The sequence below is a fragment of the Phyllobates terribilis genome, unplaced genomic scaffold (assembly GCF_046119375.1).
Source record: "Phyllobates terribilis strain yellow unplaced genomic scaffold, ASM4611937v1 Scaffold_2__4_contigs__length_985480577, whole genome shotgun sequence".
NCBI classification, from domain to species: domain Eukaryota; kingdom Metazoa; phylum Chordata; class Amphibia; order Anura; family Dendrobatidae; genus Phyllobates; species Phyllobates terribilis.
In genome coordinates, this window is record NW_027362762.1 from 774978018 (window position 1) to 775122196 (window position 144179).

The window sequence follows — 144179 nt, forward strand, 5'->3', positions numbered from 1 at the left end:
GGACTAATAGACCAAGTCCCACACACCGCTAGAAGCCCAAATATTTTTTCAGAGCTAGATGCAGAAAATTTTTGTATTCAATTTGCAACCTGATGGAGGTCAGTATAGATGGACTAATAGACCAAGTCCCACACACTGCTAGAAGCCCAAATATTTTTTCAGAGCTAGATGCAGAAAAAAATTATTTTTAATTTGCAACCTGATGGAGGTCAGTATAGATGGACTAATAGACCAAGTCCCACACACTGCTAGAAGCCCAAATATTTTTTCAGAGCTAGATGCAGAAAAAAAATATTTTTAATTTGCAACCTGATGGAGGTCAGTATAGATGGACTAATAGACCAAGTCCCACACACCGCTAGAAGCCCAAATATTTTTTCAGAGCTAGATGCAGAAAAAAATTATATTCAATTTGCAACCTGCTGGACGTCAGTATAGAAGGACTAATAGAACAAGTCCCACACACTGCTAGAAGCCCAAATATTTTTTCAGAGCTAAATGAAGAAAAAAATTATTTTTAATTTGCAACCTGATGGAGGTCAGTATAGATGGACTAATAGACCAAGTCCCACACACTGCTAGAAGCCCAAATATTTTTTCAGAGCTAGATGCAGAAAAAAATTATTTTTAATTTGCAACCTGATGGAGGTCAGTATAGATGGACTAATAGACCAAGTCCCACACACCGCTAGAAGCCCAAATATTTTTTCAGAGCTAGATGCAGAAAATTTTTTTATTCAATTTGCAACCTGATGGAGGTCAGTATAGATGGACTAGTAGACCAAGTCCCACACACTGCTAGAAGCCCAAATATTTTTTCAGAGCTAGATGCAGAAAAAAATTATATTCAATTTGCAACCTGATGGAGGTCAGTATAGATGGACTAATAGACCAAGTCCCACACACTGCTAGAAGCCCAAATATTTTTTCAGAGCTAGATGCAGAAAAAAATTATTTTTAATTTGCAACCTGATGGAGGTCAGTATAGATGGACTAATAGAACAAGTCCCACACGCTGCTAGAAGCCCAAATATTTTTTCAGAGATAAATGAAGAAAAAAATTATTTTTAATTTGCAACCTGATGGAGGTCAGTATAGATGGACTAATAGACCAAGTCCCACACACTGCTAGAAGCCCAAATATTTTTTCAGAGCTAGATGCAGAAAAAAATTATTTTTAATTTGCAACCTGATGGAGGTCAGTATAGATGGACTAATTGACCAAGTCCCACACACCGCTAGAAGCCCAAATATTTTTTCAGAGCTAGATGCAGAAAAAAATTATATTCAATTTGCAACCTGCTGGACGTCAGTATAGAAGGACTAATAGAACAAGTCCCACACACTGCTAGAAGCCCAAATATTTTTTCAGAGCTAAATGAAGAAAAAAATTATTTTTAATTTGCAACCTGATGGAGGTCAGTATAGATGGACTAATAGACCAAGTCCCACACACTGCTAGAAGCCCAAATATTTTTTCAGAGCTAAATGAAGAAAAAAATTATTTTTAATTTGCAACCTGATGGAGGTCAGTATAGATGGACTAATAGAACAAGTCCCACATGCTGCTAGATGCCCAAATATTTTTTCAGAGATAAATGAAGAAAAAAATTATTTTTAATTTGCAACCTGATGGAGGTCAGTATAGATGGACTAATAGAGAAAGTCCCACACACTGCTAGAAGGCCAAATATTTTTTCAGAGCTAGATGCAGATATAAATTATTTTTAATTTGCAACCTGATGGAGGTCAGTATAGATGGACTAATAGAGAAAGTCCCACACACTGCTAGAAGGCCAAATATTTTTTCAGAGCTAGATGCAGATAAAAATTATTTTTAATTTGCTACCTGATGGAGGTCAGTATAGATGGACTAATAGAGAAAGTCCCACACACTGCTAGAAGGCCAAATATTTTTTCAGAGCTAGATGCAGAAAAAAATTATTTTTAATTTGCAACCTGATGGAGGTCAGTATAGATGGACTAATAGACCAAGTCCCACACACCGCTAGAAGCCCAAATATTTTTTCAGAGCTAGATGCAGAAAAAAATTATATTCAGTTTGCAACCTGATGGAGGTCAGTATAGATGGACTAATAGAATGATGCTATGCCCAAAAGATTTTACTTCACTAGGTGCAGTAAAAAAATTGGTATTCTATACACAGGTGGTATATCTTGCAACACAGATAGGCTACTCCACTGACTAACACACTCTGCAATAGGCCAAAAAGGATTAGCTTTGCTAGATTCAGCCAAATGCTGTGAAAAAAACTTGCACAGCACTGGCACAGACCTGCCTGGCAAAAACTGATAGGAACTGATGTAACCTAGTCCTGAAAAGGACTCCAATTACAATTATTCTTTACTCCCACAATCTATCTATTTAAGAGCACAGACCTGCCTGATAAAAGTCATAGGAAATGCTGTAACCTAGTCCTTAAAAGGACTGCAATCACAACTATTCCCTACTCCCAAGCTATCTGTATATTTGTGCGAAAATTGGCTTGAAATTAACAAGGTATAGCGCACACAGCAACAGCGGTGCCGTCTAACACGCAGCTGCAGCAGTGAGAAAATGGTGGCGACGGGGAAAATGGCTTGGTCTTATAGGGCAAGGACATGTGACATACACTGCCAATCACACATGCCCTTGCTTGTGTGAAAAAAAGCACTTCGCTCCGTGTGTGCGCTGCTGATAGGCTGACAGATTGCACCTCCCCACTGCAAATGCGGGAAAGAGAAAAAAAAATGGAGATCTTCATTGTTCCTGCAGAGATCCATCCCCTGCCCCTCCCCCCGCCCCGCTGTACACTCAAACTGCGTATTAACATTAATTTTCATCATTACTGAGAAAAAATCCAGTTATGATTTTGGTGCACGAACAGTTATCGAACATAACCTCGAACAGCCGAATTTTTCTCAAATTGTTCGTGTTCGCCGACCGGCTCGAACACCGCCCAAAACAGCTCGAATTTGAGATTGGCGAACAGTTCGAGTAGAACAACGCTCATCTCTAGTAGGCACATCGCATTTTAGCCGGTGAAGTGGCAGGCCCAACGACTTCTGTAGAGATGTAAGACACTGAGCTGCGGGATGTGAACGGCGGAACTGAGCACACAGCGACCGTGCCCTCTGCAGAATACCATCTAGTCCGGGATAGTGGGCTAAAAATTGCTGGACAACCAGGTTCAACACGTGAGCCATACAAGGCACGTGTGTGACATTGCCCCGGCGAAGGGCCGCACCCAGGTTTGCAGCATTGTCGCACACGGCCTTCCCTGGTTTCAGGTCCAGTGGAGACAACCATTCATGAAATTGGTTCTCCATAGCTGACCATAGCTCCTCAGCTGTGTGACTCACATTTCCAAGACATTTCAAAGTAAAAACCACCTGATGACGTTGAGCCCTACTGCCAGCATAGTAAGGAGGTGTGCAGGATCCCTTCTGCGCAGTTAGAAAGCTTGTGGCATGATCAGACAGGCTTTGGGTGCAGGTGGAGGACCTAGAGGAGGTTGAGGAGGCAGAAGCAGTGGAGGAACTTTGAGATAAAGAGGATTGACGCACATCTCGTGGGGACGGCAAGACTTGGACAGAAGCCCCTTGTCCTGCTGTCACCATAGTTACCCAGTGCCCAGTCAGCGACATGTAACGCCCCTGTCCATGCCTACTCGTCCAAGTGTCTGTGGTGAAATGCACCCTGTTACACACAGAGTTTCTCAAAGGAGCGGTGATGTTATGTGCGACATGCTGGTGGAGCGCAGGCACACCTTTCTTTGAGAAGTAGTGCCGACTGGGCATCTGGTACTGGGGCACTGCGACGGACATAAGGTCTCGAAAATCCTCTGTGTCCACCAGGCGGAAAGGCAGCATTTCTGTAGCTAAGAGCTTGCAGATGGTGAAATTCAACCTCTTAGCTTTCTCATGGCTAGGAGTAAATGGTCTTTTACTTGTCCACATCTGAGGGACCGAGGGCTGGCTGTTTTGCTTAGACGGGGTTGATAAGGGTGTCCCCGGCAAACTGCCTATCTGTGAGGAAGATTCAGGCGGACATGTTAGGTTGCCTTGATCCAAAGGTGGTGCTATCGATGTCAGACAGCGCTCAACACCAGCTGGTGTTACCACCTCCAAAGAAAATGATGACCTGCCAATCACGCTGGCTGTTGCTGGTAAAGAGGTGGCAGGTCTGCGTCCCAAAACAGGTGTGACTGCTGTCCCCCCTGTCACAGAGGATGAAGAGGCCGTGGATGCACAAGATGTGGCAGACGGTGGTTGGCCCGGCCGGCTAAGCCGCATTGTAGCACAGTGAGCTTCCCACTGCAACTTATGCTTCATGTCCATGTGCCGGTTCATGCATGAAGTACTCAAACTATGTATTTTTTGGCCTCTACTTAGCTTTTGCTGACAAATGTTACAGATAACACGAGTTGGGCCGATCTGAAAAAATGCCCAGGCAATGCAAGGCTTAGCACCCATGCGACCTGAAGAGCCACCACGACTTGTGGTGAGAGGCAGAGTTGTGTTTGAGGATGCAGTTGTTGACGTGCTTCCAGTACTACGTCTCTGTCCAGGAAGGCGCAACCTGACCTCGTCGTCACTAGCATTCTCCTCCACCTCCTCTGCTGACCTCATCTCTTGGCTGACTGTGGGTTGATAGTAAGTGGGATCTCCAACCTCATCATCATCACCCTGTGTGTTATCACACCCGTCGTCCTCAGAGCCAACCTGTTCCGGCCCTGACAAAAAGCTAAAGTTGTCGCTCCAATCAGGTATTTGAGTCTCATCATCGTATTCCTCATTGTCTCCACCAACAGGAGTTACCGTTTGGGAATGAGGGTCTATATTATGATCAGAACCTTCTGCGTCTGGTCCTGGATCCGACTCAAAGATTCTGGGCATCAGTGAAGATCATTTCCTCGTCTGGATTCACAGAAGCGCTGGAGCCGACCTCTGATTCCCAGGCTATAGTATGAGTAAACAGCTCTGCAGACTCAACCATCTGTTCTACCTCATACTCAGACGGGCAGCTGGAGATTTGGGAGCTGTGAGGAAGCAAGTGCGATTGGGGTGACACCTCTGAGGACTGGAGTATTTGTGATGTTGAAGTTGATGTGGAGGAGAGCCCACTTAAAGGAGCACTTGATATGCGTTGAAGCACCTGCTGTTTTTGTGCCTCATCTGGAATCTGTAGCGATTGGCGTGACCGTAAGAAAGGGATCTTATCACATTGTCCGCTAAAAGAAGTAGACATTTTATTTTGGCTGGAAGATGGTCTTTCTTCTGAAGATGTTACTGTTGCTTTAACACCTACCCCACGGACACAACCTTTTTTCCCCTTTCCAACACGCCTATTCCCCTTTCCACCAGAAGCAGGCCTTTTTACACTCATTTTGGTGGTTAACTAATTCACAACTCTGGAGTTGTTTGCACAAAAAAACAAATGATGGGAACAGAGCAGAGCTGAGTGGCCAAACTGTGGTATTAGGCCAAAACTATTGGCTGAGTTAGATGCAGAAAAAAATTATATTCAATTTGCAACCTGATGGAGGTCAGTATAGATAGACTAATAGAACAAGTCCAACACACTTGTAGAAGCCCAAATATTTTTTCAGAGCTAGATGCAGAAAAAAATTATATTCAATTTGCAACCTGGTGGAGGTCAGTATAGATGGACTAATAGAACAAGTCCCACACACTGCTAGAAGCCCAAATCTTTTTTCAGAGCTAGATGCAGATAAAAATTATTCTTAATTTGCAACCTGATGGAGGTTAGTATAGATGGACTAATAGAACAAGTCCCACACACTGCTAGAAGCCCAAATATTTTTTCAGAGCTAGATGCAGATAAAAATTATTTTTAATTTGCAACCTGATGGAGGTCAGTATAGATGGACTAATAGAACAAGTCCCACACACTGCTAGAAGCCCAAATATTTTTTCAGAGCTAGATGCAGAAAAAAAAAAAATTCAATTTGCAACCTGGTGGAGGTCAGTATAGATGGACTAATAGAACAAGTCCCACACACTGCTACAAGCCCAAATATTTTTTCAGAGCTAGATGCAGAGAAAATTATATTCAATTTGCAACCTGGTGGAGGTCAGTATAGATGGACTAATAGAACAAGTCCCACACACTGCTACAAGCCCAAATATTTTTTCAGAGCTAGATGCAGAGAAAATTATTTTCAATTTGCAACCTGGTGGAGGTCAGTATAGATGGACTAATAGAACAAGTCCCACACACTGCTAGAAGCCCAAATCTTTTTTCAGAGCTAGATGCAGATAAAAATTATTCTTAATTTGCAACCTGATGGAGGTTAGTATAGATGGACTAATAGAACAATCCCACACACTGCTAGAAGCCCAAATATTTTTTCAGAGCTAGATGCAGATAAAAATTATTTTTAATTTGCAACCTGATGGAGGTCAGTATAGATGGACTAATAGAACAAGTCCCACACACTGCTAGAAGCCCAAATATTTTTTCAGAGCTAGATGCAGAAAAAAAAAATATTCAATTTGCAACCTGGTGGAGGTCAGTATAGATGGACTAATAGAACAAGTCCCACACACTGCTACAAGCCCAAATATTTTTTCAGAGCTAGATGCAGAGAAAATTATATTCAATTTGCAACCTGGTGGAGGTCAGTATAGATGGACTAATAGAACAAGTCCCACACACTGCTACAAGCCCAAATATTTTTTCAGAGCTAGATGCAGAGAAAATTATATTCAATTTGCAACCTGGTGGAGGTCAGTATAGATGGACTAATAGAACAAGTCCCACACACTGCTAGAAGCCCAAATATTTTTTCAGAGCTAGATGCAGATAAAAATTATTTTTAATTTGCAACCTGATGGAGATCAGTATAGATGGACTAATAGACTAAGTCCCACACACTGCTAGAAGCCCAAATATTTTTTCAGAGGTAGATGCAGAAAAAAATTATATTCAATTTGCAACCTGATGGAGGTCAGTATAGATGGACTAATAGACCAAGTCCCACACACAGCTAGAAGCCCAAATATTTTTTCAGAGCTAGATGCAGAAAAAAATTATATTCAATTTGCAACCTGATGGAGGTCAGTATAGATGGACTAATAGAATGATGCTATGCCCAAAAGGGTTTACTTCACTAGTTGCAGTAAAAATATTGGTATTCTATACACAGGTGGTGTAGCTTGCAACACAGATAGGCTACTCCACTGACTAACACACTCTGCAATAGGCCAAAAAGGATTAGCTTTGCTAGATTTAGCCAAATGCTGTGAAAAAACTTGCATAGCACTGGCACAGACCTGCCTGGCAAAAACTGATAGGAACTGATGTTACTTAGTCCTGAAAAGGACTGCAATTACAATTAGTCTTTACTCCCAACCTATCTATTTAAGAGCACAGACCTGCCTGATAAAAGTCGTAGGAAATGCTGTAATCTAGTCCTTAAAAGGACTGCAATCACAACTATTCCCTACTCCCAAGCTATCTGTAGATTTGTGCGAAAATTGGCTTTAAATTAACAAGGTATAGCGCACACAGCAACAGCGGTGCCGTCTAACACGCCGCTGCAGCAATGAGAAATGGTGGCGACGGGGAAAATGGCTGGGTCTTATAGGGCAAGGACATGTGACATACACTGCCAATGACACATGTCCTTGCTTGTGTGAAAAAAAGCAGTTCGCTCCGTGTGTGCGCTGCTGATAGGCTGACAGATTGCACCTCCCCACTGTAAAAAAAAAAATGGAGATCTTCATTTTTCCTGCAGAGATCCATCCCCTGCCCCTCCCCCCGCCCCGCTGTACACTCAAACTACGTATTAACATTAATTTTCATCATTACTGAGAAAAATTCCAGTTATGATTTTGGTGCACGAACAGTTATCGAACATAACCTCGAACAGCTGAATTTTTTTCAAATCATTCGTGTTCGCCAAACGGCTCGAACACCGCCCAAAACAGCTCGAATTTGAGATTGGCGAACAGTTCGAGTCGAACAACACTCATCTCTAATCTTCAGTGCATAAAGAGGGCAACACATCATCATGTAGCAATTTCAGATATTCACCATTTACAAAAAAGTTTGCCTCATCACTGAACATAATGTTCTGTGTAAACTGAGGGTGCTGTTCCAATTTTTATTTTGCCTATTCTGCAAATTCAGTGCGCCGATCTGGGTCATCCTCGTTGAGATGCTGCAGCAGCTGGATTTTGTAAGGGTGCCTTTGGGAGTAGCTAATATCCGCCGAAGGGATGTTCGACTGATCTCACTTTCCAGTGACATGATGCGAGTGCTACGCTGTGGGCTCTTGTTTAATGAAGCTAGAACAGCCACTGATGTTTCTTCATTAGTGACAGTTTTCTTGCATCTACATTTTGGCAAATTCAACACTGAACCTGTTTCACGAAATTTGGCAAGCAGTTTGCTAACTGTAGCATGGGAGATTGGTGGTCTCGTAGGGTGTCTTGCAATTGAAATCTGCTGCAATGACCCGGGTACTGCGTTCACCAGACATCAACACAATTTCTATCCACTCCTCACGTGTTAACCTTTGCGACATGTTAATGGTTGTAAATAAAGAGAAACTTGTAAATAACTCATGAAATAATAACGTTATGTTAAAACCAAGCACACCATTATTTTTCTTATGAAATTCTCAATAAGTTTGATGTGTCACATGACCTTCTTCCCATTGAAAAAAATAAAGTTGGATCCAAAATGGCCAACTTCAAAATGGCCACCATGGTCACCATCCACCTGGAAAAGTTTTCCCCCTCACATATACTAATGTGCCACAAACAGGAAGTTGATATCACCAACCATTCCCATTTTATTTCGGTATATCCATATAAATGGCCCACCCTGTATGTATATACACTATATAAAAGGACACATATGCATGTTTTCTCTCAATATCTGACATTAAATCAGAATAAACCTTTCCCATTTTAGGTCAGTTAGGATTACCATAATTTTTTATATTTGCCAAATGCCAGAGTGAGAGAATGTTTTAAGGCATTTTTATTACTTACTGCAAAGTCAAAAGTTTACATACATTTCATTAGTATTTGGTACCATTGCCCTTAAACTGAATGACTTGGGTCAAATGTTTGGAATATCCTTCCACAAGCTTCTCACAATACTTAGTCGGAATTTGGGCCCATTCCTCCGTACAAAACTGGTGTAACTGATCCAGGTTTGTAGGTCGCCTTGCTCGCACCTGCATTTTCAGCTTTGCCCATAAATTTTCAATAGGATTGAGATCATGGCTTTGTGATGGCCACTCCAAAACATTGACTTTGTTATCCTTAAGCCACTTTGTTACCATTTTGGCAGTATGCTTCAGGTCATTGTCCATTTGGAAGACCCATTTCCGCCCAAGCTTTAACTTCCTGGCTGATGTCTTGAGATGTTGCTTCAGTATTGCCACATATTCTTCTTTTCTCATGATGTCATCTATTTTGTGAAGTGCACCAGTCCCTCCTGCAGCAAAACAACCCCCACAACATGGTGCTGCCACCCTGTGTTTCATATTTGGGATGGTGTTTTTAGGTTTCCAAACTTATCCCATTTTCCTCCAAACGTAACGATGGTCATTATGCCAACAAAGTTCAATTGTAGTTTCATCAGACCACAGGACATGTCTCCAAAAATTAAGGTCTATGTTATGTGTAGCATAAACCATGATCTGCTATGAACTGCACTGGCCAGTGCGTGTTAAATGCCGCTGTCAGAAATTGACAACGGCATTTAACTTAAAAGCCACGGGTGGATTGCGAATCCAACTGCGGCTATTAGATGCACATGACTGCTGATCAGATAAGCTATCATGTGCAGGGAAAGATGTGGGCACATCACCGGAGCCCGCATCAAAGGCAGGGACATGACCGATGATGTGCCTATATGTCATTGGTTGTTAATGGGTTAATATTGTGTTGTTGTTTTTTATAATGATCAGTATGGTGGTGTTATTTGGTCACTATGATGTGGTAATATGTGGTCTGAACATGGCGTGGTGGTATTTTACCCTTGTTTGTGGTATAATTTGCATATTGGTCTTTCTATAGTAGACATTGTTAAGTAATAAGTAGTGTTGAGCCACCCCCGTAGTGTTCGGGTTCGGTTCGGTTCGTCGAACACCGGGATGTTCGAGGAACTGTTCGTCGAACTGTTCGTCGAACACCTTAGAACACCGTCGAACACCGTTAAAACCAATGGCAGGCAAACAAAAACACATAGAAACACATAGAAAACACCTGCAAAGGTGTCCAAAAGCTGACAAACTGCTCAGAAGACACTCTGTTTAAAAAAGCCGGCCGGCAAATTCAGCAGCGGCATACACCGGTACCCGACAATTTAGACAAGAAGGAATAGAGCCTCACACATAGATTAGATAGATAGAGACATGTCAGTCACACATATAAGAAGCACAGTGACAGTGTTGGTTACTGCATTTGTCATTTAGTGTAAAGGATTTATTAAAAAAAATATTAGTGTTTTCGTGCACCGTCTCTTAAAAAAAGCCGGCCGGCAATTCAGCATCTGTACCCGACAATTTAGAACAGAAAGAATAGAGCTTCACACATAGATTAGATAGATAGAAACATGTCAGTCACATATATAATAAGTACAGTGATAGTGTTGCTTACTGTACTTGTCATTTAGTGTAAAGGATTTATTTAAAAAAATAATAGTGTTTTCATGCACTGTCTCTTTAAAAAAGCCGGCCGGCAATTCAGCAGCGGTACCCGACAATTTAGAACAGAAAGATAGAGCATCACACATAGATTAGATAGATAGAAACATGTCAGTCACATATATATGAAGTACAGTGATAGTGTTGGTTACTGTACTTGTCATTTAGTATTAAAATAAAGGATTTATTATTAAAAAAATTGGCGTGGGGTTCCCCTTAATTTTAGGCTCTAGCGGAGGTTAAGCAGACGGCTGGGGCAGATGTTTGAAGCCTGGGAAGGGGGTAATACCCACGGAGCTTCCCAGGCTACTAATATCAGCCCCCAGCTGAATACATAGCCTTTACTAGCTATTAAAATGGGGGACCCCCCAAAAAAAATGACGTGGGGTGCCCCCTAATTTAATAGCTAGCAAAGGCTAGGCAGACAGCTGGGGGCTGATATTAATAGCCCAGGAAGGGAGCCATGAATATTGGCCCCCTCCCAGGCTAGAAACACCAGCCGTCAGCCGCCCCAGAAATGGCGCATTCATAGGATGCACCAATTCTGGCACTTAGCCTCGCTCTTCCACGCTGCCCTGGTGCGGTGGCAGGGGGTAATAGGGTTGGGGTTGATGTCAGCTTATAATGCCAGCTGACATCAAGCCCAGGTTAGTAATGGAGAGGCGTCTATAAGACACCCCCATTACTAACCCCATAGTCAAAGTTAAAAAAAACACAAACACCCAGAATAAAGTCCTTTAATTGAAATAAAGACACAATCCTTTATTGTTCTAAATTAAACCATACCTACCATCACGCCCATTCCAGCTGAAGCCAATGATCTCCTGCAATAAAAGATAAATAATAAAGCAACCTCATCCTTACCTTTCCATGGTTCCCACGACAGCTCCAGCTCTGCTACATCGAGATGACAGGCTGGACCGCAGCAGAACGCCGCCATCCAGCCTGTCATCCCGCAGACACTGAGAAGCGCAGGCTTGCTTGCGCTGCTCAGCGTCTCTCTGTGACGACATCCAGATGAGCCGAGTTCATGTCCAATGAACTCGGCTCACCTCATGCACGTCACTGACAGCGTGGGAAAATTCTCACGCTGAAGCGCTGATTGCAGGAGAATTTTCCCACGCTGTCAGTGACGTGCAGGAGGTGAGCTGAGTTCATTGGACATGAGCTCACCTCATGCACATCACTGACAGCGTGGGAGAATTCTCCTGCACTCAGCACTTCAGCGTGAGAATTTTCCCACGCTGTCAGTGACGTGCATGAGGTGAGCCGAGTTCATTGGACATGACCTCGGCTCATCTGGATGCCGTCACAGCGAGACAGTGAGGAGCGCAAGCATGCCTGCGCTTCTCAGTGTCTGCGGGATGACAGACTGGATGGCAGCGTTCTGCTGCGGTCCAGCCAGTCATCTCGATGTAGCAGAGCTGAAGCTGTCGTGGGAACCATGGAAAGGTAAGGATGAGGTTGGTTTATTATTTTTCTTTTATTGCAGGAGATCGTTGGCTTCAGCTGGAATGGGCGTGATGGTAAGTATGGTTTAATTCAGAACAATAAAGAATTGTGTCTTTATTTCAATTAAAGGACTTTATTCTGGGTGTTGTGTTTTTTTTAAATACTTTACTAGAAATTCATGGCGGTCATGTCTAATACTGGCGTGACCCCATGAATTTTGGGCTTGGGGCCAGCTGATAATACCAAGCTGGCCCTAACCCCTTTATTACCCAGTGAGCCACCGCACCAGGGCCCTGGATGAGTTGGGTACAGCGCCAGAAGATGGCGCTTCTATGAACGCGCCATTTTCCGGGGTGGCTGCGGACTGCAATTTGTAGCGGGGGGGGCCCAGAAAGCTTGGGCCTCCCTGCGCTGCAGATTCCAGCCCCCAGCTGCCTAGTTGTACCTGGCTGGACACAAAAATAGGGCGAAGCCCCACGTACTTTTTTTTTAATTATTTCATGAATTTCATGAAATAATTAAGCAAAAAAGGCCTTCCCTATATTGTTGTGTCCGGCCAGGTACAAATAGGCAGCTGGTGGTTGGGGGCAGCCCGTTCCTGCCTGCTGTACCTGGCTGGACACAAATATAGTGCGAAGCCCCACTTCAATTTTTTTAAATTATTTCAGGAAATTCATGAAATAATTTAAAAAAAATTGACATGGGGCTTCGCACTATATTTGTGTCCAGCCAGGTACAGCAGGCAGGAACGGGCTGCCCCCAACCACCAGCTGCCTATTTGTACCTGGCCGGACACAACAATATAGGGAAGCCCTTTTTTTCTTAATTATTTCATGAAATAATTTAAAGAAAATTGACGTGGGGCTTCGCCCTGTTTTTGTGTCCAGCCAGGTACAACTAGGCAGCTGGGTGCTGGAATCCGCAGCGCAGGGAGGCCCAAGCTTTCTGGGCCACCCCCGCTGCAAATTGCAGTCCGCAGCCACCCCGGAAAATGGCGCGTTCATAGAAGCGCCATCTTCTGGCGCTGTACCCAACTCATCCAGGGCCCTGATGCGGTGGCTCACTGGGTAATAAAGGGGTTAGGGCCAGCTTGGCATTATCAGCTGGCCCTAAGCCCGAAATTCATGGGGTCACGCCAATATTAGACATGACCACCATGAATTTCTAGTAAAGTATTTAAAAAAAACACAACACCCAGAAAAAAGTCCTTTAATTGAAATAAACACACAATTCTTTATTGTTCTAAATTAAACCATACTTACCATCACGCCCATTCCAGCTGAAGCCAACGATCTCCTGCAATAAAAGAAAAATAATAAAGCAACCTCATCCTTACCTTTCCATGGTTCCCACGACAGCTTCAGCTCTGCTACATCGAGATGACAGGCTGGACCGCAGCAGAACGCTGCCATCCAGCCTGTCATCCCGCAGACACTGAGAAGCGCAGGCTTGCTTGCGCTCCACAGTGTCTCTCTGTGAGGGCATCCAGATGAGCCGAGTTAATGTCCAATGAACTCGGCTCACCTCATGCACGTCACTGACAGCGTGGGAAAATTCTCCTGCACTCAGCGCTTCAGCGTGGGAGAATTCTCACACTGAAGCGCTGAGTGCAGGAGAATTCTCCCATGCTGTCAGTGAGGTGCAGGAGGTGAGCTGAGTTCATTGGACATGAGCTCACCTTATGCACGTCACTGACAGCGTGGGAAAATTATCCTGCACTCAGCGCTTCAGCGTGGGAGAATTCTCACGCTGAAGCGCTGAGTGCAGGAGAATTCTCCCACGCTGTCAGTGACGTGCAGGAGGTGAGCTGAGTTCATTGGACATGAGCTCACCTTATGCAAGTCACTGACAGCGTGGGAGAATTCTCCTGCACTCACCGCTTCAGCGTGAGAATTTTCCCACGCTGTCAGTGACGTGCATGAGGTGAGCCGAGTTCATTGGACATGAACTCGGCTCATCTGGATGTCGTCACAGAGAGACGCTGAGCAGCGCAAGCAAGCCTGCGCTTCTCAGTGTCTGCGGGATGAGAGGCTGGATGGCAGCGTTCTGCTGCGGTCCAGCCTGTCATCTCGATGTAGCAGAGCTGAAGCTGTCGTGGGAACCATGGAAAGGTAAGGATGAGGTTGCTTTATTATTTTTCTTTTATTGCAGGAGATCGTTGGCTTCAGCTGGAATGGGCGTGACGGTAAGTATGGTTTAATTTAGAACAATAAAGGATTGTGTCTTTATTTCAATTAAAGGACTTTATTCTGGGTGTTTGTGTTTTTTTTAACTTTGACTATGGGGTTAGTAATGGGGGTGTCTTATAGACGCCTCTCCATTACTAACCTGGGCTTGATGTCAGCTGGCATTATAAGCTGACATCAACCCCAGCCCTATTACCCCCTGCCACCGCACCAGGGCAGCGTGGAAGAGCGAGGCTAAGTGCCAGAATTGGCGCATCCTATGAATGCGCCATTTCTGGGGCGGCTGACGGCTGGTGTTTCTAGCCTGGGAGGGGGCCAATATTCATGGCTCCCTTCCTGGGCTATTAATATCAGCCCCCAGCTGTCTGCCTAGCCTTTGCTAGCTATTAAATTAGGGGGGACCCCACGTCATTTTTTTGGGGGGGTCCCCCATTTTAATAGCTAGTAAAGGCTATGTATTCAGCTGGGGGCTGATATTAGTAGCCTGGGAAGCTCCGTGGGTATTACCCCCTTCCCAGGCTTCAAACATCTGCCCCAGCCGTCTGCTTAACCTCCGCTAGAGCATAAAATTAAGGGGAACCCCACGCCAATTTTTTTAATAATAAATCCTTTGTTTTAATACTAAATGACAAGTACAGTAACCAACACTGTCACTGTACTTCATATATATGTGACTGACATGTTTCTATCTATCTAATCTATGTGTGATTCTCTATTCTTTCTATTCTAAATTGTCGGGTACCGCTGCTGAATTGCCGGCCGGCTTTTTTAAAGAGACGGTGCATGAAAACCCTAATATTTTTTTTTATAAATCCTTTACACTAAATGACAAGTACAGTAATCAACACTGTCACTGTACTTCTTATATATGTGACTGACATGTTTCTATCTATCTAATCTATGTGTGAAGCTCTTTTCTTTCGGTTCTAAATTGTCGGGTACCGGTGTATGCCGCTGCTGAATTGCCGGCTTTTCATGTTTCACTGTGAGCACAGTTCCCATCGATTTGGGCAATCACTCTAATGCCACAACCACCATGGCTGTGGCATTACAGTGAGTGGCAGACAATTCCTGCATGATTGGTGCTCTAAATAGTGCAAGACATGCAGGACACGCTTTTGGTGCACGAACTGTTATCGAACATAACCTCGAACAGCCGAATTTTTTGCAAATCGTTCGGGTTCGTCGAACAACTCGAACACCGCCCAAAACAGCTCGAATTTGAGATTGGCGAACAGTTCTAGTCGAACACCGCTCATCTCTAGTAATAAGATGTATTGAGACACTACCCAATTATTAGGCAAGTAAGTATTTTGACCATATTATCATTTTTTATGCATATTTTCCAACAGATTCATGGTGCAGTAACTCTCTCTTTGTGTAGAGTTGGCGTGGGTGAGAACATGAAGCAATACACATACCTTTCTATTTTTATTTGATTTTTTTCATCAACAATACTGAGGTATACTATATACAATTTAGAGTTGATTTATATTAATACTTTTAGGGCTCGCTCACACTAGAATATAAATCGGACTAGTGCAATCCGATAAAAAAAATCGGATTGCACTCAGATCAATGTTATTCAGTGAGGCAGTACAGATCTGCATAATTTTTCTCATGCAGCCGGCATAAGAAAAAAATAGCATCATGCTGCAATTTCACCCCCGAAATCAGTACAGTGCAAGTGTGTGTCTACTAACATTTTGAAAGTGGGTGCACTCTTTGGTATTATTATTCAGCAGACATATGCAGTTAGGTAATGCATACCACCAGAGCTTTTAGTGAATTAATTATGGCTTTGTCTGCCAATTTCTTTGTAATTTTTTTTTTAATAATTCTATTTCATGAATGTTTTGAACTAAATTACAGTCCAACAGACTTGTGTTAAGTTCCTTTTAAAGAAGACATGTCACATGCATAAGAGGCTGTGTTTCTCTCCAGTAATTAAAACTTATGAAGAAGTAATGTTATCCCCTTCACCACCTTTGACGTAGTTGTGCGTCAAAGGTCTTGCCCCTGTCTTTGATGCTGGCTTACACACAGAGCCTGCATCTTTCCCCGCACACAAAGGCTGATTTAATCCACGGTCATTAGGCTCTAACAGCCATGGATGGAACAGAATGGATCGGCTGTTAAACTGTTAATTACTGCTGTCAATCATTGACAGAGGCATTTGACACATGAAGACAAGGGGGCACGTCATTCCACACTCCCATTGGTGAGCCCATGCCGTTGGGTTTCCAAGAAAGCCAGGGGTCTGCTGAAGACCCCCATGTCTATCATTACAATCCTCCTGTGAAAGTCAGCCCATGGCCGGCATTCATAGGATATCATGATTTTCTCTATGCTGATGCTCAACTATGTATAGCACAAGCGATTGGACGATCACAGTTTCAAGTCCCCTAATGGGACTAACAAATACACTACAATCTGAGAAAAAAAAAAAAATGAAAAAAAGCACAAAAGGTTCAAATCACTTCCCTTTTTTCCCATTAAAAGTAAAACAATAAAAAAAGAAAATTCACATATTTGGTATCGGTGCATTCGTAAAAGTCCGATCTATGAAAATATAAAATAAATTAATCCAATAAGTAAACGCAGTAAAGAGGAAAAAAATCAAAACTCCAGAATTGTGGGTTTTTTTGCCGCCACAACATTGCAATAAAATGTAATAAGAGGCGATAAAAATATCTACCCTAAGATGGCATATATAAAAAAAATCTGCTCCAGGCGTAAAAAAATTAAAACGTTACGGGTCTCAAAATGTTGACAAAAGCAAAAAAAAAATTACAAAACTTCACAATTTTTTTCATCACTTAAATAAAAAAACTACTATACTTGTTTGGTATCTATGAACTTTTATTGACTGACCGGGAGAATCATACTGGCAGGTCAGTTTTACCATATAGTGAACATGGTAAATAAAAAAATCAAAAAACAATTGTGAAATTGCTCTTTTTTTTGCAATTTCAATGAACTTGGAATTTTTTCCCTGCTCTCCAGTGCATGACTTGAAAAAATGCATGATGTCATTCAAAAGTACAACTTGTCCACTAAAAAACAAGCGGTTATGTGGACGGAAAAATGATGATAATTTTATCACTTTTGGTAATTTGTCAGAAAATTATATTTTGTTTTTTCACTTTTATTAATTTTGTTTTGCTGACCAACATTCCCTTTACACATGAATTATAAATGGAAGCATTGTAAGGTGAACTTTAATTTTCTTTAAATTTCCCCCCAAAGCCATTTAAGTGTTTTTCAGTTAGTTTACTTCCTTATTTTGCAAAATGGTTTGCTGCTGTATTTCCACCTGATTTAATCACAAGTTTTGGAACTGAATTGACAGGTAAGCGCACTGACTGAAAAAAAACATCTCAATTCTTGTGCTGAGTTTAATTCAAAAGGTTTGGCTATTTTGGATGACCTTAGAAATGTCATGTTGTCTTTTATTCCCAGTAGACATTGATACAGGTAAGTTTACCCAAAAGTACTAAATAATGTATCTGGTTTTCTTTGAAATAATAAAAAAATTGAATTGAATTTGAATTGAAAAAATATCAGATGATTAATGCACATTCTGTTTCTGTCAGATATGTGACCACTGCAGCCAATCACTGCCTGCAGCAGTGACTCATGGGTCACAGCTATTGTCAGTGATTGCAGAAGTCACAAGCCTGACTGACCAGAAGAAGAACCACAGAGACAAACAGGGAATCCAGCAAGAGGAGCGGGACAGAATCGGTGAGATAGATAGTTTTTTTTATTATTTTTAATCATGCTAAATTTGAAAAAAAATATATATGTATCTCAGGGATAGCCAATCACATTAATATACAGTTATATGAAAAAGTTTGGGCACCCCTATTAATCTTAAGCTTATCGTTTTATAAAAATTGGTGTTTTTGCAACAGCTATTTCAGTTTGATATATGTAATAACTGTTGGACACAGTAATGTTTCTGCCTTGAAATGAGGTTTATTGTACTAACAGAAAATGTGCAATCTGCATTCAAACAAAATTTGACAGGTGCATAAGTATGGGCACCTCACCAGAAAAGTGACATTAATATTTAGTAGATCCTCCTTTTGCAAAAATAACAGCCTCTAGTCACTTCCCGTAGCTTTTAATGATTTCCTGGATCCTGGATGAAGGTATTTTTGACCATTCCTCTTTACAAAACAATTCCAGTTCAGCTAAGTTTGATGGTCGCCGAGCATGGACAGCCCTCTTCAAATGATCCCACAGATGTTCAATGATATTCATGTCTGGGTACTGAGATGGCCATTCCAGAACATTGTAATTGTTCCTCTGCATGAATGCCTGAGTAGATTTGGAGCGGTGTTTTGGATCATTGTCTTGCTGAAAGATCCATCCCCTGCGTAACTTCAACTTTGTCACTGATTCTTGAACATTATTTTCAAGAATCTGCTGATACTGAGTGGAATCCATGCGTCCCTCAACTTTAACAAGATTCCCGGTGCCGGCATTGGCCACACAGCCCCAAAGCATGATGGAACCTCCACCAAATTTTACTGTGGGTAGCAAGTGTTTTTCTTGGAATGCTGTGTTTTTTTTGCCGCCATGCATAACGCCTTATTGCATGACCAAACAACTCAATCTTGGTTTCATCAGTCCACAGGACCTTCTTCCAAAAAGAAATTGGCTTCTCCAAATGTGCTTTTGCATACCTCAGCCGACTCGGTTTGTGGTGTGCTTGCAGAAACGGCTTCTTTCGCATCACTCTCCCATACAGCTTCTCCTTGTGCAAAGTGCATTGTAGAGTTGACCGATGCACAGTGACACCATCTGCAGCAAGTTGATGCTGCAGCTCTCTGGAGGTGGTCTGAGGATTGTCCTTGACTGATCTCACCATTCTTCTTCTCTGCCTTTCTGATGTTTTTCTTGGCCTGCCACTTCTGGCCTTAACAAGAACTGTCCCTGTGTTCTTCCATTTCCTTACTATGTTCCTCACAGTGGAAACTGATAGGTTAAATCTCTGAGACAGCTTTTTGTATCCTTCCCCTGAACAACTATGTTGAATAATCTTTGTTTTCAGATCATTTGACAGTTGTTTTGAGGAGCCCATGATGCCACTCTTCAGAAGAGATTCAAACAGGAGAACAACTTGCAAGTGGCCACTTTAAGTAGCTTTTCTCATGATTGCATACACCTGGCTATGAAGTTCAATGCTCAATGAGGTTACAAAACCAAAAAAGTGCTTTAGTAAGTCAGTAAAAAGTAGGTAGGAGTATTTAAAACAAGAAAATGATAAGGGTGCCCATACTTATGCACCTGTCAAATTTAGTTTGAATGCAGATTGCACATTTTCTGTTAGTACAATAAACCTCATTTCAAGGCAGAAACATTACTGTGTCCAACAGTTATTACATATATCAAACTGAAATAGCTGTTGCAAAAACACCAATTTTTATAAAACATTAAGCTTAAGATTAGTGTTGAGCCACCCCCGTAGTGTTCGAGTTCGGTTCGGTTCGTCGAACACCCGTGTGTTCGCCGAACTGTTCGTCGAACTGTTCGTCGAACACCTTCGAACACCGTTAAAACCAATGGCAGGCAAACAAAAACACATAGAAACACATAGAAAACACCTTCAAAGGTGTCCAAAAGCTGACAAACTACTCAGAAGACACAACTAACACATGGAAAAGTGACAAGTACATATAGTCATGCGAAAATAAAAGAGGTGGAGGAGTAAAAGGAGGGGGAGACACAGATATAGGCATGTCATGCCCTTCTAAAATCCAAAAAGTGAGAAGCCGACACGGCCAGTCCGCTCCTGCCCGTGCCACCTCCGTGTCGCCGGGTTTGTGCCAGAGCCGCGGTGAACCCTGATGGCCAGCCCCCCTCTCCCAATACTGGTGCCTGTCCACTGGTGGGTCGAGCGAGCCCCCCTGTGGTGGAGGCAGCTCTAAGCTTTTTAATTTAAATTGTCTCTCTAATTTGAATGAATACACTTTAAATCCATTTACAAGGATCTATTGGAGGGCAAGTCTCATGCCAGCAGCCGCGTAATTCCAGCTCCAGTAGCGTCCACTAAAGCTGCTGCAGTTAAAAAGCTTTTATAAGGATCGAGCTCGGCTGTCCACCGCAAGGCATCCTACTGCCAGTCCCAGCCCCTATGCCTTGGGGTGCCTACTGATGCTCTTCACTGAGTATCCCATGGTCCCGAAGCATTTCCTTTGAAAAAATTAAGTGTCTAAACTACAGGTGGTGTAGCTTGCTTAACAGCCGGGATAATCCGCTGACTAGCAGACACTGCTACTAGGCACAAAGTATTTCCTGGGCTAGATGCAGTTAAAAATTTGTAATTAGATACTCTCGTTGGATGCTGAGAAAGCAGTCCATAGAGTCTCCTGGCACGCCATATATGATTCTCTTAAAAAGCTTGGGGTAGGGGTCTAGGGGACCCTTTTATAGCCAAAATCACGGCGCTGTATCGCAATACGTCACCTAGGCTGAAGATAAATGGAACTGTAGCACCCTGAGGGCTCGGTTGCTACAGAGGTATTGCACCTCACCCAGAGGTGTGATATCTCACTCTCAGGTAAGGATGGAGTGTGGATCAGGACCCGACACCTGCATGCATTACACCACATTGCCGTGGGGCAGGGCGACCAATATGCCCCTGAGATGGGCACGACAGTCCCTGTCCCTGGCTGGAGTGGGGGGAGGGAACACTGAGGAAAGGGAACCCTGTAGTGCAGGAGCAGGGAGGAAGCAGTTCCTGGGTGCATTGAGAAGGGAGTATAAAAGGTGGGCACCATCTTAGTTCAGTGCAGAGAAGTCTGAGCAGAAGTGGCAGGGAGCAGGGGCTCTGCATGAGCTCTGCTCCGGAGGCGGGCCTAGTGACAGAGGCCCAGGCCTGGAAGAGGGAGAAGGAAGGAAGAGGAGCGGAGAAGGCTCCAGGAACGAGGAATGAAGGGATCCCAGGGGTGCGGACGGGCGAGTCGCCACCGCACGCCCGAATCCACCTGCGTGGAGGGGTCAGGCCAAAGGGGGAGACCGGTCCCCGAACTAGTGGAGGCAGGAAACGACCCTCAGCTAGAAACCGGAGGCTCTGACATTTTATGTGGCGCAGGCCCTCGCTACACCCGCTAGGAAGGCACCACATAGGGTCAGGGAAACTGGCGCCAAGTTTACCAAGAGGAGGCCCGAGGCAGCCGGACAGAAGTGTTGGTAAGAAAGGCCAGACAAAGGACACACAAAGGGGGTCCTGTGAAGTGCTCCAAAGTTATCTGGGAGTTGTCTGAGCCCCTCACCTGGTGAGCTCAGTACGACGTGGGCAGCCGTTACCTGCAGACGTGGTCTGGATAATAAGAACTGTGAGTAAAGGCCCTGGACTGCATCACTGACTCTGTGTCGTTACTGCTGCTGCCCTGCACCATCACCCCCATCCTCCGCATACACTGCCCTGAGGCTATACTCCTCCCGTGGGGAGTTATGCTACGCTCTGCTGCACCCACAACACCAGCCTCAGCGGTCTGCCCTGTAGCGGCGGTTCACTCTGACCGCAATCCACGGGTGGCGTAGTCGGACATTTAAACATCAAAACCACATAAATAGTTCCGCCACTGGTTTGACCGCCATGAGCCACGGAACCGGGTCGCCGCCACGAAGACTACAACCACCAGCATCCACCAAAAAGGGTCCGGCTCCGGGTGTCCCAAGGCCCAGGGGGTGCGTCAGAACATTTTCATCACCTTTCACAATCACCAATGGGACAAGGCAGGGATGTCCTCTGTCCCCTCTCTTATACATCCTAGTGACGGAGCACCTGCTCTCATCAATTCGCCATAACCCCAATATTAGGTGGATTGAGGTGGGAGGCACCGAGTACAAGTGCTCTCTATTTGCTGATGATGTCCTAGTATATATCACTCAATCACATATATCCATCCATGCTGTTATGGCTGAAATAGATCACTTTGTTACATGGTAAAATTTTAAAATCAATGCAGCGAAGTCTGAGGCCCTCGATGTCTCCCTCCCCAAATCCATATAGGATTCCATCCAGTCCAACTTTCCCTTTGCCTGGCCCTCACAGGGTATCAAATACTTAGGAATTCCTATTCATAGAGACCTCTCCCATCTATGTTATCTTAATTTTGGGCCCTTTATTGAACAATTCCATACAGACCACGGTTGGCAAGTTAGAACTGTAAGATTCACTACGTGAACCGCTGGTGTTTTGTGGAAAAGCACATGTACACCGCGTTCCAAATTATTATGCAAAAAGTGTTTAGGAGTGATAAGGGAAGAATTTGTTTGTTTGTCAGTTAAACTCATTGATGGTGATGTGTGTCAGGGCTCTTTATATCACTGTAAGCAATTGCAGACACCTGTGCTAATTAGTTTGGCAGGTGTGTCCAATGAAAGGCAAGACTACTTAAGAAGGCTCTCTCACATTATTAAGCAGCCTACATTTTCTGCCAAAATGGGAAAGAAAAAGGATGTGTCGGCTGCTGAGAAGCAACAAATTGTGGAGTGTTTAGGTCAAGGCATGACTACAATCAACATTGTGCGATGATCAGGATGAAGTGTCTTGGCAATCAAGAAGTATGTAGCTGATTCACAGTACACACGTGTGCGTGCTGATAAGGGCAAATTGAGGACTCTTTCCTACAGGCAATTACGTCAGGTTGAAAGAGCAGTGGCAAAAAAGCCTTGTCATAGCAGCAGACAAGTTTTTGAAGCTGCTTGTGCCTCCAACGTCCCCCGAACAACAAGATGCAGGGTCCTTCAGAGGTTTGCAGCTGTGCATACGCCATCCTGTCGACCTCCTCTATCCACTTCACACAAGCAGAAACGGCTCCAGTGGGCCAAACATTACATGAAGACTGATTTCAAAACTGTTTTGTTCACGGATGAGTGCCGTGCAGCGCTCGATGGTCCAGATGGATGGAGTGGAGGATGGCTGGTTGATGAACACCCCACGCAAACACGGCTACAGCGCCAACAAGGAGGAGGTGGAGTAATGTTTTGGGCTGGAATCATGGGGAGAGAGATTGTCGGCCCCTTTAGGATCCCTGAAGGCGCTAAAGATGAACTCCATAATGTATGTGGATTTTCTCAAACAGCACTTCCTGCCATGGTTCAAGAAGAAGAACCGTGTATTTCACAGCAAGATCATTTTTCTGCATGATAATGCACCATCTTATGCTGCACATAAAACATCTGCATCTCTGGCTGATATGGGCATAAAAGGGGACAAACTTATGGTGTGACCCCCATGCTCCCCTGACCTCTACCCCATTCAGAACCTTTGGAGCATCATTAAAAGGAGTGTCTATGATGGCGGGAGGCAGTTCACATCTAAGCAACAGCTCTGGGAGGGTATTCTGTCCTCATGCAAATCAATTGAAGCAGAAACCATCCAAAACCTGACAAATTCAATGGACGAGAGAGTTCAGAAGCTCCTTTCGAACAAGGGGTCCTATGTGAAAATGTAACATCACCTAGAATAAAGTTTTGAGTTGAAAACTGTTTGATTTCAGTTTCTAACAACCTGCTAATGCTTATAATTTCAAAAATGACCATTTTTTTGGTCTTTATTAAAATGAAAAGGTTGATCGAAAAGTTTGGGGGATCTAAGAGTGTGGCAACCCAGTAGTCATGATTACTTCGAATTCTGACAATATGAGGGTCATGCTGCAGGTAGTGCAGCAAGAAGGCACTTATGTGTCTTGCACATCTCGGAGCCCCAAAATTATTTTCCGGGCTAGATGCAGCTAAAAATTATTTTTAATTTTAAATCTGGTGGAGCTTATTATAGATGGCCTAATAGGATCAGTGCTGCACACTGCTACAAAGCCCAAATTATTTTCCAGTCAAGATACAGATAAACATGATTAGTAATTTGAAAGCTTAAAACGTTTGGTAGGGTGATTTTAACCAATCATCAAGCTTTTACTCTCCCCAGGATGACACAGGGGTAGAAAAGTCGTTTCGGATCCATGATTTGTTCATCTTTATGAACGTGAGTCTGTCTACATTATCAGTGGAGAGCCGCGTGCGCTTATCTGTCAGCACACCACCAGCAGCGCTGAACACACGTTCAGACAGAACGCTGGCTGCGGGGCATGACAAGATCTCCAAGGCGTAAGTGGCTAGCTCCGGCCATTTATCCAGATTGGAAGCCCAAAAAGAGCAAGGGTCCAGTGACACAGTCGTGGCTTCAATGTTTACTTGGAGATACTCCTGTACCATCGTCTCTAGGCGTTGACTATGTGTCAGACTTCTTGTCTCCTGTGGGCTTGCAAAGGATGGGCTAAAAAAGTGGTGAAATGATTCCGCAAAATTGATGTTACCAGCAGATACTGTGGTTCTGTTACGGTTTGAGTGCTGAACACTTGACGGTCCCACGGTTGGCAAGTTGGAACTGTGAGATTCACTATGTGCACCACTGGTATTTTGTGGAAAAGCACATGTAAGATTCTGCAACAGTCTCTGCTGATAATCCTGCATGCGTGCATCCCTTTCTATGGCAGGAATAATTTCTGCAAATTTACTTTTGTACCGGGGATCTAACAGTGTGGCAACCCAGTAGTCAGGATTATTTCTAATTCTCACAATTCAAGGGTCATGTTGCAGGTAGTGCAGCAAGAAGGCACTCATGTGTGTTGCGCATCCAGGAGCACCAAGTCCCTGTTGTGTTGGTGGCGAGGTAACAATCATGCTTCCTTCCTCTGTCCTCTCCCCCCAACCTCGCACAACAGAAATGTGATCAAGGTCTCCCTCATCTGATGAGTCTTCCATCAGTTCGTCCTCCACTTCTTCCTGGTCTCCTGCACCTTCCTCACTAGTTTGGCTGCTACCATGCGCCCTGGTAAAACCATCTCCCCCACCCTCACATGCCTGCCTCCTTGGTGCTGCCGACCTTCCTCTACCTTGCAGATGTTAGCCCTTCCGCATACAACTCCTCCTCCTCTACTTCCTCCACCTCCTCTTGTGCCACCACCTGACTCCGAATTCTGTTTAACATGTGCTCCAGCATGTAAATCACCGGAATAGTCATGCTGATAATGGCATCGTCAGCACTAAACATCTTCGTCGCCATTTCAAAACTGTGCAGAAGGGTGCATAGGTCCCTGATCTGAGACCACTCCTCCAGCGTGATTTGCCCCACCTCTGAATCTCGTTGGCCCAGGCTATACGTCAGAACGTATTGCACCAGGGCTTGTCGGTGCTGCCACAGTCGCTGCAACATGTGCAGAGTTGAATTCCACCGGGTAGGCACATCGCATTTTAGCCGGTGAAGTGGCAGGCCCAACGACTTCTGTAGAGATGTAAGTCGCTGAGCTGCGGGATGCGAACGGCGGAAGTGAGCACACAGCGACCGTGCCCTCTGCAGAAGGCCATCTAGTCAGGGATAGTGGGCTAAAAATTGCTGGACAACCAGGTTCAACACGTGAGCCATACAAGGCACGTGTGTGACATTGCCCCGGCGAAGGGCCGCACCCAGGTTTGCAGCATTGTCGCACACGGCCTTCACTGGTTTCAGGTCCAGTGGAGACAACCATTCATGAAATTGGTTCTCCAGAGCTGACCACAACTCCTCAGCTGTGTGACTCACATTTCCCAGACAATTCAATGTAAAAACCGCCTGATGACGTTGAGCCCTACTGCCAGCATAGTAAGGAGGTGTGCAGGATCCCTTCTGCGCAGTTAGAAAGCTTGTGGCATGACCAGACAGGCTTTGGGTGCAGGTGGAAGACCGAGAGGAGGTTGAGGAGGCAGAAGCAGTGGAGGAACTTTGACATAAAGAGGATTGACGCACAACTCGTGGGGACGGCAAGACTTGGACAGCAGCCCCTTGTCCTGCTGTCACCATAGATACCCAGTGCCCAGTCAGCGACATGTAACGCCCCTGTCCATGCCTACTCGTCCAAGTGTCTGTGGTGAAATGCACCCTGTCACACACAGAGTTTCTCAAAGAAGCGGTGATGTTGTGTGCGACATGCTGGTGGAGCGCAGGCACACCTTTCTTTGAGAAGTAGTGCCGACTGGGCATTTGGTACTGGGGCACTGCGACGGACATAAGGTCTCGAAAATCCTCTGTGTCCACCAGGCGGAAAGGCAGCATTTCTGTAGCCAAGAGCTTGCAGATGGTGAAATTCAACCTCTTAGCTTTCTCATGGCTAGGAGGAAATGGTCTTTTACTTGTCCACATCTGAGGGACCGAGGGCTGGCTATTGTGCTTAGACGGGGTTGATAAGGGTGTCCCCGGCAAACTGCCGGTCTGTGAGGAAGATGCAGGCGGACATGTTAGGTTGCCTTCATCCAAAGGTGGTGCTATCGATGTCGGACAGCGCTCAACACCAGCTGGTGTTACCACCTCCAAAGAAAATGATGACCTGCCAATCACGCTGGCTGTTGCGGGTAAAGAGGTGGCAGGTCTGCGCCTCAAAACAGGTGTGACTGCTGTCCCCCCAGTCACAGAGGATGAAGAGGCCGCGGATGCACAAGATATGGCAGACGGTGGTTGGCCCGGCCGGCTAGGCCGCATTGTAGCACACTGAGCTTCCCACTGCAACTTATGCTTCATGTCCATGTGCCGGTTCATGCATGAAGTACTCAAACTATGTATTTTTTGGCCTCTACTTAGCTTTTGCTGACAAATGTTACAGATAACACGAGTTGGGTCATCTTTATCGATCTGAAAAAATGCCCAGGCTATGCAAGGCTTAGCACCCATGCGACCTGAAGAGCCACCACGACTTGTGGTGAGAGGCAGAGTTGTGTTTGAGGATGCAGTTGTTGACGTGCTTCCAGTACTACGTCTCTGTCCAGGAAGGCGCAACCTGACCTCGTCGTCACTAGCATCTTCCTCCACCTCCTCTGCTGACCTCATCTCTTGGCTGACTGTGGGTTGACAGTAAGTGGGATCTCCGACCTCATCATCATCACCCTGTGCGTTATCACACCCGTCGTTCTCAGAGCCAACCTGTTCCTGCCCTGACAAAAAACTAAAGTTGTCGCTCCAATCAGGTATTTGAGTCTTATCATCGTCTTCCTCATTGTCTCCACCAACAGGAGTTACAGTTTGGGAATGAGGGTCTACATTATGGTCAGAACCTTCTGCGTCTGGTCCTGGATCCGACTCATAAAGATTCTGGGCATCAGTGCAGATCATTTCCTCGTCTGGATTCACAGAAGCGCTGGAGTCGACCTCTGATTCCCAGGCTATAGTATGAGTAAACAGCTCTGCAGACTCAACCATCTGTTCTACCTCATACTCAGACGGGCAGCTGGAGATTTGGGAGCTGTGAGGAAGCAAGTGCGATTTGGGTGACACCTTTGAGGACTGGAGTATTTGTGATGTTGAAGTTGATGTGGAGGAGAGCCCACTTAAAGGAGCACTTGATATCCGTTGAAGCACCTGCTGTTTTTGTGCCTCATCTGGAATTTGTAGCGATTGGCGTGGCCGTAAGAAAGGGATCTTATCACATTGTCCGCTAAAAGAAGTAGACATTTTAGTTTGGCTGGAAGATGGTCTTTCTTCTGCAGATGTTACTGTTGCTTTAACACCTACCCCACGGACACAACCTTTTTTCCCCTTCCCAACACGCCTATTCCCCTTTCCACCAGCAGCAGGCCTTTTTCCACTCATTTTGGTGGTTAACTAATTCACAACTCTGGAGTTGTTTGCACAAAAAACAATGGATGGTAACCGAGCAGAGCTGAGTGGCCAAACTGTGATATTAGGCCAAAACTATTGGCTGGGTTAGATGCAGAAAAAAATTATTTTGAATTTGCAACCTGATGGAGGTCAGTATAGATGGACTAATAGAGAAAGTCCGACACACTACTAGAAGGCCAAATATTTTTTCAGAGGTAGATGCAGAAAAAAATATATTCAGTTTGCAACCTGATGGAGGTCAGTATAGATGGATTAATAGAACAAGACCCACACACAGCTAGAAGCCCAATATTTTTTCAGAGGTAGATGCAGAAAAAACTATATTCAGTTTGCAACCTGATGGAGGTCAGTATAGATGGACAAATAGAACAAGTCCCACACACTGCTAGAAGCCCAAATATTTTTTCAGAGGTACTGTAGATGCAGATAAAAATTAGTTTTAATTTGCAACCTGATGGAGGTCAGTATAGATGGACTAATAGAGAAAGTCCGACACACTACTAGAAGGCCAAATATTTTTTCAGAGGTAGATGCAGAAAAAAATATATTCAGTTTGCAACCTGATGGAGGTCAGTATAGATGGATTAATAGAACAAGACCCACACACAGCTAGAAGCCCAATATTTTTTCAGAGGTAGATGCAGAAAAAAATATATTCAGTTTGCAACCTGATGGAGGTCAGTATAGATGGACTAATAGAACAAGTCCCAAACACTGCTAGAAGCCCAAATATTTTTTCAGAGGTACTGTAGATGCAGATAAAAATTAGTTTTAATTTGCAACCTGATGGAGGTCAGTATAGATGGACTAATAGAGAAAGTCCGACACACTACTAGAATGCCAAATATTTTTTCAGAGGTAGATGCAGAAAAAAATATATTCAGTTTGCAAACTGATGGAGGTCAGTATAGATGGACTAATACAACAAGTCCCGCACACAGCTAGAAGCCCAAATATTTTTTCAGAGGTACTGTAGATGCAGATAAAAATTATTTTTAATTTGCAACCTGATGGAGGTCAGTATAGATGGACTAATAGAGAAAGTCCGACACACTACTAGAAGGCCAAATATTTTTTTAGAGGTAGATGCAGAAAAAAATATATTAAGTTTGCAACCTGATGGAGGTCAGTATAGATGGACTAATACAACAAGTCCCACACACAGCTAGAAGCCCAAATATTTTTTCAGAGGTACTGTAGATGCAGATAAAAATTAGTTTTAATTTGCAACCTGATGGAGGTCAGTATAGATGGACTAATAGAGAAAGTCCGACACACTACTAGAAGGCCAAATATTTTTTCAGAGCTAGATGCAGAAAAAAATTATATTCAGTTTGCAACCTGATGGAGGTCAGTATAGATGGATTAATAGAACAAGACCCACACACAGCTAGAAGCCCAATATTTTTTCAGAGGTAGATGCAGAAAAAAATATATTCAGTTTGCAACCTGATGGAGGTCAGTATAGATGGACTAATAGAACAAGTCCCACACACTGCTAGAAGCCCAAATATTTTTTCAGAGGTACTGTAGATGCAGATAAAAATTAGTTTTAATTTGCAACCTGATGGAGGTCAGTATAGATGGACTAATAGAGAAAGTCCGACACACTACTAGAAGGCCAAATATTTTTTCAGAGCTAGATGCAGAAAAAAATTATATTCAGTTTGCAACCTGATGGAGGTCAGTATAGATGGACTAATACAGAAAGTCCGACACACTACTACAAGGCCAAATATTTTTTCAGAGGTAGATGCAGAAAAAAATATATTCAGTTTGGAACCTGATGGAGGTCAGTATAGATGGATTAATAGAACAAGACCCACACACTGCTAGAAGCCCAATATTTTTTCAGAGGTAGATGCAGAAAAAAATATATTCAGTTTGCAACCTGATGGAGGTCAGTATAAATGGACTAATAGAACTAGTCCCACACACTGCTAGAAGCCCAAATATTTTTTCAGAGGTACTGTAGATGCAGATAAAAATTAGTTTTAATTTGCAACCTGATGGAGGTCAGTATAGATGGACTAATAGAATGATGCTATGCCCAAAAGATTTTACTTCACTAGGTGCACTAAAAAAATCGGTATTCTATACACAGGTGGTATATCTTGCAACACAGATAGGCTACTCCACTGACTAACACACTCTGCAATAGGCCAAAAAGGATTAGCTTTGCTAGATTCAGCCAAATGTTGTGAAAAAAACTTGCACAGCACTGGCACAGAACTGCCTGGCAAAAACTGATAGGAACTCATGTAACCTAGTCCTGAAAAGGACTGCAATTACAATTAGTCTTTACTCCCACAACCGATCTATTTAAGAGCACAGACCTCCCTGATAAAAGTCGTAGGAAATGCTGTAACCTAGTCCTTAAAAGGACTGCAATCACAACTATTCCCTACTCCCAAGCTATCTGTATATTTGTGCGAAAATTGGCTTGAAATTAACAAGGTATAGCGCACACAGCAACAGCGGTGCCGTCTAACACGCAGCTGCAGCAGTGAGAAAATGGTGGCGACGGGGAAAATGGCTTGGTCTTATAGGGCAAGGACATGTGACATACACTGCCAATGACACATGCCCTTGCTTGTGTGAAAAAAAGCACTTCGCTCCGTGTGTGCGCTGCTGATAGGCTGACAGATTGCACCTCCCCACTGTAAATGCGGGAAAGAGAAAAAAAAATGGAGATCTTCATTGTTCCTGCAGAGATCCATCCCCTGCCCCTCCCCCCACCCCGCTGTACACTCAAACTGCGTATTAACATTAATTTTCATCATTACTGAGAAAAAATCCAGTTATGATTTTGGTGCACGAACAGTTATCGAACATAACCTCGAACAGCCGAATTTTTCTCAAATTGTTCGTGTTCGCCGACCGGCTCGAACACCGCCCAAAACAGCTCGAATTTGAGATTGGCGAACAGTTCGAGTAGAACAACGCTCATCTCTACTTAAGATTAATAGGGGTGCCCAAACTTTTTCATATAACTGTAATACACACTTGGACACCATTGTTGGTACACTCCTGGTAAACTAAAAAAAATCTCAAATGCTTGACTTGAAACTGACAAAGGAAATTTTCTATTTAAATTTAATGAATATAAACTAATGAAAATAAGATATCACTTTTGAATTTTGGTTCAACAGAAAAAAATGAAGCAAACAGGCAATCCCGCATGTGTTGCGTCTGTCTACTGCCGGAAAACATGCAGCCGCAGGGAGGCAAACATATTGGCGAGCAATCTGAAGATAATCAGATAAGACCGAGCATGCTCGGATAACATGTTATTTGAGCACGTTCACTCAACACTAGTTTGCAGCTGTCCACAGGTATATTCACCCATTCCTCGTGAGCAAACTTCTCCAGCTGACTCAAGTGTGAAAGTGCCTTCTCCGGACTCCATTTGTCAGCTCCTTACACAGATATTTAATAGGATTTAGATCAGAGCTCTTTAGAATAGTCCAGGGCTTTGCTCTTAGTCATTTTTGGATGTTTTTAGCTGTGTGTTTTCTGTCATTTGGTGACTCAACTATGTATGAAAACATAGGAACTAGGGTGCAGAACAATGACAGTAGCTGCTCTGGACCCAGGGCCGGCGTCAGCACCCGGCGTACCCGGGCAAGTGCCGGGGCCCTGGAAAATCAGAGGGGCCCAGCCGCCCACTCACTGTCGGGGCCCGGGCCCACACACCCACCCGCCCACTCACTGTCGGGGCCCGGGCCCACACACCCACCCGCCCACTTACTGTCGGGGCCGGGCCCATACACCCACCCGCCCACTCAGTCGGGGCCGGGCCCACACACCCACTCGCCCACTCACTGTCGGGGCCGGGCCCACACACCCACCCGCCCACTCACTGTCGGGGCCCTGGCCGCTTCCTCGGCACCTGTTCAGGGACGCAGGCACTTACCCCAGACATGGCCGCGCGCTGTCCAGCTGTGTCTGCTAGTAATGACACGGCAGGGTCGACGGCACTGCACCTTTTAATTGTGCTTGTGTGTCGCTCCTGCCGCGTCATTACTAGCAGACACAGCCGCACAGCGCGCGGCCATGTCTGGGGGAGTGCCGGCAATCAAACACCGTCGGAGCGGAGGTCCTGCACAGATGGGCGGGAGGGGCCCGGACCCGACCGCAAGTGGGCCCCTCTGATGTTCCAGGGCCATGAAGTCTGTGACACGCCGGGGGCCCTGCACTGCCCCATACCCGAGGAGCTGCTGGACAGGACACTGGACCGGGGACAGGTGAGTGAGGCTTCCCCAATCCCCATATTAAAAATATTAGTAATGGGTCTGTGTGTGTGCATGTATGTGAATGTCAGTGTATATGACTGTGTATATATATTTGTCTGTTTTATCTATGTGTATGTCTGTATGTGTACATATGTCTGCGTACCGTGTGTGCGCGCGCATATGTCTGCTTACCGTGTGTGCGCGCGCATATGTCTGCATACCGTGTGTGCGCACGCATGTGTCTGCGTACCGTGTGTGCGCACGCATATGTCTGCGTACCGTGTGTGCGCACGCATATGTCTGCGTACCGTGTGTGCGCACGCATATGTCTGCGTACCGTGTGTGCGCACGCATATGTCTGCGTATGTGAAGGATGAGGGGGCAGGCTGGGCCATGTGTTATATATATATATATATATATATATATATATATATATATATATATATATATATATATATATAATTTTATTTTCTCTCTCCGCCGTATCTGTGCATCATGAATCGTGGTATGTGTTAAAGGGGCCCACTGAGACTCTTTCGCCCGGGGCCCAGAAAAACCTGGAGCCGGCCCTGTCTGGACCAATGAGTCAAGACGTGAAATATTTCACTGTAACATGAAGCAGTTTTTATCGCAGAAGTGCTGGAGTAAAATAATGAACATCTTCAGGTAAAAGTGAAGCATGGTGAAGGTTCCTCACAAGTTCAGGGCTGGATCCTAGTAAGGCTGTGTGCCCACGATGCGTATTTAATGTGTTTCCGCGGCGCCATTTCCTCTGCGAAAACGCATTAAAAATGCTTGTTAAGTTGTCTGCCATGTTTCCCAATGATAATCCACATGTGCTGTGCACATGCTGCGGAAATTTCCACTGCGGATTACCATTGCGGAAAAATCTGCAGCACAACCATTAATTTTGCAGTATCGCGGCAAAACCGCCGCCATTGACTTGCATTGGACTGCATAACATCCACATGACTACACGCACACAAGCGGGTATTATGCGATTCAATGCGCGGATGGTACTCGGGTCTGGAGAAGAGGAGACTCTCTTCCAGACCCGGGTACCAAAGTACATGTAGTTAAAAAATAATTAAAATAAAAAAAAACATATACTTATGTTCTGATGGCCCCCTGTGTGCTCCAGGCGGCACTGCTGGCTCTTAGGCTGCTCGCAGTGGTGCTGATGTCGGCGGTCGCGTGACCTGTCACATGACAAAATTACGTCATGAAAGGTCCTTTTTAGAGCACCACGAGCCGCCAAAGACACCGGACGCACAGGAGAAGGAGACCGGGGCCATCGGAAGGTGAGTATAATGTTTTTTTTTTATTTTTCAACATTTTTATTCTTTTTTTTCTTACTATTAATGCTGCATTTGAGGCATCTTACCTTGGCTACACAACATAAATCCATGCCGGTTGCATGGATTTATATAGTGTGACCAAGTTGTCAAGCTCTTTTCCAAGTGATGCTAAAGTCGCTTGGAAAAGCGCTTGACAACCTGCATGTGAAATCACATGTTCAAAACGCTTCACAAAGCTTGTATCTGGCAGAAAAAACGCATGTAAAATCCAAATGCGTTTTTTCTGCCAGGGAGATGCAGAAATGCGCCGCAGCATTTCTGCATCGTGGGCACTTAGCAGAAATTGAGTTTTTGTGCTGTTCTCCATGCGTTATTAGTGATAACAGGTCAGTGTGATTACAGTGATACCAGAAAAAAAAAAAAAATATATATATATATATATATATACACACAGTACAGACAAAAAGTTTGGACACACCTTCTAATTTAAAGATTTTTGTGTATTTTCATGACTTTGAAAATTGTACATTCACACTGAAGGCATCAAAACTATGAATTAACACTTGTGGAATTATATACTTAGCAAAAAAGTGTGAAACAAATGAAAATATGTCTTATATTCTAGGTTCTTCAAAGTAGTCACCTTTTGCTTTGATGACTGCTTTGCACACTCTTGGTAGTCTCTTGATGAGCTTCAAGAGGTAGTGACCGGAAATGGTTTTCACTTCACAGGTGTGCCCTGTCAGGTTTAATAAGTGGGATTTCTTGCCTTATAAATGGGGTTGGGACCATCAGCTGTGTTATGCAGAAGTCTGTTGGATACACAGCTGATAGTCCTACTGAATAGACTGTTAGAATTTGTATTATGGCAAGAAAAAAGCAGCTAAGTAAAGAAAAACGAGTGGCCATCATTACTTTAAGATATGAAGGTTGGTCAGTCCGAAAAATTGGGAAAACTTTGAAAGTGTCCCCAAGTGCAGTTGCAAAAACCATCAAGCACTACAAAGAAACTGGCTCACATGAAGACCGCCACAGGAAAGGAAGACCAAGAGTCACCTCTGCTTCTGAGGATAAGTTTATCCGAGTCACCAGCCTCAGAAATCGCAGGTTAACAGCAGCTCAGATTACAGACCAGGTCAATGCCACACAGAGTTCTAGCAGCAGACACATCTCTTCAACAACTGTTAAGAGGAGACTTTGTGCAGCAGGCCTTCATGATAAAATAGCTGCTAGGAAAACACTGCTAAGGACAGGTAACAAGCAGAAGAGACTGGTTTGGGCTAAAGAACACAAGGAATGGACATTAGACCAGTGGAAATCTGTGCTTTGGTCTGATGAGTCCAAATTTGAGATCTTTGGTTCCAACCACCGTGTCTTTGTACGACGCAGAAAAGGTGAACGGATGGACTCTACATGGCTGGTTCCCACCGTGAAGCATGGAGGAGGAGGTGTGATGGTGTGGGGGTGCTTTGCTGGTGACACTGTTGGGGATTTATTCAAAATTGAAGGCATACTGAACCAGCATGGCTACCACAGCATTTGCAGTGGCATGCTATTCCATCCGGTTTGCGTTTATTTGGACCATCATTTATTTTTCAACAGGACAATGACCCCAAACACACCTCCAGGCTGTGTAAGGGCTATTTGACCAAGGAGAGTGATGGGGTGCTACGCCAGATGACCTGGCCTCCACAGTCACCAGACCTGAACCCAATCGAGATGGTTTTGGGTGAGCTGGACCGCAGAGTGAAGGCAAAAGAACCTAGAATATAAGACATATTTTCAGTTGTTTCACACTTTTTTGTTAAGTATATAATTCCACATGTGTTAATTCATAGTATTGATGCCTTCAGTGTGAATGTACAATTTTCATAGTCATGAAAATACAGAAAAATCTTTAAATGAGAAGGTGTGTCCAAACTTTTGGTCTGTACTGTATATATATATATATATATATATATGTATATATATACACACACACACAGTACAGACCAAAAGTTTGGACACACCTTCTCATTTAAAGATTTTTCTGTATTTTCATGACTATGAAAATTGTACATTCACACTGAAGGCATCAAAACTATGAATTAACACATGTGGAATTGTATACTTAACAAAAAAGTGTGAAACAACTGAAAATATGTCTTATATTCTAGGTTCTTCAAAGTAGCCACCTTTTGCTTTAATGACTGCTTTGCACATTCTTTGCATTCTCTTGATGAGCTTCAAGAGGTAGTCACCGGAAATGGTCTTCCAACAATCTTGAAGGAGTTCCCAGAGATGCTTAGCACTTGTTGGCCCTTTTGCCTTCACTCTGCGGTCCAGCTCAACCCAAACCATATCGATTGGGTTCAGGTCTGGTGACTGTGGAGGCAAGGTCATCTGGCGTAGCACCCTATCACTCTCCTTCTTGGTCAAATAGCCCTTACACAGCCTGGAGGTGTGTTTGGGGTCATTGTCCTGTTGAAAAATAAATGATGGTCCAATTAAACGCAAACCGGATGGAATAGCATGCCGCTGCAAGATGCTGTGGTAGCCATGCTGGTTCAGTATGCCTTAAATTTTGAATAAATCCCCAACAGTGTCACCCGCAAAGCACCCCCACACCTCCTGCTCCATGCTTCACGGTGGGATCCAGGCATGTATCGTGTATCCGTTCACCTTTTCTGCGTCGCACAAGACACGGTGGTTGGAGCCAAAGATCTCAAATTTGGACTCATCAGACCAAAGCACAGATTTCCACTGGTCTAATGTCCATTCCTTGTGTTCTTTAGCCCAAACAAGTCTCTTCTGCTTGTTGCCTGTCCTTAGCAGTGGTTTCCTAGCAGCTATTTTACCATGAAGGTCTGCTGCACAAAGTCTCCTCTTAACAGTTGTTGTAGAGATGTGTCTGCTGCTAGAACTCTGTGTGTAATTGACCTGGTCTCTAATCTGAGCTGCTGTTAACCTGCGATTTCTGAGGCTGGTGACTCGGATAATCTTATCCTCAGAAGCAGAGGTGACTCTTGGTCTTCCTTTCCAGGGGCGGTCCTCATGTGAGCCAGTTTCTTTGTAGCGCTTGATGGTTTTTGCAACTGCACTTGGGGACACTTTCAAAGTTTGCCGAATTTTTCGGACTGACTGACCTTAATTTCTTAAAGTAATGATGGCCACTCGTTTTTCTTTACTTAGCTGCTTTTTTCTTTCCATAATACAAATTCTAACAGTCTATTCAGTAGGACTATCAGCTGTGTATCCACCTGACTTCTGCACAACACAACTGATGGTCCCAACCCCATTTATAAGGCAAGAAATCCCACTTATTAAACCTGACAGGGCACACCTGTGAATTGAAAGCCATTTCTGGTGACTACCTCTTGAAGCTGGTCAAGAGAATGCCAAGAGTGTGCAAAGCAGTCAAAGCAAAAGGTGGCTACTTTGAAGAACCTAGAATATAAGACATATTTTCAATTTTTTCACACTTTTTTGTTAAGTATATAATTCTACATGTGTTAATTCATAGTTTGATGCCTTCAGTGTGAATGAACAATTTTAAAAGTCATGAAAATACAGAAAAATCTTTAAATGAGAAGGTGTGTCCAAACTTTTCGTCTGTACGGTATATAAAAAAAAAAAATTACATATATATATATATTTTTTTTGCTGCCATCACACATTAAAAATGCTTTGTTTTTTCGCTATGTTCTGAGAGCTGTAACTTTTTTTATAAATTTTATAATGGCACCGCAGTAATCAACCATGGGCCATGCATGAGCTATCAGGGTCTGGGCCAGCATTTACAGCTTTGAATTGAAGTTCAAATTAAGAAGAGGTGGGTGAGGGATCAGTGTAGGTCTGCTGTGCTGGAAGCCCTGATACCACAAGCAACAGCTCAACCTGCTTTTATGCTCAGCCACATTCAGATGGCAGAAAAGTCTATTTCATAGATTAGTACTGGTACAAAAATTTAAGGACAGTAACACAGGTAGTTGACTAAAAGTAAGTGGAGGCATGCCGGTCTGGGAGGCCTACTGGTACAGGCAACACACATGAAGAAGACCCAACAAGGAGTCTCCCCATTTCCAAAAATTAGGAACCAAAGTAGCATCAATTTCACTAGAATAGAACTAGTATAATGGGGACAGACACCTCTTCGACTTCAGCCAACCCAGCAGATGAGGAAAAATTAGGAGTGTTCACATTTCCCTAAATTAGGGGCTGACACCACCGAAGTGGCATCAATTTCAGTAGAGTAGATCTAGTATAAAGGGGACCGACACTTCTTCCACTATAGACAACAAAGCAGATGGGTTAGGATGCTGCTCGGACCCTACTTTATCCTGCACCGGATCCAACCTAAAAATATTTTGGGTATCGGTGCAGATTATTTTCTCTTCTTGACTCTGTGAATGTTTGGAGTACACTTCTGATGCCCATGGCATAGAATGTGTGAACAGCTCTGCAGACTCGCCCATCTGTGTTTCCCTACAGTCAGTTGAGTGGTTGGAGAGTTGTGATGTGGAGGGAAACAAGGGTAATTGTGGTGCCACCTCTGTGGACTGTACTGTGTGTGATGTTGAGGTGAAAGAAGAAGAGGAGAGGCTACTTGAAGAAGCACTTGCCATCCACTGGAGCACATGCTCTTTCTAGCCCTCATCAACAAGACGTACTGCTGTGCAGCTGCAAAAAAAAAAGGGAGTGGAGTAGCCCATCCAGTAATAGAAGTTGTCAGTTGTGTTTGGATAGGACGTGTCGGTGTTGGTTCACTACACTAGTGCTTTCACTAACATTACCACCTACCCAACGTATACCTTGAATACCAAGCCTATTCCTCCTTTCCACAATGACCTTGCTTTTTCCCACCTTATGATGCTCAGTGTGGTAGGAGCACACCATTAGCAACAAAAAATTAGATTTTTTTACTCTGTACCAGCTTTACACATAGCTGAATTTCAGTGCCACTAAATGACAAGGTGAGCTATGGAGTGTGGGGAGAACAGAAATTATTCCAGAGAGTGGAAAATCCCCAGAAAGGAGCAGACTGATTTTCTACCACCTTTGCCATATGAAGTCAGAAACCCAATGACAAATATGAACCCTGTGATTAGGTAGGTAAGTGTGATTTCAACTGCCTTGCCTCATAAAACTGCAACTGCTGCTACCCTCTTATGTGATGCTAAAAAGATGGGCAGTTTAATTCAGCTATTTTGTTGCTGCTGGATCCAAAAGGGTGAAGTTTAGCACAGCTAGTAGCCAGTGAAAATGATGCATGTGAGGTAGAACATGTGCATGCTTGTTTATTGATTATAGAACAGGAAACAGTAGGATTTTCTCATGTTACTGATCAATTAATTGCTAATGCAGATCTTAAGCTATTTGTAGATGGCTCTAAATACTTCCTAGATGGGCAATTCTACACTAAAATATGCAGTAGTTTCCTTCAAGAGGTAATCCAAGTGGAACCACTCCCTCCTCACATGTGAGCCCCATCGGGTACAGTGCCAGTAATGTCTGTAAAGTGCCGTGGAATTAATGGCGCTATATCAGTGAGTAAAATAAATAAAACATCCACGGGTCCGCTCATCCCTAGTTTTATCATCTTACTAATTGGGTAAATGTGTGAAGTGCATGTAAAAACAGGCAAGTTTGCAATTTACCCGCTATTAAAAATCCACTTCATACCCAAGAATGGAGGGATTTTTAATTCCATAGTTTACTGCTCATTGCCTAGGTTAACAGCCACCTCAGCAATCTATGAAACATGGCGGGTTTCCTACTTTAGAAGAGCATGCTTGCAAGCTTTAAGGTTTAGAGCTTGCAAGTGTTGCTCTACTTCAGTCCACCTGTGCTTCTTTGATGCTGCAGAGAAGAAATTGCAACCACTAGTAGCATGGGAGAGCCTTTCGTCTAAACTGCGTAATGCACTGCCCCCACCTCCCCCCCGACAAGCTGGAAGCTGGGAGATAGATAGATAGATAGATGGATACATGGATGATAGTACTTTTTTCAGAAAATAAACTTTTATAAGAGAAAAAAAAGAAATAATGCCCCAAAATAATTTATAGCCTTTACTGCTAGTGTTTATTCTATCCCTTTGTAAGATAGGTCTCGGAGAATACCCCCTGTGGGTGCAGTTTTTGCTGTAAATTACTAATCACTGATAATCAGCAAAAGTGTACCAACTCCAAACAGATTTTATTCACCTGTAATTGCAGAACGAGTTCTATTTCAGTGTAAGCAGCCTCTGCAGATCTATTTTTATTCAAACTTTTATGCATTATGACTGGGATAAAAATAAATAACTGAACTGGTAATACTCAGATGAAAAGGGGCTTTACCAAGATTAAAAATAGATCCTGTTGTTGCTCTGAATTTATTTTCTGTGCTGTGGATGAAATATATTTGCACGTCAAAGACAGTATTTTTCTAAGATACATCAGTGCCTAGTGTGAGTTTAATCGAGTAAATGGAAAAGGCTGGCATGACATGTCTGCTTTTAAAGGAAATACCTGGATCTTTTTAATTTCTATATATTTCAATCACTATGGACCTATATAGATATAATGAAGAAGGATGTTCTAGTCCAAGGCTATATAACTCCGTTTTTTTATCACTACCATCCATATACTTTTTCAGATGGTCTCTTAGACAAAATAGAGGTAATATCATAATTTTTATGAAACCTGTCCCTGTTGAAAGAGGTACTTTAAATCACACTTTTGTATTACCAATAGAGATGACCAGGTCGATCCGCAGCCCACTTTGCAGGTTTTCGCAAATTCACTTTCAATTGACAGGGATGGCAAAGAAAAAATAAAATGCCCAATGCCATTTTACACCCTGCTAAAGCCTCAGAGAGTGGACTAATGACATCTCGTGCGGCCGCATGGGTTTCTTCATAATGCCATGTAACCTCCAATTCACATGGTCTAAGCCAGCTATTCAAGGTGGATTATTACAACCAGTATAAAAGATAAGTACTGGCCAAGAAGTGCCATTTTAGAAAAGTGGTAGAAGTTCAGAGTGCACAGCTCATCCCAAATAGGGATATAAAATGGCATATTCTGATTGAGATGTACTACATCCCTGCTGCTGAATCACATTGAAAATGAGAGTGGTAGTCTCAGTCTGTGAATAATAATCCACAAATTGAAGTGATATGGGGAAATGCTGTACCTGCATAGTTTCTCACTGTGACTGAATTCATTGATCTGTGATATACTGCTGTAACAACACCTTAAAAGCAGACTTTTTTAATTATTTCCATGCTGTAAACAAGATAGGCAGTAATAATCCTTTGGCAGTCCTAATTTTGTTGCTAAATCAAAATCCTAAAGCCAAGGCTTGTCTGTCAAAGAAAGTGTACTTCCTGTATTATAAAATAGACAAGCTGTATTAAAAAAAAAAAAAGCCAAAAGAAAAAATCTCCATAATCCAGAAATTTAAACACAACAGGATGAGGTCATATGCACATTAAAAAGACTGCGTGCATAAAAAAAATCAAAATGGGTGCAATACACGCCTACAGGAACTCACAGGGTTTTGCACGTATTTTCCTGTTAACTAGTATTTCAGTATTGTGAATTGCAGCAAATATATTCATTTTTGGGGGAGGGAGGGGGATTTGACAAAGCTGCTAAATTCAAATTTCAAACGATCTGCCCAACTGTAATTGGAAATTTTTTTTATTATTCGCTGGCTGTGCAATCATTTGATCATATTTCTCAATATTTCTTAACATAGGAATAGTCTTTTTCCATTTTTAATAAACAGATGATATGGGTTAAAGAAATGAGTGAGTAAATCATCCTAGGAGTGAATAACTCGTGTTGTTTATTTTTAGAGTGCCTTATAATATACAGTGCCTACAAGTAGTATTCAACCCCCTGCAGATTTAGCTGGTTTGATAAGATGCAAATAAGTTAGAGCCTTCAAACTGCAAACGAGAGTAGGTTTTATGAACAGAAGCATAAATCTTACAAACCAAAAAGTTATGTTGCTCAGTTGAATTTTATTAAATTTTAAACATAAAAGTGTGGGTCAATTATTATACAACCCCTATGTTTAATATTTTGTGGAATAACCCTTGTTTGCAATTACAGCTAATAATCGTCTTTTATAAGACCTGATCAGGCCAGCACAGGTCTGTGGAGTTATCTTGGCACACTCCTCCATGCAGATCTTCTCCAAGTTATCTAGGTTCCTTGGGTGTCTCATGTGGACTTTATTCTTGAGCTCCTTCCACAAGTTTTCAATTGGGTTAAGGTCAGGAGACTGACTAGGCCACTCCAACACCTTGACTTTTTCCCTATTGAACCAGGCCTTGGTTTTCTTGGCTGTGTGCTTTGGGTCGTTGTCTTGTTGGAAGATGAAATTACGACCCATCTTAAGATCCTTGATGGAGGAGCGGAGGTTCTTGGCCAAAATCTCTTCGGTAGGCCGTGCTATCCATCTTCCCATGGATGAGGACCAGATGGCCAAGCCCCTTGGCAGAGAAACAGCCCCACAGCATGATGCTGCCACCACCATGCTTGACTGTAGGGATGGTATTCTTGGGGTCGTATGCAGTGCCATCCAGTCTCCAAACGTCACGTGTGTGGTTGGCACCAAAGATCTCGATCTTGGTCTCATCAGACCATAGAACCTTGAACCAGTCTGTCTCAGAGTCCTCCAAGTGATCATGAGCAAACTGTAGACGAGCCTTGACATGACGCTTTGAAAGTAAAGGTACCTTACGGGCTCGTCTGGAACGGAGACCATTGCAGTGGAGTACGTTACTTATGGTATTGACTGAAACCAATGTCCCCACTGCCATGAGATCTTCCCGGAGCTCCTTTCTTGTTGTCCTTGGGTTAGCCTTGACTCTTCGGACAAGCCTGGCCTCGGCACGGGAGGACACTTTCAAAGGCTGTCCAGGCCGTGGTAGGCTAACAGTAGTTCCATAAGCCTTCCACTTACGGATGATGCTCCCAACAGTGGAGACAGGTAGGCCCAACTCCTTGGAAAGGGTTTTGTACCCCTTGCCAGCCTTGTGACCCTCCACGATCTTGTCTCTGATGGCCTTGGAATGCTCCTTTGTCTTTCCCATGTTGACCATGTCTGAGTGCTGTTCACAAGTTTGGGGAGGGTCTTAAATAGACAGAAAAGGCTGGCAAAAGAGATCTTTAATCCACACATGTGAAGCTCATTATTCTTTGTGCCTGAACTACTTCTTAATACTTTAGGGGGACCAAACAGAATTCTTGTGGTTTGAGGGGTTGAATAATAAATGACACTCTGAATTAACTTTTAACGTTTTAAAAAAAAAAAAAAAAAATTTGCTGCAGTGCATTTCCCACTTCCAGGCTGATCTACAGTACAAATGTCACAATGCCAAGTTAATTCCGCATGTGTCAACCAGCTAAATCTGCAGGGGGTTGAATACTACTTGTAGGCACTGTATATACACACACATATACATACACATATACAATGGGGAAAAATAAGTATTTGATACACTCCGGATTTTGAAAAGTTTTCCCACCTACGAAGAATGCAGAGGTCTGTAATTGTTATCATCGGTACACTTCAACTGTGAGAGACAGAATCTAAAAATAAAAAACAGAAAATCCCATTGTATGATTTTTAAATAATTACCATACTTTTCAGACCATAAGACACACCTAGGTTTTAGAGGAAGAAAATATAAAAAAAAAATGTAAGCAAAAAGTGTGATCATGATGCACTGTTATGGGGAGGGGGTCTGCTGCTGACACTGTTATAGGGGTAATGTCCCCCAATTCTGTATATATATATACCCCATCCTGGTATATATATGCCCTCCCCTTTCTGTTATACATGGCCCCCATTCCCATCCTGATATGCATGGCACTCTCATCATGATATCCATGGCCCCCTCATCCTGGTACGCATGGCACCCCATCCCCATCCTGGTACGCATGGCACCCTCAGCCTGGTACGCATGGCACCCCCAGCCTGGTATGCATGGCACCCCAAGCCTGGTACGCATGGCACACACAGCCTGGTACGCATGGCACACACAGCCTGGTACGCATGGCAACCCCGTAATTTGAGTTAGTTTTTATTATGTAGTGCACACTTTTCTAGCTTTCAAAACTTATTTGTTTCGGAACTAGGGCTGCTAGTATATTATAAGGCACTCTGAAAATAAGCAACATGATAGGATGATTTATTCACTAATTTTTTTACTTGTATTATCTATTTTCTTTTTTAATAACAAGGAAAAATAGCATCATAGTTCGAACCCACAGTTTTGGGTGCAATACCTCCCAAGCAACCAGCCAAGAAGCATCCAAATGTAATTGGAAGAAGCACGCCACTAGAAATCAGTTAAAAAAAATGCCAATTTATTCATACACATACAGTTATATGAAAAAGTTTGGGCGCCCCTATTAATCTTAAGCTTTAATGTTTTATAAAAATTGGTGTTTTTGCAACAGCTATTTCAGTTTGATATATGTAATAACTGTTGGACACAGTAATGTTTCTGCCTTGAAATGAGGTTTATTGTACTAACAGAAAATGTGCAATCTGCATTCAAACAAAATTGACATGTGCATAAGTATGGGCACCTCACTAGAAAAGTGATATTAATATTTAGTAGATCCTCCTTTTGCAAAAATAACAGCCTCTAGTCACTCCCTGTAGCTTTTAATGTGTTCCTGGATCCTGGATGAAGGTATTTTTGAACATTCCTCTTTACAAAACAATTACAGTTCAGTTAAGTTTGATGGTCGCCGAGCATGGACAGCCCTCTTCAAATGATCCCACAGATGTTCAATGATATTCAGGTCTGGGGACTGGGATAGCCATTCCAGAACATTGTAATTGTTCCTCTGCATGAATGCCTGAGTAGATTTGGAGCGGTGTTTAGGATCATTGTCTTGCTGAAAGATCCATCCCCTGCGTAACTTCAACTTTATCACTGATTCTTGAACATTATTGTCAAGAATCTGCTGATACTGAGTGGAATCCATGCGTTCCTCAACTTTAACAAGATTCCCGGTGCCGGCATTGGCCACACAGCCCCAAAGCATGGTGGAACCTCCACCAAATTTTACTGTAGGTAGCAAGTGTATTTCTTGGAATGCTGTGTTTTTTTGCCACCATTCATAGCGCCTTTTTGTATGACCAAACAACTCAATCTTGGTTTCATCAGTCCACAGGACCTTCTTCCAAAAAAAATTGGCTTCTCCAAATGTGCTTTTGCATGCCTCAGCTGACTCTGTTTGTTGCGTGCTTGCAGAAACGGCTTCTTTCGCATCACTCTCCCATTCAGCTTCTCCTTGTGCTTAGGGCATTGTATAGTTGACCGATGCACAGTGACACCATCTGCAGCAAGTTGATGCTGCAGCTCTCTGGAGGTGGTCTGAGGATTGTCCTTGACTGATCTCACCGTTCTTCTTCTCTGCCTTTCTGATGTTTTTCTTGGCCTGCCACTTCTGGCCTTAACAAGAACTGTCCCTGTGTTCTTCCATTTCCTTACTATGTTCCTCACAGTGGAAACTGACAGGTTAAATCTCTGAGACAGCTTTTTGTATCCTTCCCCTGAACAACTATGTTGAATAATCTTTGTTTTCAGATCATTTGACAGTTGTTTTGAGGAGTCCATGATGCCACTCTTCAGAGGAGATTCAAACAGGAGAACAACTTGCAAGTGGCCACTTTAAGTAGCTTTTCTCATGATTGCATACACCTGGCTATGAAGTTCAAAGCTCAATGAGGTTACAAAACAAAAAAAAGTGCTTTAGTAAGTCAGTAAAAAGTAGGTAGGAGTATTTAAAACAAGAAAATGATAAGGGTGCCCATACTTATGCACCTGTCAAATTTTGTTTGAATGCAGATTGCACATTTTCTGTTAGTACAATAAACCTCATTTCAAGGCAGAAACATTACTGTGTCCAACAGTTATTGCATATATCAAACTGAAATAGCTGTTGCAAAAACACCAATTTTAAGAAAACATTAAGCTTAAGATTAATAGGGGTGCCCAAACGTTTTCATATAACTGTATATATACAAAGCAGTCATCAAAGCAAAAGGTGGCTACTTTGAAGAACCTAGAATATAAGACATATTTTCAGTTGTTTCACACTTTTTTGTTACGTATATAGTTCCACATGTGTTAATTCATAGTTTTGACGCCTTCAGTGTGAATGTACAATTTTCATAGTCATGAAAATACAGAAAAATCTTTAAATGAGAAGGTGTGTCCATACTTTTGGTCTGTACTGTAGATATAACATTTTGATCGCTTCTTACAGCATTTTTCGTAGCATTGCTGAGACCAAAAAAATCTTATTTGGTGGTTTTAATTTTTTTCCTGCATACAGTGATTACTGATCTAGTTCATTATTTCTATATTTTCATAGATCAGACATTTCTGTAAGCAGTGTTACCACACTTGTAGTGTTGAGCGAGCATGCTCGACACTGCTCGGTACTCGCCCGAGCATCTCGCTACACGGGATGTTCGGCGAGCACCGAGCATTCCCGGGTTACTCTGGCCGGAGCTCGGGTCTCCGCCCTGCATGTTTGGCACTCTTTACAGAGCCAATGAACATGCAGGGATTGCCAGACAGTCACTGTAATGCAGCAGCCATGTTGTTTGTGGGCATTACAGTGATTGGCTGGCTGCACAGCGTCACCTCGAGTATTTAAAACCGGGTGCCGCCATCTTGGACACAGTCGCGATCAGACAGTGTAGGGAGAGTGCTGCTGAGTTAGGGAGAGATATGTAGTGCGAAATAGGTAGAGTAGGGTCTCTAAAGCCTGCCAAATCAAACAAACAGTCCTTCTCTGGACTAATATCCATCCCAGATATCAGGCAGGCAGGCTGTATAGAAGACGCAGTAGTTATACCAACAAACAGTGTATTACAGTCCTGTGTGCTCCTGCTTGTCAAATTGCTAGACTTATCCCCTGGTGTCAGGGGCCAGAAAAAATCCTTTTTTATTCATCTAAATCCTGTATTTTTTTTCCCTCAGTCAGACTGTACAAATACCCGTCTTATTAACCTTTTGGTATCCCCCCCCCCCAAAAAAAAAAAAAAAAAATTGAGTGCGTCTGTGACTGTTCAGACACAAATATATCTGTTTAAAAGATTCTGGTGTAGGCTAGAGAAATAGAACTGTGGTTTTTCCTACAGTTCTAATCTCCTTTTTATTACCCTTTTTCGAGTTTAAGCTATTTTACTTAATTTACAATGGGCAAGGCGCGTGGCAAGGGACATGGAACTGGACGTTCTGGTGATGGTGCGTGTAGAGGACGGGGCCATGGCCAAGGTGAAAATGTGCCACAAACAACAGCCACATCTTCTCGCTCCCACTTCTTGACCGAATTACTAGGGAAGTGTAGCGCCCCGAGGGTTACGCCGCTACAGAGGTATTGCATCTCAACCAGATGTGCGATATCTCACTTCCAGGTAAGAATGGAGTGTGGATCAGGACCCCGACACCTGCATGCATTACACCACATTTCCGGGGTGCAGGGCTATCGATATGCTCCAAGTAAAGCACGACAGTCCCTGTCCCTGACTGGAGTGGGGGGAGGGAACACCAAGGAAGGTGGGACCCTGTAGTGCATAGGAGGGAGAGGGCAGTTCCTGGGTGCACTTAGAAGGAGGTATAAAAGGTGGGCACCATCTTAGTTCAGGGAGTTCAGTCAGAGGAGAAGACAGGGAGCAGAGGCTCAGGCCGAGCTCTACTCAGCAGGCAGGCTGGAGACAGCGGCCGGAGCCTGGAGGAAGGAGAAGGAAGGAAGAGGAGCGGAGGAGGCTCCAGGAACGAAGGGACCCCAGGGGTGTGGACAGGCGTATCACCACCGCACCCCCGAATCTACAAGTGTAGGGGGGTCAGGCCAAAGGGGCCGACCGGTCCCCGAAGCTAGTGGAGGCGGGGAACTACCCTCAGCTAGAAACCGGAGGCTGTGACATTTTATGTGGCGCAGCCCCTCGCTACACCCGCTAGGAAGGCACCACATAGGGCCAGGGAAAAAGCACCAACGTTCACCCGAGAAGGCCTGAGGCAGCCGGACAGAAGCGAGGTCACAGGTGGGGTATGACAGGCCAGAGAAAGGACACACAAAGGGGGTCCTGTGAAACGCTCCAAAGTTATCTGGGAGTAGGCCGAGCCCCTCACCCGGTGAGCACAGTTCGAAGTGGGACGTTATGACAAGCTGGAGTAACGTGGATAAAGAACTGTGAATAAAAATCCTGACTGCATTACAGGACTCTGTGTCGTTACTGCTGCTCCCACGCACCATCACCCCCAACATCCGCACTTGCTGCCCTAAGGCTATACTCCTCCCGTGGGGACTTATACTACACTCTGCTGCACCCTCCACACCAGCCTCAGCGGTCTGCCCTGCAGCGGCGGTTCACTCTGACCACAATCCACGGGTGGCGTAGTCGGACATTCAGCATATAGACTGCCATTTGGGTTGACCACCCTGAGCCACGGGACCGGGTCCCCGCCACGCAATGACTACAATCCCCAGCATCCACAAAAGGTCCGGTTCCGGGTATCCCCACACACACACGGCCCAGGGGGCGCATCAGAAGCACACTACAACACCAGTATTGCAAACTGATCAGTGTGAACAGGATATTAATTGAATAGCAGATAATACTTCCAGTTACTTGGGCACCACCACCTTCAGTATGTCTTCCACATGGTCAAGTTTTAGTAACCGTGAGTCTCGACGGCATACTCCTCCTCACCCTGATGCTCCTTCCTCCCACCATGCTGAGTGTCGTCAGACAGCAACTGATCCCACACTTGGACACTCTGAAGAGCTGTTCACTGGTCCATTTCCATATTTGGGCCCATTGCCTGCTCCGCTTGAAGTGGCGGAAGAGAAGATCCCATGTAGCGATGCCCAAATATTTTAACAGCCACAGCCAGAGGAAGTTGACGCTGGCAATTTGTCACAAGAGGTGGACGATGACGAGACACAATTGCCACGAAGTGAGGAGGAGGATCGTGGGCGCAAGTGGAAGAGGAGGAGGTGGTGGATGATCTAGTAACTGACCCAACGTGGCAGGAGGACATGCAGAGTGAGGCCAGCAGCACACAGGGGGAGGGAGGCAGAGTACCCCAACAAGCAGGAAGAAACAGTGTGGCGGCAGCACACAGAAGGCGGGCAACAGTTCCCCATAACACCAAAATGAGGGACGTTGCCAGTACAACCGGTAGGTCTTCCAGAGTCTGGAATTTTTTTAAAGACTCTGCTGATAACCCCAAAAAGGCCATTTGTACCACCTGCCATGCCAGCATCAGCAGGGATGACAAAACTACCAGCCTGACCTCCACCAGCATGATCATACACATGTCAGCAAAGCACCCGACTTTGTGGGGCGAACCCCAGGGTCCACGACCAGTGTCAGCAGGTGTCACCACTGCTTCTTCCGCTGTTGTGCGTGTAAGAGAACCCCCTGGTGTGTGTGCAAGGCTATCCCCTGTCCATACTGCATGCAAAGATGCCCCCTCCTCACAGTCTTCACTTGTTATGGCAGTTTCTCAAGAAACAGCATCAACGTCCACGTCCACCGCAGCGTTCAATTGTCCATATCCCAGACCTTTGAACGAAAGCGCAAATTCGCAGCCAGCGCCCCACAGGCCACAGTCCTAAATTCGCACATTTCATGAATGCTTGCGTTGGAAATGCTGCCTTTTAGGCAGGTGGAGACGGAATCCTTCCACAATCTTATGGCGGTGGCTGTCCCTCGGTACTCGGTCCCCAGCCGACACTATTTTGCCCGGTGTGCCATCCTCGCACTACACAAGCACGTGTCCCAAAACATCTGCCGTGCCCTCAACAACGCAGTTACTGGGAGAGTCCACCTGACAACGGACACATGGACAAGTGCTTGTGGCCAGGGACGGTACATCTCCCTGATTGCACCCTGGGTAAACATAGTGGAAGCCGGGACCCAGTCAGACCTTGGGAACCAACACATCCTCCCCCCACCGAGGATTGCAGGCCCTATGTCAGTCAGAGTTGCCCCCACAGTGTACAGCTCCTGCGCATCATCCTCCTCCTCCTCCTCCTCATGTTCAGCCTCCATCTCAGATATCACCACATCAGTTACAAGCAGGAAGCACTGTAGTACTGCCTCAGCCAAGTGGCAACAGGCTGTGCTGAAACTCATAAGCTTAGGTGATAAACCTCGCACTGCTTGTGAGTTGTGGACAGCGGTGAAAGAACAGGCAGATCTGTGGCTTAGACCGCTGAACCTACATCCAGGCATGATCGTGTGTGACAATGGCCATAACCTGGTGGCGGCTCTGAGGCGAGGCGAGATCACACACGTACCATGCCTGGCTCATGTGATTAACCTCGTGGTTCAGTGGTTTCTTAAATCGTACCCCGAGTTGCCAGATCTGCTCGTCAAAGTACACTGCCTGTCAGCTCATTTTCGGATGTCGGCTATATCTTCTGCCGCCCTTGCTGTGTTGCAGCAGCGTTTGCAGCTTCCGGCAAACCGACTGGTGTGTGATGTCCCCACACGTTGGAACTCTACCCTCCACATGTTGCAAAGGATTTGTGAGCTGAAGAGAGCAGTTGTGGAGTACCAGCTGCAACAAGGCCGTCGATATTCAGATCAGACTCCACACATAAGACCTCAGGAGTGGACCTGGATGTCTGACATATGTACCATCCTGACAAACTTTGAGGAGTCCACCAAGATGGTGAGTGGGGATGATGCCATCATTAGCATCAGCATCCCACTTGTCTGAAAGAGGAGGCTTTGCAGCCAGAGTATGATGAGATGGATAAAGAAGCAGTAGCGGGCGATTACACACAGCCCAGCCTCATCTCATGCCAACGTGCATTGGGGGACAATGAGGGAGAGGAGGAGGAGGAGTAGGAAAGCATGGTCAGTCGTCATCTTGGTGAGTCTGGCCCTATACCAGTCTCGCACGCATGGCTGACTTTATGTTACCCTGCCTTAACCGTGACCCCCGCATTGTTAAAATGTTGGGTGACAGTCTTTACTGGTTGGTGACACTTTTAGACCCCCGCTACAAGGAGAACTTTCACTCTCTTATTCCTGAGGTTGAGAGGTCTACAAAAATGGGGCAGTAACAGAAGGCCCTTGCTGCAGAACTGTTAAAAAAATTCCCAACTGAACACGCTGGCGGCAGAGATCACAGTTCATTGCCCAACCAAGGCGTACAGGCGAGAGAGAGGCAACTCCAATCCAGCAGAGGCAGGGGAGCACTGTCAACGTTCTGGGACAGTTTTCTGAGACCCGCCCAGCTTACAGGCCCTGAGGCGCGGGGTGCTCTCACAAGGAGTGCAAAGTTTCAAAAGATGGTGAAGGAGTACCTTGCCGACCATACCAGCATCCTCCGTGATTCCTCTGTGCCTTTTAATTATTGGGTATCCAAGCTGGACACTTGGAATGAACTCGCTCTGTACGCCTTGGAGGTCCTGGCCTGCCCTACCGCTAGCGTGTTATCGGAGCGTGTTTTTAGTGCCACTGGGGGAATTATAACTGATAAGTGCACTCGTCTGTCAACTGACAAGCTGACCCTTATCAATATGAACAAGGACTGGATTGGGCCAGATTTCTCATCACCACCAAATGACAGCAGAGTAACAAAGTCTAATCCACTGTGTTATTTCGGGAGGTGTATTCCCATGCACCGCTTCACACCCACACATGGGTTTACGCTTCCTCATTTCGGCTGTATTTTGTTCTTCTCCTCATCCTCAGCCTCCACCACCACTATACCACCAGGGTGACCATGGTCCGTGTTGCCAGCACTGCAAGTTCCTCCATCCTAATTTTTGGCAGCTTTTGCTTGGAAGGCATAGGCAAAGACTATAGGAGACCCACTCCCCAATAATGGGAATAATGTTTTTAATATGCTGTACTGCATGGCTCTTCCAAGGGGCATTAAAACCGTCTTCTTAAGCTACTATGACCTGCACGTCTCTTCCAAGGGCCATTGATAGTGTCTTTTTATTCTACTGCGACCTCCACAACTCTTCCAAGGGGCATTAAAACCGTATTGTTAAGCTACTGTGACCTCCACGTCTCTTCCAAGGGGCATTGATATTGTCTTTTTATTCTACTGCGACCTCCACCACTCTTCCAAGGGGCATTTAAACCGTCTTGTTAAGCTACTGTGACCTCCATCACTCTTCCAAGGGGCATTGATATTGTCTTTTTAATCTACGGTGACCTCCACTACTCTTCCAAGAGGCATTAAAACCGTCTTTTAAAGCTACTGTTACCTCCACCACTCTTCCAAGGGGCATTGATATTGTCTTTTTATTCCACTGCGACCTCCACCACTCTTCCAAGGGGCATTAAAACCTTCTTGTTAAGCTACTGTGACGTCTCTTCCAAAGGGCATTAAAACCGTCTTGTTAAGCTACTGTGACCTCCATCACTCTTCCAAGGGGCATTGATATTGTCTTTTTAATCTACGGTGACCTCCACCACTCTTCCAAGAGGCATTAAAACCGTCTTTTTAAGCTATTGTTACCTCCACCACCCTTCCAAGGGGCATTGATATTGTCTTTTTATTCCACTGCGACCTCCACCACTCTACCAAGGGGCATTAAAACTGTCTTGTTAAGCTATTGTGACCTCCACGTCTCTTCCAAGGGGCATTAAAACCGTCTTGTTAAGCTACTGTGACCTCCACGTCTCTTCCAAAGGGCATTAAAACCGTCTTGTTAAGCTACTGTGACCTCCCCAACTCTTCCAAGGGGCATTACAACCATCTTGTTAAGCTACTGTGACCTCCATGTCTCTTCCAAGGGGCATTGATATTGTCTTTTTATTCCACTGTGACCTCCACGTCTCTTCCAAGGGGCATTAAAACCGTCTTGTTAAGCTACTGTGACCTCCACGTCTCTTTCAAGGGGCATTAAAACAGTCTTGTTAAACCACTCTGAACTCCACAGCTCTTCCAAGGGGCATTGAAATGTTGTTTTCAATTACCTCTAACCGCCATGACTCTACCAATGGGCATTGCATTTCCTCTTAATTTTAGTCAGCTTTTGCTTTTCAATGCATAGGCGAAAACTAAGGGAGACCCACTCCCCAATAATGGGTAGAAGGTTTTTAGTACGCTGTAATCCACGTCTGTTTCAAGGGGCATTACAGTTCCTCATAATTTTTGGAAAGCCTTCCATTCACTGCTTAAGCCAACAATGTACAGGAGACCCAGTTGCTATAAATGGAAAAAAGGGTTTAGTTAAGGTCCTCTGACCTCCATGTCACTTCCAAGGGGCATTGGAGTGCCTCGAAATTTTTGGTAGGCATTGTACTCACTGTATGCCCTATAACTGTGTAGCTGAACCGCTCCTTTTGGTACAGAAACATATCCTACAAGACATGTGTGGTTGACTGGCCTTATACTGATGTGAATGGTCCCTGTTCCTCCTGCTCTTTCTCCTTTGCCACCACCTCATTCATCATTCATCACCTGAAGCTTTGTTTTAACGGGAGTCATATAACTGGGATAGTAGCAGGAAAACATCCAGCAATCCTCGGAGGAGGTAGGATATGCGCCAAAACGCTGACCACCTCAGGCCTAGCCGCTACTACATACATGCGCTTGCATTCCACGGAACAGAAAGCTAAGGAGATGGATGGCCTCATGATCATGAATAATTTACTCATTGCGTAGGAGGCCAACCACTGCTGCTGTCTACCTTATGAACTTTGTGTTTAAGCCTGATTGACCGAGGACCCACAATCCTCTATGTCTGGAGGATGTGTTGCATCCCAGTGTCCACATGTGTCCCGGCTTCCACAATATTAACCCAGTGTGAAGGCGTCTGTGAGATGGACCATCCCTGGCCACATTCACTTGTCCACGTGTTTGTGGTTAGGCTGTCCTTCAAATAGGGGCGACTGGGGACTGTTTATGGACACCCGGCCACCCCCAGGCGGCTGGGGACCGTGTGTGGGCACCCGGCCACAGGGTGGCTGGGGACCGAGTGTGGATACCCGGCCGCCCCCGGCGGCTGGGGACCAAGCGTGGACACCCAGCCGCCGGGCAGCTGGGGACTGAGTATGAATACCAGGTCGCAGATGGAGCCATGACGTGGTGGCCAGATTCCGCCTCCACATGCCTAAAAGGCCCTATTTCAAGGGCAAGCAAGCAAGCAGTATGGTATTGCAGCCTGGAGGTGGGTGGCTGGCAGGCTGCATACTTGCGCTTCCATTGCAAGGAATGGGGGAGGTACAATTGAACACTGCGCTGGGACAAGCACTTGCACGGGGATAGTTGCCAGTCTGCATCTTCTGTTGCGGCAAGGATAATTTCTGATGGACACACTTTCAGGCACTGACCTGGGTGTCAGAGATGCTTCTAGGGGTCTTCCCCATGCTGCTCCCATGTCTTTTCAGCACTGTATGCATGTGTCACACAGCACATGGCCAGATAAGATTGTAAAATGTTAACATGACATTTCCCGGTGAATGCATTTGTCACGGTTGAAATCAATACAAAAGTGCAAAAACGCATAAAAAATGCTACTTGTGAACATAGCCCAAGGTGTGGAGGAGTATTTTTTGGGGGGGTTATTTATTTTACCTTATACACAAGTCTTTACCCTGGAAAGGAAGTTCCTTAACATATTTCACAGAAAAACCGTTTCAGTTTCGTTTTTGAATGTTTTATTGTGAGCCCGTAAAAGTGGCTTAATACCTCTGACCACGTTGTTGACAGCAGTGACCTGGGGGTCAGAAATGCTTCCTGGGTCGATCCCCATGCTGTCCCCATGTCATTTGAGCACTGTCACTATCGTTTTGGGCACTTTTTAGGCTTTCTACAGACTGCCGGGGGTGCTGCTGCAAAAATGCTCAGGTCTCCCATAGACTAACATTGGGCTCGTTGCTCGGGTCGAGCACCCGAGTATCACCGTGAGCTCGGCCCGAGCTTTGAGGACCCGAGCATTTTAGTGGTTGCTCAACACTACACACTTGTATTTTTTATCTTTATTTTTAATGGAGGAATAGGGAGGGTGATTTGAAGGTTTAATGTTTTAAGGTTTAATCTAGGTGCAGAGAGATTGATTCCAAAGATGTATCACTTACTGGGCTACTTGGTGTAGCTTTTACAGAATACCTGTTTTGTCTTACTTGCTGGGCAGGAGACCAGCTCACCTCTTGAGCCCGCTACATTTACCAGCTAACGACTTGCACCATACATGTACAGTGGATGTCGGTAAGGGGTTAAGGGTACAGGTCTGTTTTAGCACACATGTATAAATTGTCACTCTGATATTGTCAAACACACCATGTCTAGGTTTCAGCAGACTGCTGTTGGAGTAATATTTTTGGCCGTTACATGTAACATATTTAACATATGTAACATATTTAGTATTTTTGGATGATTCCAAATTTTTTCCAGGTTTTGGCTAAGTGTGGGAAAAAATGTTTGGAAATGATGTAAAATTTAAAATTGTGGCCAAAATGTAAGATAAAGTGCACTGGTAATAGAGGGAGTTGCATCAGGAAGAAAACCCTATTCCACTACTAAAAATGTGGCACTGTCCAGGCAGTAGCAGCAACAAACGCTTACTGCTGTACATAGAGTAATTTCAATTCAATCAGTTTCTGTCAACTAACGAAAAGCACCCCATGGGATAAGGGAGATTCTTCACCAGAACAAATACTTACAGCTAAAGTGGTTGTCATGTCCAAATTGATAAGTCTGCAGTCACACAGAGTGACTGCAGACTTTTCGATTCAGACCGGACATCTCCTTTAATTTATTGGAAAAGATGAACAGTCAGACTTTGTACTTGGATGGCATGCGGTCTGCATCATGTGGAGGACATGCTTTTAAAGCCAAACTGTGGTAAGGGCATTGGCAGTGTTAGGCCACAGATACTGACCAAATACTGATAGTTGGGCTGTAACCTTAGACCATGGCCCCACTATCAGTATTCGGTCAGTATTTTTTCTCAGGAGTAGGAGCCAAAACCAGTAGTGGGTGATAAATGCAGAATTAGTGCACTTTTTTGTATTACACCTGTTCTCTGATTGCTCTGTTTTGGCTCCCACTCCTGAGGGAAAAAAAGGCCAAATACTGACCAAGTACTGATAGTGGGGACGTAGCCTTTGAAGCACACTGAGATGAGGCAAATCTCAAGGTGGGAATTAGGCATGAGGGCTAGTAGCTGAGGCCATTTATTCAGCTGATTCATGTATGATAATACAGATTATTGGGAACCATATAGGTGTGCCGAAAAGGAGGGTGGTGGATTTGGTATTAAGGGGTAAATTCATTGTCTTGCCAAAAGATCTTCTGCAGTAAGCTCAGAAGCAGGTAATATCATCTCGATTGATGTTGGTGGAGGAGGCTCAGCAGTGCCGGAAAGTTCTAGTGTAAGGAGGGGGTTGTGGGGCTTACCATGCTGTACCATGGATCTACTGAGGTAGAACTTAAATGGTGGTTGACAATCCTGCTGGTGAGTGAAGCCATTATAGAGAAAAAGGAGGATTTTTTCAGCACATCCATCCAAATATTAAAATGCAAAAATTTCTCGGGTAAACATTACAATGGCATTAATAAAAACAAAATCTGAGGCATTTCTGGCACACACAGGCGCCATTAGTCATGGGACGTCCTATGTAATGTAATCGCATTCACTTGGCATTAAGGGAAGATACCTAGCCTCCAATATTTATTGAAAAAGTTATCCCTGCCAGGTCTGGGCACAAAATGCTAAGATCATTCAATCAAATTTTTGCATTGAATTTTAGCTATGATTCAGCTACTTTTTTTTTTTTTTTTTTTACACTTTTTGCACCTGCATCTGGAATGCCTTTCCCAATTAATATCCTTCATAGGACTAGGAAAGGAAGAGAAAAGTTCAGTGCAAACTTTCATTTATGTCTGATGACAATGGTTACATTGGCAATACCTGTCCTGCCTTTTCATGGTCTGTCTTATACACTGCTCTGATTCTGTCAGTGCCGATGGCCCATGCTCAGTCATGAGCCATTAGCATTGATAAACATTTCCTTGATGACGCGCCCCCTGGGCCATGTTGTGTAGCGTTGCGCACGCGGGGAATACCCGGAGCCAGATCCGATAGGGGTAGTAGTCCTTGTGGCGGTGACCCGGTCCGTGCCCAGGGTGTCAAACTAAGTGGCGTTATTGATATGATGGTATTAGTGTCCGACTACGCCACCCGTTGAATGCGGCTATGAAGCCGCCGCTGCAGGGCAGTCCGCTGAGGCCGGTGGTACGGATGTGCAGCGTGGATGGTATAACCCCCAACGGGAGGGGTATAGCCTCAGGGCAGCTGATGAAGCAGGAAAAGATGATAGTGGTAGTGGTGGTGTGACAAGGAAGCTCAGAGACGTGCAATTGCAGTTTTCACAGCTTTACTCACAGTTCTTTATCAGGTCCCTTGTGTACAGCTAGGACCACCCGAGCCGTGCTGCGTCCACCAGGTGCGGGACTCGGCCAACTCCCAGGCAGTTCCAGAGCGTGGTCCTGAGCTCCCCTCTCTTCCTTTCTACTGGCCGTCCCCACCAGGGATCCACCTTTGTCCAGCTCCCTCGGGCCTTCTAGTGGTGAAACCTTTCCCGGTTTCCCTGACCCTATATGGTATGCCTTCCTGGTAGATATGGCGAGGGGTCGCACCAAAACTTGTCGACGACCTCCGGTTCCTGGCTAAGGATAATTGGCCTTTACCAGTTTGGGATCCGGCACCCTGTTCTGCCAACCCTTCACCCGTTATTTCGTGGGATCTCAGGGTTCCCTCTCTCTTGCGTCCCTGGGCCTTTCCTGGTGTTTCTGTTCCTTCTTCCTCTGACTTCTCTCTCTCTCTGCTTCAGGCCTCCACTCCAGGCCTGGCTCTGGAGCTGGGCCCAGACTGAGCCACAGCTCCCTGTCAGCCCTCTCTGGCTGAGCTCCTCTCTGAAAAGACAGACCCTGATCTAAAATGGTGCCCACCTTATATACTCCCTCTGACACCCGAGCCCAGGTGACCAGCACCCAATGGGCTCCTACCTATGCCCAGAGTCCCTCCCCTGTCTGCTCCTACACCACTGGGATGTTCCTCCCCCCCCCCACTCCAGCCAGGGACAGAAGCTGTCGTACCTGCACATCTATCTGGTGGGAGTACCGTTGATCTGTCCCCCGGAAATGGGGTGAGTGTGGTGCATGCAGCTATCTGAGCCCAGTTCCACACTCCATCCTTACCCGGGAGTGGAATACCACACCTCTGGTCTGAGGTGCAATACCCCTGTAACAGCCGAGTCCTCGGGGTGCTACATTCCCCCCTGGTAAATCACAGCACGTCCTCGGGCTGAAACAGAGCAAAACAATTAAACATACAAAAATTTGAAAGTGCACTCACATATAAGACATTAACTACAACTCATCCCTTTATGGGAGGTACTTTTCTCTTTTAACTTTACGGGTATAAAACATTACGAAAACATTATCAGAAAATACCATTAACTCTCTTAGCATCATAAAAACTTTTTCATATAAAACATTCTTGATCAACACGTTCTTGATCTCTGGCCACCGTGCAACTTGTGACCAGGTAAAGTGCAACAGTCTCTAGTTCTAAAGTAGAAACGCAGTTCCTCTATAAAACCAGTAGGGGGCGCCTTAAGAAGCGCAACTATTTACAGGGTATGGCCGCTCTCAGTCCTCGGCCAGTGGGAAATAAGGAAATGGCTGCTCACAGTCCTCAGCCTGCTAATGGATAGGGGCACACAGGAAACAGTTCCTTTAAACAGTTCCACACTAGTCCCAACGGGGACCACACTTCACTCAGCAACAACTTCAGCAACAGTTCTCATTCCCTGACGGGTAACTATATACAGTACTTTGTTTATGCTACTTCCTTCAGTAGCGGTATCCTCTCCTTGTCTCCTCCTGAGGGTAGTCTTCAGACCCGTCCGGGTCCTCTTGGCTTTCCTCATATTGTATCTCCTCCTCAGTCAGCCGGTGTACGTGAAGGGCGTACGGTCCTTTGGCACACTGATGCCGGGTGAAGGTGACCTCATCACCCGGGTAGAGGTCACGTCCGCGGTGTCCCTCCGGCAGGTGGCTCTCGACATCCCTGCGGGTGACAAAGACGTCGCCGGGGGGTTCGGTGATCCCGGATAAAGCCCCAGCCATGCTCCAACTGGAACTTTATTACGGTCCCGGTGGCGCGGGGACCGTGGGCCGCACGGGGGTTTCGTCGGGCTCGGCGTTTCTGCTCCACGCTCCGGACCTGCAGCTGTTCTTCGCGGATCCGCCTCTCTCGTCGTTCTCTCCCGAAGACCTCTAGCTGTTGACGGCAGCACTCCTCACGCCGGGCTGCGTCCGCTCGGGTCTCCTGGGTAAACCCCATTAGGTTCTCACCGGTGGGGTCCCATGCAAACTGGGCTTCCTCCAACGGGAGCAGGACAATTTTGGCGGGCGCCGGAGCCGGGATTAGAGGCTCACACAGGGGCCGTTCCCTCCGGAGTCGGGGATTGATGTACTCCGGTGGCCAAACGAAGGGCAGCCCATCCGGGCTAGTATGCTGTGCAAACAGATCTTCACCCAGGGGTGGCACGGTGGAGGTAGAGGGCGCTGTAGGGGCAGCGGCGCCCGGGGGTGCTCGGCCTTGCGTCCAGGCCGGAGGCATCCTATCTGGGCCCAAGTATGGCACCTCCCGGGGGGAGGGCGCTGTGGGGGCCGCGGCACCTGGAGGTACTCGGCCTTGCGACCAGGCCGATGGCACTGTGTAGGTAGAGGACGCCGTGGAGACCTCGGCGCCCGGAGGCACTCGGCCTTACGACCAGGCCGGGGGCACCTCCTGTTTTGCCGCGCTCCGGGTCAGGGGACGTGGCGCGGAAGGGGGCGTGACCGCGGCTCCGGCCGCTTGAGGCCTAGTTGGGAGCAGTGGCGGTGCGGCAACGGGCGCGGTGAGGGGACTTCGGGCTCTGCGATGGGGAGCTGGGGCAGGCTTTCGGCTACTGGGCTCCGGGTGGTGACGTCCCCATTACCTGCTTCCATCCCTGCGGCTCCCTCCGCGGCGTCGTCTCCGGCCTTTGACCCTCCTGCACCATCCTCAGGGGCAGACATGCTCCACGTTGCGGGTGGCGTCCTCTGCTGGCGGGTTCCAGCCTGCTGGGCCATCTCCCTTCCCCATTCGGCCAGTGCTTCCTGCTGTACTCGGGCCATCTTCCGGGCCAAGGCCTCCAGCGCAGTCTGTGCACGCTCCCGATCTCTGGGGAGCTGTGCCAGGATTTCCACCAGGCCTTCTGGGGTGGCGGCCTGCAGCAGGCCCCGGACCACGGGGTCGGTACCGCTTGTCTCTCCCTCCATTCCCGGGTGCGATCTGTCCAGATTCCTCCAGGCTGCACCCATCTTCTCCGTTTTGTTCTCTATCCGCCCCCCTTGGGAGTGGTCCCGGGGCAACTTAGTGACAGTCAGTTTCAGGGGCAGACCCCCCACCTTGATGGACATTTCCATTGTGGTTGTCTCGGCTGGTGGGGGCGGTCCCCTCCTTTGGCGCCACTCTGGGACCATGCCCACGATGGGAGGTGATCTCTTGCCACCCTCTGGCACGCCCATAATGGCGTCCGCTCTGCCAGGGCGGGAAATCGTCTCAGATGGCGGGAATCGTCTGCCGATGGCGGGAAACTTCGCAGATGGCGGGCAAAGACTGCAGATGGCGGGCAAACGGCGGGAAACGACCCCAGATGGCGTCCGATGGCGGGAACCCTCTGGAATTGGCGGGAGACTCCTTTTTGCGGTAAATGTGAACTTTTCTTCAGGCACGCAGTACCCGGTGGTTGCGGGCACGTAATCCTGCCGACTACGCCAAAGGTGACGCGCCCCCTGGGCCATGTTGTGTAGCGTTGCGCACGCGGGGAATACCCGGAGCCGGATCCGATAGGGGTAGTAGTCCTTGTGGCGGTGACCCGGTCCGTGCCCAGGGTGTCAAACTAAGTGGCGTTATTGATATGATGGTATTAGTGTCCGACTACGCCACCCGTTGAATGCGGCTATGAAGCCGCCGCTGCAGCGCAGTCCGCTGAGGCCGGTGGTACGGATGTGCAGCGTGGATGGTATAACCCCCAACGGGAGGGGTATAGCCTCAGGGCAGCTGATGAAGCAGGAAAAGATGATAGTGGTAGTGGTGGTGTGACAAGGAAGCTCAGAGACGTGCAATTGCAGTTTTCACAGCTTTACTCACAGTTCTTTATCAGGTCCCTTGTGTACAGCTAGGACCACCCGAGCCGTGCTGCGTCCACCAGGTGCGGGACTCGGCCAACTCCCAGGCAGTTCCAGAGCGTGGTCCTGAGCTCCCCTCTCTTCCTTTCTACTGGCCGTCCCCACCAGGGATCCACCTTTGTCCAGCTTCCTCGGGCCTTCTAGTGGTGAAACCTTTCCCGGTTTCCCTGACCCTATATGGTATGCCTTCCTGGTAGATATGGCGAGGGGTCGCGCCAAAACTTGTCCACGACCTCCGGTTCCTGGCTAAGGATAATTGGCCTTTACCAGTTTGGGATCCGGCACCCTGTTCTGCCAACCCTTCACCCGTTATTTCGTGGGATCTCAGGGTTCCCTCTCTCTTGCGTCTCTGGGCATTTCCTGGTGTTTCTGTTCCTTCTTCCTCTGACTTCTCTCTCTCTCTGCTTCAGGCCTCCACTCCAGGCCTGGCTCTGGAGCTGGGCCCAGACTGAGCCACAGCTCCCTGTCAGCCCTCTCTGGCTGAGCTCCTCTCTGAACAGACAGACCCTGATCTAAGATGGTGCCCACCTTATATACTCCCTCTGACACCCGAGCCCAGGTGACCAGCACCCAATGGGCTCCTACCTATGCCCAGAGTCCCTCCCCTGTCTGCTCCTACACCACTGGGATGTTCCCCCCCCCCCACTCCAGCCAGGGACAGAAGCTGTCGTACCTGCACATCTATCTGGTGGGAGTACCGTTGATCTGTCCCCCGGAAATGGGGTGAGTGTGGTGCATGCAGCTATCTGAGCCCAGTTCCACACTCCATCCTTACCCGGGAGTGGAATACCACACCTCTGGTCTGAGGTGCAATACCCCTGTAGCAGCCGAGTCCTCGGGGTGCTACACTTGACATGTCCGGATTTTTCTTCCATACTGCTTCTGCTCCTGACACAGCGACTGCAGAGGCCCATTATCGACTCATTTCCTGGCTGAACACTATATTTTATGGGGCTATAATGTTCTGATGCTGCCATTGCTGGCCATACATTATTAGACATCTCCTTGACCGATCCATCATATTTTTATATGGTACATCTTCTACTGGTGCCACTAGGTACCCACAATCCTACACTTTCCCAGTATATTGTATAGCTATACCGCACTGCTGCTGGGAAGTGTACTCTCTTGAGGGTACATGAAAATGAAAAAGCTTAAAAAATTTGAAATAAGTATTTTCATGACTTGTTAATAAGTCTTTTCTTCTTCACTTTGAAAACAAATAATCTGTTTAATAACCGTATTGAAGAATCCTGGAAGCATAAAGTGGAGGCGCCTATCTCTTGTATTTCTTCTACAAATTATACAAGTATTTTCTGGGCAATTAATGGATATACAATGCTTGGGTTCAAATGTTTTAACTGTAAATCAAATATTGTGCTAAGAGTTTGTGAAGGTTGTGAATTCAAATTTCAAAAGATTCGCTCGTCTCTGTAATAGTTACATATCACAAATCTATCAGATAAACCATATATGTCATCAATGGAGCAGCATTTTTTGCTTTGTTTCTTTTTTCAGCATGTCTTGTTTTTTTAGCATAAACACAAATATTCAGTCACTTAATAAAATACAGAGAAAATGCTAAACTATAATAGCCCCTGAAAAAGCTTTTAGGTGTAAGGACAAAGCAGTCACAAAGTAATAACTCTTTCAGACAAGGACTTGATTGTTTTTCTGTATGTGATCTGAATTCTTTCAAATTCTCAAACAGTGGTAATAATGATCAATAACTATTCGTTGCTTAAATAAAAATGCAGTACACTTGTGATTTACAGTAAGATTTCAATCTGAGGTTTGCAAATTTAAATTCAACATGTATTGCAACTGGTGGGAAAAGTCATACTGCATAACACTCTGTTTTATACAGTATAAACCAGATCTGAAAAATATATTACCCATTTATCAAAAGCAATAAAGATTTACAATTTTATTTGGAATATATGTGGAAGTTAAAATTTACCAGACCTACCAGAAGAAAATATGAATAGGTCCTTGGTAATGTAACCCTTAGGGTATGTGCACACGCGTTGTGTTTTTTTTCTGCACGTTTTCTGCACCAAAATCTGCATGAAATCTGCTGATAACTTTTCTCTGGCAGGAGATTAGTTGCGTCAAAAACACAGGTTTAGCTGCTTTTTTTGTTGCGTTTTTGCTACGTATTTGCAGCGCTTTTTCACTGTCCTTCTGTCTCTATTTAGTAATGCACATAAAGTTATGTGAAAAAAAAAGACTCCCATTCTATTTTCCATCAAAAACGCTGCAAATACGCAGCAAAATTAGCAGGTACGTTTTTTGGTGCGTTTTTTCTGCGTATTTGAAGCATTTTTTCATCCCCCCCATTACTTCCTATGGGTGAAAAAACGCTGAAAAAATGCTGAAAGAAGTGACGTGTTACTTCTTTCAGCATTTTTCTAATCACTGAAAATACGCAGCAAACAAAAAGCAACACGTGGGAACAGTGAATTCTGGTTTCTCATACTTTGCTGGTACTGCCAGACGCAGCTGAAAATTTACATAAAAATCTGCAGCAAATATGCAGCAAAACACAACGTGTGTGCACATATCCTTAAACTCTTCAGAAATTCTTTTTTAATATTCCTCCAAGAGCCATTACTTTTTTCACTTTTTCATCTACATAACTTAATGAGTGGAGAAGAGTGAATATTCGTTACCTTTAGGCCTTTTTTTCCTTTTATTTGAGGAATAGGATGTAATTTTGAATAATACCATTTTTTTACTATGTAATGTAAAATGGCAATTTTTTAGGGTAGGAGGATTTTGTTTTACAGCATTAATTTTGCAGCAACAATTAACTGATTACATCATTCTTCAGGTCACTACAATTATGGTGTTACTAAACTTGTGTAGTTTTTAACTTTACTTATTTAATGGCTTGGAAAAATCTGAACTTTGTGAAAAAAATTTGGTCTGTGTTTCCATAACCTTTTTATTTTTCCATCAATGAGGCTGTCAGGGCTTGTGTTTTTTGTATGGAGAGCTGTAGATTTTACAAATACCATTTTTTGAGTACAAACAAATTTTTTTACCATTTTTTGTTACATTTTTTGGGGGAGGAACAGTGACCAAATAATGTCAATTCTAACATTTTTTTTTTCTTTTTTACGATGTTTAGTGCACAGGTTACATAACTTTAGTTTTGCCACATCTATAAAATCTGATCTATCAAAATATACAATAATGTTTATTTTTTGTCTTTATCTTTAAAAAAGAATAAGTAGGTTGATTCAAATTTTTATGTTTTTTTTCTAATATTTTTTAAGCTATTTAATTTTTAAGTCTTTTTTTAGTCCCCAACGGGGATTTGAACCTGAAATCATCTCACTGCTTGCCTAATATACTATATACAGAAATATAATTGAAGGAGTACCAAGATGGCAGCCACGCTGGCCTTCAACAGGCCATGGAAATAAATTGGCACCTCGCTATCACATTGTTGATGCGCCAATGAATGGCTGAGCAGATGTCCATGGAGAATCATGCTCCTTAAATCACACTGTCAGAGATTGACAGTGGCATTTAAGAAGTTAAACAGCTGTGATTGGAGCATTTGGTATGTGTAGTATGGGTTCATCTCCTTTGCCTACGCCATGTACCCTCACCCGAAGTAGAACATACTATTACATCTTACTTTAAAAAGGGTTTAAGGTTAATGCTAACATCTAATTCTTCTGTGCTGGAAAATGATCAGTTGAAGATACAGGCCCAAAATAAACATTGAAAAAACTGAAAATATTTTCTGTTCTGTTTTTTTTTTTTATATGCTATGGTGTGATGAAGACCTTCAATGGATCCAAATTTCAAATAACCAAGATACATGAATGTCCCTTATAAATACACATCTCTGACCTAATAAATCTAAGCAGGATGTAATGTACAGTACATATTGTTGAATATGATTATTTTAATGCACAGAAAGAAGAGATGATTGAATCTTTTGAAATTTGAATTCACTTTGTTTAGCAAATTTTTCCCGAAAAATGTGTATGACACTCTGAGGTCTGTTAGGACCATAGCCAACCCTTTTTAGTCTCTTTAATGCAAACACAGTCTTAGTAATATCAAAGTGACCTGACCATTAGTAATAAGCGAGCATGCTCGCAACTGCTCGGTACTCGCCCGAGCATCTCACTGTTGAAGATGCTTGACACTCGGTGAGTACTTCCTAGATACTCGGGCAGAAGATCGAGTCCCTGCCCCGCATTTTGGCGCTGTTTAACCAGCAAATAAACATGTGAGGATTGTCTGCCAATCACTGAAATTCTGCAGCCATGTTAGTTGTGGAATTACAGTGATTGGCTGACCGCATCACGTCATTGGGTCTATATAAGACCCGATGACCATATGCTCGTCACAGTCTACTGTTCAGACAGGCGGAGTAGGGAGAGGTGCTGCTGAGCTAGAGAGAGAATTGGCTGTTAGTTTATTTAGTTAGTTGAGATGTAGATTGCTCTGGAATACCTAACAGTTCTTCAAAGGACTAATCCAGATTCATATCAATCCTTGCGATAGAGGAGTTAGGCAGGCATAATTTGTAGAGGGTGTATAGAGAAGAATAGGGTCCATTGCACATTTTGTCAGCAGTTGTTACTGATATCCATAGTCCTTGATATCAGGGCTAATATTCTTTTTGCTTTTAATCCTGATTACTTTCATGAAAAGCAATATAATACACAATTTGTACTGCTCAATTTACTTGTTAGCATTGTACAGCCAGATTTGCTTGATTTTAATAGCATTGCTGTATTGTGAAAGCAGAGAAACTTGTCCATCATCTCCTTGTGATCCGATATTACTGCGGTAAAAATGCTGACAATTTTGGGAGCATGCCAAATATTAGACCCCATTTAAAATGGGCAAGGTGCGTGGCAAGAGACTGGGAAGTGGGCGTGATGGTGCACGCAGAGACCGAGGTCATGGGCAAGCAGAAATTGTGCCTGCTGAGGGAGCACAACAAGCACTCACATCATGTCGCCCTACCTTCCTGTCTCACTTTGTAGGGGGCCGCGGAACATCACTATTGAAACCAGAGGAGTGTGAAAAGGTTGTTGGTTGAATAGCAGATAATGCTTCCAGTCAGTTAAACAACACCACCACCACCACCACCACCATGTCTTCTACATGGTCAAGTCTCAGTAGCCATGAGTCTGGACCACATATCCCTCACACTGATTCTCCTTCCTCCCACCATGCCGAGTGCCCAGAGACAAGTGATCCCACACTTGGACACACAGAAAAGCTATTCACTTTCCCATTTATAGATTTGGGTCTCTCGCCAAGCCTGCTTCAAGCGGGGCAAGAAAAGTTCACATGTAGCGATGCCCAAATATTTGAGCAGCCACGGTCACATGAAGGCAACAGTGGGAATGTACAATTACTGTCGCAAGAGGTGGATGATGATGATGATGAGACACAATTGCCAGCAAGTCAGGAGGAGGCCCAGGGTGCGTACGTGGTAGACGAGGTGGTGGACGATGAAGTCACTGACCTAACCTGACAAGGTGATGTGCATAGCGAGGACCGAAGCACAGATGGGGAGGGAGGCATAGCACCTCAACAGGCAGGAACAAGCAGTGGGGTGGCCACAGACACAAAGTGGGCAACTGTTCCCCAGAACACCAACCTGATGGAAGGTGCCAGTCCAACTGATAGCTCTTCTCGAGTCTAGCTGTTTTTTAAAGACTGTCACGTAGTGATGAGCGAGCATACTTGCAAGTACTCGGTACTCACCCAAGCATCTCAGTACTCAAGATGCTCGGAGCTCGCCGACTACTTGCGAGATGCTCGGGCGGATGCTCGGGTCCCCTCCCTGCATGTTTGGCGCTCTTTAGAGTGCCAATCAACATTCAGGTATTGCCTGCCACTCATTGTAATGCGGCAGCCATGGTGGTTGTGGCATTACAGTGATTGGATGGCCGCACAGCATCATCAGGTCTATATCAGACCTGACACCGCTGTGCTCATCACAGTCACTCCGGAATCAGGCAGAGTAGGGAGAGGTGCCGCTGCATCAGGGAGAGATTTGCTTGTGTATTAGGTAGTGTAGGGAAAAAAAACATACATTACACATAGCCATCTTAACAAACAGTCCTTTAGAGGACTAACTAATTCATCTGCAGACTGCAGTGCATATAGCACAAGGGGTTCCATTCCAATTCTGCCTTCTGCTGCTGTTAGATATTTCTATGCAAAGGCCCAGGTCTCAGGGGCCAGGAATACTTTTTTTGGATCTAGGTTCTTAATCCTCATTATTTGCTTAAAAAGCAATTCAGAGAACACAGTTTTTCTGCGCCATTAGCTTGCTGGCACTGCAGAATACAGCTAGGTCCTTTCCATATTACAGCGCTAGAAATTCAGCTATTTAAAACTGTGTTTTCTCCGTCACACGGATCACATATACATTGTCAGAAAAAACTGCCATTTCTGGCCTCCATTAAAAATTTCTTTCAGTGTGTCAGTGAAGCAATTCACACCAATTTGCTGTTCAACCTAGTTACCTACTGGCCAGGTATTTAAAACTCTGTTTTCTCCCTCACACGGATCACATATAAGTTCACTCCAAACTCAGTCATTTCTAGTGAGCATGGAAGATACTGTCCTCCATTTAAAATTGGCAAGGCACATGGCAAGGGATGAGAAACTGGACGTGATGGTGATGGGGCATGCAGAGGCCGAGGACAAGGCCGTGGGCAAGCTAAAATTGTGCCACAACAAATACCCACATCTTCCCGCCCGACCTTCCTGTCCCAATTCCTAGGGGACTGCAGCACACCACTATTGATCCCAGAGCAGTGTCAAAAGTTTGTTGGTTGGATAGCGGATAATGCTTCCAGTCACTTAGCCACCACCACCACCCACCTGTGTTACAGATGGTCAAGTCTCAGTAGCCGTGAGTCTGAACCGCATATTCCTCACCCTGAACCTCCTTCCTCTCACCATGCCGAGTGCCCGGAGACAACTGATCCCACCCTTAGACACTGGAGAGCTGTTCACGTTTCCATTTATAGATTCGGGCCTCTCACCCTGTCCACTTGAAGCGGGGCAAGAGGAAATCGCATGTAGCAATGCCCAAATATTTGAACAGCCACGGTCACATGAAGGCAACAGTGGGAAAGTGTCACAAGACCTGGACGATGATGAGACACAATTGGCAGAAAGTCAGGAGGAGGACCAGGGTGCAGAAGTGGAAGACGAGGTTGCCAGTACAACTGTTAGGTCTTCCAGAGTCTGGTTGTTTTTTAAAGACTCTGCCGATAACCCCAAAAAGGCCATTTGCACCACCTGCCAGGCCAGCATCAGCAGTGGTGGCAAAACGACCAGCCTGACCACCACCAGCATGATCAGGCACATGGCAGCAAAGCACCCGACTTTGTGGGCCGAACCCCAGGGTCCAGGAACAGTGTCTGCGGGTGGCAGCATTGCTTCTTCCGCTGTTGTGCATGCAAACCAATCACCTGTACATGGTGCATGCGAAGATGCCTCCTGTCCTGCACCAGGCGTTGCACACTCTCGTGCCGTGCCCTCAACAACGTAGTTACCGGAAAAGTCCACCTAAACACGGACACGTGGACAAGTGCTTGTGAGCAGGGACGGTATATCTCGCTGATGGCACACTGGGTTAACATAGTGGAACCCGGGACCCAGTCTCACCTTGGGATGGAACATGTACTCCCGACGCCAAGGATGGCAGGCCCTAGGTAAATCAGCGTTGCCCCCACGGTCTACAGCTCCTGCACCTCAACCTCCTCAGCCTCCTCCTCCTCTTCAGCCTCCATCTCCGAAATGACCACATCAGTCACAAGCTGGAAGCACTGCCTCGGCCAAGCGGCAACAGGCTGTGCTGAAGCTAATATGCTTAGGTGACAAACCGCACAATGCTGAAGAGTTGTGGACAGTTTTGAAGGAGCAGACAGATCTGTGGCTCACAGGCATGGTCGTGTGTGACAATGGCTGGAACCTGTTGGTGGCTCTGAGACGAGGCGAGCTCACACACGTTCCATATCTGGCCCATGTGCTTAACCTCATGGTTCAGCGGTTTCTCAAATCCTACCCGGAGCTGCCGGATCTGCTTGTTAAAGCACGCCGCGTGTGTGCCCATTTTAGAAAGTCACCTACAGCTTCCGCCGCCCTTGCCGTGTTTCAGCAGCATTTGCAGGTTCTGGCTCACAGATTGGTGTGTGATGTCCCCACGCGTTGGAACTCTACACTGAAGATGTTGGGAAGGATTTGTGAGCAGAAGAGGGCAGTTGTTGAGCATCAGCATCAACAAGGCCGTCGATATTCAGTTCAGACTCCACACATAAGACCTCAGGAGTGGACATGGATGTCAGACATATGTACCATCCTCCAAAACTTTGAGGACTCCACCAAGATGGTGAGCGGCGATGACGTCATAATTAGCATCACCATCCCACTTCTTTGTCTTCTGAAATGCTCTCTGCTCACAATCAAAGAGGATGCATTGCAGGTGGAGCACGATGAGATGGAGCAAGGAACCATACAGGGTGATTACACATAGCCCAGCCTCATCTCATCCCAACGTGGATTGGGTGACAATGAGGAAAAGGAGTAGGAAGGACAGGGAGCTAGTTTCATGTGCTATAGGCGGTAATACCTGCACAGCTGTCATACCGCCTGTTCAGCATGGATGGCCAGAGGACAGAGAGGAGGAGGAGGAGAGCATGGTCAGTCATCCTCTTGGTGAGGAAACGGAAGTCTTGCCTGTTAGTAGTCTGGCATGCATGGCTGAGTTTATATAATGCTGCCTTTCCCATGACCCTCGCGTTCTCAATATTTTGGGTAACATTCATTACTGGTTGGTGACACTTCTAGACCCACGCTACAAGTAGAACTTTATAACTCTTATTCCTGAGGTGGACAGGTCTACAAAAATGGGGCTTGTTGAGAAGGCCCTTGTTGCGGAACTATTAAAAAAATTCCCATCTGAAAACGCTGGCGGCAGAGGGCACACTTTGTTGGACAACCAAGGAGTACAGGCAAGAGAGACACAACTTCAATCCAGCAGAGGCAGAGGAACACTGTCAAAGTGCTGAGAGAGTTTTCTCAGCCACTCCCATCGCACAGGCCCTGAGGCATGGGTACTCTCACAAGGAGTGCAAAGTTTGGGAAGATGCTGAGGGAGTACCTTGCTGACCGTATCAACGTCCTCCGTGATTCCTTTGTGCCTTAATATTGGGTACCCAAGCAGGATACGTGGAATGAACTGGCTCTCTATGCCTTGGAGGTCCTGGCCTGCCCTGCCTCCAGTGTTTTATCAGAGCGGGTTTTTAATGCCGCTGGTGAAATTATAACTGATAAGCGCGTCCGCCTGTCAACTGAAAATGCTGACAGCCTGACTAAAAATGAACAAGGGTTGGATTGGGCCAGACTTCTCAACACCACCGAATGATAGCAGCGTAACACACTTAAATCCAGTGTATTTTCTTGGGAGGTGTATTCCCATACACCTTTTCACACCCAGACATGGGTATAAGCTTCCTGATTTTGGCTATTTGCTCTTGTCATCCTCCTTCTCCACCACTATATCACCAGGGTGACCGTGGTCCGTGATGCAACACTCACAATTTTTTTGAAGGGTGTTTATGATGCCCGTAAAAAATTTTTTTTATAGAGTATGTTTATGTATACCCTCCAGGGGTAAAAGTTTGTCAGCCCATACACTTATTGCATGGGCATTAGAAGTATAGGAGGCCCGCTCCTTTCTAATGGGAACATTTTTTTATGAGGCCCTCCTCCACGTCTCTTCCAAGGGGCATTGGAGTGCCTCCAAATTTTTGGTAACCCTTGCATTCACTGCATAGGTCAACACTATGGGAGACCCACTTCCTAATAATGGGAACATTGTTTTGAGGAGGCCCTCTGACCTCCATGTCTCTTCTAAGTGGCATTGAAGTGCCTCCAAATTTTGGGCAACCCTTGCATTCACTGGATAGGCAAACACAATGGGAGACCCACTTCCTAATAATGGGAACATTGTTTCCAGGAGCCCCTCCTCTAAGTCTCTTCAAAGTGGTATTGCGGTGCGTCCAAATTTTGGGCAGTCTTGCCACTCCCTGCATACGCAATAACAATATAGGAGACCCACTCTTTAGTAATTGGAACAATAAAACATACTCGGCTGATGACTCTCTAAGAATAGTGAGGGGTGACTGCTGGCCCTTTAAGAATAGTAAAGGCAGCCTGATGGCCCTATAAAAATAGGCTTTGTGACTTTCAGAGTTCCTCCTTCATAAATGAAACACGATGTGTCTGATGATATCTCACACACCACATGGCCAGATAAGGTTGTAAAATGTTAAAATGACATTTCCTGGTGAATGCATTTGTCACGTTTGAAAGCAATGCAAAAGTGAAAAAACGCATCAAAAACGCTACGTGTGAACATAGCCCAAAGTGTGGAGGAGCATTTTTGTTTTTGGCTATATATTTTGCTTTATATACATGTCATTACCCTGGAATGGATGTCCCTTAACATATTTCCCAGGAAAATCCATTTTGGTTTCTTTTTGGTATGTTTTATTGTGAGTCCGTAAAAGTGGCGTAATACCTCTGACAACATTGTTGTCAGAAGTGACTTGGGAGTCAGAAATGCTTCCAGGGGTCTTCCCCATGCTGTCCCCATGTCATTTGAGCACTGTGCCCATCGATTTGGGCAATTTTTAGACCCTCTGCAGACCACCGGTGGGGAGCCACCTGAAAAATTCTCGAGTTTCCCATAGACTTACATTGGGCTCGTTGCTCGGGTCGAGCACCTGAGTATTCCAATGAGCTCGACCCGAGCATCGAACACCCGAGTATTTTAATGCTCGCTCATCACTAGTGTTAAATTAACTCCAAAAAGAACATTTGCAACATCTACTATGCCAGCATCAGCAGGGGCAGAAAAACTATCAGCCTGACTACCACCAGCATGCTCAGGCACATGTCAGCAAAGCACCCAACTACTTATGTCGAAAGCCAGAATCCAGAAACAGTGTCTGTGGGTGACACCACTGCTTGTTCTGCTGTTGTGCGTGCACACCAGTCCCCTGTCCATGGCGCATGCGAACATGGCTCCCGCCCTGCACCTGTCGTTGCACACTTGCAACCACCACCATCAACAACCACATCCACGTTCCAGCACAGCGTTCAGTTGTCCCTACCCCAGTCTTTTGAACGCAAGCGTAAATGCGCAGCCAAAGCCCCACAGGCCACAATACTAAACTGCCACATTTCTCAAATGATTTCGCTTGAAATGTGTTTTAGGCTCGTGGAGATGGAATCTTTCTGAAACATCGTGGTGGCAGCTGTCCCTCAGTACTTGGTCCCCAGCCACCACTATTTTTGCTGTTGTGCTGTCCCCGCCTTGCACAAGAACGTGTCCCAGAACATTTCCCGTTCCCTCAACAACGCAGTTACTGGGAATGTCCACCTAACCAAGGACACGTGAACAAGTTCTTGAGGGATGATACATCTCAATGACGGCTCACTGGGTTAACATAGATGAAGTCTGTACTCAATTGGACCCTGGGAGGGATCACATCCTCCCGATGCCATGGATTGAGAGCCGTTGGTCAATCAGGGTTACCCCCACATTCTACAGCTTCTGCTTCTCCTCCTCTTCAGCCTCCATCTCTGAAATGACCACATCAGTCGGAAGATGGAAGCACTGCAGTACTGCCCCGGCAAAGCGGCAACAGGCTGTGCTGAAGCTAATGTGCTTAGACGACAATCCACACACCATTGCAGAGTTGTGGACAGCGGTAACAGAGCAGACAGATCTGTGGCTGTCACTGTTGAACCTACAGCCAGTCATGGTCATGTGTGACAATGGCCGGAACCTGGTGGCGGCTCTGAGGCTTGGCAACCTCACACACGTACCATGCCTGGCCCATGTGCTCAATCTAGTGGTTCAGCAGTTTTTCTAAAACCCAGATCTGCCTGAGCTGCTTGTGAAAGTTCACTGTGTGTGTGCCCATTTCAGAAAGTCACCTACAGCTTCCGCCACTCTCGCCGTGCTTCAGCAGAGTTTGCAGCTTCCAGCTCACCGACTAGTGTGCGATGTCACCACGTGTTGGAACTCAATGTTACAGATGTTGGGAAGGATTTGTGAGCAGCAGAGAGCAGTTGTTGAGTACCAGCTTCAGCATGCCCATCGGTATTCAGGTCAGCCTCCACACATAAGATCTGATGAGTGGGCATGGATGTCTGACATATGTACCATCCTCCACACTTTGAGGACCCCACAATGATGGTGAGCAGCAATGACACCATAATTAGCATCACCATCCTGCTTCTCTGTCTACTGAAATGCTCGCTGCTCACAATTAAATAGAAGGCATTGCAGACGGAGCACGATGAGATGGAGTAAGAAACTATACACGGTGATGGCACTCAGCCCAGCCTCATATTAACATGGATTGGATGATAATGAGGAGGATGAGTTGAAGGAGGAGGAAGAGGAAAATGAGCTGTTTCCTGCTCTACAGATGGTACTGCCCACACCTCAGTCATACTGTCTGTTGCGCGTGCATGGCCTGAGGAGAGGGAAAACAAGGAGGAGGACCAGGAGGAGGATGAGGAGGAGAAGAGCATGGACAGTCGTCCTCTTGGTCAGGACAGGGAAGTCTTGGCTGTTGGCAGTCTGGTACACATAGCTGACTTTATGTTCCACTGCCTTTCCCATGACCCTTGCGTTGTACGCATTTTGGCCAACACTAATTACTGGTTGGTCACACTTCTAGACCCACGCTACAAGGAGAACTTTCTATCTCTCCTTCCCGTGGCAGAGAGGTCTAATGAAATGTTGAATAAAGAGATAATTTCAGCTCACGCCTGCGATGTAATCCCAGTCTGGCATGGAGCACGGAGTCCTCGCTGCTGCACAGTGCCTGGGTCAATGAGGAAGTGAAGATGGATCCAGCTCAACACTCCGGGCAATTAATTAAAATTCAACAATCTTTATTGGCAAATCCTTTTAAAAACTTGTAGAAAAGACAAAAAAATGGACATCTCAGACGGCAAAGCATATATTATGGGGTGGTCAGTATAAAAAATGTCATATGCGTTTCGAGTGAAAAACTCTTGAACACTGGCTATGAAAAAGAGTATTCTGAACTGGACTTAAATATACTAACAAATAATCATGGATACAAAAACACATGAAAACAATCAAGAAAATACCAATCACAGAGAAGACTAGACTGAATATATGAAAAGAAAAAGGTGGAAACAAAACAAAAAATGTACCCTGGAAAAACTGAATGAGAAATACAGTGGTGGCCAAAAGTATTGGCACCCCTGCAATTCTGTCAGATAATACTCAGTTTCTTCCTGAAAATGATTGCGATTAGAGATGAGCGGTGTTCGACTCGAACTGCTCGCCAATCTCAAATTCAAGCTGTTTTGGGCGGTGTTCGAGCCGTTCGGCGAACCCGAACGATTTGAAAAAAAATGTGGTTGTTCGAGGTTATGTTCGATAACTGTTCATGTACCAAAATCATAACTGGATTTTTTCTCAGTAATGCTTAAAATTAATGTTAATATGCTGTTTGAGTGTACAGTGGGGTGGGAGGAGGGGCAGGGGATGGATTTCTGCAGAAATAATGAAGATCTCCATTTTTTTTTCTCTTTCCCGCATTTACAGTGGGGAGGTGCAATCTGTCAGCCTATCAGCAGCGTACACACGGAGTGAACTGCTTTTTTTCACACAAGCAAGGGCATGTGTCATTGGCAGTGTATGTCACATCCTTGCCCTATAAGACCCAGCCATTTTCCCCGTCGCCACCATTTTCTCACTGCTGCAGCTGCATGTTAGACGGCACCTCTGTTGTTGTGTGCTCTATACTTTGTTAATTTCAAGCCAATTTTCGCACAAATCTACAGATAGCTTGGGAGTAGGGAATAGTTGTGATTGCAGTCCTTTTAAGGACTAGGTTACATCATTTCCTATGACTTTTATCAGGCAGGTCTGTGCTCTTAAATAGATAGGTTGGGAGTAAAGACTAATTGTAATTGCAGTCCTTTTCAGGACTAGGTTACATCAGTTCCTATCACTTTTTACCAGGCAGGTCTGTGCCAGTGCTGTGCAAGTTTTTTTCACAGCATTTGGCTAAATCTAGCAAAGCAAATCCTTTTTGTCCTCTTGCAGTGTGTGTTAGTCAGTGGAGAAGCCTATCTGTGTTGCAAGCTACACCACCTGTGTATAGAATACAATTTTTTTACTGCACCTAGTGAAGTAAAACCTTTTGGGCATAGCATCATTCTATTAGTCTATCTATACTAACCTCCACCAGGTTGCAAATTCAATCTAATTTTTTTCTGCATCTAGCTCTGAAAAAATATTTCGGCTTGTAGCAGTGTGTGGGACTTGTTCTATTAGTCCATCTATACTAACCTCCACCAGGTTGAAAATTCAATATAATTTTTATCTGCATCTAACCCAGCCAATACTTTTGGGCTAATACCACAGTTTGGCCACTCAGCTCTGCTCGGTTCCCATCCATTGTGTTTTGTGCAAACAGCTCCAGAGTTGTGAATTAGTTAACCACCAAAATGAGTGGAAAAAGGCCTGCTGCTGGTGGAAAGGGGAATAGGTGTGCTGGGAAGGGGACAAAAAGGCTGTGTCCGTGGAGTAGGTGTTAAAGCAACCGTAACATCTGCAGAAGAAAGACCATCTTCCAGCCAAACTAAGATGTCTACTTCTTTTACATAGTTACATAGTTACATAGTTTATAAGGCCGAAAAAAGACAAGCGTCCATCCAGTTCAGCCTATTTCTTGTGCACTGCAGCTATTCCGCAGCGGTGATCCAGGGGAAGTAAAAAAAAAAAAAAAACATGCGGTATAGGCCAATTTACATCATTGAGGAAAAATTCACTTCCCGACACTAATCTGGCAGTCAGATTAAATCCCTGGATTAATTAACTATCACTAAGCATAAGATGTAATTTTATTGTTCTCAAGAAAGGCGTCCAGGCCTCTCTTGAACTCATTAAGTGAGTTGGACATCACCACTTCCTCTCCCAGAGAGTTCCAGAGTCTCATGGCTCTGACCGTAAAGAATCCCCTTCTATGCTGGTGCAGGAACCTCCTTTCCTCCAGACGCATAGTGTGCCCCCTCGTCTTTGTCACCATCCTTGGTATAAACAGGTCATGGGAGAGATCTCTGTACTGCCCCCTGATGTATTTATACATGTTTATGAGGACTCCCCTAAGCCTTCTCTTTTACAACGTAAATAGGCCTAATTTTGACAACCTCTCTGGGTATTCTAGTCCCTCCATTCCCTTTATTACCTTAGTCGCCCTCCTTTGTACCCTCTCTAGCTCCAATATGTCTTTCCTGAGCACCGGAGCCCAGAACTGTGCACAATATTCTAAGTGCGGCCTTACCAGCGCTTTATACAGAGGAAGAACAATGTTCTCATCATATGCCCCTATTCCTCTTCTGATGCATGCCATGACTCTATTTGCCTTCGCAGCTGCTGCCTGACACTGGGCACTCCAATTTAATTTGCTATTAACCAAGACGCCCAGGTCCTTCTCCATGTCAGATTTCCCCAATGGTTTCCCATTTAATATGTATGGGTGACTGCTGTTTTTCTTTCCCATGTGCATGACCTTACATTTATCGGCATTGAACCCCATTTGCCATTTTTTGGCCCAACTCCCCAATTTATCTAAATCCTCCTGTAGCTGTGCCCTATCCTCATCTGTATTAACTACTTTACAAAGTTTAGTATCATCTGCAAATATTGCTATTTTACTATGCAACCCTTCCGCTAGATCATTAATAAATATATTAAATAATATAGGGCCCAAGACAGACCCTTGAGGCACCCCGCTAGTAACCCTGACACACCCTGAGCTTACTCCATTGATAACCACCCTCTGCTTTCTATCACTCAGCCAGCTATTTACCCACTTGCACACATTATCCCCCAGACCAAGCATTCTCATTTTATATACCAACCTTTTGTGTGGCACGGTATCAAACGCTTTGGAGAAGTCAAGGTATACAACATCCACTGACTCTCCACGGTCCAACTGTGAGCTCACCTCCTCGTAGAAGGCGATCAGGTTTGTTTGGCAGGAGCGATCCCTCATGAATCCATGTTGATATGGAGTTAGACAGTTATTATCATTAAGATATTCTACAATAGCATCTCTAAGAAATCCTTCAAACAATTTACCCACAACAGACATTAAGCTGACTGGTCTATAGTTCCCAGGGTCACTTTTAGACCCCTTTTTGAATATATGTACCACATTTGCTTGGTGCCAGTCTAGTGGGACAGTCCCTGTCCATAAAGAGTGCTTGAATATAAGATACAGCGGTCTGTCTATCACATTACTTAATTCTTTTAGTACCCGGGGGTGTATGTCATCTGGGCCTGGTGACTTGTCTATTTTGATATTATTTAGTCGTTTCTGAACTTCCTCCTGGGTTAGGTGGGTGATATTTAGCGGAGGGTTTACTTTATCTCTCTGCATTTCCTCCGATAAATTGTTTTCTTTTGTGAAAACAGTGGAGAAGAAGCTATTGAGTAGGCTTGCTTTACCCTCATCACCCTCTATGATTTTACCCAGGTTATTTTTCAATGGGCCAACTCCATCAGTTTTAATCCTTTTACTGTTTATATAGTTAAAGAACAGTTTGGGATTCGTTTTACTTTCCTTGGCAATTAGTCTCTCTGTCTCCTCTTTTGCTATTCTTATTTGTTTCTTACAGATTTTGTTTTTTTCCCTATAAGATATTAGCGCTTCCTCGCTGCCTTCTTGTTTAAGTTTACCGAAAGCCCTTTTTATGTTTTTCATTGCCCTCTTGACTTCCTTATTTAGCCACATTGGCTTCCTCCTATTCCTAGCCCTTTTATTCCCATAAGGTATGTACCTTCTACAGTGACTATGTAGGACTGTTTTGAAAATTTCCCATTTTCTATCCGTGCTCCTATTACTAAAGATACTATCCCAGTCTATAAGGTGAAGGTCATCTCTTAGCTGATCAAACTTTGCCCTCCTGAAGTTCAGTGTTTTTGTGACTCCCTTGCTGGGCACCCTACTGAAGCACATGTGGAATTGTATAATGTTGTGGTCACTATTTCCCAGGTGCCCCCCGACCTGCACCTCAGTTATTCTGTCTGGCCTGTTAGTTAATATTAAGTCTAAAAGGGCTGTCCCTCTAGTTGGTTCCTGCACAAGTTGTGACAAACACTTGTCTTTGATAATTGACAGAAACCTGTTTCCTTTCTGAGATCTACAGCTTTCGGTTTCCCAGTCTATATCGGGGTAGTTGAAGTCCCCCATAATAATCACCTCGTTATTTTTTGCTACTTCACCTATTTGTCTCATTAATAGACTTTCCGTGGCTTCTGCTATATTTGGTGGTTTATAACAGACTCCTATGATAATTTTATTATTGTTTTTTGCCCCATGTATCTCCACCCATAAGGACTCGACCTCCTCATTTCCCTCCCATACATCCTCCCGTATTGTAGGCTTTAGACACGTCTTTACATATAGACAGACTCCACCCCCTTTCCGATTTCTTCGATCCCTTCTAAACAGACTGTAACCCTGTAAGTTAACTGCCCAGTCATAGCTTTCATCTAACCATGTCTTGGTTATTCCCACTATGCCATAGTTACCTGTAGATATTTGTGCTTCCAGTTCATCCATATTGTTTGTCAGGCTTCTGGCTTTTGCTAGCACGCAGTTTATACGATTTTGTTTTGTTCCAATCTTCTCCCTGTGGATTGTATTAGAAATTTTCTTACCTCCCTTACAAGTATCTTGTCTTGGACTTTCTTTGTCGCACTTCATATCTTTCATTAGTATGTTCTCTGGTTTCATGTTCGTGTCCGGCGTTTTTCTTCCCATCCCCTCTTCTTCTAGTTTAACGGCCTCCTGATGAGTGTTGCGAGTCACCTGGCGAATGTGTGTTTCCCGGGTTTGTTGAGGTGTAGTCCGTCTCTGGCAAGGAGTCCGTCATAGAGGTAATTCACACCGTGGTCCAGGAATCCAAATCCTTGTTGTCTGCACCATCGTCTCAGCCAGTTGTTCACATCAAGGATCCTGTTCCATCTCATGACGCCATGCCCGTCTACTGGAAGGATAGAAGAAAAAACTACCTGCGCATCCAGTTCTTTTGCTTTCTTCCCCAATGCTTCAAAGTCCTTGCAGATTGTCGATAGGTCCTTCTTTGCCATGTCATTGGTGCCAACATGTATCAGAAGAAATGGGTGGACATCCTTGGAACTGATGAGCTTCGGTATCCTATCGGTAACATCCTTGATCTTCGCCCCTGGGAGGCAGCATACTTCTCTTGCGGTTATGTCCGGTCTGCAGATAGCTGCTTCTGTTCCTCTCAGTAGTGAGTCTCCCACCACCACCACTCTTCTTCCCTTCTTGGCTGTCTTTTTACTTGTCGCTTCTGGGTGTTTCTGGGTGCTTTTTTCTTTTTTGCTTGCTGGTAGTGCCTCATCCTTAGGTGTGCCATCTTCGTCCTCCACAAGTCCTTGGAATCTGTTTCTCAGGTGTGTGGTTGGTGGTGTCTCCATGGTCTTCTTGCTTCTTTTGGTCACTTGCCTCCACTTGTCTGCCTCTGGAGGTTCTCTGACTCTTCCTTCACATTCTGTGACCAGTAGTGACGCTTCTGTTCTGTCCAGGAAGTCTTCATTTTCCTTGATGAGTTTTAATGTTGCAATTCTTTCTTCCAGTCCCCACACCTTTTCTTCTAAAAGAGTCAGTAGTCTACACTTCAGACAGGTGAAGTTGGTTTCAGCTTCTGGTCGATCTGTGAACATGTAGCACATGTTGCAGCTCACCATATAGGTTGTCACATCTGCCATGCTGCTCCTTGTCCCTGCTGACTTGATGTCTGTCTTCTTTCTTGTGATACCCTAGGATAAACAAATTAAACAAATTCGCGCGCCTAATGGTGCGCGGTTTGGCGATGCTGTACCCAACGATCTTCTAGCTGAAGGAGACTCTTCGCTTTTCGCAGAAGGCACCTGGAATATGCAAATTGTCCTCTTCAAGCTTCATTCCCTGGTTTGGCGATGCTTTCCAAGCAGCTGGTCCCGGCTGTACCCAACGATCTTCTAGCTGAAGGAAACTCTTCGCTTTTCCCAGAAGGCACCAGGAATATGCAAATTGTTCTCTTCAAGCTTCAATCCCTGGTTTGGCGATGCTTTCCAAGCAGCTGGTCCCGGCTGTACCCAACGATCTTCTAGCTGAAGGAGACTCTTCGCTAGTGTTGAGCCACCCCCGTAGTGTTCGGGTTCGGTTCGGTTCGTCGAACACCGGGATGTTCGAGGAACTGTTCGTCGAACTGTTCGTCGAACACCTTAGAACACCGTCGAACACCGTTAAAACCAATGGCAGGCAAACAAAAACACATAGAAACACATAGAAAACACCTGCAAAGGTGTCCAAAAGCTGACAAACTGCTCAGAAGACACTCTCTTTAAAAAAGCCGGCCGGCAAATTCAGCAGCGGCATACACCGGTACCCGACAATTTAGACAAGAAGGAATAGAGCATCACACATAGATTAGATAGATAGAAACATGTCAGTCACACATATAAGAAGCACAGTGACAGTGTTGGTTACTGCACTTGTCATTTAGTGTAAAGGATTTATTAAAAAAAATATTAGTGTTTTCATGCACCGTCTCTTTAAAAAAGCCGGCCGTCAATTCAGCATCTGTACCCGACAATTTAGAACAGAAAGAATAGAGCTTCACACATAGATTAGATAGATAGAAACATGTCAGTCACATATATAATAAGTACAGTGATAGAGTTGCTTACTGTACTTGTCATTTAGTGTAAAGGATTTATTTAAAAAAATAATAGTGTTTTCATGCACTGTCTCTTTAAAAAAGCCGGCCGGCAATTCAGCAGCGGTACCCGACAATTTAGAACAGAAAGATAGAGCATCACACATAGATTAGATAGATAGAAACATGTCAGTCACATATATATGAAGTACAGTGATAGTTTTGGTTACTGTACTTGTCATTTAGTATTAAAATAAAGGATTTATTATTAAAAAAATTGGCGTGGGGTTCCCCTTAATTTTAGGCTCTAGCGGAGGTTAAGCAGACGGCTGGGGCAGATGTTTGAAGCCTGGGAAGGGGGTAATACCCACGGAGCTTCCCAGGCTACTAATATCAGCCCCCAGCTGAATACATAGCCTTTACTAGCTATTAAAATGGGGGACCCCCCAAAAAAAATGACGTGGGGTCCCCCCTAATTTAATAGCTAGCAAAGGCTAGGCAGACAGCTGGGGGCTGATATTAATAGCCCAGGAAGGGAGCCATGAATATTGGCCCCCTCCCAGGCTAGAAACACCAGCCGTCAGCCGCCCCAGAAATGGCGCATTCATAGGATGCGCCAATTCTGGCACTTAGCCTCGCTCTTCCACGCTGCCCTGGTGCGGTGGCAGGGGGTAATAGGGTTGGGGTTGATGTCAGCTTATAATGCCAGCTGACATCAAGCCCAGGTTAGTAATGGAGAGGCGTCTATAAGACACCCCCATTACTAACCCCATAGTCAAAGTTAAAAAAAACACAAACACCCAGAATAAAGTCCTTTAATTGAAATAAAGACACAATCCTTTATTGTTCTAAATTAAACCATACTTACCATCACGCCCATTCCAGCTGAAGCCAACGATCTCCTGCAATAAAAGAAAAATAATAAAGCAACCTCATCCTTACCTTTCCATGGTTCCCACGACAGCTTCAGCTCTGCTACATCGAGATGACAGGCTGGACCGCAGCAGAACGCTGCCATCCAGCCTGTCATCCCGCAGACACTGAGAAGCGCAGGCTTGCTTGCGCTGCTCAGCGTCTCTCTGTGACGACATCCAGATGAGCCGAGTTCATGTCCAATGAACTCGGCTCACCTCATGCACGTCACTGACAGCGTGGGAAAATTCTCACGCTGAAGCGCTGATTGCAGGAGAATTTTCCCACGCTGTCAGTGACGTGCAGGAGGTGAGCTGAGTTCATTGGACATGAGCTCACCTCATGCACATCACTGACAGCGTGGGAGAATTCTCCTGCACTCAGCACTTCAGCGTGAGAATTTTCCCACGCTGTCAGTGACGTGCATGAGGTGAGCCGAGTTCATTGGACATGACCTCGGCTCATCTGGATGCCGTCACAGCGAGACAGTGAGGAGCGCAAGCATGCCTGCGCTTCTCAGTGTCTGCGGGATGACAGACTGGATGGCAGCGTTCTGCTGCGGTCCAGCCAGTCATCTCGATGTAGCAGAGCTGAAGCTGTCGTGGGAACCATGGAAAGGTAAGGATGAGGTTGGTTTATTATTTTTCTTTTATTGCAGGAGATCGTTGGCTTCAGCTGGAATGGGTGTGATGGTAAGTATGGTTTAATTTAGAACAATAAAGAATTGTGTCTTTATTTCAATTAAAGGACTTTATTCTGGGTGTTGTGTTTTTTTTAAATACTTTACTAGAAATTCATGGCGGTCATGTCTAATACTGGCGTGACCCCATGAATTTTGGGCTTGGGGCCAGCTGATAATACCAAGCTGGCCCTAACCCCTTTATTACCCAGTGAGCCACCGCACCAGGGCCCTGGATGAGTTGGGTACAGCGCCAGAAGATGGCGCTTCTATGAACGCGCCATTTTCCGGGGTGGCTGCGGACTGCAATTTGTAGCGGGGGGGGCCCAGAAAGCTTGGGCCTCCCTGCGCTGCGGATTCCAGCCCCCAGCTGCCTAGTTGTACCTGGCTGGACACAAAAATAGGGCGAAGCCCCACGTACTTTTTTTTTAATTATTTCATGAAATTCATGAAATAATTAAGAAAAAAAGGCCTTCCCTATATTGTTGTGTCCGGCCAGGTACAAATAGGCAGCTGGTGGTTGGGGGCAGCCCGTTCCTGCCTGCTGTACCTGGCTGGACACAAATATAGTGCGAAGCCCCACTTCAATTTTTTTTAATTATTTCATGAAATTCATGAAATAATTAAGAAAAAAAGGGCTTCCCTATATTGTTGTGTCCGGCCAGGTACAAATAGGCAGCTGGTGGATGGGGGCAGCCCGTTCCTGCCTGCTGTACCTGGCTGGACACAAATATAGTGCGAAGCCCCACTTCAATTTTTTTTAATTATTTCATGAAATTCATGAAATAATTAAGAAAAAAAGGGCTTCCCTATATTGTTGTGTCCGGCCAGGTACAAATAGGCAGCTGGTGGATGGGGGCAGCCCGTTCCTGCCTGCTGTACCTGGCTGGACACAAATATAGTGCGAAGCCCCACTTCAATTTTTTTAAATTATTTCAGGACTTTTCTACCCCTGTGTCATCCTGGGGAGAGTAAAAGCTTGATGATTTGTTAAAATCACCTCACCAACCGTTTTAAGCTTTCAAATTACTAATCATGTTTATCTGTATCTTGGCTGGAAAATAATTTGGGCCTTGTAGCAGTGTGCAGTACTGATTCTATTAGGCCATCTATACTAAACTCCACCAGATTTAAAATTACTAATCATGTTTATCTGTATCTAGCCCGGAAAATAATTTTGGGGCTCCTAGATGCGCAAGACACAAGAATGCCTTCTTGCTGCACTACCTTCAACATGACCCTCAGATTGTCAGAATTCAAAATAATCCTGACTACTGGGTTGCCACACTCTTAGATCCCCCACACTCTTCGATCAACCTTTTCATTTTAATAAAGAACAAATAAATGGTCATTTTTAAAATTATAAGCATTAGCAGGTTATTAGAAACTGAAATCAAACAGTTTTCAACTCAAAACTTTATTCTAGGTGATGTTACATTTGCACATAGGACCCCTTGTTCGAAAGGAGCTTCTGAACTCTCTCATCCATTGAATTTGTCAGGTTTTGGATGGTTTCTGCTTCAATTGCTTTGCATGAGGACAGAATACCCTCCCAGAGCTGTTGCTTAGATGTGAACTGCCTCTCCTTTTGATGATGCTCCAGAGGTTCTCAATGGGGTTGAGGTCAGGGGAGCAAGGGGGTCACACCATAAGTTTGTCCCCTTTTATGCCCATATCAGCCAGAGATGCAGATGTGTTATGTGCAGCATGAGACGGTGCATTATCATGCATGAAAATGATCTTCCTGCGGAATACACGGTTCTTCTTCTTCATGGCAGGAAGTGCTGTTTGAGAAACTCCACATACATTATGGAGTTCATCTTTACCCCTTCAGGGATCCTAAAGGGGCCGACAATCTCTCTCCCCATGATTCCAGCCCAAAACATTACTCCACCTCCTCCTTGTTGGCGCCGTAGACGTGTTTGCATGGGGTGTCCATCAACCAGCCATCCTTCACTCCATCCATCTGGACCATCGAGCGTTGCACGGCACTCAACGGTGAACAAAACAGTTTTGAAGTCAGTCTTCATGTATTGTTTGGCCCACTGGAGCCGTTTCAGCTTGTGTACAGTGGATAGAGGAGGTCGACAGGATGGCTTGTGCACAGCTGCAAACCTCTGAAGGACCCTGCATCTTGTTGTTCAGGGGACATTGGAGGCACCAGCAGCTTCAAAAACTTGTCTGCTGCTATGACAAGGCTTTTTTGCCGCTGCTCTTTTAACCTGACATAATTGCCTGTAGGAAAGAGTCCTCAATTTGACCTGATCAGCATGCACACGTGTGTACTGTGAATCAGCTACATACTTCTTGATTGTGCGATGATCAGGAAGAAGTGTCTTGGCAATGCTGATTGTAGACATGCCTTGACCTAAACACTCCACAATTTGTTGCTTCTCAGCAGCCGACACATCCTTTTTCTTTCCCATTTTGTCAGAAAATGTAGGCTGCTTAATAATGTGGGACAGCCTTCTTAAGTAGTCTTGCGTTTCATTGGACACACCTGCCAAACTAATTAGCACAGGTGTCTGCAATTGCTTACAGTGATATAAAGAGCCCTGACACACATCACCATCAATGAGTTTAACTGACAAGCAAAAAAATTCTTACCTTATCACTCCTAAACACTTTTTGTATAATAATTTGGAACACAGTGTACATGTGCTTTTCCACAAAACACCAGTGGTTCACGTAGTGAATCTTACAGTTCTAACTTGCCAACCATGGTCTGTATGGAGTTGTTCAATAAAGGGCCCAAAATTAAGATAACATAGACGGGAGAGGTCTCTATGAATAGGAATTCCTAAGTATTTGATACCCTGTGAGGGCCAGGCAAAGGGAAAGTTGGACTGGATGGAATCCCGTATGGATTTGGGGAGGGAGACATCGAGGGCCTCAGACTTCGCTGCATTGATTTTAAAATTTGACCATGTAACAAAGTGATCTATTTCAGCCATAACAGCAGGGATGGATATATGTGATAGAGTGATATATACTAGGACATTATCAGCAAATGCAGAGCACTTGTACTCGGTGCCTCCCACCTCAATCCACCTAATATTGGGGTTATGGCGAATTGATGAGAGCAGGTGCTCCGTCACTAGGAAGTATAATAGAGGGGACAGAGGACATCCCTGCCTTGTCCCATTCGTGATTATGAAAGGTGATGAAAATGTTCCATTTATCTTCAGCCTAGGTGACGTATTGCGATACAGGGCCGTGATTTTGGCTATAAAAGGGTCCCCTAGACCCCTACCCCAAGCTTTTTAAGAGAATAATATATGGCGTGCCAGAAGACTCTATGGAATGCTTTCTCAGCATCCAACGAGAGTATCTAATTACAAATTTTTAACTGCATCTAGCCCAGGAAATACTTTGTGCCTAGTAGCAGTGTCTGCTAGTCAGCGGATTATCCCAGCTGTTAAGCAAGCTACACCACTTGTAGTTTGGACACTTAATTTTTTCAAAGGAAATTGTTCGGGCCCCCGGGTCACTCAGTGAAGAGCATCGGGGAGGCACCCCAAGGCATAGGGGCTGGGACTGGCGGTAGGACGCCTTGTGGTGGACCGCCGAGCTCGATCCTTATAAAAGCTTTTTAACTGCAGCAGCTTTAGTGGACGCTACTGGAGCTGGAATTACGTGGCTGCGGGCATGAGGCTTGCCCTCCAATAGATCCTTGTAAAAGGATTTAAAGCGTACTCATTCAAATTAGAGAGACAATTTAAATTAAAAAGATTAGACCTGCCTCCACCGCAGGGGGGCTCGCTCGACCCACCAGCGGACAGGCACCAGTATTGGGAGAGGGGGGCTGGCCGTCAGGGTCCACCGCGGCTCTGGCACAAACCCAGCGACACGGAGGTCGCACGGGCAGGAACGGACTGGCCGTGTCGGCTTCGCACTTTTTTGGTTTTAGAAGGGCATGACATGCCTATATCTGTGTCTCCCCCTCCTTTTACTCCTCCACCTCTTTTCTTTTCGCATGACTATATGTACTTGTCACTTTTCCATGTGTTAGTTATGTCTTCTGAGCAGTTTGTCAGCTTTTGGACACCTTTGAAGGTGGTTTCTATGTGTTTGTGTTTTTGTTTGCCTGCCATTGGTTTTAACGGTGTTCGAAGGTGTTCCACGAACAGTTCGACAAACACTAACACTATGGGGGTGGCTCAACCCTAATTGCGATCACAAATTCTTTGGTATTATTATCTTCATTTAATTTGTTTGCAAGGAAAAAACACAAAAGAGAATGAAGCAAAAATCAAATCATTGATCATTTCACACAAAACTCCAAAAATGGGCCAGACAAAAGTATTGGCACCCTCAGCCTAATACTTGGTTGCACAACCTTTAGCCAAAATAACTGCGAACAACCGCTACCGGTAACCATCAATGAGTTTCTTACAATGCTCTGCTGGAATTGTAGACCATTCTTCTTTGGCAAACTGCTCCAGGTCCCTGATATTTGAAGGGTGCCTTCTCCAAACTGCCATTTTAAGATCTCTCCACATGTGTTCTATGGGATTCAGGTCTGGACTCATTGCTGGCCACCTTAGAAGTCTCCAGTGCTTTCTCTCAAACCATTTTATAGTGCTTTTGGAAGTGTGTTTTGGGTCATTGTCTTGCTGGAAGACCCATGACCTTTGAGGGAGACCCAGCTTTCTCACACTGGGACCTACATTATGCTGCAAAATTTGTTGGTAGTCTTCAGACTTCATAATGCCATGCACATGGTCAAGCAGTCCATTGCCAGAGGCAGCAAATCAACCCCAAAACATCACGGAACCTCCGCAATGTTTGACTGTAGGGACCGTGTTCTTTTCTTTGAATGCCTCTTTTTTTTCCCTGCACACTCTATGCTGATGCTTTTTCCCAAAAAGCTCTACTTTTGTCTCATCTGACCAGAGAACATTCTTCCAAAACGTTTTAGGCTTTCTCAGGTAAGTTTAGGCAAACTCCAGCCTGGCTTTTTTATGTCTCAGGGTAAGAAGTGGGGTCTTCCTGGGTATCCTACCATACAGTCCCTTTTCAGTCAGACACCGACGGATAGTACGGGTTGACACTGTTGCACCCTCGGACTGCAGGGCAGCTTGAACTTGTTTGAATGTTAGTCGAGGTTCTTTATCCACCATCCGCACAATCTTGCGCTGAAATCTCTCGTCAATTTTTCTTTTCCGTCCACATCTAGGGAGGTTAACCACAGTGTCATGGGCTTTAAACTTCTTGATGACACTGCGCACGGAAGACACAGGAACATTCAGGTCTTTGGAGATGGACTTGTAGCCTTGAGATTGCTCATGCTTCCTCACAATTTGGTTTCTCAAGTCCTCAGACAGTTCTTTGGTCTTCTTTCTTTTCTCCATGCTCAATGTGGTACACACAAGGACACAGGACAGAGGTTGAGTCAACTTTAATCCATATTAACTGGCTGCAAGTGTGATTTAGCTATTGCAACACCTGTTAGGTGCCACAGGTAAGTTACAGGTGCTGTTAATTACACAAATTAGAGAAGCATCACATGATTTTTCAAACAGTGCCAATACTTTTGTCCACCCCCTTTTTTAGGTTTGGTGTGGAATTATATCCAATTTGGCTTTAGGACAATTCTTTTTGCGTTTTTTCATTGAAGATAAATTAAATGAAGATAATAATACCAAAGAATTTGTGATTGCAATCATTTTCAGGAAGAAACTGAGTATTATCTGACAGAATTGCAGGGGTGCCAATGCTTTTGGCCACCACTGTATTTAATGCAATACATATGAACAGCTATGTACGTATACGTGTATACATAGGAGAAAGTGCTGTAGAAAACTTGTACAAGCAAGGGCAGAAAATATCCCAAAGAATAAAGAGAAAAAAGGGGAAAAAAAAAAACTGCAGACAATAAATATGTGCATGAATAAATTTTCAATAAACATTAACTACAGAAAACTATATAAAAAAAAATTAAATTTTTTTTGTTTTATCCTTCTTCTTTCTCTTTTTACTTTTGGTCTCAGTATTATGCTTTTGATAGTATAACATAATTTCTCATCTGAGATTAAGCCCTAATGGAGCATGTGTTCAGAGAAAATATCCAGAAAGCTTCTTTGTTGCGAACCGCATCAGTATGACTACCGCCTCTAACATGTTTCGGTAATTGTTCTATCGCATATACACGCAGACCAATTTTACTACGATTATGACATTCCATAAAATGTTTTGAGATTTTAGAGATGTTCCTATCTGTGGACTCTTCAATGTCATAAAGGTGCTCCCTGATTCTAAATTTCAGTTTAGCGATAGTTGAACCAACATATTTGAGGTTACAGATTGTGCATTCCGCAACATAAACTACGTGATCACTATTGCAGTTTAAGAAGCTTTTTATACTGAATTTTTCACTCGTAATTGTAAAAAGATTGGTTTTAAATGACACTATGCAAGTTTTGTACAGAGTTTGTCCACACTTAAAATACCCCTTTAATGACAACCATGTTTGAGATGTGGGTTTTTTGTGATGGTTAATATGCAAACAAGGTGATAATAAATTTCCTAGCGCTTTTGCTTTCCTTGGTACTATTCTCACTCAGTCTTTTAAGATGTTTGTAATGACGGGATCATCTTGCAAAATATGTAGATTGCGTCGCACAATCTGGGAAATGGACCTAAAATACGGACTATGATTAAGAATCAAAACTGGCAAGCTGTTTTTTTTTATTTGATTTTATCCTAGTTTTATTAATTAAGTCCATTCTATTCCTAGTGTTTGCAATCTGTTGTGCTCTGTTTAAGCTCCAATTGGGATAGTGTCGATCAGAAAGGCGCTGTCTGATAGTCCTGGATTCTATGTCGAAGCTGGCACTGGAGCTGCAATTCCGCTTAGCTCTAATAAATTCACCCACAGGAACAGCTTTGGTAGCATGAAAAGGGTGGAATGAATGAGCATCCAAAATTGTATTACCTGCTGAAGGTTTTCTGTAGGTTTTAGTTACAATTGTGCAATTATTGACACCAATAAGTTCCAAATCCAGGAATACCATTTTTTCACCATGATGACTGTGTGAAATGCAAGTTAAACTGGTTGTCATTAAGGTAAGAGATGAAATTTGGAATCTCTGATAAAGCCCCCTCCCAGACAATGATTATATCATCTATATACCTAGCATATAGTTTTATTGAAGATGAGAATGGATTAAGGATAGTATACATAAAACGCTCTTCCCACCATTCCATAGTCAAATTTGCTACAGATGGTGAGAATTTGGCTCCCATCTCCACTCCGCTAATTTGCAAAAAGCGTTTGCAAAAAGCCCTTTTTCTTTCTTTTTCCTTTGGGATATTTTCTGCCCTTACTTGTGCAAGTTTTCTCTAGGACTTTCTCATATGTATACGTACAGTACAGACCAAAAGTTTGGACACACCATTTCATTTAAAGATTTTTCTGTATTTTCATGACTTTGAAAATTGTACATTCACACTGAAGGCATCAAAACTATGAATTAACACATCTGGAATTATATACTTAACAAAAAAGTGTGAAACAACTGAAAATATGTCTTATATTCTAGGTTCGTCAAAGTAGCCACCTTTTGCTTTGATGAATGCTTTGCACACTCTTGGCATTCTCTTGATGAGCTTACAGAGGTAGTCAAAGGAAATGGTTTCACTTCACAGGTGTGCCCTGTGAGATTTAATAAGTGGGATTTATTGCCTTATAAATGGGGTTGGGACCATCAGTTGTGTTGTGCAGAAGTCTGGTGGATACACAGCTGATAGTCCTACTGAATAGACTGTTAGAATTTGTATTATGGCAAAAAAGCAGCTAAGTAAAGAAAAACGAGTGGCCATCGTTACTTTAATAAATGAAGGTCCCCAAGTGCAGTTGCAAAAACCATAAAGCGCTACAAAGAAACTGGCTCACATGAGGACCGCCCCCAGAAAGGAAAACCAAGAGTCACCTCTGCTTCTGAGAATAAGTTTATCCGAGTCACCAGCCTCAGAAATTGCAGGTTAACAGCAGCTCAGATTAGAGACCAGGTCAATGCCACACAGAGTTCTAGCAGCAGACACATCTCTTCAACAACTGTTAAGAGGAGACTTTGTGCAGCGGGCCTACATGGTAAAATAGCTGCTAGGAAATCACTGCTAAGGACAGGCAACAAGCAGAAGAGACTTGTTTGGGCTAAAGAACACAAGGAATGGACATTAGAGCAGTGGAAATCTGTGCTTTGGTCTGATGAGTCCAAATTTGAGATCTTTGGTTCCAACCACCGTGTCTTTGTGCGACGCAGAAAAGGTGAACGGATGGACTCTACATGCCTGGTTCCCACCGTCAAGCATGGAGGTGGAGGTGTGATGGTTTGGGGGTGCTTTGCTTGTGACACTGTTGGGGATTTATTCAAAATTGAAGGCATACTGTACCAGCATGGCTACCACAGCATCTTGCAGCGGCATGCTATTCCACCCGGTTTGCGTTTAGTTGGACCATCATTTATTTTTCAACAGGACAATGACCCCAAACACACCTCCAGGCTGTGTAAGGGCTAGTTGACCAAGGAGAGTGATGGGGTGCTACGCCAGATGACCTGGCCTCCACAGTCACCAGACCTGAACCCAATCGAGATGGGTGGGGTGAGCTGGACCGCAGAGTGAAGGCAAAAGGGCCAACAAGTGCTAAGCCTCTATGGGAACTCCTACAAGATTGTTGGAAGACCATTTCCGGTGACTACCTCATGAAGCTCATCAAGAGACCTAGAATATAAGACATATTTTCAGTTGTTTCACACTTTTTTGTTTAGTATTTAATTCCACATGTGTTAATCCATAGTTTTGATGCCTTCAGTGTGAATGTACAATTTTCATAGTCATGAAAATACAGAAAAATCTTTGAATGAGAAGAAGGTGTGTCCAAACTTTTGGTCTGTACTATATATATCTATATCTATCTATCTATCTATCTAGCTATCTATAAATCAGCTACACACTATTGGGTCCTTTTAAACTTTCCATCATTAAATGTTTTCTTATTATAAATAGAGACTTTTGGGTTTAAAAAGTAAACATAAATCCATTCATCACACATATTTTCTTCTGTATTTAGTCTTAAAATCTTAACCACTTTGTGACAGAACTTCTCCCAAACATGGCAATATCCCACTTGTCAAAAACTTGTGTTTGGGCACAGAACAAAGTTTAGTAGAAAGAAGTGCTCTTTGATTTTCGTAAACCAAAAATGTGGTTGATTTAGATTGCAAATGCCACGCTGCATTTAAGTCCCTATGATAATAAAATCTGTAGATATTATCTCCCTAGAGATATCATTTTAGAAAGTAGACTACTGCAGGAATTCATTTAGGGTTGTGGTTAACATTTTGAAGCCACATGTGCTTCCTAGAACTTTATAACATTTACATGTGAAAATGAAAAATTATGCTTTTACTATTAAAACTTTTACTCTAGCCTAATACAGTGCTCAAAAAATAAAGGGAACACTTAAACAACAGAATATAACTCCAAGTAAATCAAACTTCTGTAAAATAAAGCTGGGAAGCAATACTGATTGACAATCAATTTCACATGCTGATGTGCAAATGAAATAGACAATAGATGGAAATGATTGGCAATTATCAAGACACACTCAATAAAGGAGTGGTTCTGCAGGTGGGGACCACAGACCACATCTCCGTACCAATGCTTTCTGGCTGATGTTTCGTCACTTTTGAATGTTGGTTGTGCTTTCACACTCGTGGAAGCATGAGACAGAATCTACAACCCTCAAAAGTTGCTCAGGTAGTGCTGCTCATCCAGGGTGGCACATCAATGTGAGCTGTGGCAAGAAGGTTTGCTGTGTCTGTCAGCGTAGTGTCCAGAGGCGCTACCAGGAGATAGGCCAGTACACCAGGAGATGTGGAGGGGGCCGTAGGAGGGCAACAACCCAGCAGCAGGACCGCTACCTCCGCCTTTGTGCAAGGAGGAACAGGAGGAGCACTGCCAGAGCCCTGCAAAATGACCTCCAGCAGGCCACAAATGTGCATGTGTCTGCACAAATGGTTAGAAATTGACTCCATGAGGGTGGTAAGAGGGCCGATGTCCACAGATGGGCTGTGAGCACAACCCCCGTGCAGGACGCTTGGCATTTGCCACAGAACACCAGGATTGGCAAAGTCGCCACTGGCGCCCTGTGCTCTTCACAGATGAAAGCAGGTTCACACTGAGCACATGTGACAGACGTGACAGAGTCTGGAGATGCCGTGGAGAGCGATCTGCTGCCTGCAACATCCTTCAGCATGATTGATTTGGCAGTGGGTCAGTAATGGTGTGGGGTGGCATTTCTTTGGAGGGCAGCACAGCCCTCCATGTGCTCGCCAGAGGTAGCCTGACTGCCATTAGGTACCGAGATGAGATCCTCAGACCCCTTGTGAGACCATATGCTGGTGCGGTTGGCCCTGGGTTCCTTCTAATTCAGGACAATGCCAGACCTCATGTGGCTGGAGTGTGTCAGCAGTTCCTGCAAGATGAAGGCATTGAAGCTATGGACTGGCCCGCCCATTCTCCAGAGATGAATCCGATTGAGCACATCTGGGACATCATGTCTTGCTCCATCCACCAACGTCACGTTGCACCACAGACTGTCCATGAGTTGGCGGATGCTTTAGTCCAGGTCTAGGAGGAGATCCCAAAGGGGACCATCCGCAACCTCATCAGGAGCATGCCCAGGCATTGTAGGGAGGTCATACAGGCATGTGGAGGCCGCACACAATACGGAGCCTCATTTTGACTTGTTTTAAGGGCATTACATCAAAGTTGGATCAGCCTGAAGTATGTTTTTCCACTTTAATTTTGGGGGTGACTCCAAATCCAGGCCTTCATTGGTTAATAAATATGATTTCCATTGATCATTTTTGTGTGATTTTGTTGTCAGCACATTCAACTTTGTACAGTACAAAGTATTCAATGAGAATATTTCAATCATTCAGATCTAGGATGTGTTATTTGAGTGTTCCCTTTATTTTTTTGAGCAGTGTATTTTTCATTCTCACAAGGGGTAATAGTAGAAAATTCTACTCAGCATGGAAATACTCCATACTTTATTGGAATGGAAGGAGTACAATATTTCTTTTAAAATGTAGTTTTTTTGTAAGTAGATTGTGGACACCAATTGCAGAGTCCCTGAGGTGTCAGAACAAGTGATGGACAGACTCGTGGATGTTCAGGTTCGGCTGAACATCTATTAAAAGTTCAGTTAGGGTACCAGAACAGTAACCGAACATGGACCCAGACCCCTTTCATATGAATGGGGGCCTCAAACATCCATGGTTTCCCATGCTGTCATCTGCGTGACAGCGCAGGAAACCGGCTCTGATCAGCAGTAAGATCAATACTGCTGGTCAGAGTGCTGCAGAGTCATGCTGTCAGATGTCAGCATGAGCCCACAGCTGTGACTGTTACTCATGGTAAAAAGTTTACCACTGGTCACAGGCGTCGACAGATGAGAGAATACTACTCCCATCAGCCTATGCCTGCTGTCGCTGATAACAGGGAGAGCAGGAGTCGCTGATGGGAGTAGTCATCAGCCGGCGCCTGTGCTCAAAGTAAAGAAAAAAAGTTAAAATGAATCAATATTGAAATAAAAAGCAGTTATACTCACCTTAACGCCTACTCCCCGATGCCCTTGGCATCTGCAAAAGAGAAAAAATAATAAACCACCATATCCCTCACCTATCCACTGTAATCCATACTGTCACACGACCATCCGGATCACTTGTAGAATAGTCACATCAGCTGATATGACTGCTCTACCTAGCAGCCTGCTAGACATTGACAGGAGTGTAATTGCTTCTGCAGTGCTGAGGTGCCGTGAGAAAATTAACAGGAGTTCATCAGTTGATGAGCTCCAGTGATCTCTCTTACGGCACCGCAGCTGTGTGAGAAAGTTCTCAAGCAGCGGCAGTGCCGTAAATGAGGTCACCGGGGTTCATTAGCTGATGAACTCTTTTGAACTTTCTCATGGCAGCTCATCGCTACACACTGCCTGTGTCAGTGTGTAGCCGGCTGTAATGCAGAGGAGTCACGTCAGTGACTGCTGATTTGACTGCTCAACATGTTATCCAGATTGTCATGGGACAGTATGGATTATTTTCATGGCGGACAGGTGAGTATTATGATGGTTTCAGAGGATTAGGTGTTTGAGTATAAATTTCCTTTTTTTTTTTTTTTTTTTTTTTTACAGGGGACTATGGCTTCAGGGATTAGGTTTTAGGTGAGTATAACTGTTTTTTATGTCTAAATAAATGTGTAAAACCGTGTGGCCTTTATTTCAAATACAGGATTTTTTTCAGGCTGTGTGTTTATTTATAAACTTTTACTATGGGATTAGTAATGGGGGTGTCTTATAGACGCCTCTCCATTACTAACCCCTGGGCTTCATGTCAGCTGCCAATACAAGGCTGACATGAACACCAATCCTATTACCCCACTTGCCACCGCACCAGGGTAAGTAGGAAGAGTTGAGGCTAAGAGCCAGATTTGGCACATGTTATTGATGCGCAATTTCTAGGGCCGCTGAGGGCTGATCTCATAGGCCTCGGAGGGGACCCTTCTTAGGCTAATAATATCATCTAACAGCTGTCTGCTTAGCCTTTGCTGGCTGGTTAGAATTTATAAGGGACCCTATGTAAATTTTTTCTGGGGTCCCCCTGTAAACTAGCCAGTAAAAGCTAATCAAACAGCTGTGAGCAGTTATGAATAGTCAGGGAACATGTTGGCCTAATGGCCCTTTCCTAGGCTATATCAGTCTGCAGCTGTCTGTTTAGCCTTTGCTGGTTAGTAAACATAGGGGGGACACCAAGTCAATTTTTTTTTTTTGGGGGGGGGTCTCCTATGTAATACCCAGTAAAGGCTAAGCAAACAGCTGTAAGCTGATATTAATAGCCTGGAACCTTTAGGGCTATTGGCCCATTCTCAGAATATTATCAGCCCCCAGTCATCGGCTTTCCCTCTGCTAATTATGAAAATTATGGTGGACCCTGAAACCTTTTTTTTTCCTGTTATTTTTTTTATTAACAAGTACAGTAAGATACACACCAAAGGTAACCTTAGTTCACAGCCTCCAGGTGTTCCAGCAGCTGGAAACACCAGTAACCTTAAAGGGTTGTCTGATCAAAACCGATAAGTCTGCAGTCACTCTTTGTGACTTCTGTCTTATGAATCCCACCAGCGCATGCACAGTGCGCTGTGGAGATTCACCAGTTTCTGACCAAGGACCGGGGGGTATGTATGAGTTATACATACCCCAGGCCAGTGGGCACCGCCTCGCTCTCCATACACTTGTATGGAGCGAGGCCATGCCCACTAGATGGCTACATCACTAGACGGGACACAGCCTCAGCTCAATACAAGTGTAAATTAGAAAATTTCTATGGTGCAGTGACTAGTTTGATCTCATGGGTATCTTCAAGAAAAAAAACAAATATGCCTGATTAGTAAACAATACATTGCGCCCAGCTTGTGCTTCTGTAGACATGCATCCCCTAAATTCTTGAATGAGCTCTTCCTGCTACTGTTATTACATAAATATGAACGCTAAGGCCTCATTCACACGTTAAGTATTTGGTCAGCATTTTACATCAGTATTTGCAAGCCAAAATCAGTAATGGGTGAAAAATGCAGAAGTGGTGCACGTGTTCCTATTATACTTTTCCTCTGACTGTTCCACTCATGATTTCAACTTACAGACACTGATGTAAAATACTGACCATTTACTGAACGTGTGAACAAGGCCTAACTATGGGGCTCAGATGTGAGGGACCCATTTGTATGTGGGAGCACAGATTTTAATGGAGCAATATCACTTTTCCAAAGCTTTTGTCTTACTAGTAATGTGTAAACCATCAATATTTCCATTGACAGATGATGGTCCAGACTGGGACTTGAAGTTTTTACTATTACTATTTCGGGGTACATGACATTTATCACATTGTTCTGTGGACTATGTTAATGAAAAAAAAAGTGAAATTTCACAATGGAACCATTCAATGTAATCAAGCAGATAAAGTCACTTTGGATTTCATCTGGCTTTTGCATGAGCAGTGTCCATCTCTGTAAGCATGCTTATAACTTTAACGACCAGGGAATTTTTCATATATTCGCTTTCATTTTCTCGTCATCTTCTTTCATAACTTTTTCTTTATAAGTCGACATAAATGTGTGAGGGATTATTATGGTGGTCTCCAGACTGTCATAATAACCCATCAGTCCCCTACAATCACGTCACGTGGTAGTTGATGGGATCCAATCCAGTGCATGCAAGGCACCTGCGCTCGTCCCATTTAATTGCCGCTGTTAAAGATTAACAATGGTATTTAAATGGTTGACAGTGGTGACCGAAACTTGCTGTCAGCCGCAACTGTTAAAGATAGATGGCAGCTATATAATATAGCCAGTATCTGCCACCTATAGAAGTAACTCAGCTACTGATCCCGCTCAATAACTGGTAATGAGAGGGGGTTAAGTGAATATAATGTCCTTTTGTGGGAAGAGGGTTAGTCAGCCACATTTTTGTGTGTTAAAAATATGCCTAAACAGATGGACACCGCTGGAACAGAGACCAGATGGAGTCTACATCATTATAGTGAATGGGATTTTGTGTGAATCACATTTTTGGGGGTTTAAGAAAAAAACCCCATCGTAAGCGCTCACTGTAGTACACAGAATAGCCTTATACTGATTTTTGGGAGGCAGAATAAACAAATAAATAACAGTTCAAGAATTCAAGTTTTTATTTTCAATTACACAATTCTCAGTGTTGTATAACTAATAATCATTTATTTTGTTTGGTATGATTATAGCAACACCAGATTTTTAAAGATTTATTTAGATCTTTCAACTTTTGCACACAAGAAAAAACTTATCAAAACTGTTTTTTAGTTGCAATATTGCGAGAGATATAACTTTTTTTAATTTTATAGCCAACAGGTGTATGTAAGCTTGTTTTCTTGTGGGATGAGTTGAAGGTTTTATTGGTACCATTTTGCAGAAAATAACATTTTATACTTACGTTATATTTAGATTATCTGACCCAAAAGGAACAAAATCCAGCAATTAAGGAATTTTTTTAAATTTTTTATTTTTTTTTATCGCCATTCAATGTGTAGTAAGAATGATAAAATAGGTTTGTTTTTCAGGTCAGCAAGATTACAGTGATACAAAATGTATTATTACTATATAGGATAAATAATGTTACGATTTTACAGTTTGACTCTTTCCGGATGGGGCAATACCAATTATGTTAGCATTTTTTTGTTTATTTTAGTTTTTAAACAAAAGCTGCATTTTTAGTGACAAATCAGTTTTTTTCTATTGCTTAATTAAAAAAATATTACATAGTCCCACTGCGGAAATGCAATATTTTTCACTTAGATCACTGGTCTCATACACTGCAATACTTCTGTACTGCAGTGCATGAGACCTGTCAGTTCTACACTGATACATCCTCTTAGACCCTGACTATTGTTGGGCCTAACAAAGCACCAAACTGCAAAGCCATTACTAGGCCTCAGGTTGCCATAACAACTGTCGTTACACAGAATCATCCTAATATGGTTAAAGAGGGAGCCTCTTTAAAAATCTAATGTTAAAATTGTAGATGCCTCTATGGGGTTAAACGGTCACAATCAGTGATAAAACTGATCATTTCTGATGCATCATAGTGTCAGCTATATTTTGCAGCTGACACCTGCAGCATTTGGGCCTGATAGGGAGTTCTATTTACCTAATTCTCAGGACTATAAAAATGCCCCTAAATAACCACCTTAAAAAGAAATATCTGTGGTCGTTAAGGGGTTACGTTTGGCAGAAAAAAAAAACTGATTGCAAATGTATCCTTGAACAATGCAGCTAGAGATGAGCAGATTGCTCCACGGATCGAGTTTGAGTAGAATTTCTTGAAATTGGTGTTTTCATGTGAATTTGAACATTTTCAGATTCAATTCGCAACTCACACCAAAAAAAAAAAAAAAGAATCCTTGCCTGATACCATTTCCCACACTGCTAATGAATCATAGAGCAGGCTAACATCATTTTGCATTGCAGCACAGGCCTTGTCATGGTGCCCTGCAGCTATGACATCTTATGGATTATCATACTTCGTACAGTGGTGGTCAGTACCTGGGCCATCTGAGAACACTGCTTCCCACTGGAGCACATTTTATACGGCAGAGTAATTTTGCATCTCCAGTGTCACTGGGTAAGCCTCCCTCTCCTGCAGAGTGTAAGCTCTTATGGTTAACAGAGTCCTCTCTTGCTTTCTCCTGTAGAGTGTAAGCTCTTATGGTCAGCAGAGTCCTCTATTTCCTGTAAAATATAAGTTCTTTTGGTCGGTGGGGTCCTCTTGATCTCCCACCTGTATAGTGTAAGCTCTTATGGTAAGCTGGGTTCTCTCTCTCTCTCACCTCTCCCCAAATGTATTTTCCAAACACACGTTTTCCAGTATTGAAGTTTGTGCAAATTTTGGGGGAAAATTCAATGAAGTCAGCAAATTTGATTTTCAAAATATCCGCTCATCTCTAACCACAATCAATGAATGTGAACCCAATGTATTACATAAGCACGACCATAGTAAGGGTTTCCCAAGATTACAAAATATCACTTCTCAAATGTATAGCTGATAATTTGCTATGAGATCATGACAATGGGAGTCCTGAGTCACTTAAAGAAGCACTCCCAATAACATTTTTATTGTTTAAATGTGTGTTTACATTCATGTAATATAGTGTGAGTGTTTTAAAATACTAACCTACCGCTACTCTCTGCGGTGTCCAATACCATTTCTCTGCTCTTCTCAGTGACGTCACCACAAATGAGACCTGCCGGCTCATTGTACACTGTTTGTGAGCCGTAAGTTGCTTTAAAATGTAAGCCTATAGAGCCTCGATCTGATGCTCTCGATAGACTGACATTGTAAAAGTTACGTCCAGGACACAAAATGCAGCGTGACTTGGAAGAGTCTGTAGAGTGGTGACGTCATTCAGAAGAGCAGAAGAATGGTGCTGGACACCAGAGAGAGCTGCAGTAGGTGAGTATAATAACACACTCACACTACCCTACATACACACATATTATAATATTATTATTATTATTATTATTATTATTATTATTATTATTATTAATAATGGGAGTGCTTCACTATTTAAATAATGCAAAGGTAAAGAATGTGCACTGCCACTCAATTCATTGCCTATTGGACTGACCAAAATAGCCAACTCCCCTCCGCTATTTCTTCCAGTTCTGTACAAAAGGAGAGATATGCTGTATGTTTGCATGATCGGTGGGGGTCCCGCGGTAGAATAGGTGAAATGTTGTAATGTTGATACTACCCAAGATGTATTGGTAATTTTGCAACAGAAAAAAAATTATTGAGAATTCCTCCCATGGATAATGTGTTGCATAAAATATTATCAGGTCATTGTATTAGCAATTGCCTCAAGGCTTTTCTGAGACAGAAGTGCTTAAAGTTTGAGATATGGAGACTCAAAAACTGGAGTTCAGAAATGCTTTACTATTTGAGTCTAGGATGAAACCAAGATATTGTGAAAGTTAAAGTTCACCTCCATTGTTTCATATCTTTCTGTTTATTCATGTTGCTTATTTTACATTTTGTGAATGTCTGAGACTGGATCTATTTTGTGGAAATTAGATAATGCTAGGATAGGAAGAAGTCAAGCCAGTGGAGGTAGTGTGTTGCTCTGTAGAATATTTTTCTTGGAAACTTTGTCTCCCAGCATTAAAATCATGACTAAATTGACAAGTATCATTCGTCTAAACATCATTACCGTCTTGGAACATCCCTTCAATATTGCAGCAATATTTCCTATTGTCAGTGTCCTCTTTCAGAAAGATAATGTACTTTGTCATGCAGCAAAAAATGCTCAGGAATGGTTTGAGGAACATGGCAAAGAGTTAACATTTTTGATAAGACCTCCAAGTTTCCCTTATGCTAATTAAACATCTGTAGAATGTTTTGGAAAAAATTAGTTTTATCTATGGATGCCTCACCCCACAAATTACCAGATCTGATGCTAATGTCCTGGTGCTAGCAAATCCTCACCTCCCCAGCACTGAGCTATTGTTTCCTCTGGCTAGGTCTTCACCTGAGGCATTCTGCTGCTCCTTCTGGTCTGGTCTTCTTTTGCTGGGTGCCACATATAATTTTGTAATGAGATGTCTAGTCATGTGATCCTCGACCTCAAGTTCAAGAGGCGCCAAAGATGCTAGAAGGAAAGACCAGACCAGAGAAAGCAACAGATTGCTTGAAGATAAGAACAGTCCAGAGGGACATTATTTTTTTCTTCCTTATCCTTACCCTTTAGAATCTAGCAAAATGGGACCTGCCACCATTTTGCTGGATTCACACAAATACAATATGCTAATAAAAAATTAGATTTTTGTGAAATTTAAGGCACAAATATTTTTTCTCTAATCGATTTGTCCATCTGTAGTTAATGCTTTCATCAAATTCTGATGTCTCAAGGAGTTTACGCTTCAATGGGTCAGTGCGGTCTTGCAACACAAGGCAGAACAACAAATGTCCTTGCTAATCTTCTGCAATACAAGGCAGGTGTAGTAGTTTGAGATAAGTCCCTTATTATTTTTCCCTATCCAGTTACCCACATAAAAAAATAAATATTAATTGCATTTGTATTTCTCTTTTGGGGGGTTTGATATTATTTTTCATCACATAACATTTATGAAGTTGATCACCAATGATGCGTTTGACTAATTTTCAGTGTGCATGTCAGTGAAATATGGATGATCCATTGTCCTTTACAGGATCACTATGAAAGTAACTTATGGATAAGATGTTTTCAGTTTAGCGCTCCAGCAGTTGCTTTATTTAATATTTTAACCTTTTTAAAAATCTTTTATGATATGTATTCAGTTATTACAATTCTGTTGATTGGAGCATGAAATTTAAAGTTTAGACACAGGTTCCTTATTTGTACTTACAGTCCAAGAAAAGAAGCATGCTGGCAATAAATATATACAGTGTGAATATGTCAAGATGACGGGGGTAACAGAAATGTCACTAATGTATTTTCATTCGGAGAGCAGCAGGTGGGTGGCTGATGCACATATTATAAAGAACACTAGTGACTAGGTCACAAGATCACTATGCTGCTGTTTTTTTAAAGCTAGCCATCTCATTCCATTCAGTTCTATATGTAGAGATAAAATGAATGGTAAGAAAGAACACATCTGTGAATAATTATATCTGTGATAAATTAACTACAATTACAAAGCAAGGGCAAACTTAAAGGGTTTATTCTGCTTCTCTCACATCCGTATTGAGAGGTGAACGGAGTAGATGACGTCATTTCTACTGACTCCCGAAAGGACTGGTGCACAATCGGCAGGTATCATGCACTTGTCTCATTCTGTAGAGCTGTATAGCAAAAAGTGAAATTTGTATCAATAATCTAAAGCAAATTGGAAAAATTATAGACATGCTTCATCTTCAAAAATATAAAGCATTACATAAAAGCTTGGTTTTTTGAGTGTTATACTTTTATTTTCTTTTATCATGAATTTCATCATGCAATTCATAAATAAATACAAATATTTATAATATACAAATCTGCAATATGCACTTTCATCCAACTGGAAATGCAGCATGGATAACATCGCTCTCAGCTTTGAATTTTATCACTGGCATGGGTTTGGCTTACTTTGATTTAGAGAAAGTGTTAAATGAAAGCAAACCGCTATAAATGATTTGGGGGCTAGGGGAGGGTGCAATTCAGAATTTACAATATCATTTCCATTAAATTTTAAAGAATATTTCAGCATTTTACAGTCTAAGGCCATGACCCTATTATCAGTATTTGGTCAGTATTTTTTCTCAGGAGTGGGAGCCAAAACCAGGGGAGGAACAGAGAAAAGGTATAATAGAAACAAGTCACCAATTCTGCATTTATCACCCACTCCTGGTTTTGGCTTACAAATACTGGAGGAAAAATACTGACTGAATACTGATAGTGGGGCCATGGCCTAAGGTCCATTCTCCCATTAGTCTAAATGAGCCAGAAAAAAAATGATTGTGCAATATGGTTGAAAGGAGAATAGAATGCTCCCCATACTCCTTTCCTTGCCTCCAGCCACCATTCTTTAAGATGCAATCAAAAAGAAACTGCTCAAAACAAAAATATTAACAACCAAAATGATTGAATATAATTAGATTTTATTCAGGACACCACAATGACAAGACTAAATAAAAACATAAGATAACAAAGACATGACATGGACAACAATAAATACAAAGAGGGGCAGGAGAGTACACACAGCACAATAGTGTTATAAGAAATATAGCACATCAATGCCCACTCCCTGAGGAAGCAAACTGAGAAACGCGCGTAGGAGTGGGAGTGGCAGCAGGCAGCACTCACAGCATGAGTCTAGGCTAGTAACCCGATCCCACTGTGCATATGGAGTCTCATGGATTACAACAGATTTCTATGACTCCCTTTGCTACATATTGGTAACATATTACCCTTAATGCACTGCACTTTATATTAATAAACTATATTATTCATATGCACTTTATATATTTCATTAGAGATATGCACCATTGATATGCTACATTTGTTAGAACACTTTTGTGCTGTGTGTACTGTCCTGTCCCTCTTTTTTGTATTTATTGTTGTCTATGTCATGTCTGTTATCTTACATGTTTTTTTAATTATTCTTGTCATTGTGATGTCCTGTGATGTAATAAAAACTAATTATATTCAATCATTTTGGTTGTTAATATTATTGTTATGAGCAGTTTTCTTTTGGTTGCATATTCTATTGTATCTGCTTGATCAGCGCCTATGATAGTATATATTTGATATTATGATATTTTGGGACTATATTCCTTCTAATTTAGGATAAAAAAAACCTTTCTTTAAGATGACTGACAGACTGTACCTTGAAGAAAAACAGTGAGCATTCTCATGATTACTTTGGCCTCTTAAAGGGAATCTGACATCTTGTCTAGTGTTGAGCCACCCCCGTAGTGTTCGAGTTCGGTTCGGTTCGTCGAACACCCGTGTGTTCGCCGAACTGTTCGTCGAACACCTTCGAACACCGTTAAAACCAATGGCAGGCAAACAAAAACACATAGAAACACATAGAAAACACCTTCAAAGGTGTCCAAAAGCTGACAAACTGCTCAGAAGACACAACTAACACATGGAAAAGTGACAAGTACATATAGTCATGCGAAAAGAAAAGAGGTGGAGGAGTAAAAGGAGGGGGAGACACAGATATAGGCATGTCATGCCCTTCTAAAATCCAAAAAGTGAGAAGCCGACACGTTCAGTCCGCTCCTGCCCGTGCCACCTCCGTGTCGCCGGGTTTGTGCCAGAGCTGCGCTGAACCCTGCCGGCCAGTCCCCTTCTCCCAATACTGGTGCCTGTCCGCTGGTGGGTCGAGCGAGCCCCCCTGTGGTGGAGGCAGCTCTAAGCTTTTTAATTTAAATTGTCTCTCTAATTTGAATGAATACACTTTAAATCCATTTACAAGGATCTATTGGAGGGCAAGTCTCATGCCAGCAGCCGCGAAATTCCAGCTCCAGCAGCGTCCACTAAAGCTGCTGCAGTTAAAAAGCTTTTATAAGGATCGAGCTCGGCTGTCCACCGCAAGGCATCCTACTGCCAGTCCCAGTCCCTATGCCTTGGGGTGCCTCCTGATGCTCTTCACTGAGTATCCCGTGGTCCCGAAGCATTTCCTTTGAAAAAAATTAAGTGTCCAAACTACAGGTGGTGTTGCTTGCTTAACAGCTGGGATAATCCGCTGACTAGCAGACACTGCTACTAGGCACAAAGTATTTCCTGGGCTAGATGCAGTTAAAAATTTGTAATTAGATACTCTCGTTGGATGCTGAGAAAGCATTCCATAGAGTCTCCTGGCACGCCATATATGATTCTCTTAAAAAGCTTGGGGTAGGGGTCTAGGGGACCCTTTTATAGCCAAAATCACGGCCCTGTATCGCAATACGTCACCTAGGCTGAAGATAAATGGAATTGTAGCACCCTGAGGGCTCGGTTGCTACCGAGGTATTGCACCTCACCCAGAGGTGTGATATCTCACTCTCAGGTAAGGATGGAGTGTGGATCAGGACCTGACACCTGCATGCATTACATCACATTGCCGTGGGGCAGGGCGACCAATATGCCCCTGAGATGGGCACGACAGTCCCTGTCCCTGGCTGGAGTGTGGGGAGGGAACACTGAGGAAGGGGAACCCTGTAGTGCAGGAGCAGGGAGGAAGCAGTTCCTGGGTGCATTGAGAAGGGAGTATAAAAGGTGGGCACCATCTTAGTTCAGTGCAGAGAAGTCTGAGCAGAAGTGGCAGGGAGCAGGGGCTCTGCATGAGCTCTGCTCTGGAGGCGGGCCTAGTAACAGAGGCCCAGGCCTGGAAGAGGGAGAAGGAAGGAAGAGGAGCGGAGAAGGCTCCAGGAACGAGTCGCCACCGCACGCCCGAATCCACCTGCATGGAGGGGTCAGGCCAAAGAGGGAGACCGGTCCCCGAAACTAGTGGAGGCAGGAAACGACCCTCAGCTAGAAACCGGAGGCTGTGACATTTTATGTGGCGCAGCCCCTCGCTACACCCGCTAGGAGGGCACCACATAGGTTCAGGGAAACTGGCGCCAAGTTTACCAAGAGGAGGCCCGAGGCAGCCGGACAGAAGGGTTGGTAAGAAAGGCCAGACAAAGGACACACAAAGGGGGTCCTGTGAAGCACTCCAAAGTTATCTGGGAGTTGTCTGAGCCCCTCACCTGGTGAGCACAGTACGACGTGGGCAGCCGTTACCTGCAGACGTGGTCTGGATAATAAGAACTGTGAGTAAAGGCCCTGGACTGCATCACTGACTCCGTTTCGTTACTGCTGCTGCCCTGCACCATCACCCCCATCCTCCGCATACACTGCCCTGAGGCTATACTCCTCCCGTGGGGAGTTATGCTACGCTTTGCTGCACCCACAACACCAGCCTCAGCGGTCTGCCCTGCAGCGGCGGTTCACTCTGACCGCAATCCACGGGTGGCGTAGTCGGACATTTAAACATCAAAACCACATAAATAGTTCCGCCACTGGTTTGACCACCCTGAGCCACGGAACCGGGTCGCCGCCACGAAGACTACAACCACCAGCATCCACCAAAAAGGGTCCGGCTCCGGGTGTCCCAAGGCCCAGGGGGTGCATCAGAACATTTTCATCACCTTTCACAATCACCAATGGGACAAGGCAGGGATGTCCTCTGTCCCCTCTCTTATACATCCTAGTGACGGAGCACCTGCTCTCATCAATTCGCCATAACCCCAATATTAGGTGGATTGAGGTGGGAGGCACCGAGTACAAGTGCTCTCTATTTGCTGATGATGTACTAGTATATATCACTCAATCACATATATCCATCCATGCTGTTATGGCTGAAATAGATCACTTTGTTACATGGTCAAATTTTAAAATCAATGCAGCGAAGTCTGAGGCCCTCGATGTCTCCCTCCCCAAATCCATATAGGATTTCATCCAGTCCAACTTTCCCTTTGCCTGGCCCTCACAGGGTATCAAATACTTAGGAATTCCTATTCATAGAGACCTCTCCCATCTATGTTATCTTAATTTTGGGCCCTTTATTGAACAACTCCATACAGACCAGGGTTGGCAAGTTAGAACTGTAAGATTCACTACGTGAACCACTGGTGTTTTGTGGAAAAGCACATGTACACTGTGTTCCAAATTATTATGCAAAAAGTGTTTAGGAGTGATAAGGGAAGAATTTGTTTGTCAGTTAAACTCATTGATGGTGATGTGTGTCAGGGCTCTTTATATCACTGTAAGCAATTGCAGACACCTGTGCTAATTAGTTTGGCAGGTGTGTCCAATGAAAGGCAAGACTACTTAAGAAGGCTGTCTCACATTATTAAGCAGCCTACATTTTCTGCCAAAATGGGAAAGAAAAAGGATGTGTCGGCTGCTGAGAAGCAACAAATTGTGGAGTGTTTAGGTCAAGGCATGACTACAATCAACATTGTGCGATGATCAGGATGAAGTGTCTTGGCAATCAAGAAGTATGTAGCTGATTCACAGTACACACGTGTGCGTGCTGATAAGGGCAAATTGAGGACTCTTTCCTACAGGCAATTACGTCAGGTTAAAAGAGCAGCGGCAAAAAAGCCTTGTCATAGCAGCAGACAAGTTTTTGAAGCTGCTGGTGCCTCCAACATCCCCCGAACAACAAGATGCAGGGTCCTTCAGAGGTTTGCAGCTGTGCATACGCCATCCTGTCGACCTCCTCTATCCAAAGCACACAAGCAGAAACGGCTCCAGTGGGCCAAACAATATATGAAGACTGATTTCAAAACTGTTTTGTTCACGGATGAGTGCCATGCAGCGCTCGATGGTCCAGATGGATGGAGTGGAGGATGGCTGGTTGATGGACACCCCACGCAAACACGGCTACAGCGCCAACAAGGAGGAGGTGGAGTAATGTTTTGGGCTGGAATCATGGGGAGAGAGATTGTCGGCCCCTTTAGGATCCCTGAAGGCGCTAAAGATGAACTCCATAATGTATGTGGATTTTCTCAAACAGCACTTCCTGCCATGGTTCAAGAAGAAGAACCATGTATTTCACAGCAAGATCATTTTTTTGCATGATAATGCACCATCTCATGCTGCACATAAAACATCTGCATCTCTGGCTGATATGGGCATAAAAGGGGACAAACTTATGGTGTGACCCCCATGCTCCCCTGACCTCTACCCCATTCAGAACCTCTGGAGCATCATCAAAAGGAGTGTCTATGATGGCGGGAGGCAGTTCACATCTAAGCAACAGCTCTGGGAGGGTATTCTGTCCTCATGCAAAACAATTGAAGCAGAAACCATCCAAAACCTGACAAATTCAATGGACGAGAGAGTTCAGAAGCTCCTTTCGAACAAGGGGTCCTATGTGAAAAAGTAACATCACCTAGAATAAAAGTTTTGAGTTGAAAACTGTTTGATTTCTGTTTCTAATAACTTGCTAATGCTTATAATTTCAAAAATGACCATTTTTTTGGTCTTTATTAAAATGAAAAGGTTGATCGAAAAGTTTGGGGGATCTAAGAGTGTGGCAACCCAGTAGTCATGATTACTTCGAATTCTGACAATATGAGGGTCATGTTGCAGGTAGTGCAGTAAGAAGGCACTTATGTGTCTTGCGCATCTAGGAGCCCCAAAATTATTTTCCGGGCTAGATGCAGCTACAAAGTATTATTAATTTTAAATCTGGTGGAGCTTAGTATAGATGGGCTAATAGGATCAGTGCTGCACACTGCTACAAAGCCCAAATTATTTTCCAGTCAAGATACAGATAAACATGATTAGTAATTTGAAAGCTTAAAACGGTTGGTAGGGTGATTTTAACCAATCATCAAGCTTTTACTCTCCCCAGGATGACACAGGGGTAGAAAAGTCGTTTCGGATCCATGATTTGTTCATCTTTATGAACGTGAGTCTGTCTACATTATCAGTGGAGAGCCGCGTGCGCTTATCTGTCAGCACACCACCAGCAGCGCTGAACACACGTTCAGACAGAACGCTGGCTGCGGGGCATGACAAGATCTCCAAGGCGTAAGTGGCTAGCTCCGGCCATTTATCCAGATTGGAAGCCCAAAAAGAGCAAGGGTCCAGTGACACAGTCATGGCTTCAATGTTTACTTGGAGATACTCCTGTTCCATCGTCTCTAGGCGTTGACTATGTGTCAGACTTCTTGTCTCCTGTGGCCTTGCAAAGGATGGGCTAAAAAAGTGGTGAAATGATTCCGCAAAATTGATGTTACCAGCAGATACTGTGGTTCTGTTACGGTTTGAGTGCTGAACACTTGACGGTCCCACGGTTGGCAAGTTGGAACTGTGAGATTCACTACATGCACCACTGGTGTTTTGTGGAAAAGCACATGTAAGATTCTGCAACAGTCTCTGCTGATACTCCTGCATGCGTGCATCCCTTTCTATGGCAGGAATAATTTCTGCAAATTTACTTTTGTACCGGGGATCTAACAGTGTGGCAACCCAGTAGTCAGGATTATTTCTAATTCTCACAATTTGAGGGTCATGTTGCAGGTAGTGCAGCAAGAAGGCACTCATGTGTGTTGCGCATCCAGGAGCACCAAGTCCCTGTTGTGTTGGTGGCGAGGTAACAATCATGCTTCCTTCCTCTGTCCTCTCCCCCCAACCTCGCACAACAGAAATGTGATCAAGGTCTCCCTCATCTGATGAGTCTTCCATCAGTTCGTCCTCCACTTCTTCCTGGGCTCCTGCACCTTCCTCACTAGTTTGGCTGCTACCATGCGCCCTGGTAAAACCATCTCCCCCACCCTCACATGCCTACCGCCTTGGTGCTGCCGACCGTATGGACCTTGCAGATGTAAGCCCTTCCGCATACAACTCCTCCTCCTCTACTTCCTCCACCTCCTCTTGTGCCACCACCTGACTCCGAATTCTGTTTAACATGTGCTCCAGCATGTAAATCACCGGAATAGTCATGCTGATAATGGCATCGTCAGCATTAAACATCTTCGTCGCCATTTCAAAACTGTGCAGAAGGGTGCATAGGTCCCTGATCTGAGACTACTCCTCCAGTGTGATTTGCCCCACCTCCGGATCTCGTTGGCCCAGGCTATACGTCAGAACGTATTGCACCAGGGCTTGTCGGTGCTGCCACAGTCGCTGCAACATGTGCAGAGTTGAATTCCGCCGGGTAGGCATGTCGCATTTTAGCCGGTGAAGTGGCAGGCCCAACGACTTCTGTAGAGATGTAAGTCGCTGAGCTGCGGGATGCGAAAGGCGGAAGTGAGCACACAGCGACCGTGCCCTCTGCAGAAGGCCATCTAGTCTGGGATAGTGGGCTAAAAATTGCTGGACAACCAGGTTCAACCCGTGAGCCATTCAAGGCACGTGTGTGACATTGCCCCGGCGAAGGGCCGCACCTAGGTTTGCAGCATTGTCGCACACGGCCTTCCCTGGTTTCAGGTCCAGTGGAGACAACCATTCATGAAATTGGTTCTCCAGAGCTGACCACAACTCCTCAGCTGTGTGACTCACATTTCCCAGACATTTCAAAGTAAAAACCACCTGATGACGTTGAGCCCTACTGCCAGCATAGTAAGGAGGTGTGCAGGATCCCTTCTGCGCAGTTAGAAAGCTTGTGGCATGACCAGACAGGCTTTGGGTGCAGGTGGAAGACCGAGAGGAGGTTGAGGAGGCAGAAGCAGTTGAGGAACTTTGACATAAAGAGGATTGACGCACAACTCGTGGGGACGGCAAGACTTGGACAGCAGCCCCTTGTCCTGCTGTCACCATAGTTACCCAGTGCCCAGTCAGCGACATGTAACGCCCCTGTCCATGCCTACTCGTCCAAGTGTCTGTGGTGAAATGCACCCTGTCACACACAGAGTTTCTCAAAGAAGCGGTGATGTTGTGTGCGACATGCTGGTGGAGCGCAGGCACACCTTTCTTTGAGAAGTAGTGCCGACTGGGCATCTGGTACTGGGGCACTGCGACGGACATAAGGTCTCGAAAATCCTCTGTGTCCACCAGGCGGGAAGGCAGCATTTCTGTAGCCAAGAGCTTGCAGATGGTGAAATTCAACCTCTTAGCTTTCTCATGGCTAGGAGGAAATGGTCTTTTACTTGTCCACATCTGAGGGACTGAGGGCTGGCTATTGTGCTTAGACGTGGTTGATAAGGGTGTCCCCGGCAAACTGCCGGTCTGTGAGGAAGATGCAGGCGGACATGTTAGGTTGCCTTGATCCAAAGGTGGTGCTATCGATGTCGGACAGCGCTCAACACCAGCTGGTGTTACCACCTCCAAAGAAAATGATGACCTGCCAATCACGCTGGCTGTTGCGGGTAAAGAGGTGACAGGTCTGCGCCCCAAAACAGGTGTGACTGCTGTCCCCCCAGTCACAGAGGATGAAGAGGCCACGGATGCACAAGATATGGCAGACGGTGGTTGGCCCAGCCGGCTAGGCCGCATTGTAGCACACTGAGCTTCCCACTGCAACTTATGCTTCATGTCCATGTGCCGGTTCATGCATGAAGTACTCAAACTATGTATTTTTTGGCCTCTACTTAGCTTTTGCTGACAAATGTTACAGATAACACGAGTTGGGTCATCTTTATCGATCTAAAAAAATGCCCAGGCTATGCAAGGCTTAGCACCCATGCGACCTGAAGAGCCACCACGACTTGTGGTGAGAGGCAGAGTTGTGTTTGAGGATGCAGTTGTTGACGTGCTTCCAGTACTACGTCTCTGTCCAGGAAGGCGCAACCTGACCTCGTCGTCACTAGCATCTTCCTCCACCTCCTCTGCTGACCTCATCTCTTGGCTGACTGTGGGTTGACAGTAAGTGGGATCTCCAACCTCATCATCATCACCCTGTGCGTTATCACACCCGTCGTCCTCAGAGCCAACCTGTTCCTGCCCTGACAAAAAACTAAAGTTGTCGCTCCAATCAGGTATTTGAGTCTCATCATCGTCTTCCTCATTGTCTCCACCAACAGGAGTTACAGTTTGGGAATGAGGGTCTACATTATGGTCAGAACCTTCTGCGTCTGGTCCTGCATCCGATTCATAAAGATTCTGGGCATCAGTGCAGATCATTTCCTCGTCTGGATTCACAGAAGCGCTGGAGTCGACCTCTGATTCCCAGGCTATAGTATGAGTAAACAGCTCTGCAGACTCAACCATCTGTTCTACCTCATACTCAGACGGGCAGCTGGAGATTTGGGAGCTGTGAGGAAGCAAGTGCGATTGGGGTGACACCTTTGAGGACTGGAGTATTTGTGATGTTGAAGTTGATGTGGAGGAGAGCCCACTTAAAGGAGCACTTGATATCCGTTGAAGCACCTGCTGTTTTTGTGCCTCATCTGGAATTTGTAGCGATTGGCGTAGCCGTAAGAAAGGGATCTTATCACATTGTCCGCTAAAAGAAGTAGACATTTTAGTTTGGCTGGAAGATGGTCTTTCTTCTGCAGATGTTACTGTTGCTTTAACACCTACCCCACGGACACAACCTTTTTTCCCCTTCCCAACACGCCTATTCCCCTTTCCACCAGTAGCAGGCCTTTTTCCACTCATTTTGGTGGTTAACTAATTCACAACTCTGGAGTTGTTTGCACAAATAAACAATGGATGGGAACCGAGCAGAGCTGAGTGGCCAAACTGTGGTATTAGGCCAAAACTATTGGCTGGGTTAGATGCAGAAAAAAATTATATTCAATTTGCAACCTGATGGAGGTCAGTATAGATGGACTAATAGAGAAAGTCCCACACACTGCTAGAAGGCCAAATATTTTTTCAGAGGTAGATGCAGAAAAAAATTATATTCAGTTTGCAACCTGATGGAGGTCAGTATAGATGGACTAATAGAACAAGTCCCAAACACAGCTAGAAGCCCAAATATTTTTTCAGAGGTAGATGCAGATAAAAATTATTTTTAATTTGCAACCTGATGGAGGTCAGTATAGATGGACTAATAGAGAAAGTCCCACACACTGCTAGAAGGCCAAATATTTTTTCAGAGCTAGAGGCAGACAAAAAATTATTTTCAGTTTGCAACCTGATGGAGGTCAGTATAGATGGACTAATAGAACATGTCCCACACACAGCTAGAAGCCCAAATATTTTTTCAGAGGTAGATGCAGAAAAAAATTATATTCAGTTTGCAACCTGATGGAGGTCTGTATAGATGGATTAATAGAACAAGTCCCACACACAGCTAGAAGCCCAATATTTTTTCAGAGGTAGATGCAGAAAAAAAATATATTCAGTTTGCAACCTGATGGAGGTCAGTATAGATGGACTAATAGAGAAAGTCCCACACACTGCTAGAAGGCCAAATATTTTTTCAGAGCTAGATGCAGACAAAAAATTATTTTTAATTTGCAACCTGATGGAGGTCAGTATAGATGGACTAATAGAGAAAGTAACACACACTGCTAGAAGGCCAAATATTTTTTCAGAGCTGGATGCAGATAAAAATTATTTTTAATTTGCAACCTGATGGAGGTCAGTATAGATGGACTAATAGAGAAAGTCCCACACACTGCTAGAAGGCCAAATATTTTTTTAGAGCTAGATGCAGAAAAAAATTATATTCAGTTTGCAACCTGATGGAGGTCAGTATAGATGGACTAATAGAGAAAGTCCCACACACTGCTAGAAGGCCAAATATTTTTTCAGAGCTAGATGCAGACAAAAAATTATTTTCAATTTGCAACCTGATGGAGGTCAGTATAGATGGACTAATAGAACAAGTCCCACACACAGCTAGAAGCCCAAATATTTTTTCAGAGGTAGATGCAGAAAAAAATTATATTCAGTTTGCAACCTGATGGAGGTCTGTATAGATGGATTAATAGAACAAGTCCCACACACAGCTAGAAGCCCAATATTTTTTCAGAGGTAGATGCAGAAAAAAAATATATTCAGTTTGCAACCTGATGGAGGTCAGTATAGATGGACTAATATAGAATGTCCCACACACTGCTAGAAGGCCAAATATTTTTTCAGAGCTAGATGCAGACAAAAAATTATTTTTAATTTGCAACCTGATGGAGGTCAGTATAGATGGACTAATAGAGAAAGTCCCACACACTGCTAGAAGGCCAAATATTTTTTCAGAGCTGGATGCAGATAAAAATTATTTTTAATTTGCAACCTGATGGAGGTCAGTATAGATGGACTAATAGAGAAAGTCCCACACACTGCTAGAAGGCCAAATATTTTTTCAGAGCTAGATGCAGAAAAAAATTATATTCAGTTTGCAACCTGATGGAGGTCAGTATAGATGGACTAATAGAACAATTCCCACACACAGCTAGAAGCCCAAATATTTTTTCAGAGGTAGATGCAGATAAAAATTATTTTTAATTTGCAACCTGATGGAGGTCAGTATAGATGGACTAATAGAACAAGTCCCACACACTGCTAGAAGCCCAAATATTTTTTCAGAGCTAGATGCAGAAAAAAATTATATTCAGTTTGCAACCTGATGGAGGTCTGTATAGATGGATTAATAGAACAAGTCCCACACACAGCTAGAAGCCCAATATTTTTTCAGAGGTAGATGCAGAAAAAAAATATATTCAGTTTGCAACCTGATGGAGGTCAGTATAGATGGACTAATATAGAATGTCCCACACACTGCTAGAAGGCCAAATATTTTTTCAGAGCTAGATGCAGACAAAAAATTATTTTTAATTTGCAACCTGATGGAGGTCAGTATAGATGGACTAATAGAGAAAGTCCCACACACTGCTAGAAGGCCAAATATTTTTTCAGAGCTGGATGCAGATAAAAATTATTTTTAATTTGCAACCTGATGGAGGTCAGTATAGATGGACTAATAGAGAAAGTCCCACACACTGCTAGAAGGCCAAATATTTTTTCAGAGCTAGATGCAGAAAAAAATTATATTCAGTTTGCAACCTGATGGAGGTCAGTATAGATGGACTAATAGAACAATTCCCACACACAGCTAGAAGCCCAAATATTTTTTCAGAGGTAGATGCAGATAAAAATTATTTTTAATTTGCAACCTGATGGAGGTCAGTATAGATGGACTAATAGAACAAGTCCCACACACTGCTAGAAGCCCAAATATTTTTTCAGAGCTAGATGCAGAAAAAAATTATATTCAATTTGCAACCTGATGGAGGTCAGTATAGATGGACTAATAGAATGATGCTATGCCCAAAAGGTTTTACTTCACTAGGTGCATTAAAAAAATTGGTATTCTATACACAGGTGGTCTATCTTGCAACACAGATAGGCTACTCCACTGACTAACACACTCTGCAATATGCCAAAAAGGATTAGCTTTGCTAGATTCAGCCAAATGCTGTGAAAAAAACTTGCACAGCACTGGCACAGACCTGCCTGGCAAAAACTGATAGAAACTGATGTAACCTAGTGCTGAAAAGGACTCCAATTACAATTAGTCTTTACTCCCACAATCTATCTATTTAGGAGCACAGACCTGCCTGATAAAAGTCGTAGGAAATGCTGTAACCTAGTCCTTAAAAGGACTGCAATCACAACTATTCCCTACTCCCAAGCTATCTGTAGATTTGTGCGAAAATTGGCTTGAAATTAACAAGGTATAGCGCACACAGCAACAGCGGTGCCGTCTAACACGCAGCTGCAGCAGTGAGAAAATGGTGGCGACGGGGAAAATGGCTTGGTCTTATAGGGCAAGGACATGTGACATACACTGCCAATGACACATGCCCTTGCTTGTGTGAAAAAAGCACTTCGCTCCGTGTGTGCGCTGCTGATAGGCTGACAGATTGCACCTCCCCACTGTAAATGCGGGAAAGAGAAAAAAAAATGGAGATCTTCATTATTCCTGCAGAGATCCATCCCCTGCCCCTCCCCCCACCCCGCTGTACACTCAAACTGCGTATTAACATTAATTTTCATCATTACTGAGAAAAAATCCAGTTATGATTTTGGTGCACGAACAGTTATCGAACATAACCTCGAACAGACAAATTTTTCTCAAATCGTTCGTGTTCGCCGAACGGCTCGAACACCGCCCAAAACAGCTCGAATTTGAGATTGGCGAACAGTTCGAGTAGAACAACGCTCATCTCTAATCTTGTCTAGGTTCCCAAACCACCACCATGTATTTATTGCTGTGTTAATACTCTTCATAAGAATCCCTTTATTTTGTCTAATTGATTTCATCATATTGTAAAAAACTATTTTATAACTGTGCTGGTGAAAATGCTAATTATTGGGTGACTAGTGGTATGACTAGTCTGGTGAAAACAACACCCCCACAACTAATCATGTTTTCACGCCCCTCATGTTATCACCACCAGCTTTTTGCATGTCTGTACCTCCCTGACAATGCGCAGTAAGCTGGGAATACTCACCCTGGCTTCACCTGCGCACTGCTCATGCCCAGGCCGGCAGTAGTAGGACACATCCAGCCACGAGAGCCGGCTGTAATGTCTGGCTGAGTCCTACATCACCGCTGAATCCCTGGTCATGCTCAGTGTGCAGATGAAGCCAAGATGTATACATCTACCTTACTGTTCATTGTCAAGGAGGAAAAAGATTTAGGGCAGAGACACATGGCCGTATTTCTCGTGCGAGGATCGCATTGTAAACCTCGTACTGGTCTTCTGCTCTCCTGACCTGAACTTGACAGCTGTATAGAAATACATCACGCTGTCATGCTCAGGTCAGGAGAGGTGCTGGCCAGTCTGTTCAGTGCGATGCGATCATCGTACGAGTTATACGGCAGTCTGTCTCTGCCCTTAGGCTACGTTCCCACAATGAATTTTAATGTTGCAGAATTTCTTCACCTTTTCTGTATCTATTATTTACATTAGGTTACTTGCTTTTTTATTGGATTTTTCTATGCTGTTTTTTAACATGCTGTTTTTTATCTAGCATTTGACGCTGCAGTTTTTGTCTCTTGTTGGTGTGTCATGCTTTAAAATAAAGCTGCTTTGTTTCTGATACTTCCTGGTATTTGGATTTGAAAAAAAAAACTTTAATAACATACTTAGGTAAGGATAACATGCATTTTTTGATGTGTTTCCACAGCAGAAATGTACTAAAAACGCATGGGCATTTTTTTACCAGCAGAATTTCCTCACCTAATGCGAGTCTATGGGGAAATTCCTTACAGAAAACTCAGAGTACCTGCAAGAGAAATTGAAATGCTGCAGATTTGAAACACGCACCGAAGGTCAGTTTACGCTATGATAAAAAGAAGCAGAGTAGGCGTGAGATTTCTATAAATCCCATCCACTCTGCTGGAACTGTGATCTCATGATTAGTGGGATGTCTAGTCTGGATAAGACAATGTCCCCACGACCAGTCACCCATTAATTAGCACAACGGTAAAACATTTGTAAAATAGTTTTTTTGCAATATGCAGAACTCAATTAGACGTAGGTGTAAGAGGTAAACAGGCAGCAGTCACAGTTAAAGGGAACCTGACAGCTTACCCAGATGCCCCAAACTACAATCTGCATGTATTTATTGCTATGCTAATACCCTTCCTAGGAATCACTGCTGCCTCCTTGGGCAAATAAAATTGTTTTTGCAACCCACTGAAATCAATTATACAATAAAACATAATTCTAAGGAAGGGTATTACCATACCAAAAAATATATGGGGACATCTGGGCAAGCAACCAGGTTCCCTTTAACTCTGACAGCTGCCTGTTTACCTCTAAGGCCACGGCCCCACTATCAGTATTTGGTCGGTGTTCGGTCAGTATTTTTTCTTAGGAGTGGGATCCAAAACCAGGAACAATCAGAGAAAAGGTATAATGGAAACAAGTCACCAATTCTGCATATATCACCCACTCCTGGTTTTGGCTCCCACTCCTGAGAAAGAATACTGACCGAATACTGACCAAATACTGATAGTGGGGTCATGGCTTTACAGCTACACTACGTTCCTAAACGAATATATAATTATTATGTACAAGGCTTACATTCTTGCTGCATCGATTTTATTATTCTATGGTATTCCTGTTTTAAATTTTACTGCAGAATAGTTCTCCTTTTCTATGTTACTAGTGTTAAATGATTTTCCACAATATTGCCTAAAATGCGCGTATTCTGTGCTTTTTTTTAAAATATTTTGTTTAATCTGTTGGTGTCCTCAGAAATAGCATTGTACAGTATTTATGCTTGCAAAGCCATGTGAAATGTATTTGGATTATGGGTTGGCTCTAGGTTGTTCGTGTCACCTGCATTTATAAAGACGCTCCATCTGGAGCATGGCACTTTCTGCTTTGCCTTGCCAGAACCAGGCAGTACAAGACATTTTCATCAAGTCTCCTCATATCATATTTTCTTTCTACATTTATTTTCCTTTTATCTGCATGTGAAAATATTGAAAAGCAAAAACAAATGGCTCAGTAGAGCAATACTTCCCTCTAGTGAGTATATAATGCTAGAAATGAATGAATGAAACAGTCTTAGACTAATATTAAACCATTTATATGTATGATCTTGAATAAATGAGAAATTATTGAATATTTCTTGAAAAATGGCTTTTTGAAGATATATTATGCAAACATAAAGGAAATGTGAAAATTGAGTGGCAGAGGAGAATCATTGAGATGAAGTCCCATAAGGAGCAGATGAGTGTCCTGCTTTGTGAGTTTCCGAATGTCCCCCAATATTTTCACAACAATCTATACGTGTCTATAAAAGGAACCCGTCATAACCATAAACACTATTAACCTGCAGATATAGAGTTCATCTGCAAGTAAATAGCATTAAAGGGAATCTGTCTTCAGGTTTTTGGTTCTCAATCTGAGAGCAACATAATGAAGGTGCAGAGACCCTGATTCCAGCAATATGTCACTTACTGGAGTTTTGAGAAAATACCCTGTTTTATCTGCAGCAGATCTAACAGTTCTCTGAATGCTGAGCCTTGTACAACCTTGCCCACACCACTGATTGGTAGCTTTCTATGAACACAGAAAGCTGCCTATCAGTGATGGGTTTGGAATTATACAGAACTCATGCATATGGAGGACAACTTAGCAGCAGGATTACTAGTACTCTATGATATTCTGCTGCTGATAAAACAGTGATTTTATAAAAACTAGAACAAGCAGCCCAGTAAGTTAAGCAGTGTGGGAAACAAGGTCTCTGTTGATATATGATACTGCTCTCAGATTAGGTAACAAACATCTGGTAACAAGTTCTCTGCCTATCTGGAGTAGTGGCTACAGTGATAAAATTGACTTTGATCCCAGTCATAGGGGCGCTGCATGGAATGGTGCAAGCAGCAGATACAGTCATGAATCACTACACATTGAGTGTGGCGGTTATCCCTCCCTGGCATTTTGATTGACAGCTTGCTCTGCAGTCAGTGTTTGTGTAGTGTATGTGTGCATAGCAGATTGTCAGCCAAAGTACAATGACTTCAACCACAATTCCTATAAAGGGATTGGTGACTGTAACAACGCCCCAAAAGCTTAGTGCCCACAAAGCAGAAATGCTCCGGATTTTTTCCGCTTCTCCCTGGTAGGAAAAACACATGCGGATTTTACATGCGTTTTTCCTGCGAGGTAGAAGCGTATGTCAAGCGTTTTTTGCATGCGATTTTGCATGCGGGTTATCAAGCGCTTTTCCAAGCGATTTTAGCATCACTTGGAAAAGTGTTTGACAACTTGGTCACACTATATAAATCCATGCAACCGGCATGGATTTATATAGTGTGACCAAGTTAATTGTTAAAAAAAGAATAAAAATGGTAAAAAAAAAAAAAAAACATTATACTTACCTTCCGATGGCCCCCGGTCTTCTCTCTGGTGCGTCCGGTGTCTTGGGCGGCTAGCGGTGGAGTAAAAGAACCTTCCATGACGTCATTTAGTCAAGTGACAGGTCACGCGACCTCTGACGTCAGCGGTCGCGTGACCTGTCACATGACTAAATGACGTCATAGAAGGTCCTTTTACACCATCGTGAGCGCCGGGGAGCTAGGACGCACCGTACAGGAGACCGGGGGACATCGGAAGGTAAGTATAATGTTTATTTTTCATTTTAAATTCTTTTTTTTAACAGGTACTATGGTACCCGGGTCTGGAGGAGAGTCTCCTCTTCTCCAGACCCAGGTACTATCCGCTCTTTGAATCGCTTAGTATCCGCATGTGCACATGTAGTCATTCGGATATTAAGCGATTCAATGCAAGTCAATGGCGGCAATTACGCTGCGTGTCTGCAAAAATAATGGACATGCTGCGGATTTTTCTTCAATGATAATCGCAGCGGAAATTTCCACAGCATGTGCACAGCACATGCGGATTATCATTGTGGACCATGGGGCACGTATTACCAAGCGTTTAAGCATTTTTGCTGCGGAAACTCCGCTGCAAAAATGCTTGAAAAACACATAGTGGGCACGCAGCCTAAGACTGGAAGTGAAGAGATAAGATCATTTTCTCTCTGTAGCCAGTTAAACAGTCTATTATGACTTCAACGGTATCTACCTTCATATTCACCTTATATCTGCAGGGAAATAGTATTTCTGGACATGGAAGGTTCCCATTGCACAGCATACCAGTCTAAAACAAAAATTTGGCAATTCTCATGAAATTTATAGTCAACATACGTGGTCCTGCCTAGGAGTCACTTTTGCAGAGTTTAAGTCCACGTCAGCTGGTTTGAAAAATCCACTGCAGTCACATGGAGAGCGTTCTAAGGAGCTTGAAACTAATCCCTTTCCTTCCACTTCCCTCTGCTTGGACCAACTTTGATGTTGTGTATAGTCAAACTTTTTGCCTCAATTAGCAGTTTACTTTAAAGAAACGCTCAGATATTTTTCTCTATAACCACACCCTCTGTTTTATAGTCTGTGACACTTTTCACTTATCGTGTATATAGTGTACTTATTTCCATGTAGATCAGATCCCTTTTTTCTTAGCTTCAGTCTAAGTTTTAATTTTGAGCTCTCATCTGGCACTACTTCCTTTATGCTCTTCTATAAATCCCATGATGCATCAGTACAGCATCACATGGGCACCTTAAGTTGGTAATATATCTTCTGAAATTACACCGTTCTCTTTCTTCCTTTTATATTGCCCTAAATAAGCAAATATATTATTTAAATTATAAACTATAAGTATACAGTCAGGAGGTTGAACTGTGATCTCCTTCATTATAACTGGGTGACAGTAAGTGTCCAGTCATCATCAGTAACTGTGATAAAAGTTTATGTTCCCTTGTGGAGAACCTTGATAGTAAAGTACATTCAAACTCATCATTCAGACTGTTCTAATTACTTAAATGGCAGCCCATGTTAGTGAACATAAAGCAATGTTATTCCCAGGGGATCACCATTACTGTAGATCACACAATCTAACTGAGAAGAAATATACCATGAATTTGGAGATATAAAGGAATAATTAAATGGTAAGGAAACATTAACTGAATTATATATGTTGAGAGATTAGTGACAGGATGAATAAAATAAAAACTAGACTTTTTATGGTCATATCTGTTTTGGATAGACATGGTGACGGACTGAGCAACTGCTACACAGTGATTTTTTTATGTGCTTTTTTTCACTTGTTGTTTCTTGGGTTCCATTATTCTTTGTCATGTATTTCTTGTGATGACTAATGCCTCTTTCGTAGCCTTTAATACAAATATTTTAAGAATACAGAAAACAGACAATACAATTGTATATCATTAATACATATGACAGTTTCTTTTTGTCACTTAAATTTCACTGTTTAGAGTAAAAATTTGGCATTTTTTATACTAAATGCCAGTGACATTGCTGTAATATTTGTTATAATTTAATAATGCTTTGCTTATTTTTAGATGTACTGATTTATTCTGCACAGGAGAAAAATAAGCATTGCATGTGAAGGTCAGAGAACAGAGTACTATAAAATATTGTCATGGAAACAAGTTACTGAATTATAAAACAAAGAAGAAGAATATGTAAGACACATGAACTCTACCCATGTACTGTATATCACTATAATGTTCAGTCAATGAATGATTCCAGGGGAAGGTAAAGAGAAAACTACTTGTACATGTTGCTTTTCATGCAAATTCTAAAGGCTTTGTACTCACTGTTTTGGCAGGTTTCTATATTATATTTTGCCATACCAGCAAGTACACTCTAAATGGGAAAAATAATTTTGGCACACTTCCTAATAATTGATTTCATGTTTTTCATTCAGACCCATTGCCACAGAAGTATAAAATCAGACACCCAGGCATGCCGCCTGCCTCTGGCAACAGTTGTAAGAGAGTGGATCATTCTAAAGAGCTGCGTTTATTGGAGCATGGTTCTGTAAAAGATGCCACCATTGTAATAAGTCAGTGAAATTTCTTCCCTCCTAAATATTATTTGATCAGCTATGTGTTTGTCATGTGTCTGGGGTCGAACCCTTGAGCCTGTGCTTTGTGGTCGGCTTCTCTATCCACTAAGCCACAGCAGTTACACTTTTTTGCCGGGTGTTTATTTTCTGTTATCCTTGCTTTAGTCTTTTTAGGTTAACCAGTGTTTTCATTTATTCATTTGTCTGCCCAGTCACCTTTCAGGTGCAGCTCTCTTTTTCTTTCCACTTTCTTTTTTTTATTTATATAGCGCCAACATATTCCGCAGTGCTTTACAATTTAGACAATTTACAGATATTATCAGCACTGTCCCCATGGGGGCTCACAATCTACAGGGTGGGCCATTTATATGGATACACCTAAATTAAATGAGAATGGTTGGTGATATCAACTTCCTGTTTGTGGCATATTAGTATATGGGAGGGGGAAAACTTTTCCAGATGGGTGGTGACCATGGCGGCCATTTTGAAGTTGGCCATTTTGGATCCAACTTTATTTTTTTCAATGAGGGTCATGTGAAACAATGGATACTGGAAGCCTGAGCAAGCATTTCTTCTACGGTGTTGCTATCCGTGTGTCAAGAGAGGGAGAAGAGGGTTGCATTGATAATCCAACACAATGGGCAGCACTTTGAACACATTTTACAAGTGGTCATAAACTTGTAAAAAACTCATGAAAGAATAAAGTTACATTAAAACCAAGCACAAGATTGTTTTTCCTATGAAATTCTCAATAAGTTTGATGTCACACGACCCTCTTCCCATTGAAAAAAATAAAGTTGTATCCAAAATGGCCCACTTCAAAATGGCCACCAAGGTCACCACCCATCTGGAGAAGTTTTCCCTCTCCCATATACTAATGTGCCACAAAGAGGAAGTTGATATCACCAACCATTCCCATTTAATTTAGGTGTATCCATATAAATGGCCCACCCTGTACATTCCCTATCAGTATGTCTTTGGAGCGTGGGTGGAAACTGGAGAACCTGGGGGAAACCCACGCAAACATGGGGAGAACATACAAACTACTTGCAGATGTTGTCCTTGGTGGGATTTTAACCCAGGACCCCAGTGCTGCAAGGCTGCAATGCTAACCACTGAGCCACCATGCTGCCCTCGTGCAGTTATATATATTTTCCCCCTGCTGGTGTTTCCTGCTGGCGATATTCTTAATTGGATGTCCTGCCACTGTTTGCCATTCGGTGAAAGACCAGCTAGGGTTTCTCTCTCTGCTGCACCCATCTTCTGTTTCTTGTTTAGGAAGTAGACGGTATACTTTCTAGCAATACTTACCTTATCTTCTCATTTTGTCGTTTGCTTTACGCACTCTGGGATATCTTTCTGTCTCCGTACTCTTTCCTTCTGTAGGGAAACTGCACTCTGCTCTGCCCTCTGATCCCTTAGTAGGAATGTGAAGCACTCAACAGCTTTTCAAGCAGCATAGGTTCAAGCTGCCATCATTTAGTCTGTTAGGACTATTCAAGCCCACATAGGAACCACTAGGGAGTGGGAAGTCAGAATCTGTAGTCTGTACAGGAACCAGCTGGGTCATTTGCAGTTTCTAGTATTTTACCTATTTTCCCATGTGAGCTGTTACACAATTATAACAGTAATATATTTGAGAAGGGGAAGTGGCAGTCTATGTAAAGACACAAGGCAGGATTGCTGGGTGTTGAGACCCATAGTGCACAAAAGTCAGCAATGCTCTGCTCACTCAAAAAATGCGGAATTCTAACCTTCCTCTGGCATTACCATTTTCACAAAAACTGTGTGCTAGGAGCTTTAAGGCATGGTTTTCCTTCGCCAAACAGCTGCAATAAAGCCTAACAAGCACATTACCAAGTGTTGAATGGAGTAGTGTAAAGGAATCTGCCTGCCACTGGACTCTGAAGCAAGGAAGATGGGCTCTTGGGATTGTCAAATTATATAGTCTGATTAATCAGTCTGGGTTTCGCAAATACAAGGAGAATGTTACCTCTGCCAACCGGTAAAGTCTATTAGGAGAGGGATAATACTATGGGCTATTTTTTACAGTTTTGCTTAGGCCCCTTTGTTCCAGAGAAGGGAAATCTTAATGCTTCAACATACAAAGACATTTTTGAAAATTGTGCAGTGAAATTAATGGCGCTATTTAAGTGCGATAAATAAAAAATTAATAAATCTATGGAAATACATATTACAGAACATTCTAACAATATCTGCAGGCACGGTTTCAGCTAAAACAAAGCATGATTTTATAAAACTAGCATACAACTGGCATTTATCAAGTAGCATAACATTGGCAAAATATAGATTATAATGGCTGGATTGATTATTTTCTTTTTTATGTATAAACAGGAGGGAACGAAACCAGCTATTGAACCCGTTCTACGCCCGGGTGGTGAGCATTTTTATTGGTATATGGTCTCCCATGCTGGTATGTGCTGCCACCCTCCTGGTAAATTGCGCTGCCCCCATCCTGTCTGCACCATCCTATCCCGGTATGCATGGCACCCCTCACCCCCCCAATCCTGGTATGCGTGGTACCCCTCATCCCTTTCAAGCTGTACACATACAAAAAATAAAACACTTATACTCACCTTTCTTCCCTGTGCTCCAGCTCTGCTGTGTCCTGTTCTGCCGGAGGCCTGGGAAGGAGTGCAGCGCCGGAGCACCGCGCTGTCTGGCGCCATTTTGCTGAAGACACACTGCAAATGTGTCTTTAGTAAAATGGCGCCGGATAACGCTATGCGCATGGGCCGATCCGACTCCTCACTCCTGCCCCGTTCTCCGGCTAAGAGAGGTGCTGCGGCAACGCTCCTCCCAGTCAGGTAAGTATGTAAGTATGGCGCCGGAGATCGCGGTATGCATTCAGTGTCTACACATACTGTGATCTCCGGCACCATACACTCCTCTTACCTGTAACGGCTGTAACAGATGCTTGCTTCTGTCTGGAGCCAGACTGAACGTTACGCATGCGCAGTCTATAAAGGCTTCAGACAGACACGCACCCCCCGTTATATTATAGACAATAGAGATGCATGGATCATTTGTAATTCAAATTCACCGACTTTGCCCAATTTAAAAAAAAAAAAAGTTAATTTGCAGAGAATAAAATTTGCACGAATCTCAATACTGGAAAGATAGTAATTGCTCAGAAAATACACGTGGTGGAGTGGAGAGAGATAATCCCATTGATTATAAGAGCTTACACACCACAGAAGATAGAAAGAGAGAAAGACCTCTCTGAATGACCATGATAGTTTGCACCAGAAAAAAGAGAGACGTACCCTGCCTGTAACTCTGTTGAACAAACTGTGCTCCACTGGGAAGCGCTGACCTCAGATGGCCCAGATAGTGACCACCACTTTACATGGTAAGATAATCCATAAGATGTCATACATATCATAGTTGCAGATCATTTCTCACATCTCTAATAAACATCTTAAGTCGCAAATCAATTATAATAAATTGCCGATTTTACAAGTTGGAAGTACGCTTGCAAATACCCATGAAGATTAGAGATACAATATACAAGATAAATAAACACAAGAATTGCAACATTTGGTTTGGAGAATAAACCAAAAAAAACTCACTCAACCATTCTCCATGAGAATGGGTCCCAATCACCCATCTTAGAAGTTAACTCTAGCAGATTCTTTATCTTCTTCAGATGCCCTGACACAAGGTCAGATCTATCAGACATGTGAAGACAGCATTCATCCAACACCAACACACACACTCTGCACTGCTGATTTAAAAAGTCATAAGTTACTTACTGGTAACGGGATTTTTCGGAGACCATGACAGCACCACGAGAGAGGGGATCCACCCACCAAGGACAGGAAACCTACAGGCTTAAAAGGGGGCGGCCCTCTCTCTCGCCTCAGTTTGGATTACAGAGCATTGAGAGTGCCGCCAGGTTAGTAGACATAGCAAAACAATCATAAAAATAATATTTTTATACAACACCATTAAGTGAGAAAGATTGTAATTAATAGATGAGGAGTGCTCCCATAAGGTGAAGGGAGGGAATATAAGGGTGCTGTCATGGTCTCCGAAAAATCCCGTTACCGGTAAGTAACTTATGACTTTATCGGTCTACCATGACAGCACCACGTGAGAATTGCACAGATGAAAAAGTCTAGGGAGGGACCACAGCCTGGAGCACCCTTCTCCCAAATGTGAGGTCAGATGAAACACCCAAATCCAGTCTATAGTGCCTATAGAAGGTAGATGGAGAAGACCAGGTAGCAGCCTTACATATGTCTTCCATCGAGACACCCGTCATCTCCACCCATGAGGTTGTCACCACCCAGGTAGAGTAAGCCTTCAACCCCTGTGGCGCTTTCTCACCGCTGGAGACATAGGCTCCACGTAGCTATGGTGGATTTAGCAACCTTAAGCCCCTTTCTAACCCCTTGGTAGGAGATAAACAAGGAATTATCTTTCCTGATAGCCTGGGTGACCGAAAGGTACCTAATCACACATCTCCTTACATCTAAGGTATGGAATTCTGCCTCTTTTTGGTTACTTGGATTAGGACAGAACGAGGGTAGTATTATTTCTTGGAGTCTATGGAAATGGGAAACTACTTTAGGGAGCTATGCTGGGTCAATTCTAAGAATTATTCTATCATCCAGGATCTGAGTGAAAGGTGGGGCTGAAGACAGAGCCTGGATATCACTAACCCTTCTAGCTGATGATAGGGCTATTAGAAGCGCTGTTTTAAGAGAGATGGACTTAAGGGATGCTGAATCTATTGGTTCAAAAGGTAAAACAGTTAATGCTTTTAGAACTAAATTTAGATCCCAGGGTACTAAATTGCTTTTGATAACAGGCCTGGATCTAAACATAGGATTGATAAAGCGAGAAATCCAGTAATTTCCTGCCAAGTCACAGCTATAAAGGGCACCTAAGGCAGAGACTTGGACTTTAAGGGTGCTTGTTGCCAACCCCAACTCGAGGCCTTTCTGTAAAAATTCTAAAATTTTACCAATTGGCACTCCCTCACCAACTGTAGAACCAGAGAAAGATAAAAAATGTTTACAAGTTCTAGCGCAAATCCTGGTAGTGACAGGTTTTCTACTACGCATTAGTGTTGTCACTAGATCTCGCGAGAATCCTTTGCGTTCTAACAGGGACCTCTCAAGTTCCACACCGTCAAGTGGAGGCCAGGAGCTTGAGGATGGACTATTGGACCCTGGCTGAGGAGATCCGGAATTTCGGGTAGGACCCAAGGATCGGAGATGGACATGTTCCTCAGGCATGAAGACCAGGGTCTCCTGGGCCAAAAGGGGGTGATCAGAAGGACCGTCGCCTTGTCCTCTCTGATTTTTCTTAGAACCATAGGAAGGAGATTCAATGGGGGGGAAGGCGTAGGCCAGACTGAAATCCCAGTTTATTTGGAGAGCGTCTACTGCCAGGGGGTTTTCTCTGGGATTTAGGGAGCAAAAGTGCTTTGTCTTTCGATTTAACCTTGTGGCAAAGATCTACCACTGGAAGACCCCATTTTCGGACTATTTGGGAAAAAATATGCTGCTTTAGTTCCCATTCGCTCTGCCTCAGAGAAAAACGGCTTAAGTAGTCTGCTTTTATGTTTTCCTTTCCTTTGATGTAGAGGGCCGTTAAGGAAAGGAAATGGTATTCCGAAATCTGAAAAAGATGATTCGTCACTCTCATCAGAGATCCAGCACGTGTACCCCCCTGATGGTTCACGTAAGCTACAGCTATCCTATTATCTGAAAGGATTTTAACATTCTTATCATGAAGGAAAGACAAGAAATGATTAATCACCTTATCCACTGCTAGCAGTTCCTTAGTGTTGGAGGAAAGACTTTTCAGAGTCTGACCAGGACTCCTTGACAACCATATCCCCCAGATGAGCCCCTCATCCATGGAAGCTTGCATCGGTTGTAATTATTTTAGTGACTCTAAACACCCAGGGAACACCTCGTGACAGGTTCACCATGTTCACCCACCACTGCAAGGACTCAACAGATTGGGGAGACAAGGACATTCGTCCTTCTAAGTGCCCATTTAACAAAACCTCATTATGTAGAACGTCCCATTGTAGAACCCTGGAGTGGTATTGTGCCCACAGAACCCCAGGAAGGCAAGAGGACAGGGTACCCAATAAGGACATCGCAGCTCTAAGGGACATGACCAGTTTTGATAATGCTTTCTCTACAAGAATTTTAACCTGTTGTTTTTTGGCTTCCGGGAGGAAACATATTTGAAGGTCTGAATCCAGCATGATACCCAAGAACTGTTGTATTTTTGAAGGCACTTCCCTGGACTTCTCTAGATTTAGGATCCAACCCAGACTTTCACAGATGGAGGATACTAATTTAAGATGATTATCACATTGGGAGGCTGAGTCTCCAACTATCAAGAAATCATCCAGGTAAGGGATAATTAAAATATTATGTTCCCTAACATGAGCCATGACTTCCGCTATAACCTTAGTAAATACCCTGGGGGCTATGGCCAGACCGAACAGTAAGGCTCTAAACTGGAAATGTTTAATTTCATCATCTGTGATCAAAGCCACACTAAGGTATTTCTGGAAATCCATATGTATAGGTACATGGTAATAGGCGTCTTTTAGGTCTAACACTACCATGTAACAGCCTGAAAAAAGTAACTTTATTGTAGATTTAATGGATTCCATCTTAAAGGTGGGAACTAAAAAATTTATTAAGGGCTTTAAAGGTTAATGATGCACTTAAAAGACCCGTCAGGCTTAGAAACCAAAAAGCGAGGCGAGTAGAATCCTAGCCCCCTTTCTGCTGTTGGGACTTCCACTAGGACCGCTTTATGGACCAAGTTCAGGACTTCCACTTGTAGGGCCATCTGCTGTAATGCTGAGGAACGGTTTGGGGTCAAGATGAATCTCCCACGAGGAATCTGCCAAAACTCGAACCTCAGACAGGAACCTACCAGATCAAGTATCCAGTTACTAGAAGAAATTTTTGTCCAGGCAGGTAAGAAGCCCAACAGCCTCCGCCCTACCTGGGCTGCGAGTCATTGACTTGGTTTCCGGGGGCCTTGGTTGGAAGAAGAAGAGCCGAATAGGAGCCCTCTACTTTTCGGTCTGGGGTCTTCCCATTTCTCCTGACTCTTCTGTGGTCTTTTTCGTAGAAACCTTCTCCTATGGAAAGGACGTTTATAAGTGGGGATAGACAAGCTAGGGAAACCTTTCTTTTTGACACTAGCTTTATCCAGAAGTTCGTCCAGAACAGGCCCAAAAAGATGCTCTCCTTCACATGGAATAGTACAGAGTCTCGTTCTTGCCTGAATATCACCTGGCCAACATTTCAGCCACAAGGCTCTACGGGGCTGAGTTGGACATGGCGGTTGACCTCGCTGCCAATTTGACTGAATCCGCAGAGGCATCTGCCAGGAAGGCTGCTGCCCCCTGTAGGAGTGACATATCTGATAAAATCTCCTTCCTGGGGGTGTTATTTCTCAGATGGGATTCAAAATGGTCCAGCCATATTATTAGGGACCTGGCGGTACAAGTAGCGGCAACCGCTGGTTTAATGGCCCCCGCAGATGTCTCCCAGGTCCCTTTGAGAAAAGTGTCAGCTTTCCTATCCAAAGGGTCCTTAGGAGCCCCCATATCGTCAAAGGGGAGAGAGGATCATTTAGATGCGTTAGCTATAGCCACATCTATTTTGGGGCCTTTCTCCCAGGAGGAAGAAGCTGAGTCTTCAAAGGGGTATTTTCTTTTAAAGAACAGAGGAAGAATACCCTTTCTCTCTTTCCTTTTCCATTCTCTACGTATCAAGTCCTGAATTTTATCGTTAAAGGGAAAACTTCTTCTTTTCCTTTGTCCCAGCCCCCTGAACATAACATCCTGGACTGATTTTTCCGGTCTGGCATCTGTAATGCCCACGGTTGACCGAACTGCTTTAATTAAACCATCGACACCATTAAGGGGAAAACAATTCTGACCCTCACCACTATCTGAGGAAGTGGATGATGAAGAGACTGCGTCATCCGAGTCCAACTCATAAGCCGACGACAGGGAGTCATTAGGGGCTGGGGAGATCTCACGGTCTGTATCTACCTTTTCCTTTAGATTTTTTGGAGAGGATTTTACTAATTTCTGACTTGACCAAGGTTTTTAATTCTGAGGTCAGGCTAGGGGTCTCCTCTGCCAGCATTTGATTTATACAGGATTGACACAATTTTTTGGGATATGAGTCGGGAAGGACGGAGTTACACAATGCACACTGAATATGCTTGGTCTTGGAGGTACACTTCTTCCCCTATTAAAATTAGAAAGGGAGAAGGGATACTCCATTACTAAGTGCACTTTCTCAAAGATCACTTACCCAGGTGGCTCAAAAAGGCTGGTACCGATTTGGAGGAAGGACCCTTCTCAGTCGGGGGATCATCCCTGGAGGTCGCAGATTCGTCTATCCTGCTGGAGCCATGATGACTGGACTTAGATGCCGAAGCTCATTTTCCTGAGGACCGGGCATTACCAGAAACACGAGGGCGATGCACTTTTTGGGGCTCCCCAAACAGCCGCTGAGACGGTGGAGATGGCGGCTGCTCAACTTGCTGCTGCAGTAGCTGCTGCTGCTGTTCATTATCAGAATCCATGATAGGGAGAATGAAGCTGGGAAGCCCTGAACAGTGGTGCCTGGGCCAGTTAAATAGCCCTTGATCCACCCCTCAGCCACCTGCTTTAATCAGCTCCTTTTTTTTTATTTATTTATTTATTTTTTTAACTTTCTACAGGGAAGCTTGGCGCCCCCTCACCGCGGTTAATGCCGCACTAACAACTAGGTGCAGGTGACTGGACTTCCGGGTTCCGGTCACGTGATCGCCCCGAGGCGCGGTGACGTCATCGGGCTGCAACTTACAGGAGGAGGAGGCCGGAAGTGCACGCCCGCACGAGCCTCACGCCGGGAAGCTTCATACGGCGTTCCAAGGTAGGCCCTGCTAACAGCGATGGCCTGCTACCACAGAACGGGGTGCGGCCCCCCCGGATATCCAGCGCGCCGACCTCCGCCGGGTGTCGATGGGGACAACATCCCACGCAACCCGCATCATCTCCAGCGCGATGGTGGGCTTGCCACCCCAGACAGGGGTGCAGTCCCACTGCAATTCAGATCAGACCAGGGCAAAGGGGCAGACTCCTCCACAGAAAGGGGCGCAAACCTGGCAGAAGCAGATGAAAGGGCTGCCACCCCAGATAGGAGCACAGCCTCCTGCATATCCGGTGCGAAATGCTGTGCCTTTCCCAGAAAGGGATACACACGCATAGGCAGAATGCTGGAGCTGCAGATCCCAGATAGGGGCGCTGCTCGACAGCCGTCGCCATCCGGTTCTTCCACGAGCCTGTAAAAAAGGTTCCCTCCATCAAAGGACAGGAAAACCAACCCTTTAAGCCTGTAGGTTTCCTGTCCTTGGTGGGCGGATCCCCTCTCTCGTGGTGCTGTCATGGTCAACCGATAAACATCTGTTAACCGATTCTGTAAAACTACTCTATATCTCTATGCAAGTCTACCACATTCCGCTGCAATTACCTATAGAAATAACAAGCTCAGTGGCCACAAAGGGGATGCAGATTTCCAGGCAGAATCAGAAATTGATTTATAAGATGAGGTAGAAAAACTATAGTTGCTATCTGCTAGAATAATTCAATTTTGTGGCTATTGAGTTAGAACTTTTCTCCCAGGTTATTTTATGTGATCATTAGTGTTGAGCGATACCTTCCGATATCGGGAACTATCGGATTGGATCGGACAGATACCCTAAAAATATTGGATATCGCCGATTCCAATACCGGAAACCAATGCAAGTCAATGGGACACAAATATCGGAATGAAAATAAACCCTTTCTTTCCTTGTAGGTTAATTCTACATGAAGGAAAACAACTAAGAATAACGTAGAATGTATTGGGGGAGGTGGAGGATACATTAAAGGCATAGAGGTTTAGCCCAATCAAATGGAATAGCAGGAATTAATATTTTTTTTAAGACGTTTGGAGTTATAAAAAAGCTTAACATAGTCAATATCTTTGTATTTGGTCAGATATTTATGTTTCACTACTTCCATGCTCTTCACCTTCTTTTTTACTTCTCCCACACTTTCTCCTTAATCATCCTCAGCAGCAGCATCTTTTTCATCAACTTCTTCTTCACCTTCTTCCTATTATTCTATTTTTTTACATTCTTCATATTCAACTATTATTCTTCTTCTTCATATTCTTATTTGTGACAGGCATTCCTGTAGTTGTTATCTATAAAAGTTTGAAGATTACACCTTCCGTTCTGCCTGTCACAAAAGATTTACAACAGGATTTGTCCGCTTTCAGTTTGGCCTGCAGCAGCAGGTATTTTCCAGGGGCACCACGAGGAGGAATGAACTCACCCCCATACACTGCTTAGTCTTCTTCTGCTTATAATTTAGATAATATCTTTTGCTCTGATTTTTAGTCTTCTGCATCTTCAGGGTCCTCGTCTTCTTGGTCCTCGTCTTCAGGGTCCTCGTCTTCAGGGTCCTCGTCTCCAGGGAGATCCAGAGTGATTACCAAAAACCATTTCAAAAAGCTTGAACTTGGAAATGTAGCAGAAGGTACATAAAGGCTGAGGAACTGCCGAGAACCAGCTGATGGTACTGGAACCCAGATGGGTAGCAGAAGGTACAAGAGCCAATGGAACTACCGAGGACCAGCTGATGACACTGGATCCCGGTTACTAAGCAGGAGGTACCTGTGCTAGAAAGCACTACCAAGGACCAGCAGACGTTGGTGGAACTCGGATACTGAGAAGGAGGCACCTAAGCCAAAGGCACTGCCGAGAACCAGCTGAGGGTACTGGAACCCAGATGGGTAGCAGAAGGTACACATGAAAAAAAAAGTTGCAAGGCCGCGATCCGGCCGGAGTTACCGAAACCCACAGTCCTACAGGGGGTGCTTGTCCTATTGGCACTATGGAACCAGCCTTCATTGCCAGATCCCGGAGCCCAGATAGGAGTCAGGTAAACTGCAGGCACCAAAGAGTCGCCTAACCCGACCGCAACACGATAGGACAACGTATTGGAGGCAAAGTGACATTGACACTACCCAGAAACAGCTGGCGTGCTGGAACCAGGCTGGGCAGGAGGGAGTACCCGTGCCAAAGACACTGCTGGGAAACAGCTGGCGGTGTTGGAGCCCTGGGTAAATACTGAAAACAGAGTGGGGCCAGAGGCCTAATTGGAGCAAGTTTAAACTCAGTAGTAGTGTGAATGTGGACAGAGCAGGAGAAGTTGCCGGGCACACAGCAGGGGAACAGCTGACGTTACTGAACCCCAATAACACTGGAGCAAGTGTTGACTGTGCAGACTGCACTTCTGAGCAGCAACTGGCGGTGTTGAGCCCAGGGATGACAGTTCAGGTGGTAGAAACGTGAACACAACAGGAGACATGGATACTGTTGCCAACCAATTATTTAATCTGGAAGAGGACTGGCAAATTCATGCGAGATCCAGGCCTTGTTTATGTTCAGAAAATTAAGCCGGTCAACGTTATCGGAGGATAGTCGGATGCGACGGTCTGTTAGTACACCACCTGCGGCACTAAAGACGCGTTCCGATAATACACTAGCAGCAGGGCAAGCTAGCACCTCCAATGCATACTGGCTAAGCTCTGACCATGTATCCAGCTTAGAGACCCAAATCTTGAAGGGGGAAGAGCCGTCTGGGAGTACACTGACAGGGCAAGACATGTAGTCTGACACCATCAAACGGAAACGTAGCCTCCTGCTGACTTGAGCCGTCTGTGATGGTGTAGACATTTGTGGCGGGGACACAAAACTTTGCCTCATTTGGGCCCTACTGGTCTTGCCTTGTGCTGAGGCTCTGCTTCTGCTCCCTCTTTGTGCAGAGCTTCCTCCACTGCCTCGACGCACTGAGCTGCTTTGTAAAGCACTAGCAGCACTGCTCTCGGGTGGAATGGAGAACATGATGGAATGCAACAGTGTGTCTTGGTACTCCCGCATCTTACACTCCCGGTTCAACGGTGTTATGAGGCTTTGTAAGTTGTCCCGGTAGCGAGGATCAAGGAGGGTGGACACCCAATAATCAGCCTTGTTGAGAATGTGGGCGATGCGGCGTTCGTTTCTCAGGCACTGCAGCATGAAATCAACCATGTGCTGCAGACTGCCAACTGGCCAAGAAACGCTGTCCCCTGCTTGAGGCGTGATCTCTGCCTGCTCTGCATCACCCCACCCTCGCTCTAGATACTGACAACTAGAGCATTGTGTACCTCCCTCCTCTGGGCAGATGTCTTCCTCCTCCATTGACTCTGCCTCATCATCCTCACAAAGTGTCCCCTGCCTAGGCCTTTGTGAGGAACCATGTTGCGCAGACAGTACAGAAGCAGATGGCATTTGTGACTCCTCATCCTCCACCTCTTCCAAAACCTCCTCCCTTAGTGCTTAGTGTTTTTTCAAGCAGGCAGATAAGGGGGATAGTCATGCTGACTAGTGCATCATCTGCACTCACCATCCGCATGGAATAATCGAAGGCACGCAAAACGTGGCAGATGTCCTTCATAGAGGCCCACTAAGTGGTGGTGAAGTGTGAATGGCGCGCAATGCGACTTGTTGGCGCCTGCTGCAGCTGGTACTCCATTACTACTGCCTGCTGCTCTCACAACCTCTCCAACATATGTAACGTTGAATTCCACCTGGTGGGTAGGTCACATATGATGCGATGTTCCGGAAGGCGTAATCGGCGCTGCAGAGCTGTAATGCGCGATCTTGCGATGCTAGAACGCCGCAAGTGAGCGCACTCTATGCGAACCTTGTGCAGCAAGATCCGGATAGTCCCTCAAAAAACTCTGCATGACCAAGTTGAGCACATGTGCCAGACATGGGATGTGAGTGAGGTTGCCTAGGCCCAGAGCTGCCACCAGATTTAGACCATTGTCACACACTACCATGCCTGGCTGGAGATTCGCTGGCACAAACCACACGTCGCTGTAACGGGTCTGGTAGGCGGAACCTCTGAGCTACTATACAAGGGGGCGGTCCTTGTAAGGGAGCGGGTGGCGACCAGGGAAGACGGGCAGGCAGTCACAGCAGGTGACCGGGACAGTCTCTGGGTGAACGGGCAGGAGGTCACGGCAAGTGACCGGGGCAGTCTCTGGGTAAAGGGTAGGTACGACCTGTGATGGCTGAACCTCCAGGTAGGCTAGCAGGCAGATGGAAGATGTGTGCTCCCAGGTGAGCAAGCGAGAGTCTCTGGAATAGCAGGTGGTCACAGCACGTGACGGCAGAGCCTCCAGGTAGGCAAGCAGGCAGGTAGCGGAGGAGCGCTCCCAGGTGAGCGGGCAAGAGTCTCTGGAATAGCAAGTGGTCACAGCACGTGACGGCGGAGCCTCCAGGTAGGCAAGCAGGTAGCGGAGGAGCGCTCCCAGGTGAGCAGGCAAGAGTCTCTGGAATAGCAGGTGGTCACAGCACGTGACGGCGGAGCCTCCAGGTAGGCTAGCAGGCAGGTAGCAGAGGAGCGCTCCCAGGTGAGCGGGCAAGCTGGTCCATAGACAGACTGTCAGGAGTAGGAAGGCAGACCATCGGACCTCAGGCTAGCAAGCAGGTAGCAGGAATATCAGGCAGGAGACAGACAGCAAACTGGCAGGACTCTGGCAGGAATCAGGCAGGTAACTGGCAGGTAACTGGCAACGGGACCTGAGGGCTGAAGCAGAGTAGTGAACAGTGCAACAACATTGCTCGGGCACCTCCATTTTGGAGGAGGTGCCTTATATATGGTGAAGTCCTCCGGCCATTGGCCAGGGACTCCTTAGGACGGCGCGCGCGGCCCCTTTAAGAGGGAGGGAGCGCGCGCGCGCCCTAAGCACAGTGGCGGGGAAGGAGCGCGCGCTGCCAGCAGAGCGGGAGGAGGACGCCGGGCTCGGAGCAGAGAGGTGAGGGGAACAGCGTCCCTGCCTAGCAGAGGGCAGGGACGCCGACGCTACAGTACCCCCCCCTTTAGGCCCCCCCTTTTTTAGGCCAGACAGAAATTTAGCAAGGATGAGAGGGGCATGGATGTTCTCCCTGGGCTCCCACGTTCTCTCTTCAGGACCAAACCCCTTCCAATCTACTAAAAAAAAGGTCTTCCCTCTTACCCTTTTGGTGGCCAGAATGTTCTCTACCTCAAATTCGTTTTCAGCGGAAACCGGAGCAGGAGGCGTACCTGTAGACTTGGAAAAAAAGAGTTAAGTACCACGGGTTTGAGGAGAGATACATGGAAGGAGTTAGGGATCCGCAAGTTGGCAGGGAGTTTCAATTTATAGGCCACCGGGTTGATCTGACTGATGACCTCCAGAGGACCGATGAACCGAGGCCCTAACTTATAGGAAGGAATCTTGAGCCGGACATACTTGGATGAGAGCCAGACCTTATCCCCTGGACGGAATTGAGGAGGATCCAGACGTTTTTTGTCAGCATGTCTTTTCATACGCTCGGATGACAGAAGGAGTGCGGATCGGGTACTCTCCCATATGGAGGAAAATTTGTTAACAAGAGATTCCGCAGCCGGATTGTCCACCGAGGTGGAGACGGGAAACGGGATCCGAGGATGCTGACCGAAGACTACAAAAAAACGGGGATTTGGAGGAGGATTCGCTCTCGTGATTGTTGTACGAGAATTCGGCCCATGGCAGGAGATCCACCCAGTCAGAATGGTGGGCATTAACGAAGTGCCGGAGGTAACTGGTCAGGATCTGATTGATCCGCTCCACTTGACCATTAGACTGTGGGTGGTAAGCGGAGGAGAAGTCCAGGGTGACGTCTAGCAATTTACAAGTGGCTCTCCAGAAACGAGAAGTGAACTGTACCCCACGATCCGACACGATGTGACGGGGCAGGCCATGAAGACGGAAGATGTGGCGGATAAAGTCTTTAGCCAGCTCGGGTGCAGAAGGGAGGCCTGGCAGGGGAATGAAGTGAGCCATCTTGGAAAAGCGGTTAGCTACCACCCAAATGACCGTACAACCGGCAGAGACGGGAAGATCAGTTATGAAGTCCATCGCTATATGCTGCCAGGGGGCAGCAGGTACTGGCAGAGGAAGGAGGCGACCGGCTGGCAGGTGTCTCAGAACTTTGTTGCGGGCGCAGGACACACAGGCAGAAACAAAGTATATTACATCCTTGTGCAGGTTAGGCCACCAGTAGTGCTGGGTAATAAGCTGGAGGGTCTTTTTCTGACCGGCGTGGCCAGCTAGTTTAGATGAATGACCCCAGTGTAGGATCTTCTCCCGATCAGGTACCGATACGAACGTCTTACCGGGAGGGAGACGATTTAGACTCACGGAAGCCACCTGCATTACTCTGGCGGGATCGATGATATGTTTAGGTTCCTCCTCGAGGTCAGATACCAGAAAGGATCGGGACAAGGCGTCCGCTTTGATGTTCTTGTCAGCTGGACGAAAATGTAGAACAAAATCAAAGCGAGCAAAAAACAAGGACCACCGGGCTTGGCGCGGGTTAAGTCTCTGGGCATGCTGGAGATAAGCCAAGTTCTTGTGGTCAGTGCAAATTTTTACCGGATGAAGAGCCCCCTCGAGTAGGTAACGCCACTCCTCCAATGCCAGCTTGATGGCCAATAACTCTCGGTCTCTTATGGAATAATTGCGCTCAGAAGAGGAGAAGAGTTTGGAGAAAAAGCCGCAAGTTACCATCCTCCCGGAAGATGATTTTTGAGTAAGTACAGCTCCGGCTCCAGAGGAGGAGGCGTCAACCTCCAGGAAGAACTGCTTGTTGCCGTCCGGACGATGCAGCACCGGGGCGGAAGAGAAGGCCTGTTTTAAGGAAAGAAAGGCCTCCTCTGCTTCGGACGGCCACTCCTTGGGATTAGTACCCTTACGGGTGAGCGCGGAAATTGGGGCAGTCCGGGAAGAGAAGTGTGGTATGAAGAGGCGGTAGTAGTTGGCGAAGCCCAGGAACCGCTGAATGGCCTTCAACCCCTCCGGTCGGGGCCATTTCTCGATGGCAGACAGTTTCTCTGGATCCATTCGTAGGCCGGTCTGAGAAATAATGTAGCCCAAAAACGGAAGCGAGGTCTGCTCAAAGAGGCACTTCTCATATTTAGTGAAGAGGTGATTCTGCCTGAGCCTGAGCAGGACCTGACGAACGTCCCTCCGGTGAGTCTGGAGATCCGGAGAGAAGACCAAGATGTCGTCCAGGTACACCACAACGCAGGAGTAGAGAAGGTCCCGGAAGATGTCATTGACCAACTCTTGAAAGACGGCAGGAGCGTTACAGAGACCAAAGGGCATTACCAGATATTCATAGTGGCCGTCCCGGGTGTTGAATGCAGTCTTCCATTCATCCCCTTGACGGATACGGACCAGGTTGTACGCCCCACGGAGTTCCAGTTTGGTGAAGACTCTAGCCCCCCTCAGGCGATCAAATAATTCTGGAATGAGCGGAAGGGGGTACTTATTCTTCACCGTGATCTGGTTAAGGCCTCTATAGTCTATACAGGGACGGAGAGAGCCGTCCTTCTTTTTTACGAAGAAGAAGCCTGCTCCCGCCGGGGAGGTAGATTTCCGGATGAATCCCCTGGCCAAATTCTCCTCAATATATTCGGACATCGACTGGGTCTCAGCAGCGGACAATGGGTAAATACGCCCACGGGGAGGAGTAGTACCGGGTAACAGGTCGATAGGACAGTCGTATGGTCTATGAGGGGGTAATGTCTCTGCCTCCTTTTTATTAAAGACATCAGCAAATGACCAATAGGGAATCGGAAGTCCAGGTAGATTAGTTGGGGTAGGAGAAGGACGGACGGGATGAACAGGAACCAAACAAGTCTTATGACAGTCCTGTCCCCAGCGAAGGACTTCTCCGGTCTGCCAGTCAAGCACGGGTGCATGTCTCTGGAGCCAAGGTAGACCTAGTAAGAGGGCGTGAGAGAGTCCAGGTAGAACATGAAAAGAGATGCTCTCAGAATGCAGCATTCCCACCTGCAGAGTTATGGATTCGGTGATGAGTTGGATGGGACGTGGTAAGAGACCCCCATCCACAGCAGCGACAGATAATGGTACAGCCAGAGGTTTGGTGGGAATGCGGTATTTTTCTACCAGGGACTGTGAAATAAGATTCCCGGCCGCTCCAGAGTCAAGTTGGGCTAGTTCGAAATAACGATTCTCCCCGCAGATAATAGAGACTGACAGTAGCAGAGATGGAGAGGATTTATTCTTGTCTAGGTGGACCTCTCTGAGCGAACCTAGACACAGGCGTTTCCCGACCTCTCCAGGCAGGTACGGATCTGGTGCTCCTTACTGCCACAGTAGAAGCAGCTCCCTTCGGCACGGCGTTAGTCCTGACGGGTTTTGACCATCTTGGTCTGGTCGACCTGCATAGGCTCAGGAGAGTGTACCTGGGGAGAAACGGAGGGAGTGACGGGTTTCTGAAAAGTAGGAGCTAGACGTGGAAACCTCCTCTCACGGGTGACCTCTTTGGCACGCTCCTGGAACCGTAGGTCAATCCGGGTGGCAAGGGTTATTAAGTCATCGAGAGTGGTTGGAATGTCCCGACCGGCGAGTTCATCTTTAATACGGCCGGACAGACCCTCCCAGAAGACAGATACCAGAGCGTCGTTATCCCAAGCCAGCTCCGAGGCAAGGGTACGGAACCGTATGGCATATTGGCCCACGGTGAGATTTCCCTGGTGGAGGCGTAGCAGAGATGATGCGGATGAGGTCTTCCGTCCGGGTTCGTCGAAGACTTTCCGGAAAGCCGTGAGAAAGGCAGGCAAATCGGACACCAGGGGGTCTCCTCTCTCCCATAGAGGATTTAGCCAGGCCAGGGCCTCCCCGGTGAGATGGGACATGATGAAGGCAATTTTGGCCCGGTCGGAGTTAAACTGGTGGGACAGGAGTTCAAAGTGCAGGGTGCACTGATTTATGAAGCCCCGAGCCTGAGCGGAGTCGCCTCCGAAGCGAGGAGGTGCAGAAAGCCGGGGTCCGGGGTAGGATACCATGGTATTGGTGGGCAGCGGAGCTGCCGGGTTGCGAGTCATGGCACTGTCGGTGGTTGCTGGTGGAGCAGTCAGAGTGTCCAGGCGAGAATTGACATTCCGCAGGTGACCCAGGATGGACTCCAGTTGGGACCTCTGACGGGACAGTTCATGACAGAGGTCCGAGAGCGAGGGAGCTTGGGTGCCACCGTGTGCCATGGCCCGAGCAAACTGTAACGGGTCTGGTAGGCGGAACCTCTGAGCTACTATACAAGGGGGCGGTCCTTGTAAGGGAGCGGGTGGCGACCAGGGAAGACGGGCAGGCAGTCACAGCAGGTGACCGGGACAGTCTCTGGGTGAACGGGCAGGAGGTCACGGCAAGTGACCGGGGCAGTCTCTGGGTAAAGGGTAGGTACGACCTGTGATGGCTGAACCTCCAGGTAGGCTAGCAGGCAGATGGAAGATGTGTGCTCCCAGGTGAGCAAGCGAGAGTCTCTGGAATAGCAGGTGGTCACAGCACGTGACGGCAGAGCCTCCAGGTAGGCAAGCAGGCAGGTAGCGGAGGAGCGCTCCCAGGTGAGCGGGCAAGAGTCTCTGGAATAGCAGGTGGTCACAGCACGTGACGGCGGAGCCTCCAGGTAGGCAAGCAGGCAGGTAGCGGAGGAGCGCTCCCAGGTGAGCGGGCAAGAGTCTCTGGAATAGCAGGTGGTCACAGCACGTGACGGCGGAGCCTCCAGGTAGGCTAGCAGGCAGGTAGCAGAGGAGCGCTCCCAGGTGAGCGGGCAAGCTGGTCCATAGACAGACTGTCAGGAGTAGGAAGGCAGACCATCGGACCTCAGGCTAGCAAGCAGGTAGCAGGAATATCAGGCAGGAGACAGACAGCAAACTGGCAGGACTCTGGCAGGAATCAGGCAGGTAGCTGGCAGGTAACTGGCAACGGGACCTGAGGGCTGAAGCAGAGTAGTGAACAGTGCAACAACATTGCTCGGGCACCTCCATTTTGGAGGAGGTGCCTTATATATGGTGAAGTCCTCCGGCCATTGGCCGGGGACTCCTTAGGACGGCGCGCGGCCCCTTTAAGAGGGAGGGAGCGCGCGCGCGCGCGCCCTAAGCACAGTGGCCGGGAAGGAGCACGCGCTGCCAGCAGAGCGGGAGGAGGACGCCGGGCTCGGAGCAGAGAGGTGAGGGGAACAGCGTCCCTACCTAGCAGAGGGCAGGGACACCGACGCTACAGTCGCTCTGCTTCTTGATGGCATTCCAGAGCTCCTGCACTGTGTGGCTTCGATTCCCCAAATAAAGTAATTTCAATACGGCCTGTTGACGTTTGGCCACGGCTGTGCTCATATTGGTCGTAACAGGTGTAATGCAGCGACTTGCGGCATTACGGTAATGGTCCAGGATGTATTTTGGCTGACCATGTACCTCCCCCTCAGGAGACTGGTCACATGACTGACATAGCACAGGTCCTGTGGACACAGAATGTCTGGTCACATGACTGTGACATAGCACAGGTCCTGTGTGTGTACTACAGGATATATAAACACTGGTAGTCTTGAGACAGGGTGTTTAAGGCGTGAGGCTTGTTCCTGTGTGGTACACCGCTTGAGTGTGAGGCCTAATGAGGCCTATTGAAGCCTGGTGAAGCCTGGTGAAGCCTGAAAGGCAGAGGCTGGATCCTTAGCTGTGTAAGCGATCCCAGTAGCCTTGGAGGGCCAGAGGCTTGGAAGGCAAGAGCCTGAAAGGCAGAGGCTGGATGTTGGCTGTGTAAGCATACCAGTAGCCTTGGATGGTGCGAGGGCTGGAGACCCCCATCTGGGAAGCCGTAAAGCCACAGTGGTGGCAGAATAAGTCTGAAGCAGCTAAAACCCGGCGAAGGTAAAAACACTGATTGATGTGGACATTTCTATAAGTGACTTTGCTGGGGACTGTAACTGGAGCCAAGTGGGCCTGTCTGCCACTTGAAAGGCTCCTGGACATTTTATGTAATATGTCGGCGAGTCACTGAGTTGGACTCGATTATAGCAGTTATGATGTATAATAAACTGCTGGAGTGTGAAAACTGGAAAAACGTGGCTGGTGTGCTTTAATTGATCCGGTGCAGCGAGTATCCCCCAGTATGATGACTACCGCTGCCTTACATGTGGTTGGAGAATGCGAGCAACTGCAGCCCGGCTGCTAGGGGCAACGGGACAGGACAACGAGTGTGGATACAAGCATCTTGCTGTGACTCGGCGGGGGTCACGAAAATTGTCCTCGCACTCAAACCTGGTTTGCTGTGGCTCGGCGGGGCCACGAAAATTTTTCTGGGGAAAGCGGTGAAGTGTCTAGTGTGAATAGTGTACCGCGATGGCTATGAATGGAGCAGTATTCCCAGACGGAATGGAGAAGTGGTTAGATGTCCAGCTGCCAACGTTCTGCAGCAAAATGGAGCGTCCTGAAGAAACGCAGGAGCTGATAAAAATGGCTGTGAAGGGAGCAGCAGATGAGACTGAAGCTGTTGAACGATTAAAGTGCTTGTTAAAATCGCAGCAGCAGGCATTTGAGAAACAACAGCTGGCATTTGAGAAATGACAACAGGACTCGCAGCAGGCATTTGAGAAACGACATCAGGTCTTGGTACAGGAAGGGCAGCAGCTGTGGGGCCTTCACAGAATGGCGGTAGCAGACCATTACTTGAGTTCTCCTGTGGCACCAGTGCTGTCCCAGAGTGCCCAGGGAGGTAGTAAGATATGTTGTGAACTGGGTCCTAAGACTATTGTTGATTTTTTTTGTAAAATTCCCCCTACAGGTGTTGGTGTCCAAAGGGGGGTGGATTTTCACAAGAGCGTGGAATATAGAAAACCAAAATTTGTTACTGGTTGTGGGTTGGTACCGCCTAAAAATGATGATTTGACCGTTGATAACGGGGTAGCTCCAGTAGAAGGGGTTGACGTCAAAGTGGGAGGTGACCTGTTAGTCCACAAAACCATTGGGAGTGACACAGACCCCATAGCTGACGGTGACACTATGAAAGTAGAAAGAGTGGTCAGTCAGGAGGGGCTAGATGAGGGGAGAGAGTGCCCCTCTCGTCGTCGACAGCGCAAGGGCCACAAAAAGGTTGCTTCTGGAGTCTGTGCTGAAAGTGAAAATAAAGAAAATGTTGTACTGTGTGCCTTTGTTTCAAGTGTGGATCCTCCTTTAGAGGCAGAAGAGGAGGTGACGTTGCCAGTAGCAACCTCTGGTACAGTACTGAGACAGAAGGATCAGGATCTGACAGCCCTGAAAGGGGAGGCGGCCAGTCATGACCAAGAGCTGGAGCCTGTCAGGCAGCAGTGTCAGAATGACGTGCAGCAGCTATGGGAAGACCTGGAGGGAGGGAAGCAACGAGGAAATTAATCATTGGAAGGAAATGTTCCAGGAAATCAAGGAGGACCGCCGCAAAACCAAGGAGGAGGTTTTGCAGTTGAAGCTTGAGAAGGAGGCACTGCAGGATGAAGTTTCTGGGTGTGAACAAAACCTAGAACGACTGCGCGAACAGTTCAACCGGGAGCTGTGTGAATACAAGAAGGAATATGGTGAACACAGTGATGAACTACAACAAATTAAGAGAGACTATGAGGATCTCCTCAGGGTTAAAGAAAAACTAGAGGATGATAAGGCTGATGCAGAGCACATGCGCCAAGTGGTTGAGACCACTCTGCAGGACACCTTTGATGAAAATGGTGATCTCTGCTGAAAGACCCTAGGTCTGGAAGCTCAGGTGAAGGAGCTGCAGACGTTCTGTGATAATCTCCAGAGGGCAGAGACATGCCTTAAGGAAAGAATCAGCAAAATGGAAGCTGAGCGGAAAAAGATGGAGGAGTCTATCGGAGAAGCCACAGACCAGGGTCAGGAGTTGGCCACTGGAGGTGGAAGGTATGAAAAAAATACCTACTCGAATAATGCGAGCTCGGATGATTCGGTGGATGTAGGAGCCGAGATCAAGGAGCTCAAGGAGTTGCTACAAGCCCATTTTAACAAGAGAAGCTTGAGAGACTGGCTGTTGAGAGCCGAGAGGGTGCATTGGAGACAGAGAGGTCGGAGAGAACTCTACTGTTAAAGGAGCACCTGAAGCAGGAAGAGCTTCAGAGATGGGCTGCTGAGAGGTGAGTAGAGATGAGCGTTGTTCTACTCGAACTGTTCGCCAATCTCAAATTCGAGCTGTTTTGGGCGGTGTTTGAGCCGTTCGGCGAACATGAACGATTTGAGAAAAATTCGGCTGTTCGAGGTTATGTTCGATAACTGTTCGTGCACCAAAATCATAACTGGATTTTTTCTCAGTAATGATGAAAATTAATGTTAATACGCAGTTTGAGTGTACAGCGGGGTGGGGGGAGGGGCAGGGGATGGATCTCTGCAGGAATAATGAAGATCTCCATTTTTTTTTCTCTTTCCCGCATTTGCAGTGGGGAGGTGCAGTCTGTCAGCCTATCAGCAGTGCACACACGGAGCGAACTGCTGTTTTTCACACAAGCAAGGGCATGTGTCATTGGCAGTGTATGTCACATGTCCCTGCCCTATAAGACCAAGCCATTTTCCCCGTCGCCACCATTTTCTCACTGCTGCAGCTGCGTGTTAGACGGCACCGCTGTTGCTGTGTGCGCTATACCTTGTTAATTTCAAGCCAATTTTCGCACAAATCTACAGATAGCTTGGGAGTAGGGAATAGTTGTGATTGCAGTCCTTTTAAGGACTAGGTTACAGCATTTCCTACGACTTTTATCAGGCAGGTCTGTGCTCTTAAAAACATAGATTGTGGGAGTAAAGACTAATTGTAATTGCAGTCCTTTTCAGGACTAGGTTACATCAGTTCCTATCAGTTTTTGCCAGGCAGGTCTGTGCCAGTGCTGTGCAAGTTTTTTTCACAGCATTTGGCTGAATCTAGCAAAGCTAATCCTTTTTGGCCTATTGCAGAGTGTGTTAGTCAGTGGAGTAGCCTATCTGTGTTGCAAGATATACCACCTGCGTATAGAATACCAATTTTTTTACTGCACCTAGTGAAGTAAAATCTTTTGGGCATAGCATCATTCTATTAGTCCATCTATACTGACCTCCATCAGGTTGCAAATTGAATATAATTTTTTTCTGCATCTAGCTCTGAAAAAATATTTGGCCTTCTAGCAGTGTGTGGGACTTTCTCTATTAGTCCATCTATACTGACCTCCATCAGGTTGCAAATTAAAAATAATTTT